The sequence below is a fragment of the Panicum virgatum genome, chromosome 3N (assembly GCF_016808335.1).
Source record: "Panicum virgatum strain AP13 chromosome 3N, P.virgatum_v5, whole genome shotgun sequence".
Taxonomy (NCBI): domain Eukaryota; kingdom Viridiplantae; phylum Streptophyta; class Magnoliopsida; order Poales; family Poaceae; genus Panicum; species Panicum virgatum.
In genome coordinates, this window is record NC_053147.1 from 7,849,698 (window position 1) to 7,989,246 (window position 139,549).

At 46.8% G+C, this 139,549-nt stretch overlaps 10 protein-coding genes, 3 long non-coding RNA genes, 1 other non-coding gene and 3 pseudogenes across 28 annotated transcripts; 7 read left to right on the plus strand and 10 right to left on the minus strand.

The window, feature by feature from the left end:
• The first annotated feature begins 17,524 nt into the window (after positions 1-17,524).
• Positions 17,525-20,866, plus strand: LOC120664078 (annotated as a pseudogene).
• A 230-nt stretch (positions 20,867-21,096) lies between these two features.
• Positions 21,097-21,788, minus strand: LOC120664079. Its single transcript, XR_005670709.1, has 2 exons — positions 21,328-21,788; positions 21,097-21,193 (listed from the first exon to the last, which is right to left on the minus strand). It is a non-coding gene; the product is annotated as an uncharacterized LOC120664079 (long non-coding RNA).
• Positions 21,789-24,278: 2,490 nt separating this feature from the next.
• Positions 24,279-26,910, plus strand: LOC120664080 (glycine-rich protein A3-like). The gene is made up of 3 exons (XM_039943084.1): positions 24,279-24,527; positions 25,577-25,899; positions 26,349-26,910. Exons 2-3 carry the CDS (start codon positions 25,593-25,595, stop codon positions 26,633-26,635), a joined length of 594 nt encoding a protein of 197 aa, XP_039799018.1. The 5' UTR covers positions 24,279-24,527; positions 25,577-25,592; the 3' UTR covers positions 26,636-26,910.
• A 217-nt stretch (positions 26,911-27,127) lies between these two features.
• On the minus strand, positions 27,128-28,741 carry LOC120667502 (annotated as a pseudogene).
• Positions 28,742-30,329: 1,588 nt separating this feature from the next.
• On the plus strand, positions 30,330-32,383 carry LOC120667504. The gene is made up of 4 exons (XM_039947568.1): positions 30,330-30,365; positions 30,747-30,887; positions 31,247-31,394; positions 31,728-32,383. Exons 1-4 carry the CDS (start codon positions 30,330-30,332, stop codon positions 32,018-32,020), a joined length of 618 nt encoding a protein of 205 aa, XP_039803502.1. The 3' UTR covers positions 32,021-32,383.
• A 1,532-nt stretch (positions 32,384-33,915) lies between these two features.
• Positions 33,916-36,822, minus strand: LOC120664081 (annotated as a pseudogene).
• A 931-nt stretch (positions 36,823-37,753) lies between these two features.
• On the minus strand, positions 37,754-39,394 carry LOC120664082 (UPF0014 membrane protein STAR2). The gene is made up of 3 exons (XM_039943085.1): positions 38,952-39,394; positions 38,614-38,859; positions 37,754-38,247 (listed from the first exon to the last, which is right to left on the minus strand). The coding sequence occupies exons 1-3, from the start codon at positions 39,234-39,236 to the stop codon at positions 37,936-37,938; spliced, it is 843 nt and encodes a 280-aa protein (XP_039799019.1). The 5' UTR covers positions 39,237-39,394; the 3' UTR covers positions 37,754-37,935.
• Positions 39,395-39,796: 402 nt separating this feature from the next.
• On the minus strand, positions 39,797-43,219 carry LOC120664084. The gene is made up of 2 exons (XR_005670710.1): positions 42,894-43,219; positions 39,797-40,092 (listed from the first exon to the last, which is right to left on the minus strand). It is a non-coding gene; the product is annotated as an uncharacterized LOC120664084 (long non-coding RNA).
• Positions 43,220-59,238: 16,019 nt separating this feature from the next.
• Positions 59,239-60,860, minus strand: LOC120664085 (putative WUSCHEL-related homeobox 2). The gene is made up of 2 exons (XM_039943086.1): positions 60,026-60,860; positions 59,239-59,931 (listed from the first exon to the last, which is right to left on the minus strand). Exons 1-2 carry the CDS (start codon positions 60,587-60,589, stop codon positions 59,698-59,700), a joined length of 798 nt encoding a protein of 265 aa, XP_039799020.1. The 5' UTR covers positions 60,590-60,860; the 3' UTR covers positions 59,239-59,697.
• A 34,399-nt stretch (positions 60,861-95,259) lies between these two features.
• Positions 95,260-96,604, minus strand: LOC120664086 (protein SENSITIVITY TO RED LIGHT REDUCED 1-like). Its single transcript, XM_039943087.1, has one exon. The coding sequence runs from the start codon at positions 96,490-96,492 to the stop codon at positions 95,614-95,616; it is 879 nt and encodes a 292-aa protein (XP_039799021.1). The 5' UTR covers positions 96,493-96,604; the 3' UTR covers positions 95,260-95,613.
• Positions 96,605-97,949: 1,345 nt separating this feature from the next.
• On the plus strand, positions 97,950-103,686 carry LOC120664087. 2 transcript variants are annotated; one of them, XM_039943088.1, is made up of 3 exons: positions 97,950-98,236; positions 98,375-102,410; positions 103,278-103,686. In XM_039943088.1, exon 2 carries the CDS (start codon positions 98,387-98,389, stop codon positions 102,353-102,355), a length of 3,969 nt encoding a protein of 1,322 aa, XP_039799022.1. In that variant the 5' UTR covers positions 97,950-98,236; positions 98,375-98,386; the 3' UTR covers positions 102,356-102,410; positions 103,278-103,686. The 2 variants fall into 2 exon arrangements, with proteins under 2 accessions (XP_039799022.1, XP_039799024.1); XM_039943090.1 differs by lacking the exon at positions 103,278-103,686 and adding an exon at positions 102,892-103,236.
• A 230-nt stretch (positions 103,687-103,916) lies between these two features.
• LOC120664088 (kinesin-like protein KIN-5A) lies at positions 103,917-110,355 on the minus strand. 3 transcript variants are annotated; one of them, XM_039943091.1, is made up of 23 exons: positions 110,136-110,338; positions 109,242-109,419; positions 109,029-109,158; positions 108,733-108,894; positions 108,168-108,647; positions 107,968-108,065; positions 107,726-107,882; positions 107,540-107,609; positions 107,380-107,456; positions 107,213-107,266; positions 107,050-107,130; positions 106,856-106,967; positions 106,572-106,658; positions 106,283-106,458; positions 106,022-106,183; positions 105,838-105,945; positions 105,599-105,757; positions 105,436-105,519; positions 105,076-105,281; positions 104,884-104,985; positions 104,671-104,780; positions 104,430-104,581; positions 103,917-104,350 (listed from the first exon to the last, which is right to left on the minus strand). In XM_039943091.1, the coding sequence occupies exons 2-23, from the start codon at positions 109,406-109,408 to the stop codon at positions 104,150-104,152; spliced, it is 3,135 nt and encodes a 1,044-aa protein (XP_039799025.1). In that variant the 5' UTR covers positions 109,409-109,419; positions 110,136-110,338; the 3' UTR covers positions 103,917-104,149. The 3 variants fall into 3 exon arrangements, 2 of the variants coding, with proteins under 2 accessions (XP_039799025.1, XP_039799026.1); XR_005670711.1 differs by having other exon boundaries at positions 103,938-104,350; positions 105,057-105,281; positions 110,136-110,355; XM_039943092.1 differs by having other exon boundaries at positions 103,941-104,350; positions 109,242-109,476; positions 110,136-110,352.
• Positions 110,356-118,210: 7,855 nt separating this feature from the next.
• On the minus strand, positions 118,211-119,715 carry LOC120664089. The gene is made up of 3 exons (XR_005670712.1): positions 119,233-119,715; positions 118,603-118,683; positions 118,211-118,532 (listed from the first exon to the last, which is right to left on the minus strand). It is a non-coding gene; the product is annotated as an uncharacterized LOC120664089 (long non-coding RNA).
• A 646-nt stretch (positions 119,716-120,361) lies between these two features.
• Positions 120,362-120,434, plus strand: TRNAE-CUC. The gene has a single exon. It is a non-coding gene; the product is annotated as a tRNA-Glu (tRNA).
• A 1,290-nt stretch (positions 120,435-121,724) lies between these two features.
• Positions 121,725-124,093, plus strand: LOC120664094. Its single transcript, XM_039943098.1, has 4 exons — positions 121,725-121,879; positions 122,668-122,765; positions 122,917-123,131; positions 123,578-124,093. Exons 2-4 carry the CDS (start codon positions 122,673-122,675, stop codon positions 123,855-123,857), a joined length of 588 nt encoding a protein of 195 aa, XP_039799032.1. The 5' UTR covers positions 121,725-121,879; positions 122,668-122,672; the 3' UTR covers positions 123,858-124,093.
• A 150-nt stretch (positions 124,094-124,243) lies between these two features.
• LOC120664090 (thylakoid membrane protein TERC, chloroplastic-like) lies at positions 124,244-129,713 on the minus strand. Of its 8 annotated transcripts, XR_005670719.1 has the most exons (16): positions 129,402-129,713; positions 129,038-129,150; positions 128,886-128,962; positions 128,182-128,269; positions 128,021-128,101; positions 127,881-127,937; positions 127,491-127,572; positions 127,224-127,273; positions 126,920-126,976; positions 126,757-126,835; positions 126,509-126,567; positions 126,158-126,215; positions 125,888-126,016; positions 125,486-125,526; positions 125,051-125,103; positions 124,244-124,695 (listed from the first exon to the last, which is right to left on the minus strand). XR_005670719.1 is itself a non-coding variant. In XM_039943093.1 (14 exons), the coding sequence occupies exons 1-13, from the start codon at positions 129,637-129,639 to the stop codon at positions 125,910-125,912; spliced, it is 1,146 nt and encodes a 381-aa protein (XP_039799027.1). In that variant the 5' UTR covers positions 129,640-129,713; the 3' UTR covers positions 124,244-124,695; positions 125,888-125,909. The 8 variants fall into 8 exon arrangements, 1 of the variants encoding a protein (XP_039799027.1); XR_005670714.1 differs by lacking the exon at positions 125,486-125,526; XR_005670716.1 differs by having other exon boundaries at positions 125,051-125,526.
• A 94-nt stretch (positions 129,714-129,807) lies between these two features.
• LOC120664092 (transcription factor IIIA-like) lies at positions 129,808-135,026 on the plus strand. Of its 5 annotated transcripts, none has more exons than XR_005670720.1 (9): positions 129,856-129,944; positions 130,040-130,198; positions 130,287-130,430; positions 130,699-130,842; positions 133,097-133,240; positions 133,473-133,752; positions 133,983-134,218; positions 134,324-134,467; positions 134,573-135,026. XR_005670720.1 is itself a non-coding variant. In XM_039943094.1 (7 exons), the coding sequence occupies exons 2-7, from the start codon at positions 130,040-130,042 to the stop codon at positions 134,735-134,737; spliced, it is 1,128 nt and encodes a 375-aa protein (XP_039799028.1). In that variant the 5' UTR covers positions 129,808-129,944; the 3' UTR covers positions 134,738-135,026. The 5 variants fall into 5 exon arrangements, 3 of the variants coding, with proteins under 3 accessions (XP_039799028.1, XP_039799029.1, XP_039799030.1); XR_005670721.1 differs by having other exon boundaries at positions 130,712-130,842; XM_039943094.1 differs by lacking the exons at positions 130,699-130,842; positions 133,097-133,240 and having other exon boundaries at positions 129,808-129,944.
• The last annotated feature ends 4,523 nt before the right edge of the window (positions 135,027-139,549 follow it).

Here is a 139,549-nt window from a genome sequence, read left to right on the forward strand (position 1 = left end):
GAGTATGTCGGCCGCGAGTTCATGGAGCATGGCACCGAAAACTGTGAAGTCACCGTGCATATTGGTGCCAGTGACAAGTTCTTGGAGATGCAACCCTGGAGTGTCACTGCCACTGGAGCCCGTATGCCTGACACCATTCAACTGGTAGCTCGCAAGGCGTTGCGGTACCTGTGCCAGATGTTTGAATGGCACTTGGGTTCTACCCCCATGAAGTACTTTCCCCTGCTGGATCGTAACCGTCCTGCTTGGGCGGAGAGGATCCGCAACTTGGAGAGCACCGCAGGAACCGAGAAGGACCCCACAGTTATCGCTATGTCTGCCTATTTGCTTAGCTTGACGATTTGTGCGACCAACTGCACCAGCGTGTGAAAGACCTCATCCAGCGTGCTGAGAGAGCGGAGTCCCGTTGGCGTAAGACTAAGCTGGCCTTAGCTCAGGCAGAAGCCTGTGCAGCTGAAGCAGAAAGCCACCTTGCTGCAGCCGAAGAGAACCTTAGGGAGCAGGCAGACCACCATAGTCAGCTCCTTAGCGGAGTCTACCTAGTGGACCGTGTCAAGCGCAAGGAACACCATCCCAGGACTGCTACTGAGCCGCCAATCCTGGAGGGAATTCCGCTGTGTTCCTTGTCCCAACCACGCAGGAGGATTGGTGAATCGGTGCCACCCACACCTCCCGCATCACCCCGTGAAGCTGAAGACTGAGACCCCGAAGACCGTGTCATAGGAACCAGTAGTCAAGTTTTTCCGGCCGACCCTTAAAAGTTGAGCTGCATTATTGTAATCCGTCGTGTCATGTATCCTTGCTTGTTTGAATGAATGCTTGTGTGGTGCTTGAATGATTGGCTTGTGTGCTTTGTGTGGTACAAAATATATTATATATACAAATCTACCCCCGTAATATACTAGGAAAGTCACCTAATCCTGCTCTATCCCTCCTTGACCGCAAATGTCTCGTCGTTTGAGCCGAGTCCAGGGACTCCATGCTCAGGAAGACGGTGATGAGGTCAACCCGAGAAACCAAGCCCCTCTGAATGTAGCCCCAGAAGCACTAGAAAATAGACACCTACCGCCGCCACCTCCCCGTGCCCCAGCACCCATTGATCTGGCAGCCATATTGCAGCAGCAGAACCAACTCCTTCAAGTTCTTGTGACCACTCTCACTTCTCAAGCTCAAGGCAATCTTGGCAACCATAGACCTGCGGTGCATCCTAATGGCAATGGCAGCAGAATTGCAGATTTCAACCTCTTGCAGCCACCTAAGTTTGGAGGATCTGATAACCCAATTGAGGTAGATGATTGGCTACGAGAGATTGAAATGAAGCTTGAAGTGGTCCATGCAGATGATAGAGACAAGGTTTTGCTCGCAGTACAGCAGTTAAGGGGACCAGCCCTTGCTTGGTGGCAGAGTTATAGGGAAATAAATGAAAATGCTAACGAGATAGTATGGGCTGACTTTGTCAAGATCTTCAGAGAACATCACATTCCCAGCAGTGTTATGAAGCTCAAGAAGGATGAGTTCAGAAAGCTTCATCAAGGTGGGATGACTGTGACAGAGTATCTTCATAAGTTCTCAGAGTTGTCTCGTTATGCACCAGAGGATATCAATGATGACGAGAAGAAGCAAGAAGCTTTTCTGGGTGGGCTTAACCCTGAAATCAGGACCTTGGTTGAAGTCACCACCCACAGTGACTTCAATTCCATGGTCAACAGGGCTATCACCATCGAGAGAAACAGGAAGGTAGAACTCAGTGAGCGCAAACGTCGGTTTGAAAGCAAAAAGCCCCAGCAGTTGGAGAAGTTCCAGAGGACTCAGTATCCGGTTCACTCAGGTCAGAGGAGCCAGGGTGCCTTCTCATTCAAGGCGCACCCCGGTTCTTTCCAGAAGCCAGTTCAGTTAGCTCCAGTTGTGAAGACCCAAAGTACCTTCCGCACCCAGCAGTCTGGTGGAAGTCAAGTGACCAATGTGAGGACTTGTTTCCACTGGCGTGAAGCCGGACACTTCAAGGCCAACTGCCCGTATCTCAGCCAGCCCGCCCCTTCTGTTTTCTCCAACTCGGTTCAAGGACCAAAGCAGCCGACTGAAGCCAACCGTGCAGCACCAGCTAGGAGCCAACAGCAGTCCTTCAGCAAGGCAAAGGCGAACCATGTGTATGCTGAAGAAGCAGAGGATGCACCAGGATTGATTTTTGGTGAGTTTCTGGTCCAATCAGCTCTAGTCTCAGTGCTTTTTGATTCTGGAGCATCGCATTCCTTTATATCCTCCCACTTTGTGGAAAAGCATGATATACCTACTATAGCCCTTAAGAGGCCGCTAATGACCCGTTCGCCTGGAGGTCATATACCTTACCACTTAGGTGTCATAGATATCCTTATAAACCTAAGTGCGGTAGTATTCCTTGCCAACCTAGTAGTCTTTGCTTCCAAAGGGATAGATGTCATACTCGGTATGGACTGGCTCACCAAGCACCGAGGAAACATAGCCTGTGCTGAGAGAGCAGTGACAGTCACCAACCACCAAGGGTTAACAGTCACATGCCTAATCTAGCCTAGCCTATCAGACTCCATGGTGAACCACATCCAAGCAGAATCCCCAGAAGATGTGCCAGTAGTTCAGGAATTCGCAGATGTGTTTCCAGATGAATTACCCGGTATGCCTCCAGAAAGAGATGTAGAGTTCACTTTTGACTTAGTCCCTGGAACCAAGCCAATAGCAAAGAATGCCTATCGGTTAGCAGCCCCAGAGCTTGCCGAGTTGAAGAAGCAGCTTGAAGAGCTTCAACAAAAGGGATTTATAAGACCCGCTGCTTCTCCGTGGGGAGCCCCAGTGCTCTTCGTGAAGAAGAAAGATGGGAGCATGAGACTTTGTGTGGACTACCGTGATCTGAATGCAGTCACCATCAAGAACAAGTACCCTCTGCCTCGGATTGATGACCTGTTTGATCAGCTGAAGGGAGCTAAGTTCTTCTCCAAGATAGATCTGAGGTCAGGTTATCATCAGCTCAGAGTGCGATAAGAGGACATCTCTAAGACAGCCTTCAGGACCCGTTATGGCCAGTATGAGTTCACAGTGATGCCTTTTGGTCTGACTAATGCCCCTGCCTTTTTCATGACCCTCATGAATAAGGTGTTTATGGAGGAGTTAGATCGGTTTGTCGTGGTATTCATAGATGACATACTGGTCTACTCTAAGAGTGCTGAGGAGCATGGGCAACATCTCAGAGTTGTGCTGGGAAAGTTCAGAAAACACCAGTTGTATGCCAAGTTTAGTAAGTGTGAATTCTGGTTGCAGAGAGTCAGTTTTCTGGGTCATGTCTTAACAGCTGAAGGTGTTGAAGTGGACGCAGAAAAGGTCAAGGCAGTATCAGAATGGAAGCAACCAACCTCAGCCTCAGAGATCAGGAGTTTCTTGGGATTAGCCGGCTATTACCGGAGATTCATCGAAGGTTTCTCTAAGATAGCCCGGCCTATGACCGAGATGCTCCGGAAGGACTCGAAATTTGTCTGTTCTGAAGCTTGCGAGAGAAGTTTTCAAGAGTTGAAGAGAAGACTAACTTCTGCCCCAGTGCTAGTCTTGCCAGATAATCAGAAGAGCTTTGTCGTTTATTGCGACGCATCCCGACAAGGATTGGGTTGTGTACTTATGCAAGAAGGAAGAGTTGTAGCTTATGCCTCAAGACAGTTGAGAACACATGAGCAGAACTACCCCACCCATGACTTGGAGTTAGCAGCAGTTGTGCATGCCCTCAAGATTTGGAGACATTATCTGATCGGGAACAAGTGTGAAATCTACACGGATCACAAGAGCCTGAAGTATATTTTCACCCAGTCAGACCTCAACCTTAGACAGAGAAGATGGTTGGAGTTGATCAAAGACTATGATTTGGAAATTCATTACCACCCTGGAAAGGCTAATGTGGTGGCTGATGCGCTCAGTCGTAAAGCGTATTGCCATCACTTAGTTACACAAGCCCCAGAGCTGAGTGAAGAAATGAGGAAGTTGAACCTAAGGGTTGTACGCCGCTCTTGCAACTACAACCTTAGTGTCCATCCCGTCCTGGATGACCAGATCAAGGAAGCTCAGATGGAGGATAGAAGATTGGTATGGATTAAAGGTCGCAACAGTGAAGGCAAAGCCCCAGATTTCATAATAGATAAGGATGGAGTCTTGTGGTTCAAGAAGAGATTATGTGTGCCTAAGCAAGGTCATTTCCGCAGGACCATCTTGGATGAAGCCCATAACTCAGCTTATTCCATTCACCCCGGCACCACGAAAATGTACCTGGACCTTAAGGAGAAGTATTGGTGGAATGGTATGAAGGGAGATATCGCCCGGTTCGTCGCTCATTGTGATGTGTGCAAAAGGGTTAAGGCAGAGCACCAGAAGCCCAGTGGATTACTTCAGCCGTTGCCGATTCCAGTATGAAAATGGGATGAAGTTAGTATGGTTTTTATCACCAGTCTACCAAAAACCCAGAGCGGTCATGACTCAGTTTGGGTGATTGTTGATCGACTCACTAAAGTGGCACACTTCATCCCAGTGTGTACCACTTATGGAGGTGATAAATTAGCCAAGTTATATATTGAGCGTATTGTGAGGTTGCATGGAGTACCTAAGAGGATTGTGTCAGATAGAGGCACTCAGTTCACTTCGAGATTCTAGAGTAGGTTACATGAAGCACTTGGTACAAAGTTGGACTTCAGTTCAGCCTATCATCCTCAGACTGATGGCCAGACTGAAAGAGTTAATCAGATCCTTGAAGACATGCTAAGAACCTGTGTTCTTACTTAAGGCAAAGATTGGGAAAACAGTTTGCCATATGCGGAGTTCTCTTATAACAACAGCTACCAGTCAAATTTGAAGATGTCGCCGTTTGAAGCCCTCTACGGGAGGAAGTGTCGCACACCCCTTATGTGGTCCGAAGTTGGTGACCGCATTATTGAAGGCCCAGATTTTATTAAAAAGGCAGAAGACAAGATAGCAAAAATTAGAGAGAATCTAAAGGCAGCTCAATCACGTCAGAAAAGTTACGCTGATAAAAGAAGGCGTGCCCTCAGCTTTGAAGTTGGAGACTATGTGTACCTTAACGTTTCCCCAATTCGCGGCACACGCAGATTCCAAGTGCGTGGGAAGTTGGCCCCATGTTACATTGGACCTTTTCCAGTTATCAAGAAAGTGGGAGCAGTAGCCTACAAGCTTAAGTTGCCAGCAGAGATGTCAGATGTGCACGATGTGTTCCATGTGTCCCAGCTCAGGAAGTGTCTGCGAGTACCGGAAGAACAAGTGGCCCCAGAGACAATCGACCTACAGGATGATCTCAGATATCAGGAGGTGCTAGTAAAAAATTTTGACACTGTGACTAGAAGAACCCGCAACTCAGAAGTCAGAATTTGTCGAGTTCAGTGGAGCAGGCATTCTGAGGCAGAAGCAACTTGGGAGAGAGAAGACGCATTACGAGCCGAGTTCCCTAGTCTCTTTAGTAATTAGCTGAATCTCGGGGACGAGATTCAACCTAAGTGGGATAGGTTTGTAACATCCCGAAAATTCAACCAAGGAAATTACTCGCTAAAAATAAATTTTGAAATCATTTCAAAATTTCTTTCATCGTTGAGCTCAAATTTCCTTGTCACCTAGATTCTATCTTTTGCCTAAACCTCCATTTAGCTATTCTCTCTCATCATATACGCTCCAGCTAATTAGCTTCCTCCCTCACTAATCTCTCTTGTTTTGTTTCTCACCTATGCACTCTCACATACACAAGTTGCACTCGCGTAGCAGCTTTTAATCACCTGCATGCAGCCTTAGCATCAAGCTAGCACCCACGTGTGCATGCAAACTTTGCAGACCGAAGCTTTCGCTGTGCTCGCTCTCACTGGCGCATGCAGCAACACTTAATCGCATGCATGCTGCCATTAGCTAGCACCCAGCAGCAGCACATGGCCATGGCACGCCGAGCTCTCGTACGAGCGGACAACCTGGCCAAAAGCCGGAGACCCCGGCGAGCTGCTGCAAAGCGACGCTGCCCTCTGCTCGTGCCATCCCATCTCCTCTACGCCATCATCACCGCAAGTCCGCGCGTGCTCGTGCCGTCCCATCACCCAGCCGAGCTGCTCGCCGTGCCAAAGCCGCGCCGGCCGCCGGCCACTGGGGCGCCTGCCCGCCCCGTCTCTTCACCGCTGCAGCCCCGCCGCCTCGCCGCATGCGCCGTGCCATCGCCTCAGTGCCACCGCTCCGCTCGGCGACGCCCACAAGCCGACGCCTGGCCACAGTCGCCGCCATTAATGGCGGTGGTTGAAGCTGCGAGCTGTTGCCGCTTGTTCGGCCTATAAAAGGCGAGGCCGAGCTATCCTCCGTCGCCACCTTCAACTAGCCGAGCAGCCCCAGCTCCACCACTCACCGCCTCCCTTCCTCCCTGAATCAAGCTCTCTCTGCTCTCCCTCCCGAGCCGCAGCAGCCGCTCGTCGATCTCCTCCTGTAGGCAGCCCCGCACCAAGGTAAGCAGCTGCCGAGCATCTCCACAGCACCCTCGGCCTTCCCCAACCAGCGCCCCTTCCTCTACCCGCCACCAGCAAGCTCATAAGCCGCGGCCATGGCTGCCACGCGGCCGGAGCCGACCTTCATTGTCCATGTCCGGAGTCACCAAAGTAGAACCCCCTCGCCCACCTCTCTCTCCCCGTGCCTCGGATTCAAGAACGGTGGCCGGAGCTGCCGCCGGCTGGAGCTCGAGCACCCCAGCCATGGCGGATGAGAGAGAGAGATGAGCACGAGCACCTGCGTGCTTCTCTGCTACATGTGCCCCTCTCCCTTCCTATTATCTCCTGGTCCCACAACACTAATAAAATCCAAAGGCCCAAGTATATACGCATGACCAATTAAACCGCCTGTGTGCTGTTGGAGTAGCCCACGTGACCATGCCATCATGTGAAATATACTAATTTAATTATGCAGTTTAATTATCAGTTCACTTTAGCATCCAATATCTCACCCATCCAAGCTCCGATTCCATTGATTCTTTTTCCTAAATTCTTCTAAAATCAAACTCTATCTAATACAACTATATTTGAATAATGTATTGATGTATGTGCTTTGCTTGTTTGCGTACGATGAAGTAGAACCGATTCCAGAGGAGAACCCGGAGGAGCCGGGAGACTAGGAAGCCGCCGCCGCCGCCGCCGCGTACGTAAGTGAAGGCAAGTCTCATCAATCCCTTACGTTGACCATGATTGATCCTAAGTAAGGTAAATATAAAATTGCTAGACTTAGGGATTGAATGAGATGATACACTGAGGGTATGAGAGAAACCATTGATTGAAGCCATGTTGCATATTGATTTACTGTCAGACTAGCATATTATCAGACCTTGTTAATTGATGAAACTGGAATGGGAATGAGACCAGGGCAGTGTGGAATGTGTTGGTGCATGTGCTACCGTGGTGGTAGACTTGCGACCGAGCTCTGTCGTGGTGACATCTCGGGTTTGGTTGGTTATGGTTGTTGGCTGCCCTGATGAGCCTTAAGGACTGAGTGTTGTGGTGCCATCTCACCTAACCTATCTTCTGTACGACCACATGAGCTTGTATGGGTAAGCCTTAGTCTAATCCCACTGGCTAACCTGGTAGTCGTCCGAGGTGGATATGTTTTGGGGTGAGACCTGGATTGGTCCAGACCCGGGGATTTGTGGGCAACTAGTCGGGGTTGAGCCACGGCTGGGTGTCGGCTATGACGGAGCCGTCTCTGGATGGTGAAGTGCGTGTGGGTAAAGCGTACAACTTCTGCAGAGTGTACAATCCATTCGAATGGTCCGTGTCCTCGGTTTGGACTGGTTACGGTGTGGACATCTCAACTAGTTGAGCCACCTAGCCCCTGAGATGGATGACTGTTTGGGTTACCTTTAATACTCATTTGTTATTTATTCTAGTTGATTAATGGACCTTTGCATATTAATCTGTAACTCCCTCCCCGTAAGGGTGAGGTGGGACTTGCTGAGTACTTTCGTACTCAACCCTTGTTGATTATTTTTTTCAGAGGATCCTGACTTTGTGCCTGAAGATTACGAGTAGATCGTGTCCGCACCCAAGCTGATCGAGTGGAGCCGTGATGGACGAAGAGCTAGTCTTGCATGTTGTTATGCTACTCGTTATCCTATGGTTATTTGCAGTAGTTTTGTGTTGTCATTTTACTCCTCGTGTACGGGTTGAATAAAGCTCTGTATAACTCTGGACTCCACTTGATGTAACATGTATTGTACCGGAGACTTGCTTCGGTTATTAATACATGGTTTAGCCTCGATCCTTGGGTTGGGGCGCTTCATGGAGCCGCAGGCGCCCATGCGGGTGGATCAGCTCCACGCCCTCCCCCGAGATCATCCGCTTGTCGGTGAGGCTGGGGATCCGTCGTGGCGCCGCCGCTGCATTGGCCTCCGTCCGTCTGTGCACTGGGGTCCACCTCGGGGGGAATCGACCCCGGCTTCCCGGAGACCTCCAGCGCGGTGGTTCGTCGGCGGGCCATGCTGGACTTTGCCGGGTACGGGCGGGTCGTCGCGGCGGAGATGGACGTCGACGACCTCCTGCGACGCGGTGCGGACCCGGAGCTGGACGGCCCATAGGAGCCCGGCGGGACGGTGGCGGAGCGCGGGGCCGGCCGGCGGCCAGTCTTTTTATTTTGTTTAATTATGAAAAAAATGTATGTAAGTGTTGTGCCCCAAGCCGTTCGTGCAGCTTGGGTGAACATCTGGGGCGTTTACCGTGTGTGTGGCACCCCTAACTATGTTTAAATTTGTGTTTGCTTTTCGTTTTTTTGTTCTCCATTTTCCGTCTCGCTCGGGTTTGTTTTTTCGAAAATGTTCTAGCGTTTGCTTTTCGATTCGGTTACGGGAGTTTCTGTGTGTTGTGTGATACAAGAAAACTGGTGCGTGCGTGATGCACAGTCCATCCCAGTGAGGCCCCCGAGCACCTTGGCCTGAGAGTACTCAGGGCACGGGGCTGTAGAGGCGAGGAGAAACAGAAAGTAGGATGGTCGAAGACCATGGTCTGGCCCCCAAGCGCTCCGAGCCAAATGTGTATGGGTCAGAGTGCTAGAGACCAGGAAACTCGTGTGTGTTGTGAGCACGTGAGAAATGAAGGTGTGCGGCCCCCGAGTGATTCTGGGCTGGGGGTGGCCGGGTCGGGGCGTCGGCTGAGTGCACTGTGCTGTGCGGGGAGAAAAAATCGACAGGTGTCGGGCCCCCGAGTGCTTCGAGCCGGAAGTGGTCGGGTCGGGGCACTTGGAGTGAGCCACTAGTGCTTCTTACGGGAAGAAACGCCGTAACTGTTCTATATTCCAAGAGTTAGTCATAATATTACCGTCGGAGTCTCTTAGCTTATATGTGCCTGGTCGTATCACCTCTGCGATGCTGTAGGGTCCTTCCCATGGCGGTGAGAGCTTGTGCTTGTCCTTTGTCGACATGACCCGTCGTAGAACCTGATCTCCGACCTGCAACGTCCTCTCCCGTATGCGCCTCTCGTGGTACCTGCGTAAAGTTTGTTGGTAGCGAGCCGATCGGTGTAACGTAGCTAGCCTTGCTTCTTCCAGGACTTCCATGGCGTCCCTTTGGGCTCCGGCTGCCATTTCTGGGTCAAAGGCTTTGACTCTCGGCGCACCGTAGTCCAGATCGGAAGGCAGAACGGCCTCGGAGCCGTACGTTCGGAAGAAAGGTGTTAGTCCCGTGGACCGATTAGGTGTGGTTCGCAAGCTCCAGAGCACTGCCGGCAGCTCTTCCACCCAACGACCCGCGAACTTTTTGAGCATGTAAAAAATGCGCGGTTTGAGTCCTTGGAGGATTAAGCCGTTAGCTCTTTCTACTTGCCCGTTTGTGCGCGGGTGTCCGACCGATGCCCAGTCGATCCGGATCCCGTATCATTCCGCGAACTCTTGGAAGTAGTGACCTGTGGAGTTGGTCCCGTTGTCGGTGATGATGGAGTTGGGCACACTGAATCTGTAGACGATGTCCAGGAAGAACTTGACGGCCTCCTTGGAGTCTATTGTGGTTATCGGTTTTGCCTCTATCCATTTTGTGAACTTTTCGATTGTGACAAGTAGACCCCACACGGCGAATGGCCATGTTATGGGAATGGTATGAAGGGCTTGGGCCAGCAGGTGGGTTTGTTTGGCGTAAAACTGGCAGCCTTTACATGCACGGACGATTTCTTACGCGTTGCGCAGTGCTGTTGGCCAGTAAAATCCTTGTTGGAAAGCTTTTCCGACCAAGGAGCGTGGTGCAGCGTGGTGTCCGCAAATCCCGGCATGTATCTTGAGAAGGAGCTCCTTGCCCTGGGCAGTGGGGATGCACTTCATGAGAATGTCAGTTTCTGAGGGGCTGCGTTTGTAGAGCTCGTCGTCGATTACAGCGAAGATTTTGGCTCGTCGGGCTACTCGATGGGGTGCGTTGCGTTCCTCGGGGAGGACTTCGTGCAGGAGATAAGCCAATAGGTTGGCTCTCCAATTTGGGATGTCATCCAGGCTTGGGTCGGATTGTCCCATAGCGAGATAGGTTGGGCCCCCGGGTACCTAGTCGGGGGCTGGGTCGGAGGGAGCGTGCTCTATTTTTTCTGCATGCTCTGCTTCCTCTATTTTTGTCCTGTCTGCGGTCGGCTGCTTCTCTCGTGCCGACGGCGCGTTCAAATCGTTGACGAAAACGCCGCTGGGTGTCGGCTTGCGTTCGGCGGCCATTTTTGCAAGAGCGTCCGCGTCGGGTTTTTGTTTCCGTGGGATGTGGTGGAGTTCCAGACCCCGGAATCTCCCTTCTAGCTTGCAGACTTCTTGGCAGTATGCGTCCATGAGAGGGCTCTCGCAGTTGGAGTTCTTCATGACCTGGTCGATTACCAGCTTGGAGTCGCCATAGACGTACAGGCGGGTTGCCCAGATGTCAATGGCTATGCGGAGGCCGCTGATGAGTGCCTCGTACTCTGCAACGTTTTTGGATGCAGAAAAATGGAGGCGGACTGCATACTGGAACTTGCCACCTTCTGGGGAGACCAGAACGACCCCGGCCCCCACGCCGGGTCCCATGACCGACCCGTCGAAGTAGAGGGTCCAGTACTCGTGAGAGATTTCTGGGGTCGGGGCTTGGACTTCCGTCCACTCGTCGATGAAGTCGACCAGGGCCTGAGACTTTATCGCCGTGCGTGGCTTGAACTCGACGTCGTAGCCCATTAGCTCGATTGCCCATTTGGAGATCCGCCCCACGGCGTCGCGATTGCGAACGACTTCTCCGAGTGGGAACAAGGTGACGATCGACACCTCGTGCCCGGTGAAGTAGTGTTGCAACTTCTTGGCCGCCATGATGACGGTGTATAGGAGCTTTTGTGTTTGCGGGTACCGCGACTTGGTGTCGGTCAGTACCTCGCTGATGAAGTACACAGGACGTTGGACCTTGAGGGCGTGCCCTTGCGCTTCCTTTTCAACCACCAGGGCGGCGCTGACCACATGGTTAGTAGCTGCTAGGTAAAGCAGAAGGGGTTCGCGCGTGGCGTCTTAACGACGATGTCGTCAACGGCGGAGAGGATAAGAGTGTCTTGAGGCGGTCGAGGGCTGCCTGTGCCTCCTCCGTCCAGACAAAGGTGTCGGATTTCTTGAGGAGTTTGTACAGCGGCAGGCCTCGCTCCCCCAGCCGGGCAATGAACCGGCTGAGCGCCGCCAGGCACCCAGTTAACCTCTGGACACCCTTAACGCCACGGATGGGTCCCATGTTGGTGATGGCTGCGATTTTGTCACGGTTGGCTTCGATGCCATGCTCGAACACCATGTACCCGAGTAGTTTTCCCTTAGGCATAACGAACGTGCATTTCTCGAGGTTCAGTTTGATGTTGAATCTCCTGAGGTTTGCTAATGTGGCGCTTAGGGTGGCGACCAAGTCGTCCGCGCGTGGCGTCTTAACGACGATGTCGTCAACGTAGACTGCGACTGTCGCCCGAGGCCGATCCGCCCAGTCGGGGTCGATCGGCGGGTTGATCTGGTCAGAAAAGCAGGCTTGCATGCATCGCTAGTATGTTGCCCCTGCATTCTTGAGACCGAACGGCATCGATATGTAACAGTACGAGCCAAACGGTGTGATGAAGGATGTCGCGAGCTGGTCGGATTCCTTCATCGCTATCTGGTGATAGCCCAAGTAAGCGTCAAGAAAAGATAAGATCTTGCACCCAGAGGTGGAGTCGATTATCTGATCTATCCTAGGCAAAGGAAAAGGGTCTTTGGGGCAAGCCTTGTTCACGCTGGTGTAATCAACACACATCCTCCATTGATCAGTTTTCTTTTTTACAAGGACTGGGTTAGATAGCCAGTCGGAGTGGTAGACCTCTTTTATGAAGCCAGTAGCTAATAGCTTAGCTATCTCCTCTCCTATGGCGCAGTCGTTGCTGGACGGGCTTGGATCCCGGCAAAATACGGAGCTCGTGCTCGGCAACCTCCCTTGGGATGCCTGGCATGTCGGACGGCTTCCAGACAAAAGTGTCCTTGTTGGCGCGGAGGAAGTCGCCGAGCGCGTGTTCCTATTTGGCCGACAGCTAGGAGCCGATCCGCACCATCTTGGTTGGATCGGCGTCGTCGACCACGACCGTCCTGGTCTCGTCGGTTGAGACGAAGGCCGGTGCCTGGCTAGGCTTGCCAGGGTCAGGACGTCACTCGGGAGTGGTGGCACGAAGCCGGCCGAGCTCAGCCGAGTTCGCCGCCGTTGTGGCGAGGTCGAAGTGCTCGCGGCTGCTGACGAAGGCCTGCTCGAAAGAGCCGCTCACGGTGATGACCCCGTTTGGGCCCGGCAGCTTGAGCTTGAGGTAGGTGTAGTTGGGCACCACCATGAACTTGGCGTAGACGGGCCACCCGAGAATGGCGTGGTATACCCCCTTCCAGTCCACCACCTCAAACGTGAGGGTCTCAGTGCGGAAGTTGGCTTTGCTGCCAAACGTGACCGGCAAGTCGATGTTACCGACCGGGTACGCCTTCATGCCCGGCAGGATGCCGTAGAAGGGGAAGAGAGATTCCCGCAAGCAGGCTCGTGGGATTCCCATGGCTTCCAAGGTGTCGATGTAGAGGATGTTGAGGCTGCTACCCCCGTCCATCAGTACCTTGGACAGGCGCATGTTGCTGACGACGGGGTCGACGACGAGAGGGTAGCTTCCAGGTCGAGGAATGCTGACCGGATGGTCATCCTGATCAAAAATGATGGGCGTGAATGCCCACTTCAACTTTCTAGGAATGAAACTTGCAGCAGCACATACCTCACAGAGCCGAACCTTCTGCAGCCACCTAGAACACTCGTCCTCCATACCGCCGATGATCACCAAGCACCGATCCACATCCAGGAACTCTCCTTCCACCGGCTTCCCTTTGTCCTGGTCAGCATCGGGCCGCTTGTCGCGGCCGTCGCCGTCGGTCTTGGCAGTCCTGCGGAGGAGGCGCTTCATCATATCACAATCCTTGAACTTGTGGTTAACCGGATAGCCGTGATTGATGCATGGCTTTTCCAGGAGCTGGTTGAAGTGGTCATTTCTTGGGGGCGCTTATCTTGGCGCTCGGTCGCCGCGACCTCGCCGGCGGTGGGAGGTCGACGATTCTTCTTGTTCCTTCTATCCTCGCGGCTCGAGGAAGACCTGTCGTGTTCATGCCGCTTCGCCTTCGCCGCGTGTTGGTCGCGCTCGAAGACGGCCCCGACCGCCTCCTCGCCGGTGGCGTGATTGGTGGCGATGTCCAGGAGCTCGTGCGTAGTGCGCGGCTTCTGGCACCCCAGTTTGTGGACCAGGGTCTTGCAGTGCGTTCCGCTGAGGAACGCACCGATGATGTCGGCGTCGACGACGCCCGGCAGTGAGTTGCACTGCTTGGAGAAGCACCGGATGTAGTCGCGCAAGGACTCGCCGGGCTCCTACTTGCAGTTCTTGAGGTCCCAAGAATTGCCAGGGCGTATGTACGTGCCTTGGAAGTTGCCGATGAACACCTTCTGGAGGTCTGCCCAGCTGCCGATGGAGTCAGCGGGCAAGAACTCCAGCCAGGCGCGGACATTCTCTCCCAAGCATATCAGGAGATACTGGATGATGAAGCGGTCGTCGCTCGCTCCTCCAGCCTAGCATGCAAGCTGATAGTCCTCCAGCCACACGCCGGGGTTCGTATCCCCGGTGTATTTCACTACGTTTGCCGGCGGACGAAAGCGTTGGGGGAAAGGCGCCCCCCCCCCCCCCGGATCGCCCTGGAGAAGGTGTTTGGCCCGGTGGGATCCGGGCTCGGACTCAGGTCATGATCCTCGTCAGGGTCACAGGGGCGTCCCCCTCGCTGGAGCGGTGAGCGCTCCGGGTTGGGCGCGTATGTCCGCGCGTCCTCTGCTCCAGCGGCCGCGCGGTCGACGTCAGCGCGGTGCCTCACCTGTTGATGTCCTCGGATCACGCTACGCGCGTCGTAGTTGGGGCTGACACGGTCGTGAACCGGTGGCTTCGGCAGGAGAGGAGCAGATGCCGCCGCCGGGGTAGGCGCGCCGCCCACGTTGGCCTGCTGTGCTGGTGGGGGGTGCTGCACCTCGGGTGGTTCCCGCCCACGGTGGCTCGCGCCGCCAGTGGGACATGAGGCAGCGGCCTATCGTCGGTGCTGCGAGGAGCTCTCCGCCTGCTGGATGGTGGTGAGGTCCACCAGGTTTCTCACCTGGCGGTGAAGGTTCCTCTGGGCTGGATCTTCCGGCTCTGGCAGCATCTGCAGAAGAATCGCAGCTACTGCGATATTCTGGCCTGCACGAAACTCTTGCGGGAGTTGCATGCGGGCGTCATTGACGATGTCGTGGTTGACCATGCGTGCACACTGACGCGCGGAACCCGCGGGGTTTATCCCTTTTGACCCGGAGGGAGCCCGCGGGGGCTGGTCCACGGGCGGAGGCGTCTGTTGGCGGAGGCGTCTGTTGGCGGCGTCGAAGGTCTTCGCCGTGGGCCTGCGCGTCGGCGAGCACGCACTCGCGGTGGTCCGCCGGGGTGTGCGTCTGTTCGGACAGCACCACCTCCGGCGGTGAGTTGTCGTCGGCCATAGCGCACATGCGTGGCGGCGTGGAGGTTCCTTCCAGGTGGTTGTCTCCCGTGCTGGAAGAATCACTCAAGAGATCCTCGAAGCACAGGAGGTCGTGGACGGAGTCGGGGTAGCTCTCCGTCATGCCCATGAACTGGGACGTGGGCTAGAACCTTTGGGTGGCCCTGCACACCTCTCGAGCGCAGACGCTCACGGCATTGCGTAGGCCGAATGGAAGTCGCTCTGAAAACGAGCGGGGTGTCGGGAGCGGAGGTCTGCCCGCGAGCTGTCGGGAGACATTGGCCAGAGAGAAGAGGACCAGGTTGACGTCCTCGACAGCGGGGTTGGAGGCCATCATGAGTGCGATGCGGCGGAGCACCGCACGGGTTGGCTGTGATGGCCTACGCTTCTTGATGCGCCAGTGAACTGATCGCCGACGCCTCAGATTGCGAGGCTTGGGAGGAGGAGCGGGCTCCTCTGTGGCCGCCGGGGCGGCTTCCTCCTCGTGGAGGCGCAGTGCACCGAGCTGGTCGGTGATGAACTCCAGACTTCCGAAGCGGAAGGTCTGTGAAGGCGAGAACGGTGGAGGCGCCCACGATCCGTCGCGGGGGATCGCGGGGAGCTCCAGGGAGCCGAAACGGATTGTCTCGTCGTGGCTCGCCGCCGGGGCGGTGAATGGGGTGATCGAAACCATCCGATCGCCGAAGCAATGAACGCACAAAGCGCTCCCCACGGACGGTGCCAAAACTGTCGCTGTCGAAAATGGGCGATTACAAAACTACTCGATTGCTCGTTTGTTGTGCGCTTGATCGGATATGGTCTAGCATGCAAAGACTCGAGGATTTAGAATGGTTCAGGCCGAATGTGTCCTACGTCCAGTATTGGGATGGTGTTTTTGCTCTATTGCTCTCGAGCCCGGGTGCTCAAAATTCAGAGGAGAGCTTACAAACTGGTCAAGCAGTGTCGTAGGTTTCGCTCGTAAGATAAGAGGAACATATCTCAGAAGAAATCTCGAGCCAACGAGGACATGCCAACGTGCCGAGCAACACCACAGCCGTGACCAGGACCTCACACAGCCAAGGATCCCACGATCCAGGGACTTCTCACGAGTCCTGCCACTTCGTCTCCACTACCACCTACCAGTTCACCTTTGTCTGGTATAAGGCGTCCGCAATAGTTAGCTATTTAGCTAGTTAGATTTAATATGGCAACAAAAAAAAGAGAGAGTAGTCACTAGTGATGAGCAAATAATTAATCTATTTTATGTAGTCCAAAAACATGTGGATCTAATAGTATAAAATAGTCTTTTCTTTTCTCTCTCACTTCCACGTCAGCATATTAAATACTATTGCGGGCCCTTAGAGATAGCTCATCGTCAACAGCAGGTACCGAACATTGACCATTCATGACAATCCCCCCCCCCCCCCACCCCCACCCTCGGGCCCTGCTTTCATTTCTTCCTGAGTTCTGATATCTCTCGTCACTTTCTTGTCCTGGAAACGATCAAGGACCACCGATATCAGAAAGGCGTTCAGATCGACTAGTTCTGAGTACATTTCAAAGCAATCAGTTCACGTAGAGAAGGTGAACTCACATAGAAGACGAGCGTGGGTTACCCGGCGGAAGAACTCTTGAGCTGAAAGTGGCAGGAACAGGATGCTGCAGCGTGCGGCGAGCAATGCCTATTCGTGGTGGTGGGCAAGCCATGTCCGCACCAAGCAGTCCAAATGGCTCGACAACAACCTCAAAGGTTTGGCTTCCTTGAGCACACCATCCAATCCATTTACATACAAGCACAACGCATTAGCACCTGGGTCCAATTGCTTTGTCTCTTTTTTTTAGCAACACAATGCTTACTGATTCATGAGCAAATTTACCTTCATTGTGGTGCTCGGGTGTGACCAGGGATAAAGTGACTTATCTCAATTTTCAACCGTTTCTCCTTTTTTTTTGGGTCAAAACTTGCCTAATTTTTCCTACAAAAGATGCCAAATATATGAAAATACAATGTATGTTATCTGCACCAGGATTCTACCAAGAACATCTGGTTTCTAGAAATACACATATCCTAGTCCAGGTGATTATGCAATTCATGTATGTATCAACTATTCAACTCACTTGCCAAAGAAAAACGTTTGACGATGCGAAAGATTCTATGCATTTCATGCTAGTTTGGTTAGTGGAAGCCTAGTAGCGATATATGCTATGTACATCATTCTGCACGAATAGAATGACCACAAACTTCAAGGCAGCTAAGTCCATAAAAAGAATGAACTGAAACCTCTATTCCATATCAACTCCATATCCTTTACAACTGCTTTGAAGTCTACACATTTTTTTTACAGGGAGTACACCGAAACATCCTTCAAGATGTATTTCTGCAATACTACCAATTTAGATAGTGATTTTTAGCTCCCCCCCCCACCCACCCACCCAAAAAAAAACATTCAGCATCTCCACAGGTTTCAATTGTGCTTTGTTTTTTCGATCATTAAGAGATTCCAGGCTTTGTGCAGATATGGAAGACAGGGTTAAGTGCATTCTTTTCCTCCTTGGGGAGGAAGCTGATTCTTTCGCTAAGAGGGCGGAAATGTATTACAAGCGACGACCAGAGGTGATCAGTTCAGTGGAAGAAGCATACCGGGCATACAGGGCCCTTGCTGAACGCTATGATCATATGTCAGGGGAGTTACACAAAGCAAACCATACCATTGCAACTGCCTTCCCTGACCAGATTCAGTATTCATTGTTAGAAGAGGATGATGACAATCTCCCGAAGGCCTTTACCACAGTTGATCCTCGCAAAATCCACAAATCAACAGTGGAGGGACTAATGAAGAAGAAGCATGGTGATAGATCAGGACTGAAGGATAGATGCAAGAAATCTGCATCTCCAGTCAACAAGGATAATGCACAAGCCGAGATTGGCAGGCTGCAGAAAGAGATATTAGTCCTGCAGACTGAGAAAGAGTTCATAAAAAGCTCTTATGAGAGTGGAATTGCGAAGTACTGGGATCTTGAAAAGCGAATTACTGATATGCAGGGAGAAGTTTGCTACTTGCAAGACCAGTTCAATGAAAGTGCAGCGATACAGGATGACGAAGCCCGGGCTTTGATGACAGCAACTGCTCTTAAATCTTGTGAAGACACAATTATCAAAATGAAGGAGCAACAGAAGTCATTTTTCAGCCAAGCAATGGTTGAGTTCGAAAGAGTTAAGGTTTCCAGGGAGAAGCTGAAGGGTATCATGAGAGGACATGATAAATCCCTATCATATTCAGTAAATTCCTCAGATGAGAATGTTAATAGTGATGCCAGTGCTAGGAAAGATGAATTGTTCTCCATGACACAGGAGAAAATTGAACTACAGGAACTAGCAGAAAAGATCAAGGGATACTTTAAGATGAACTCTGATCTTTCTGTGGCAGAGATTGCAGAGAAAATTGATGAGCTAGTCAACAAAGTTGTGGATTTGGAGCTCATGATTTCAACACAGACTGCACAGATAAATAGGCTGTGTCTAGAAAACAATGAGCTGGAGAAGTCACTACAGGAATTGGAGGAAGAGAAGACAGAACAAAGTGACTCGGTTGAATTAAATGACAAGCTCAAGAAGGCTGAAGAGGAGTTTATTAGAGTGCATAACCTTGAGAGAACCTACCATGATGAAGAAAGAATAGTCCATACAAATTTCACTGAAACAATAAATAGTTTCTGTGGTATTTCATGCATGCTGACTGTTGAAGCAACATCATCCACTGACACTGAACCATCAGGTGAGCATGGCAAAACAAACCCATCAGATGATCCTGAGATGTATGAAGCTGCAGGGAAGCTGCACAGCAGGGATGGATTTCTTGATCATTCCGATACACCAGAGCCACCTATCTTCATCGATGACAGCCAGCCATCTAGTGGTCACCATGAGACTAAAACAGAAAAGCAATGTCGTGTAGATAAAACAGAGGATTTGCGGTTTTGTGAGTTTGAAGGCAAGTTCAGTGCAGCTGCATCAATAGACGAGCGAACAACAGAAACTGCAGGTCATACTTTGTCTGATGATAAAAATAATAGAGGATCGGAACATGTTCATGAATTCGTCGGTAACACTGAAAGCAGTGAGCAACCATATATTGTGCACTCCCATGAGAGTGATTCATTAGAAGTCCTGCATCACGTTTCCTCCAATAGTCCAAGAGAAAATCTGAAGCAAGAGGACAATATGATTTTCTCAACCCCATGTGAAAGCATTTCAGAGGGTAGTTCAGAACAGAAGATGGAGATGAACAAAGCAGAAGATTCATATATCACCAAAAGTCCTACTCCTACTATTGGAGAAGTTGCTGATGTTGGGGATCAAGAGGATGGCATGATTAATCTGCAACAGTTGCTTATGAATGATCTCCAAGATAAGGAAAAGGTATTACTAGCCGAATATACTTCCATCCTCCGAAACTATAAAAATATAAAGCGAAGGCTTACAGAAGTGGAGACAAAGAACCAGGAATGCTTAAATGAGATGAGAGCCATGATAAGTGAACTAGAGTGTGCCAATGGAATGAAAGATGCTGAGATTCAGTCACTTCGTAGGTTCTTGAACTCTTTAACTTACAAAGATACATCACACAGTGGTCATCGCATGAATTCAACCATGTCACTAAGTGAGAAGAATGGAGCTGTTAGGGGCCACCGAAGGACTCCAAGTTTTTTGCCAGTTCATCAAAGGGCACAAAGTGTTTCCTCTATCCCCAGAAGAATAAAAAATAGTCCTAGCCTGAAAAATAACCTAAGTATGGATTCCGATAAGGAATCTGATGCATCAAACGATGCCGTTACCAATCCAGAAGCCATTATTCTGGAGGACCTCACATCAACAAATGTTGTCGAGATGGAGAAAGCATCACCACTTGAAGAAAAGTTCAGAAGAGACATTGATGCGCTTCTGGAAGGCAACCTAGCGTTCTTGATGAAGTTCAGCATGTCACTGCAACAGATACAAGGATTTCAAACCAAGTATAATCTGCTACAACCTGAGATCAGCAAGCTAACAAATGAGGATAGGTTAAAGGCAAACAAGGATCATACAAATGAGCACCCTGCAAAATCGGAAATGGAAGCAACAGAGAAGATGCTAAGAGAACTCAAGATTGAACTGCAAGTGTGGTTGGAACAGAATGCAATGTTCAAAGGGGAACTCCAGTGTAAATTTGATTCCCTATGCGACATACAAGGGGAAATTGAAGGAGCCATGGAGATGGATGCAGACATCGAGGATGGAGCTAGATTCACTTCATATCAGGTTGCAAAATTCCAGGGGGGAGATTTTGAACATGAAGCAGGAGAACAACAAAGTTGCTGATGAACTGCAGGCTGGTTTGGATCATGTGAAAGGGCTCCAAACAGAAATTGAAAAGGTTTTGGCAAAGATACTCAACAGCACTAGCTTATCTGGGCCCAAATCTAGCAGCACCTGGAGGAATGCACCCTCTAAATCAAGAGTACCGCTCCGGATGTTCCTCTTTCCAGCCAAGAAAAAGAAAGCATCACTGTTTGCATGTGTAAATCCAGCACATCTTTCAAAGCAGAATAGCGACATGGCATTTTTCACTAGAATGAGCTAGGTGTGCATGAATGTTCGCCCGAATGCCTAAACTTTCAGCTTTGTTAGTGTTGTGATTTGGCATAACATGTTATTGTGATGATCAGGTCTCTTGCCATGGAGAATCTATCATTGAGCCAGCAAAGTAGCAAACAAAACTTTAATTTTTTTAATATAGATTTTGTCCTGATGCCAGAATGCTATGTTCAGTGCTGATAAGGTTCTTGCAATGCACTCATTGGGATTAACTAGCGTTGCTAACCAGCTGAGTCTATTCAAATGGGACACGTGTACTCTGTAAATTTTGACATCTATAGCTTGTCAAATACCTTAGAAAATAGAAATTTTTAAATTGAAGAGCAGTGCGCTTTTGCGCTGAAATAAACGATTATTTTTATACTATCGGCAGTATCGCATGATGAATCCGCTTGTGTCATTCATTGAGGATCAAAATAAATGCACTATGACAGTAGGTGGTGAATGGTAGGGTACCTTGTAATATTTGAGGCCACGAACAATTGATTACTAAACTGGGGGAAGGAGAGCTGAAGTACTTCACACTGAGCAGCCCAGCTGAATTCAGGCTTCCTGCATGACGCGAGCAGATTAAGCAGAGTACAAGAAGACGAAGAGCAGTCAACAAGCTCAGTCATACGAAAATATGCAAGCAACACACGAAGGTCTTGATCCTGTTAGACCCGCTCGCACTTGAGGGGAAGAACCTGAAGGTGGTGTCGAATTGACGCCGCATTCCATCGAACGGATAGCCGGCACATCAGCCTCTGCCCTTAGCGCCGTGGCCAAGGTCCAGTGGAATAGGGTATCGCCTTCCCAGGGCAGGGGCAATCCTTGCAACATTCTCAGTTTGTGCGAGCTCGCCGTCTTCTCCCTCTCACTCCGAACCATTTGTGCTGTTGATTTGGTCTCCACCGGCGTGATGGCAAGCGGCGACTGCGGTGGGGGAGATAAGAAAAGCCAGGCCATCAACACACACAGCCTACAGGCGAGCTAACATACCCCAGAAAATAAAATCCTCCCTTCACCGCGCGAGATCAGGTCTGAACGGCCGGTCGACGAGCACACCGGGAGGCGAAGGACGGCCGGCGAACGGAGAGAAGGCGAAGAGTTGTCACGATGTATCGTCGATGTATCTTGAAATTAATAAAGTTTCTCTTTTTAAAAAAAATCTGCCCGGACCCATGAGGCTAATATGAAAAAAGCCGAACCCAAACAGGGGTAGTGTGCAAAAAATATTGGATCGGGATTATTAATGCGATCAGATACAGCAGGTTATATATATAACAAATTCTTTTCAATTATTCTCAAGTAAATCTCTGGTTGGGATCGTAATTAATAGAGAGTCACGTGCAAATTAGTTCTTGATCATTTTCATGTAATTCTAGATCAGAACTAATAATCACGATCCAGAAGAGAGGATTAAGTGAAAAAGCTAAAGATTATATTTTTTAGATAAAAGGCCCACGGTCCAGAAAGCTGGATGTTTACCACGGTTACTAGTAGTAGTTTACAAACAAAAGAATCACAGTAGCTAGAAGCAAGAAAGCACTAACAGCAAGAAACTCTCTCTAAACTCCCTCTAGAACACACAAATCAAAAGCTAAGGATAGTTAACTATGGAACCAGCTATATTACCAGGACTCCATTTGTAACTTCAAGCGCTGAGCCTCCGCTCGTGTCATAATAGCAATTTTCTCGAAAATACCTATCCTCTTTTCTAGGACAGCCCACCTCTCACCTCTCTAAAAATATGACACGAAAGGTACTTACATCAGGTGCCGGCATCCTTGGTAGTATGGCGCTTCGTGTCGTTGAAAACGACTGTTGGGGAGAAGCTCCACCTAAACAGCCAAGAGGAAGTACGAAATGCTCAAGAGAGAGCTCTTCTTTGACCCTTGGATCATCCATATATATAGGCAGGGGAGATGGTAATTGCTCCCAGTGCCCCTGGTGAATACAAGAGTTACAATTAGTCCCTTGAGCAGTCACACAAGGTCCATTTACAACTCATGAGTTGGACCATTCCCCCAACAACTACGATGGCGTCGATGACGCGCCTCCCGCCTTCTTGTTCTTGAACCTCTGGACCAGAGTTCCTCTGAACATTGAGGTGTTACGCCGAGATGCTAGAAGCCTGCACCTGCATGCGGCGATCGTCGGCTAGCAGCCTCTGGCACGCAGCCTGCACCTGCGCAGGGATCGGCCGTGGGCAACGGTCGGCGCCCGGCGGATGGCCGGTGCACTTTTTTTTTGTGTCGCAATGGCCCGGTGACCGGATCGAATCGGTGGCACGCTGAACAGCCGGGGCATGCGAAAAGTGTTGGGTATAAAATAATGTAGTATTTTTATTTATATTTGGTAATTATTATTCTGCCATGAGTTAACTAGGCTCAAAAGATTCATCTCGCAAATTATAGTCAAACTGTGTAATTAGTTATTTTGTTTAGCTATATTTAATACTTCATGCATGTGTTCAAAGATTCGATATGATGGAGAATCTTGTAAAGTTTTAACAAGGCCCGGGTCGCTGTCCGTACTGATCAAAGGGTAACTCAGTCAATTCATGTCCCTGTTAAATGGAGCAAGAAAATAAAATGGATTTAAAAATGCAAAATGGTAAGAAAAATCAAAGTATTCATGATTATCTGGCATTGTTGCATGAGACGGAAATCAGCTTGCACTGTCCAGCAAGGATCAAAATGCATGCAACCTGGGCCCAGAAAATCTTCTTGCTTCATTTGTACGGCGAAGTTTCAGAGGCTTCATTTGCAGCAGAGCGGGCTCATTTGGCAGGCAAAGCAGAGCGAGCAACAAACGAGCCCCATTTAGGCCCATCTAAGCTCTCCTACGTCCAAACGGGTCAGCTGGGCCGTCGACCGCCTCGTGCTCGGCCTATCCACGCGTCGGCTCGTCGTGGATCGCACGCAAATATCTGCGTCCGCTCGCTGACCCGAGTCACTGCGCGGTGGGACCGGTTACTGTGGGGATATGGTTCCTTTGTCGCGTTGCTTTCAGGGTTTAAAAACCGGTGATTACCAGTCAAACCGGTTCCGGTTTGGCCGGTACCAAACCCGCACAAATTTAAAATTCAAATTTGAATTCAAAAAAATGACAAATTCTCAAAAAAAATTTAAAAATACTTCAAGGTGCGACGAATCTAATGGTGTCAAATTTTCTCAAAAAATCGTTCGTTTAACATACTTTTCGGGCATTTAAAGTTAAACCAAAAAAGAAAAGAAAAAATGAGACGGCCCATCAAGGGCCACTTGGTAAACCGGTCAAACCGGCCAGTATACCGTTCCAAACCGGTTACACAGACGATTTTAAATTTGGATTTGAATTCAAACCGGTCAAACCGGCCGGTATACCGGTACGAACCGGTTGAACTGAGTTTTTTGAATTCAAATTTGAATTCGACCGGTACCGACCGGTTTCCAACTAAACTGGACTAGTATACCGGTACTGGACCCCGACTGTTTGGTCGGTTCGGTCGGTAAATGAAAGCCAGTTAGCTTTCCTTCCTCCCTCCCACGCGACGCGCTTGCGACGCGCACGCCGCGCCCGCCGTTTCGCGGGGAGCAACCGAAGACGTGTGCTCCGGGCCCGCATGGCAGCGACGTGGTGGCCCGGGGGCAAACCCTATCCATCCACTCCACCCACGGCGGGCGCACCTGCCACGCGAATAACTGCGCCCCTGGCCCACGCGTCAGGCAGACCCCGCGCAGCGCAGGCGGCACGCGTTTCCTTGCCAAATCCTGCGAGTACCTAGCCTCTCCGCCGCGTTGCGTCCTCGGGTATATAGCCGGGGAAGGGGGCGCCGCCAAACCATCACGCGTCGCCCACAGAAACATCGCCGAGATCGGGTACTTGGTTTGCTGATCGCCGGAGTTCTCGTCGTCGTTCGGTATGCCGCCGAATCTCCCAGCCTTGAACTTGTCTCTCTACCTGTTCGCGATTCTGTAGATTGCTTTTTCGTTCCACGATTTCTGGGGCGCATGGGCTGTGCTTTCGTCATGCCCTTTCTACTCGTCAATGATCGCGGTTTCGGCGAACTGGGGAGTGGATGGTGAGATCCGTCGATCAACGGAGCGGGGTTGTGGTGATCCAGCAAACCGTCCTCTGTTTGGTAGAGTTGGATTGGAGGTGGGGATTTTTTTGGGGGTTGTGACTTGGGAGCGATGATCAGGATCGGGAATTCGGGGTGATAAGTTTATTTCTCTGAATTTGGGCAACCAGTAACGCCTAGAATTAAATTGGAGATCTCTGTTTGTTTGCACAAAAATAAAGCCTCAAATTGAATTCCTGCTTGATCATAGTTCGTCTTATAGCAAACACGATATATTCGGTTAAGTAGTTGGCCACTCTTGATATAACAGCATACTGAAGTAATCCGTGGTACAAAATTGGAGATGCAGATACTTAGATTGTTTTTGTAGGACTGGTATTCGATCTCTGTTTTGTTAGGAATTGATTGTGCAAATGCAGAGTTGCATGCTGTAAGGCATGGTTATATTTTAAGTGCATCATATTTTTACCAACTACGTATCATTGTTTCCCTGTGGAACATGTAAAGGTTGATCAGAAGTTGTGTAACGAGTGGGGAACAGACCACTAGTTTCACTTTTGACATCGCGCATCCAAAATGAAGCTACCCCCTTTGTTCCCTGTGTTGACTGTTCGTTGAATGCAGTTTGTCGATATCAGATATTTTTACTAGTATACCTTCCATCTTGTTCAAATTATACTGTTCGATGTTCTCAGTAAATCACACTAGCTCAGTGCCTGACGCCGCATCCAAAGTGAAGCTACTCCTCTGTTGTCTCTGCACCACTTGCTCGCCACAGCACATTTTCATTAATATGTTGAAGATCTGCTCAGTGCATCTTCTTGTTTTATTCTACAATATTCAGATTCAGTTGGCTCACAGTTTACCTCTGCATGTTCTTTATTCAGGTAGCTTGGGGTAACAATGGGAGGCGGCAAGGACAAGCATGACGAGGGTGACAAGGGGCTCTTCTCAAACATAATGCATGGTGCTGCCGGTGGCCATGGGTACCCGCATCAGGGATACCCTCCTCAAGGCTACCCACCACCACCTGGGGCGTACCCGCCTCCCCCTGGGGCATATCCTCCTCCACCAGGGGCTTACCCCCCAGCACCCGGGGCATACCCGCCACAGCATGGGTACCCTCAACCGGGTGGGTACCCTCAACCAGGTGGTTACCCGCCACATGGTGGCTACCCCCCTGCTGGTTATCCCGGCTCATCTCACCAGGGTATGGATTGCTCTTACATTCTATGCTTATAGCTTTTAAAAGTACAGAGGCATCATAACAGCTATCAAGCATTCCTACTGAAACCCATCAATTTTTTTTTTCAATTTCTTCTAAATAAAAAATGGCATTTGTTCATTTTGTATTACATTAAGTTTTAGATTGGTTGGTTGTTCTTAATTATGCTGCGCTGCAAGATATAATTTAGCTTATCAGTACACTTGCATTAATGTTAGTCTGATGAAATTGTTCTACTTCTATATTATGTTGGATTGCGCTTTGTTCCTAATTACATTATGCTGCAACATACATATAATTGTTCAGTACTTCTCTCCAACAGTTGCATCAGCTTATCTGAGAAGCAATTACCATTGTAAATTCAGAAATTGGTAGTCCTATTGTGTCAAGTCGGCCAAATGGTGGTTCGTGCTCATGGGATCTTGTGGTTTCAGGTCATGGAAGCAGCCATTCTGGCATGGGGATGGGGACGGTTCTAGCTGGAGGCGCCGCCGCCGCTGCAGCTGCTTATGGAGCACACAAGCTCTCTCATGGGCATAGCGGACACGGTGGACACGGGGTCTTTGGAGGCTATGGCCACGGTGGGCACGGCTACGGCGGTCACGGCAAGTTCAAGCATGGTCACGGCCACCACGGCAAGTTCAAGCACGGCCACGGAAAATTCAAGCATGGCAAGCATGGGCACGGCATGTTCGGCGGCAAGTTCAAGAAGTGGAAGTGATGTGCACCCAATGGGTTGATCATACTAAGCCCCTATGCAGGCTTCCAGAAATTCTGTTGTCGGGAATGCCTTTGCGATGTATTTAGCAGGGTGATCGTTCATCCTTTCTATATGTTCGGGTATTCTAGCCTGTGTGCGAGTGACAAGATGGTTTGCTAATAAGTAACTGAATAACCTTGTGGATTCCCTGCGATGCTGCTGTACTTTTTGTGCATAGCTGTTCTCTGAAGATCATCATTTCTCTAGTGGAGTGATGCTGATGCCCTGCGTTTATATGGTCCACTGAAATTCTTCTCTTGATGTGAATTGATGCCGATTTTGCGTTTTCCTGCCGCCATTTAAACTTTTCCAGAGATTATGGTGCCGTGTGTTGGTGTTGTCCAATAAGAATTCTGAAGATTATTCTCTGATCAATTGCTTCGAATATTATGCAATATATGTGAAAAGTAATACACAGAGATTCTGTGAGGAGCAATTTTTGGACATCACGGCGTTGCAATCTTGCGGTACTTTTTCGTCCTTCTGGCTTCATCCTTCTCACAATGATGTTGTAGAAACGCCCACGATTGCTACGCAGCGCTTGATAGTCGCTCGTCAGCAAAGACTTCGTCTTTAAGCTGGAAGGCCTTAGTGAAGAAGATCCAGCAGATATAGAAGGAGATGCTGCTGCTGACGGTGTTGGCAGTCATGACCATGTTCTTCACGACGATCTGCAGACTGCAGCTGGATGGCCTCCAGCGGCGCCGCGCCGGTGATGAGCCCCGTCATGGCGCCGGGCAGCGCGATCAGCCCCACTGTCTTGGGGTTGTCGATGACGCGGGCCAGCGCGATCCCCAGCGACCTCCTCACCTGATGCAACGTCGCCTCCCTCGGCGTCGCGCCCAGAGCCAGGGCGGTCTCCACCTGCACAGCAGCAGAAACAAGAGAAGCTGATGGTGAATCTTTATTTGGATTCTATTATAGTTGCCAAGAAATTATCGTAGTTTTTACTAGCATCAAATGGTTAACCTCTTAGATAATGAAATTAATACGCGGATAAACATCTACTGTATGATGTTATAATGATGACTATTGCTCAAAGTTTGCAATTTGTCAGGACTCCAAGTGTGCACACACATAATAATAAATGTAATAGCATCTGACTTCTATTTCATAACATTTTCCTTCTTGATATATAATGTTGCAAGAATAATTAACTAAGGGGAAAAAATGCAACAAGCAAGGGCAAAGTTGGGGCTTGGGTGGGTGCGGGCTTGGAGCTGACTGACCAGGGTCAGGGTATCCACAGCCCACAGGGCACAGGTCCCTCGGAATCTTGACGTCCACGTCCTCCCGGAGCTTCTTCATGGTGACCCCAGTGACGGACATGATGCAGCCGACCAGCATGCCGGCGACGGGGATGATGTACCACGGGGTGAAGGGGAAGACCTTGAGCACCACGAGTCCTCGAGCACGAGCATGGTGATGGCCGTGCCGACCAGGATGGACACGCAGGCGATGTACCTGACGCGGGGGACGTGCTTCGCGCGCTGGCCCGCCGTGTAGTGTAGCCGGCGACCGTCACCTGTTCGACGGCGGGCCAGATCAAGAACTCTTTTCCATTAGATACCAGAAAAGATAAAGTTCGATCGGCCAACAAAAATTTACCATTCGAACTTATGTGTATATTGGAACTTGGTTTGTAAAACTCTATATGTCGTACTCAGTCTGTAAAGAGTTATGTTGACTATGTCATATTTGTACCATTCGAGCCCACCTTCGTGTGGGACTACCGGTGTTGTTTCGATCGGGTTGTGGGTTCAAACAGGCTGTCAAGTTACGTTTAATTAAGCTAATACGCCTGATTTATTCATTAATGGCCGTTACGTTTAATTAAGCTGCTTTAATTTGGCGGTTCTGTCACAAATCCACCATGAAGTATATATTGATAGTGCATATGTTGGATAGTATAGCTGTTGCTATATTTTTCTATAGATTTAGTTAAAGTTACTTAAGTTTAACCAAAAGTATGGAAATCCAGAGCTCATTGAACCCTCGTGTGAATTATTTGCTCTTGCATGATGGCTAACAACAGGTCCTGGACTGATGGATCGCCTGCAACGCCATGGTCTCAAACGAATTATGTGTTTCGTCAATGGCAAAAACTGCAGAGCTGTTGCTCGTTTAATGCAAAAAAACATATTACTTATTTATAATTTGAGCTATGCCAAGGAGCTCTAGCAATACTCCTAACATGGCGTCACACTTGAAGTCTCAAGTCTAAACAATTTGCAGAGCACGCAGTTTTTAAAAATATACCAACCAGTTTTTTTTTAAAAAAAAAATTGAATACCTTTGCATTATTGCATAGGTGTAGGAATAATACATGTTCCATACACACGCAAGTCTCTAGTCGAAATTTGGTCATTTTAAAGATAAAATTTCAAATCTTAGATGCAATAGTACTACAAGACATCGAAATTTGTCAATTTTGCATATTTTTAATGGCAGGCCATCTGGCAAGAAACGTATTCGATCTAATCCATGCTAGAACCATTCCTTCCAAAGGAACGGCGATTCCTTATGTAACAAATCTTGCCAAGGGGAAAAAATGTCTAACCAGCGACTCAGCAAGACTTGACCAGAACAGTTAGATAAGAAGGAACCATAACGGTATCATTTGGTTGTAATCCGACAAGGGAATCCACTAAGGAAAAAGAAGCAACACCGTGAATGAAGCTTGGATGCAACCTAACGTTGTGTTCGCTTGGCTTGTTAGCCAACCAAACAGCAGTATTTTTCTCTCATACTAAATCAGCACCAGCCACCAGTTACCAGCCGTCAGCAGTACTGTTCTCTCGTAACAAATCAGCACCAGCCATCAGCAACTGCAAGCACTATATATATTATTACCTACATATCCGTGAAATTTAATTATATATCTCTAATGCAGCTAGCTATGAGTTGATAAGACTGTAAGGGTCTGTTTAGGTTGAGTGTATATGTAATAACGAATTCTTTTTTTCTATGTTAATTACACTGATCCCTGTACCTGTCCAGGCCCGCATGTCATCACTTATTGGGTCCAAAAGGACACATCTACTTAGTCCGAATACTATCAAATCCATCTGCAGGAATATTTATTGCGAATATTATGATTACTTATTTGCCTTGAGTTGCGATACCTTCTCAGTGCTCACGTGTATTTACATACTCCATTTCTTCTCATGGGAGAGAATTCGGATCCGACGGACACGTTAGCCGAATAATATATAATCACTTGTTGCCTTGAGGTGTGATGCCTCATCACGTGTATTATTGTATACACGTTATTAGCAAATCCAATCCAATAAGGGGATCGGATTAGTGTTCATGGAGACTCCATGCTAGCTAGAAGTTTCCATCTTTTCTAATACATACTTCCTCAGTTCAAAATTGAAAATTATTTTAGCTTTGTTCTAAGTTGAATCCATGAAATTAGCTCGGTACTTACTCATATTAGCTTTTCTAGATGTTGAGCTTCATTTGTGCATCTAGATCTATAATTTAGAACGGAGAGAATTTGCTTACATATCTAGTATGTACGAAATATATTTTTGTAACTTACTTATTTGCTTTGTTAGATATTAATATTCTTTTCTATAAATTTAATCAAACTTAGACTACTTTAACTTAGAATAAAATAAAATATCTTATATTTCAGGTGGGGGGAGTAATGGGTAGAGGAAAATCTTTACACTTGTCTGAGGCCGTGAGGTGTCGTCGATTCCACGCAAATAATTACCAGCTCCTGCACCTGATGAGATAATCAAATCTATCCACGTACCCACGCCTAAAGAATTGAACCAACTGATCGATGCTGGATGACGACCCATCCCGGCGAGTCACTACATACATACTATACTCCCTCTATTCCAAATTATAAGTCAGTTTATTTTTCTTGAAGAGTTAAAATAACTCAAGCTTGACCAAATTTATCCCTATTTGTTCCGGTTGCCTAACCTAGGACTAAAGACCAGCTTCTTTAGTCCCGGATTGGCTGTCCCGGGTTTTCGGTTGGAAAACCGAGACAACAAAGATTTCCTAACCGGAACAAATCAATATTTCTTTGATCTCGCTGGCCTATATATAGCTAAGCCATGTCCGTCTTCCATGGCACCACACCGTACCACAGCATCGCCATACAGAGACGACGTGGGGTCAGCTAGCTGCAGCCTATCTTGTTCCCCCAAAGTCCAAACAAGTGAAGAACCCTTCCTCGCTCCCTCGACCGGTATGCCTTGATATCCTCTGCGTCTAATTGAATCTATTTGTCTCCCAGGTTGCATTGTATTGTAGGGCTAGCTATCCATCAATTCAAGGCTTCCTTTCATTCTCTCTTGTTCCATGCATAGTTTTATTTGTTTCATTTCCCTTCTTATTAGTGATCGATACTGTACCATGCATGGAACTAGTTTTGTTATGGATGGTTATGCATGTTTTTATTATTGTTATAAGATTATACTGCATAAAGAGGAAATATTATGCATGCATGGTTATATATGCTTTATATATTTGTTTAGCTAGCATGAAACTTCCAAGGATACATATTTTACATATACGCATGTTGGTTCTTTGCATTGGTTGGAACAGAGATGCCATGGGTACCCTCAGCCTCAGCCTCAGCCGGGCTGGGACGGCGGCTACCCTCCTTCTGATTGCGCCCCTCCACCGGAGCGGTACGGTTATCCTCCTCAACCAGGTTGGGGTGGCTACGGCTGCGGCTATCCGCCACACCAAGGTATATATATTGTGCTGCTACTATCTACTTCCTCCGTTCCAAATTATAAGTCATTTCAAGAATTTTAAAGAGTTAAATTTTTCAAGTTTGACCAAATTTATATGACAAGATAATAACATTTATGATACTAATTAAGTATCATTAGATTCTTTGTTAGCTATATTTTCATAGTATACCTATTTAATGTCATAAATCTTTGTGTTTCTCTCTATAATTTTGGTCAAACTTTGAGATGGTTTGACTCTCCAAAATTTTTGGAATGACTTATAATTTGGAACGGAGAGAGTATCTATCTATCTATACTAACGAACTAGTCCATCTTCCTATATATAGGAGGTCACTGGGGCGGGCACGGCTACGGAAGGCATATGGGGTGGCTAGCAGCCGGAGCCGCGATCGCCGGAGCTGGCGCTTATGGAGTGTACATCCACCTCCACAACCACCACGGACATGGTAGAGGTTATTACGGCCATGGGTATGGCCACCATGGCAAGTTCAAGCAGGGACACCAGGGGAAGTTTAAGCACTATATATGCTCACCACGATGGCAAGTTCAACAAGCAGCATGCTGGGCCGGGCAAGGCAAGTTCGCTGCCAAACCCCCGGTCACAGTACTGGAGACATGAGGTCCAAGATGATCACCCTGATGGATATATATTGCCCTATACTTGCCGAATATATAAATAAACTCCGATATGATCCTCTGGTGCAACCTGCTGCTTCCCTTTCAGGACTGCGATGCTCGATCGATCATGTCAGGGAATTAAAGCTTCTGCTACCTTTGTGACGACGTATATTCTAGCTACTATTCCAAGCAAGGAGATCGTATTTATATGCTTTGTTTTGTTTTCGAGAATACGCAGGAGAACTGCTTGTGTGTATGTTTGTGTGCCACTACTGTAGAAGTTTGTGTCCGGACCATGACATGGTTTGCAAATAAACACAGAACTGAGTAACGTTGTGTTGATGATATATCCACTTGCACCCTAGTGTGTTTATCTCAAGATATTCTTTTCCCTTGTGAAATGATGCGGACTGACAGTACTGTGGGGTGCTTAATTATTATATATGCTGCCTATGAATAAACTTCTCAATATATTTTATTCTCTTTGTTAGAGAATATATGGAGAGGATCCTATACAATCCGAGCTGTTATGGTAGGGGGTAAGTTTAGTTTCCATCTATGGTTGCTTAAGATCTAAGCCACCATGTGCTATATATATACAACAGTCCAAGAGGCTCAATGAAGATCATCAACAACTTACAGTATGTTCAATTCATTTTTTTCTCTGATGATGATCCACCGATATATGCTCTCTGAGAGTTCTTTCCTTATTGATTGCTTCTGTGCTTCGCAGCCTCGCAGGATCCTGGAGCAGCAGATGCAATCGATACATATGCACTGAACTGATTTGCGGAATTGTTATTATTACACGCCTTTGTAACCCTGTAGTGGTCCTATGCCGTTGGATTCTTTCTGAGACTCGAGCCAGAACTTTGACGTCAAAAGATTCTGAAAGTTTATTTTTCTTTACCACAAGAAAATTATTCAGGCACTGTACGTACCTGACAGATCTGAGAAGGAAGATCTTCCTCGCCCATCTCCACTCCCTTATCAACCTTCTGGTCGCTTCGAAATGTAAAGGACGACTGTAAAAAGGAATTGAAAAGGTACTCGCTGAGATAAAGTGGCAGTGTTGGTATTTTACCAGCCATTTTATTTCAAAAAAAAAAATCACTAGCCATACACAACTCCAAGGATTCACTAGCTTGCCACACTATGCGTGGATTTGTTTTCCAAGATATAGCTTTCACAACGATCATATATGTTAGAAATGACTGTCCCTTTTGGGAATAGAATCCTTTGCAGTATTTTAGAGTTCAATTGCACCACTGATGCGTGGCTTGGGCCCCACACATTGACCACGGCACTACTATGGAGGAGTCTCGTCCCCCTTTTGTTTCGAGCACCTTCAGCATTATGTGTTAGAGATACAGTATATAGCTAGGTCCCTCTCTCCAAAACCAACCTAGTGGCACATTTTGATGGGTCTTCTCTGCAATTCAGTCCCTCTAACTTGGTGGCTAAAGCATGGGCCCGCTTGCAAATGGACCCACAAGTAAGCAACCATGTTACGGGGACTGAACTGCGGCAGGATTTGTTTGTCTCTTTAAGAGATAGTGTGTGTGACGGTGCGGGCCGATGGAGAGGCTGCAAGACGCCAAGACCGCACACTGTGAGTCGGCCCCTTGTGGGAGGGCTTACATGTTTTTTTCCCTTTTCCCCCTCCAAGCCTTTTATGTATTTTGATCGTCTGTATTTTGTGTCACTCATTTGTATTTTCTATAACCGTAGAACCCTCCTTCTCTCGACCCTCTCTCAATACCTAGATAGATCAATCCTTAAATTTTCGAAGCCCAAGTTTCTAACCATAACTCGCCAAGCTTTTCTGTAGCACCGAGAAATCCTATCCTCAAACCTTAACCTCTTGGAGCATTATTAGGGTCAGGAAAGAACCGCTTTAGGAACTAAACATGAAAATGTTGGATTCATAGTTTCAATAATAACATCATACATGCTACAAATTTAGAGCTACAAAAATTACTACACGTTATAGTGTGCAAATTCAAGCTTTGGTGGATTTCTAGTTGCTTGTGCCGAATAAATTCTCAAACAACTTTGGGGCCATTGGAGAAAGAGCCATGGGTACTTGGGCCATGAAATTAGTGATCTTCTTATGAACATGATACCTGAACAAATCACAAAAATAAACACTCAATAACCCAAATATAAGTTAAACAAATTGGGAAAATTCTATGACAGCCAACAAGAAGAGCATAGAGACCACACCTTATCTTTCTGCTCTTTGAAGCGGCGATCAACAAGCTTTCTCTTTTTCACCTGCTGCTTTCGTAGAGCATAAAATGCTGACTCTGCATACATTAAAAAGGCATTTGGCAGGTGTTTAAGTTGGAAGTAGAAAAATATACATTTCTTACAAATATTAGACCAGTGATAGTTTAAGAAAACTTGAATGAAATTAGAAAATTATAAAAAAATGTAACTTTTGCCAGATGAACCAGATTTTGGTAGGCACATTGATATATTAGATACAAAAGTTCCAGATAAACTTAGTGTATTTTTCAAAAGATAAAAATCAAATTGAAACTGAATTTTAAGACTAATCTGCTGGATAACAAGGGCTAATGGAGATTCTTTCTGCCACTGAGAATTTAATGCCTATTGCCTGGGCAGGCCAACGCGTGTAAATATAAATAATAATAAGTCCAGTAGCTGAAAATGGACTAACCTGATGCTCCTCTATCACATGACTCAAGAAACTCCTTGAGAAGTTGTTGATAAAACTCAGAATCGTCAAGAAGTTCAGGATCACCTTCCACAACGTGCCCCTAATAAGTTACAGCAAGGAGAAGAAATGAGGCCACGAAACACAAACCACATATATATTGTCTAATTGTATAAACAAAAACATTCAGATATCAAAGTTTAAGTGTCAGATAAATAACTAAGGCAACAATTGAAAAAAGAAATATTCATCTCAATGGAAGAAATGAGCTTCAATGAACTACAAACTGTAAAATTTTAGTACTTTGAAGGAGACGCAGGTAATTTTAAAGAATTTCAAGAGAACAAGTAAAATGCTAAAACCTCAGATGCTCCAGATTCTCCAACATCCTGAAATATAAATGACAAAAGTTAGATGATAATTGTTAACGAGGTGTGCAAATATGATCGGCGGTCCTCAATGCAATGCATCTAGAATACCTCTCCTTATACACCGACTGCAGATTTGGTCAAGTACATCCTGTTAATTATTTTGCTTGGATCCCTCATACAACCAGCAACTTGGTCACTTATGTTCTGTTCTCATACAAGGGGAAAGAGTATAGGCTTTAGGTCTAGACTTGTAACTTGTTAAACAGTAACGAATTACCCAAAGTAGCTAAATCAGTATTCAGGCAACCTGATTAAATGCATGTAGCTTCCCTTTCAGGGCAGCAGCACCCGTTGTCACCTGTATTTTCCTCTGCCATTTATCTATCTCAGTATCTCTAAACGTCGTTATCCTGTATACAACTAATTTATCAAACTCAGGTTCATTTTGTATGAGCACATAAAACCAGGCACTTCTGACCACTCATCATTCTCATGCATTACAAATAACTGATGGTTAGTTATTTCTAATGCAAAGTTTACCTTGTCTGCAATCTTTGTACTTCTGACCACTCGTCATTCTCTCCATTTGCGACAGAAGGAATTTCTGGCATCAAGTCAAGAATTGTGAACATTGATGCCAAGAATTGTGAACATATATAGACGACATTCTACAGTTTTTACAGTAAGAAGATTGTTTGGAAAGTAGCAATACCATTGGCATCCTTTGCAGCATGATTACTTTGCAGTAAAGCCTATAGGTAGTTTCAGAGACTAAGTATAGTAAGAAATTCTTCAACCATATTGAACAAAATCCATAGCATTGAAGGAAAATTAATATATGCCGCTAATCGAACCTCCTGCAATTCCATCATGCTACCCAGAGTCTGCTTTGATGAATCAAACAAGTCCTCATAGGCTTTCTCTACCTCATTATCGTGATTGCAAAACCTTGCTTTGACGGGTTCCTGCAAGAGAGCACAATCAGAATAAATTTGAGCACAGAATCCAACCTAGTGACAATCCTGCGTCAGAAAGGGGAACGATTATGAAAGAACTAAGAAGATGCTTGCTGCAGCAATCAGGGAGTGAGACCTGGGGCAACTTGTTAGAAGTGGAAAATGTTTTCTGCAGCAAAAATCTCATCTCCAGGGTCTTGTCCCATATCGCCTTCAGGAAACGTAACTCGAAAGGTGAGAATTTTCAAAAGCAAATATATCTAGCACACTATGATGCAAAGCTGTTGAGTTAACAAGGAAAGCAAAGCAAGGTAGAAAGTGCCTCGCACCTTCTGGCTTTTGACAGCGCGTCCTCTCAAGGCATCCTCCTCCCTGTGCTGGTTCATCATCTTCAAACTCTCACTACACACGGGGCGAGCTTCAGTTGAAGAATCCCCAAATTTTTCTCGGGGTGCCCTTGGCTAGGTTGATCTCGACCACTACAACGAACTGAATCAGGGGAGGATCCAGTATAGGACATGTACACATGTACATCCGATAATTTTTGCAAACAAAAAAAATCTAAGTTTTGCAGCTAAATACATGATCAAATCCGAATACATATAGCATGCATCATGGCATTGGGTGTTCCACTTCCCCTGCGGGAAGGGAAGGGAAAGGAATAGGAGGGCATACCTGTCTTTCGGATGCTCGTCGCCGGTGAAGACCTCTCCAAGAGTGGCCGCTCGCCCTGCCGCCGCCGCTAGGAAAGAAAGGAAAGCAGCGGAGGGAAGAAAACGGAACTGCCCGTCCTGGGCCGGAAGGCAGCGTAGGACTCATTTATTTACAAGTCAAGCCCATTTTGACCGGTGTCTTGTCCACATCAGCTCCATAGTCCACGCCGACGCATCCTCGCCACATCAGCTTGCTGTTATATTGTGATCTAAATTCTGTGAAAAAAAGACCAATTTCCGACGGAGCGGAGCGAAGTCCCGTCACCGGGAGCCAGGGACGCCTGGGGGAGGGGGGGCGGAGCCTCCCGCAGTACGGTACATATACCTTTAATTAGGGTTTGCTTCACATTTTATTGATTCGTTTTGTAAGCCACCGCTAGACGTTGTAAACACATACATTCGATATAGTGAAGTTCTGACTGGCGCCTGTAATTTTTAACCTTCGCATTGGAGGGGTTTTCCGTTAAATCTTCGTGTGTTCTATGGTTTAATTCGTTCTCGTCGTTTTCTCGCCGTCGCATCACTTGCGTCCCCGCCGGGCGCCGGCATTCTGTTCCTCTCTGCTCTGCCCTTCCCTTCCGCTCTATTCCATCATCCCCTTCGCCATCCTGTCCCGCGCCTGCGCGGCCGTCCGGACGCCGCACCCTGGGCGCATGCGGGGAGCTGGGTTTATGGAAGTTGTGTTTCACATTTGGAAAAAGGAAGCAGTCATTTACAAATTCTACAAACACAGCTACAGGCTGGCGATCTTTAAACTGCAGTTACAGCTCAGTAATTATCCATCAACACTGACATTGAACATTACAGTTTTTTCACACGAAAATGCTGGAATTTGGCCGAAGGCCATGTTTGGTTAGAAAACGATGGAATTTTTTTCCAGCTTTGACCACTAATTTAGAGTAGTAAACGAAGTCTAATTACAAAACCACCTCCACAACCCCATGTAAATCGCGAGACGAGTCTAATGAGGCCTTTGACCTCGTGATTAGAGAATGTTTACTGTAGCATCACTGTGGCAAATCATCAATTAATTACCGTCATTAGATTCGTCTCGAAAAGTTACATCCGTCCCTGAAAAAATTTCGCAAATAAACTTCGTTTAGTACTCCATGCATGCGTTCGTCTTTTTGTGTAAAAGTTTTCGCGGTAAGAACCAAACACGGCCTTCATTCCCTAGTGCCTCGTATTCTGTTCTAGTCGGCAAAGACCTTCTCTTCGAGCTGGAAGGCCTTGGTGAAGAAGGCCGGCCAGCAGAGGTAGGTGGAGAGGATGCTGCTGACGGTGGAGGCGCCCATGAGCATGTTCATCACGACAATCTGCAGCTGGATGGCCTCCAGAGGCGACGCGCCGCCCATGATGAGCCCAGTCATGGCGCCGGGCAGCGCGATCAGACCCACCGTCTTGGCGTTGTCGATCACCGGGGACAGCGCGATCACCAGCGACCTCTTCACCTGCTGCAGTGTCGCCTGACGCGGCGTCGCACCCAGAGCAAGTGCCGTTTCCACCTTCAGAACAAAAAGAAATGCTAATGAATCTTCAGTCTCTAGTTGAAACAGAATATATATTGTTAGATTCTGATCATCAGCAGGCTAATAATGTAAGCTGATGGTGTTCATCACCCAATTAAAGTTACCGATTTTGTTAACTCATACATAGCACTCTGTCGTGCAATTGTATTGTGTCAGCCTATTAGACTAGGTGCACTATGAGCCAGTCAGAGCTGTTCCTGATGCAGCAGCTTCTGACTTTGTTTTCCTTGTGGTACAATTCTTGGTGGTCTCGCCACGAAACAAGCAAATGGGCTAAAAAAAAAGGAATTAAGCAGCAAACAAGTGGGGAAGAGTCTGCAAATAAGGTCGATCGGAGCTGACCAGGTTCCTCTGGATCTTGACGTCCTCCCTGAGCTTCTTCATGGTGACGCCGGTGACGGTCATGGCGTTGCCGACCATCATTCCGGCGACGGGGATGATGTAGCGGGGCGTGAAGGGGAAGACGTTGAGCACGACGAGCAGGAACATGGTGATGGCGGTTCCGACCAGGATGGAGACGCAGGCGATGTACTTCCCGCGGGGGACCTGCTTGGCGCGCTGGCCCGCCGTGTAGCCCGCAACCGTCACCTGCACGGCGCGTTGACCAACTGTCAGGTAGGCATGTCGGCACAGGGCTATCCGGATATGAGCAATTCCATATTTTCGACGGGTGGGGTTACCATGAAGAGGTAGGCGAGGAGGATCCAGAGCGCGTTCTTCTGGGTGAAGATGAACTGGAGGACGAAGCCGATGACGGAGAGCTGGAGGAAGGCGCGCGCGATGGCGTAGAGCATCTCGCCCTCGAGCCCCAGGCGCTGCGAGAAGCTGAGCGCGACGGCCATGGCGACCACGGCCGTGGCTAACACCGGCTTGAGCATGCCCACCAGGAAGTCCCGCCAGAACCCCGGCGCGCCCGGGTCCACCTGCTTCGCCACCAGCTCCAGGAACGCGGCCGCGTGCTCCATCGCCGCCGGGCCCCGGTGCCGGGGGGGTTGAGCCTGGCCTGGGAACGGACCGGACCGCGCGGCTCGTTGAGCTTCCTCTGCCGACGGGCGGCGGTGCGAAGCCCGGGGGAGTCTTGAGGAGGAGGTGCCGAGGCGGCGGAGGGGGCAAGCGAGGCAGGTGGAGACTGGTGAGGGAGGCGCGGGACCGTACGGGCTTTGTACCGTGGCGGGGGAGGCTGGGGATCCCGAGAGATACGGGCCTACTGCGCCCTACGACAGATGTTGGGTTCGGCCCCACATGGCGGCGTGATACCAGATACTCCTACCGGTCGGGGGGTCTGGTCTGGTCCAAGTGCTGGTCAACTCGGCGTCGCCGGCGAGCCGCGCCGGCCGGAGGCAGGCGACGGAGGACACGTGCGCCCACGTGTCCTGACCGGTAGGCGGCGCAGTGTCCATGCAACCAAGGGGACCTGGCTGCCTCGGTGCGTGCCGTGCGTCAGGCCGGCCGGTGGCCTTTGTCCGCGCTGAAAGCTGATCGACCCATTCCAATCAACCATCTCAAGCTTCAGTGGAGGTCACGATAATGGCCAACTGGACATGCTGAGAATCTGAGATGCCTTTGGCTAATTGCAACTTGCAAAGAATCCTCACCACATGATGCTCAAAGAAAAAAGAATCATCACCACATACATACGCTACATACCCACTTTCCTAGCATCTGATCTGACTCAGGAGCACACAGACAGATAAAACTTCGTAAACAAATCAGTCTTGGACATCCTCAGTATCATAAAACCTTTGCTGTACACTGCCCCAGCACAGGTCAAGAACCCTCTTCTGGGTGAGGTTGCATCTGCCGTCAAGCTTTTCAACGCTCCTGCACATGCCGCCGCAAATCCAGGTTCATGGGTTCAGCTATTAAAATAGCAAGACGCCAAACAAATTGTAACACCCCGGATACTCCGGCCGTAGGCCCGGATACTCCGGACATGGAGTTCCTAGTTCATGTAATTTTTGTCCTCTAGGCCACACAATCATTAAATAGGGATCTCACCCTTTCTCTCTCTCCCTCACAGCTCACACTCCCCCTCCCCCTCACGTGCACTCTCTCCCTTTCACTCCCTCATGAACTCTCCCTCTCCCTCACAAGCTCTCCCCCTCCATGAGGCCCTAGGGTGCAAATCCCCCATCTAAACTTGATTTCAAGGCTGAGGAAGCTTCAATCGGCGTGGATAACCTTACTCCCCATGAGCTCCTTCCAAGAGAACCTTGGATTTCAAGTCTTTGAGCAAGAAAAGCTCATCTTAGGTATTTAACTCGTGCCGCCCCGATCTATGTTTCTAGGAGGTTCTAAGTGATTTCTTTTGGTCAATAAACTCTATATGCATCCCTCAACTAGGATCTAAGAGGGTTTCAAATTTGGTGGGTTGGTTTTGTCACAATCAAAATTTCAGTTTTTGGGGCGAAAATGCTGTCAATCCCGGAGACTCCGGGTATAAGCCCGGAAACTCCGGGTTTTGAACACTCCGGGCGAAACTCCGGGTATAAGCCCGGATACTCCGGGTTTGGGATACTCCGGGGGAAACTCCGGGTATAGGCCCGGAAACTCCGGATTTGGGAGTCCGGATACTCCGAGAAGGTGCCCGGAAACTCCGGATTTTTGGTCTCGAATCTAAACGGTGGTGAATGTAAAATTAGGTTTATTAGCTTTATATTTTCATGCTCGATAGGATAGAACTATAAAGTGTGTTATTTGACAAATTTTACATGTAATTTTTTTTATGGTGATAGATAAAATACTTTTATAGTTTATAAATGCATAGTTGGAGATAGGAGAATACTAAAAATATAAAACCAGTTGGGTTAACTTCGTGTAGACTCATGTAAGGTTTAATCAACCTCCGTAGATGTAGTGTTTATAGTTAGGCAATATCGACCTTGTGCTTGTATTGCTTTACTTTTTACTCTATTATTCATGCATTCATGCATATGCATCGTTGCACCTCATTAAGGCACGCTAGGGGCACGTGTGTGGACATGAAGTACGCGGTGTGGAGCCAGACCACAAGACGGCGTTCGGGGGTATCTCCAGAAGGTGGGAGGACCGCCGAAGCAACCGAAGACCTGGCCCAATGGTCGGAAGGGCCCAAGGCCTTACAAAAATTAACACTAACTTAGTGTTACCCTCAGGCAAGCCCCGGTGCATGTCCTATTATTTTAAATGATGATTCACTATGTATATGTTTTATCTATTACTTGTGCATTACGTATTAGGGAATTGATTGAAACCCTAGTTGCATAATCCCTAGGTTTACCTTGGGTTTACTAGTAAGTCTAGGTCGATAGCGGTGCTAGGCTAAAAGAGTCCGGTAGAAGTCGAGTGGCTTCGTGTCACTCGCGAGACACAGGAAACTTTAGAAGCCGAGTAATTGCCGGTTACTCGCGAGATACATTACTATCTTTATACTTCAGTATTGCTGGTTTGGATTGTAATGGATATGGAGATATGAGACCGGGCGGGGATGATGGATAGGTATGGCAGCAGGACAGGGTTCCTGGGTGTCTTAGCCCCGTCTGTGTCGATTAAGGACCGGTGGATGTGGCAGTGCTGATCGGGGATTGAATTGTACTAACCGCATGCCGGGAGTAGGAGGTAGTCGAAACCGGTAAGCCGAGTACTGCCTTGCTTCGAAAGTACAGGAACCCGCACCCAACTCCTGGGGCGAGTCGAGTAGTCGCGGAGAATTGGGATGCATATGTTTACTTTTGGTGGTCTCACGTTGAGCTCGACTGACCATATGTCGTTGGGCTGGTTCCTGTAGTTCGAGGCGGGGAGGGGAATGGTTGGCATGTATAGTCCGACGGGGCAAATACGTGCCGTGTTGGTTAGGTCCACCTTGCAAGGTTAAATCGGATCGATTCGCCGTGTCTCGCGGATATGAGGGCCTTGATCTCTTTGTCACACCGTAGCAAATGAGTTAGGGTATTAAAGATATAAAAATGGATATAAACTCTGAATCTTAATTGGATGCTCCACATGCGTGTGTAGATAGGCAAACATTAGTGAGAGTCTAGCTATATTAAATATGCGGCTAAAACATTGAAAGTAAGGATACACCTCTAGTTGCTATTTGTGCAAAAACAAACCACCAGCCAAAAGCCTTGCATGTCTAGATACGTGGGCTAAGTTATACCCACTGGTCGGGTAAGTCTTGCTGAGTATTAGTTGCTCAGGGTTTGTTGTTCACCCTATTTCAGGTATAGAAGTTAACTAGGTTTCACATCGGTGGGCTCGATGTGGCGCCTTGTCTTCACGTCTCGGTAGCTCTCGTTTTATTAGTTTGTTTTATTCCTTCTCTAGTAGAAATGCATTGTAAATTAGATTCTTATCGGCTCTTATCTTTTCATTTGTAAATTTTAAATTCAAAGCTGTTTTGTAAAAGTCTTAATATTATTTCTGTTTTTGTAAGATTTTATCATGTTGGTACCCTCTGCGCTCGCCTTCGTGCGAGACTTCTGGTGTGTTTCGATCGGCCTGTGGGTTGGAAACAGCCTGTCAAGTTACACTTAATTAAGCTAATACGCCAGATGATGGCGGTTACGCTTAATTAAGCGTTTTAACTCGGCGGGTCTGTCACACAAATATTAGTAGCAGCCATCATCAGATGGCACACTTACAATAGACTAATCACGATGCAGTCAGTGCCTCCCTAGTTAAGCCAGCACGAATCATGACACTTTCATATTTCATAATCAAGGTGACGCCCCCCTTGCAGCTCGTGTCCAGCTGCATCACCTCAAAATTTGCACTGCCAATTGACAGGGTCAAGTCGGGGCAAGAGCATTATACCTGAGATGCACTTACAGTATGAGATTTCCTCTCTTCCAAAACAAGTAGACAAAAGGTAGCCAAATCCAGTTACTATCCCTCAAACAAGAACACAGATACTCTTTCAACAGTTAGCCTGCTAAGCCGGGCGGTTTCCTAAACATGATGGAGTTCGATGCTATTTGCTATCCTTGTTCTTGTCGTTGCCAGGCTTCTTGTACGATTCTTCAAGTTTCTGCCCCCTGTCCATCATCTCCATTACAAGTTTCTTTATGTTTGGGACGTTGTAGTTCTGAGCGATGTAGATGCCACAGCCGGTGCCGATCAGCAGCGATAAAGTGCTTTGCAGGAACCCCATCGGGACTGACCTGCAGGGGGTGAGCAAAGAAAAGGTTGTAAACAAAATGAGCAACTATGAGATACTGAGAGCGCAATATTAAGTTGATTCATCAATACAGTATATTAAGGACGACTCCCCAAATACATAAAATGCCTCTGAGAATAGTTAGGATTAGGAGTTAAGCCTGTATCCGCACTCAATTAGCAAAACTCAAAATAGTGCGCATATGAGTACTATTTGAGAATAATTAGCATGATAAAGTGTAACCAATAAAATTTCGTAAAAAACACATATTTTGTTATTTTGGCCCTATTATTAACTATTTCCATGCAGTTAAATAGTTCTACACAAACAAGACCTTTGTGCACATGACAACATATTATCTTGAGAATAAAGCAAAACTAATCGGACATAAGTTAAATTGTTAGAAATTGATGATTATATCAGGTATCATATTAAGTTTCAGAGTCAATTAAACTTATCATCATAACCATAAAGGCAAAGAATTTTAAAGATACAATCTTTAGCGGCAAAAAAGTATCGTTCTGACAGAACAGATGAATCAAACACAAACAGTAGGACGTACAAGCTCACATAATAGCAACCCCGTGCTTCAACCGTATGTATGAAAAATCATGAAAAGGCCTGCCTGAATTCTTCAAGCGCTAGGTTAAGGCCTTGTAACATCTCAAAATTCACCTTATAACAGACCAGGAACAAACAATGCATGACAGAAAGCCAGGAGGCAACTAATGCCTCTCCCTGCCTTCCCCATGTTAAAAACTGCATGAGAATCTGGATAGGTGCCCTTCTTCACTTGTATATACACAGGGATATTTCAGTATGGCAATAAAAAAAGTAAGATGCAAGTAAACTGAACCAGGTTCAAAGAACCTCCTAATGAAATCACATTCATTAACTTGCATGCTAAATGTCTGACAAACATATATAGTTCCCCTGTTGACTCACAGTCCCAGGCCTATCTATTTCTTACTGTGGTTCAAACTAACAGAAACATTCAGGAATCCATGAATACCAGTTTGACTAGGCTGAAGCTCAAATACTAGGTCTACACAAACTCACATAACTTAAACACTAAAGGACTGAGCCCATAATCAGGATTAATCTGCAATATTCTAATCCGCGTTACTCCTTGCACAAAAAAACAAACAAGAAGTAATCTATATTGCAGCACTGAACAACACAAGTGCCCAAAGTACTAGGCCAAAGCTATCAGATGTCAGTCAGCTAGGAAGGAACTGCTTGGGAGCTCCTGGGCCACAGCCTGCAGAACTGTTTCCTAGATTTGCACTAACAGCTCACCAGATCAGTTGAATCATGGTGCATAATGGCAAAATAAGTTCTATGCAAGTCGAAGGAGTCCGAACAATGTCTCGCAAAAAGAAAAGGTGAGCCCAAACATTAAAGCACCAAAGTAAAGCAGGATCAAGATGTAATTTGTGTTACTCCTTAATAAAAAGAAGACCAATCTACATTCCATAATTGAACGACACAATTGCCAAAAGTACCAGGACTAACTGGCTAAGGTACCAAGACAGCAATCAACAAGAGTGTGTGCTCCTAGACCACATCCTGCATAGATTTTCCATGGCCTCTATAAATCTATTCCTTATTGTGAATCAAACTAAAGAAAAATCCAGGCATACATAAAAACCAGCCAGTTTAACTAGGCTGAAGCCAAAGAATGCTCAGGACTATTCTGCAAAGTTTTAGTCCACGTTATTCCTCGCACAAACAAGCAGAAAAGAAGTAATATACATAGCAGCACAATTGCCAAAAGTACTAGGGCAAAGCTACCAGACGACAATCAGCCTGCGAAGGAATTATTTATGAACTCCTTGGCCACAATCTGTAGAAATTTTTTCGTTAGATTTGCACTATATTCTCACTGGATCAGCTAAACCATGGTGTCCAATGGCAAAATAAGTTGTATGCTAATTGGAGGAGCCCAAATAGTGAAACACCAAAATAACAAAAGCATGAGGATTGACTTAGCATTCAGCAGCTGAAGCTGAGCGCACCAAAAATCTACGAGCGCTGAAAGGGGTGAGGTTTACCTGGGGAGGGGAGAAGAAACCGGTCGCCCTAGCGTGCGGCGGACGCGGGGGCGGAGGCCGGAGGGATCGGGCGACGGGCGCGATCGAGGACGAGGAACGGCAGCGGGTTGCGCTAGGCGAGGAGGAGGAGAAGAAAGACGGGGTTTGTTGGTGTTTTATCGGTTGGAGCGGAGCCCGGCAACACCATGGGCTGTAACCGGGCTTGGGTTGGATTGGCTCCCTCATGGCATGGGCCCCGATTTGCGTTAAGGTGGGCCGATTCGAGTCGTGGCCTGTCGTCCGATCGGGTCGTTGCTATTCGAAATGCGTGCATGGCCCTAGATTAATTGGAGGCATCTTGGTGGCCGTACATCTTCTATAGTTTACGTATCTATCTATACTATGTACTAAAGTGCCAAGAATTGGTGCAATCTCATGAGCCTTGGCCCCACGTGGGGCCCGCATACAGTTCATGCGGGTACCCACATACTATTCACGTGGGCCCACATACTATTCAGGCGGGACCCACGTGGGACCCACGTATTATTCAGTCGGAACCCACGTGGGACCCATGTACTATTCAGGTGGGACCCACGTGGGGCCCACGATTCTATTAAGTTAGTCTCTTTATCTTAAAAAAATATTTTTCTTCCATTATTTGACAATACAAAATATATTTAACTATTTCGTACATACAAAAATAATAACTAAACTTTGTATACTACATCTACATGTGGTAGTTGTACTACTTCTTGGGTTTTGATTTCCCTCCGTAAACCCACAAAATATAATTAAACTGTTCATTCATTTCTAATCTTACTTTTTTTCCTACTAAAGTAATTAAACTATACCTACTGACACAAAAAAAAACCTAAGGAAAAAATACCTATACCTCTATACTACAATGCTTGAGATTGACGCGCTCTCAGACACAAAACTACTATATCGTTTTACTGTAATTTTTAGATCTAACTCAATACATCGATACGATGTTGCTTCGAATATAGTAACGAATAATATTTTTCTATTAATATTTTAGGTCCACGTTTTTGGTACAGACGAGAATATCTGTACGTACGCGAGAATATGCACGCAGCATGTATATTTTCCATGGTTCGCACGTACGCACGGCGGCGCAAAATGGCCGTGCACGCGCGCGCACACGATATATGCTACGAGTACGACGCACCGCGCACGCACGATGCACGTTGCACGACATGACTCGGCTGGGGCTGTCGTGTGTCGTCGGGTGTATACACGCACGTCACGTACCCGGGCGCCCCGGAGATGGATGCGTGCGTGCGTGCGTCGTACTCGCTCGCCTTTATTACCCAGAATATTTGCCCGCGCGCGGGTGTGTATATACAATATTGGGGTGTGAAGTACATCGCGTACCACGTGCATGTGCATGTTATTGGTATGGATGTATAATAATAATAATACAATTAGCCAGATCATCGAGGCTAATTAAGATGGCAGGGAAATATCATAAGCTAGCAACAATAGCCTAATTTGCAGGAATATACATGTAAGCACGTACTGCTACTCTTCCGAAATTATTGTAGGTTGTTTTGGCAAATCTAAATATATATTTTTTATTTTATACATTTAGATATATAACATCTATCTAGTTGTATAGCAAAAATTGTGTATTTAGATTTGTGAAAATGATCTGCAATTTAGAAGAGATGAAGTGGGCCTAGGGCCATCCGGGAGAAGCGACGGGTGCGTCGGGGCCCACGAGACAAGGGGGCCAAATATCTCGTACGTATGCACAGGCGTTTTTTTTATATTTTTTAAAAATAAAAAATTCAAAAATATATGTCCGTTTTGAAATATTTCAAAAATACCCCCGGTCACCCCCTCATAGGGCGACAGGCCCTAAGTGCATTTTTTTGTTCAAATTTGCAACGAGGTCCCTGGAAAAAAAAAGTGGACCTGTCGCCCCCCCTCGGGCGACCACTGGGCCCAGCCCACGGGCGCGGCAGGGGGGCCTGTCGCCACCCCCGCGCAGGCGACAGGGGGGCCTGTCGCCCCCCCCCCCCCTCGGGCAACCGGGGTAAGCCCCCTTATATAAGATGCAACCCCCCTTCCCTCCCCATTTGAGCCCGAAAATTCCACCAAAAATCCAGAAAAAAAGAGAGGGGTGAGGAGAAGGGAAGCGGCGAAGCCCTGCCGGATTCAGCACTTGTGATCTGCAGGTTAGTACATTTAGTTTATATATTTTTCTATTTAAGTACTACGCATTTAAGTAGGAGTAATTTAAGTAGGGGTGAGTAATTTAATTTAATTAGTGCTATAGTAGAACCATTTAAGTAGGAGTTTAATGATACTTTAGTTAGTAGTTACGTAGTAGTAAATTAGTTTAGAAAACTAGTACTACGCATTTATTATTACAATTGCAGTACTATTAGAGACGTGTTTATAAATTAATTATGATTTAGAATAGAATTTGGCGTATGCAGTATAGAATTTGAGTGTCATCACGTAGTTATGAATACTTATATGTTGTAGTTGAATTTCATACTTAATTTTTACGGATTATTGAATAAGGTAGTGAAGTAAAGAGTATAACTCGATAAGTATTATGTGATATACAGATATGTCGAGCAAGATGCAGTTTCAAGTATTTTATGGTGACTACAATGTTATGTATGGGCCAAATGGAGTAGATCTTTCTGCTTTTAAGTGCACATCTAGCGCCATAGATAAACCTCTGGAAAGGAGTTTTGGTTCCATATGTAAGTGGTTGCAGCGTGGGTTCCGTGTTGATCCATTGATACATGTGATCACCGTCCAGTCTCTTGTTAATTGGGAGGTAGAAAGTGAATTATGAAAATTGATGATGATATACAGCACTGATGACTGGCAGAAGTACATGCAAGCAGCTCTAGAGTGTGGGTGGCCTCTGGCCATTCTTGTTCAAATCCGGGAGAAGACACAAAATGAAATCAAACATTGTGCAGATCAAGGAACTCCGAGTATTCGAAGAGAGACCAATTATGTTGAGCAAGATGAGTCAGAAGAGACAGAGAACCAAAATATGGGACCACAGGGCCTTGCTGATGAGGGAGAGAGGATACATAGCATTGTGGACGAGATGGAGGCAGAAGACCAAACCGCAATAGAGATGGAAGAATATGAGGGCTCATCTGATGACGAGCAGTACTCATTGCCAAAAGAGTGGAAGGAGCATGGTTTTGGCAGTCATGTCGCAGAAGATGTACGAAATCATGAGTGGGAGTACAGAGGGAATGAGGTAGTGCAAGGTGCAACATATCCAAACATTGAAGCCGTAAAAGATACTGTGAGACTATGGACAATATAATTGAAACGAGAATTCAGAGTCATAAAGTCTGGCAGTAAAGAATATGAGGTGAAGTGTGTGAATGGTGGATGTCCATGGCGAGTACATGCATTCAAGGGGAAATGGAAGTCAAACTGGAAATGTTCCATTGTGACAGAGCACACTAGTTTGCTGTCAGAAGTTCTTCCCTCGCATCGCAATATATCATGCGACTTTGTTGCAAAGCAAATGTATGGGTTTATTATGGACAACCTAAATTATGAGCCAAAAATGATTGTTCGACACATTGAGCAAACTTACCAGTACACCATCAGTTATTTGAAGGCATGGCGGGCTAAACAAAGGGTGTTCGAGATGCGGTTTGGCGCATACGAGGCATCATATGATAACATACCTCGGATGTTATCCCAGGTTACTGCTAGAAATCCTGGAAGCTTTTATGACACATACCTCGTAGCAGTCGTGACTAGGGGACAAAGAATTATGCAACGAGCCTTCTTTTGCATAGGTGCTTGTGTTAGAGCATTTAAGTTTTGTCTTTCGGTGATCTGCATTGATGGCACATTTTTGACTGGAAGGTATAAAGGTCAGATACTCACCGCAATCGGTGTAGATTGCAACAACCAAATAGTTCCGCTCGCATTTGCATTTGTTGAGAATGAGAATATAGACAGTTGGTATTGGTTCCTTGAACGAGTGAAGATTCATGTTGTTGATGCACGTCCAGATGTGTGCCTTATTAGTGATAGGCATGCAGGTCTGCTGGAATCAATACTGAAATTGCAACGTGGAACTGCGACAACGCCTCCATTGTGGCCCGATGTCCAAAACAGGTGGTGCATTAGGCATATGGGTGCAAACTTCTATGACCACTTCAAGAACAAGGATCTTAAGAACCTGTTTAAGAGGTTGTGCACCCAAAATCAACAGAGAAAATTCAATGCATTATGGCAGATGCTTGATTAGTTGACTGCAGAGCTAGTGAAGGTAAGGGCATCAGGAGCAGGCACGAGTCAGGCTGCAGAGGCTAGGGATTCAATTGAGAAGCCATTTTCACACTGGATTCGAGGTGCACCTAAGGAGAAATGATCATTCCTTTATGATACCAATGGAATACGGTATGGTATTCAGACAATGAACCATGCAGAGTGTTTCAATATGGTTATGCGTTCTTGTCGTGCCTTTCCTCTTGTGGGAATTGTTGAGTTCATCATGTATGGGTGCATGATGTATTTCAGAGAGCGTTACACGGATGCAAGCATAAACATCAGTAACCCCCAAATTCAGTTTTGCAAAAGAGTGACACAATATATGCAAGAGAAGATTGAAAAGGCCAAACTGCACCGCGTCATATCGACAGGTACAATGGAGCATAGATTTGAGGTTCTATGCAAGGATAGAAGTGGTCGTGGTATCCGTAGAGATAGGGTGGTATAGGAGAGTTTGATTACAGTAGATGGCAAAGCCTTCTGCTCCTGCATGAAGCCTAAGTTATTGCATTTGCCATGCTCTCATCTCATTGCGGCATGTGCAGAGTCTGCGTTGCAGCCAGGAGCATTTGTTTCACCTTACTTCAGCAAGGAAGCAGCTGTATCCACCTGGGGACATGAGGTATACGGGATTGGAATTGTGGGGCCTTTCACTCAGGATAATGAGAATAAGATGTTTATTCCTGATCCGGCCACTAAGAAAGGCAAAGGCCGCCGTCAGACACGTCGTATTCGGAATGGTATGGACGAGTCGGAAGCAAGCAAGGCACAAAAGCGACGCAGCCAATGTGGAGCATTGGGTCACAACTATAAGAAGTGTCATCAGAATGCACTTCACGATACTGCTGACGTCGGTCCTTCCGGAAATCCCAGAGATGGAGCACCTCCTACGTTCAGACGAGCATCGGCGAGAATTGCTCGTGGAAGGCATTCGGTGTCATGATCCACAATTGTATTTCATTATTTGTAATATGTAGTAATGAAATATTGCAGGTATATAATGAAGTATTATTGTACCTATGTGTCCAGTTTGTATGAAATATATATTTACCTATGTGTTCTCATATATTTTTGAATGCAGGTATGGAGATGGACTCCTTGCTAGACCCAGTTATCGACTCGAGCCACAGGTCTTACTTTGCAGCTGTTGAGCACCGAGCCCTAGAGGTGCTACGTCCTCGTCCACCCGGGGAGGCGATCTCTATACACCACGATTGGTGTGACCGGTATGTAATGAAATATTATTGTTTATCACTTATGTATTCGTCGGTATTCCTTTGTTTTGACAATTTTGTTTTTTTGCAGGTTACGTGAGGCCGGTCTACTGACTCTGAGCCATCTTGTCGAGGTTGGGCCTATTCAGCTCGACCGATCCCTCCTGACGGCGCTCGTTGACAGATGGAGGCCGGAGACACACACGTTCCACCTCCCGTGTGGGGAGACGACTCCTACGCTGCATGACGTGGCCTACCTCCTCGGCCTCCCTATCATCGGGGAGGCTGTAGGTCCGCGTGTGGTGGCGGCCTCGTGGAAGGATGACCTGGAGGCCCGTTTTGCCTTGGTTGACCGCGTGGAAGAAGCAGGTCCGATCAACCCGCACCCGCGAGCAGCAGGTCCTTCGAAGACCTAGTTCCTACAGTTTACAGTACGTATTCATTCCATATATAAATTTAATTGTTACAATTCACATGTTCCATTGACAGTTGAAACCATTAATCTTAATTGTTTATGCAGCTTGCCCTGATGGCTGCGGATGCCGACGAGTACAGTGTGACCAGATCGCTGGAGGTGTACCTACTTTGGTTGTTTGGTTACATCATGTTCAACAACACTCATGGCAACTCGGTCAATAGGATTCTCCTTCCGTATGCACGGGAGATTGCGGATGGGGACGAGGACGTACCGCCCTACAGCTGGGGTGAGGCGGTACTTGCAGCCACTTACCGTGAACTCTGCGACGATTGCATGAAAACACATGGGAATGCTATCCTGGCAGGGTGCCCACTACTGCTACAGCTTTGGTCGTACGAGAGGCTAGCCGTTGGTCGGCCCATAGTCAGCCACGAGCCTTACCACGGGGGCATGTACGGCGACGAGGAGGACGAGAGGCCCATTATGGGAACTATCTGGATCTGGCGTCAGGTACTTTCGCAACAAATCTAATTTTGTTATTCATTGTTACATGATGTATTAGCGCACTTTTAATTTATTTATTCAGAATGCAGAGGTCCTGGGTGCATGCGCAGGTTAGACGCGCATATCCTGAGTTTGTTTCGGAGCTCGACATGCTGACGCCCGAGAACGTTGTCTGGGAGCCTTACAGCCCAGAGGTTGTGGCTACCCGTGCACCAGCAGGCCTGTCTTCGCACTGCTCCGCGAATGCGAGCCTGTGGCTTACTACCGCCGTCCTGGTTTATGACATCGCGGTTGAGGCATATTGCCCCTGGAGAGTCAGGAGACAGTTTGGGCAGCGCCAGGAGTTTTTGGTGCCCACCGCGTTGGAGCGTGTCAGTCGCCAGGACCACAGGTAATTATGAATGAACTTGGCTCATACATTCGTGTCGAATCTAACGATTCTTCGTGGTCCACTTTTGTAGGTTGTCAAGGAGTGGCTTGCCGTGCTCTGATGATTGGCTCACCAAGATGCAGCCGTGGGTGGACCAATGGGAACAGGCAGACGAGCACTTGGTCCATCGAACAGGACCACACACAGGCAGCTCCTTTAGAGCTTACCTCACCTGGTACTTACCCCGGACTCGGGCTCGTCTGGTTTATGTTGACACTCACCCGCAGTCACACCAGGCGAGGTCTCAGGATGGCTATGCCCGGCACCACGTGGAGGCACTAGCTGGCGCGGTGAGTCTCTTGATCATATATATATATATATATATATATATATATATATATATATATATATATATATATATATATATATATATATATATATATATATATATATATTCGTATTCGTAAGATAATTCAACTGTTTCTAACTGTACCTTTACTGAATGGATGCAGTTTCGCCTTTGCAACATGATGGAGACGGACTGCTCGACTTACCTGATGAGGGTACGTGTCGGATCCCCAATGACCCATTTTGAGCAGACAGAGGCATGGTCGAGGCAGCGTGATCAGTTGCGTCAAGTAGTGCATAACTTGGGAAGCCGTGTGCAGTACGAAGACAGCCACGGGTCGTCCTAGGCCTCGTCGTCGTTCCCGTGTCCGTCGACCGTGCATGGGCCGACGTCGCAGTTCTTCCCAATTTCAGGTAACGTACATATCTCTTTAAAATTAGATCAAGTGTACCTACATATTTACTAATATCACATACAAGATACGATCCAGCTACTGCGTTCGGCCATAATGGAATGTTTAGAGGGGCAGCACCAGTTGGCGGACCGTATCCAGGGATGGTACCGGGGCCACAGATACCGGTCTACACAGGTTAGTTTATGTTTCGTATTTTGGTTTCTATATGTCATGACGAAATACACGGGTGTACGCTAACATCCACATTTTATGCGTAGGATTCTACCCGGATGCGGGCGCCGGACCTTCTTCTTCCTCCTTTCGACCAGATAACGAGGCCTTCACCTTAGACGACCTCGACAGCTTGACTCCAGAAGAGCCTGCCGCGCAAGGTGACCCCGATGTCTTGGGGTATTCACAGCTAGGAGGAGCACCACTTTGGATCTCTCAGCAGCAGACACCGCAGCCCCTTGCGCGTCCTGAGCGACAGGTGAGGTCTCCGGATGTTCTCACCTACTCCGAGGGCCATGTCCGTGCCCAGCAGAGGGCTAAGAGGGTCCGACGCCCTAGGGGTGGTTAGATATATCTGATGTTTATTTATAATGAGATAGCTGTGGACCGCTTATTTGTATCCGATGTTTATGATTGTGCTAGTTTACTTGTCATTTGTTTCTATACATATTACTGATGTGAACTTGTTATGTTTGTGGGTTCCATAATGCTCGTGAAATAAGGGAAGTTCTTGCGAATTTTTTCTGTGATTTAATGAAGGACAAGTTAGGTGCGGTAGGATTTAGCGGCCGAGATCCTGCCGACGATGATGACGACTACACGCTCGAATAGCTCAAAATAGGAACCATAGTGTATCTAGCTGCGAGTACGAGATCACAGGTTGCCATTGCTCAGCACGGCGATCACGGGTTTCCCAAACATACGTGACATGTTTAGCAGTGCCCTTCCACCATTTCAAAAAGATGTGACAACACGGCAACCAATCCAGCTCACCTTCAAAGCAGTCTCTCTGGCGAGATCGACGAACCTGTCATTCTACAGCGCAGGTCTGTGGCGTGTAGTGGGGAAGGCGGCATCTAGGCGCGATCGACCGAGCGGCATCAATGCAGCGCTGTGAGTCTGCATGCACAGAGATGCATCGAGTAGTCATTTCGAGAATAGAATCTAGCCTTTTCAGTGTTAGGTCAGCTAGCCTCTTCACTGTGTTGTCATGTAGGCTTTTTAGGTGCATTTACACTCCACACTCTGGGTATCAGACCTTTGTGCGCCTATAAATACTCCGAAGTTTGTGAACTCCCAGCGGCACTTAAACACCAAAGCTCATTGTATACCCAATGTCTGGAGGTGGGTCTAGCGGGAAGAATTACTACGGTTTTGGGAAAGGAAAAGGTGGAAGAAAGAGAGACCCCATAATATGGGAGGGGCCTCTTGGACCTGATTCCTTTCCGGAACCAGTGTTTGAGTTTCCGCCACAGCACAAGAGTGAATTTACCAATGAAACTCCTCTTCGACAATACGATAACCGTAGAGAACCGTGGCCAAAATGCAGACATGGTGAGGACTGCTTAGTGCAGATGTGCACCGACGGGATGGATGGCGGTCGGCGTTGCTTTAAATGTCCACACGCATGGGTAATACTCGGTTCTTTCATTTCTTTATCTTCAATGAGACACCTTACATGAAATTTATTTTGCAGTGTTCCGATGCTCCAAAAAACTGTGGTTTTACTAGGTGGGTCGATCCTGCACCAATTGATTCTGTTCAGGAGTTCATCGAGTACCTCTAGATAAAAATCTTTGATCTGGAATGCAAGGTGAACCATTATGAGGAAGTGAGCGAGGGTAACAAGGACGACGAAGTTGATGATACCAGCAATGCTGCCGGTTCACAGGATGAACCATGCACTATTCCTTACTGCAACTGCCCTTGTCACAAGAAGAAGGGCTCTGCGCCTCCGGCACCACCGCCTGCACCACCTGCAATGGGTGGATACTGCGGAGAAGGCTCAACGCAGTTTGCTACGTGGGGGTACGGCTACTAGGACTACCCTAGTGGTAGTGACATGCTGCATCGTTGTGTTTGTTCTGTTTTTTTTAAATTTACCTAAGGCATGTTAGGTTAGTCCGGAATCTGTTTACCGTAGTTTGCAACGGGTTCTTCCATGCCACTGCATGTGTGATGTGTGTTTCATTATCGTTGTATTATGATGTAAAATTTGATGGTTCACATTATGTAATGCATTTCTTAGTTCTTATTTCTTATCGTTATATTAATTAAATGTGTGCTTTTTAGTATTCTAGTGACATATTTATACTTCGATGCTCCATTACGACTAAGTACGATTCAAACTCGACATTATGTACATGTCCAGTGAATGCAAGTTAGGTACGAGACATACATACAAGCATAATACAACATTAACAATACTAAATGCGAATACATCTTAAACCGATGAACATCATATGTTATAGATCATGGCATGAAATCATCTAGGTCGTCATCCCAGTTGACAGATGGTGGTGCTGCAGGTGGTGTAGTATGGCTCGACAAACCTTTTGGCTTTCCCTTTCTCTCTTTTCTGGATCTACGTTCATGTACAGGGGGAGGAACATCATGTGTTGGAGGCCATGGTTTGGGGGGCATGAAGTCATCCATGTCGTCATCCCAGTTAACACAAGTTTGTGCTGCAGGTGGTGCAACATGACTTGACGAACCTCTTGCCTTTCCCTTTGTCTCCTTTCTGATTCTAGGTTCATGTACAGGGGGGAACATCATGTGTTGGAGGCCATGGTTTGGAGGGCATGAAGTCATCCATGTCGTCATCCCAGTTAACACAAGTTTGTGCTGCAGGTGGTGCAACATGACTTGACGAACCTCCGGGTCCAGTTTGCGGAGTACTATCACCCGAAGATCTTATCCGCCTCCTTCGTCTAGTTTGCAGCATAAGTCCACCATCGAAGATACATACCAATTTACGGAAATTTGGTATTGTTTTGTTAATCAACTCCGTGTCCTCGGGGTAATCCTAGCATATAATTAAAAAACAATGTTACTGTTTCATAAATATGGATTTGAAATGACGAACGGGATTACAACCGAATGAGAGTTACCTTAATGTGCATCTCATACACCTCTGGCCGCATCCATATCTTACAAGAACTTTGTAAGAATCCAATGATATTAGGATGATTCGCTAGTTCACATACTCTCATGTATATCTTCCGACGTTCTAGCAGGTGTCCCTTTACATCATGCGTCGTAATACCTCGAAATAATGTGAAATCTTTAAACTCTACTACTTTGGACAACACCATCTCTATCGTACCATCCGCTAACGGATCCAACTTCTTACTGATAATAAGATGGGTCATGATATCAAGTATTATACTAGATTTTTCTTCGGCCCATGAAAATCCTCCACAATTGGAGGCAGCCATTGCCTTATGCTGCAATATCAATAAGGTACTTTCATAATTCTATTCTAATTCATAATTAATTTAAAAACAAGTCTGTAATAGTACTGAAATTGTAATACTAAACGAGTGTTCTAAAGCACCAAATCTAATTCAGCTAATCCGCTAATTAAATTAAATTTTTATACAATATCAATGGATTCATACGGAAGTTACCGGTAGACCACAAGTACGCAATTCGGCAGAGCTTCGCCGCTTTTCTTCTCCTCACCCCTCTCTTTTTTCTTGAATTTTTAGGCTCAAATGACAAAGGGGATGGCGGCATATGGCGGCCAGGGCTTATATAGGGGGAGGGGACCCTGTCGCCCCCCCCCCCAACGGGCGACAGGGGCCTGTCGCCCCTGGGGTGGGCGACAGGCCCCTGTCGCCCGTTGGGTGGGCGACAGGCCCCTTTTTTTTGTCAGGGACCTCGTTGCGAATTTGAAGAAAAAATATTACACTTAGGGCCTGTCGCCCTATGGGGGGCGACCGGGGGATATTTTTGAAATATTTCAAAACGGACATATATTTTTGAAATTTTTATTTTTTAAAAATATAAAAAAGAAAAAACGGCTATGCACAGTAGTATAGGCGTACAGCACCAGGCAACAAGTAGGCCCACATGGCAGGCTCACAAACCGGAAAGACTATGCATCGCTCGTGCTACAAATTTTGTATCCATCGCCTGAAAGAGCAAAGTAGTCTCGGTGGAGCGAATCGGCCCAACATAGAAATTATAGTTCTGACATACTAACTGGGCTGCCTATCGTGATTACATACGTGAGTTAGGCAATATGCAACTAGCGACCTATTAGCCGCAGCAGCATGTGGCCGCTGGCCGCGTGATTAACACACATGGTGTTTGCTACCCAAAAGCTGAGGTGCATCTTTTTATTACTGTTTTTCTTTTCTTTCGTCTATTTCTTTTGGGTTCTAATTTTCCTTTTTTTTCTTTTTTCTTTCTATTTTATTTTTCTTTTTCCTTTGTATATTAACTTCTTTTAGTTGAACACAGTAGCTCATGTGGTGCTGGATGATGGGATTCTTGTTACTAACGTTGTGGGTCCAATACAACCTGCTAGGTTGCTACGGGGTTTGCTTCCTAATGTTTCTGCTAGCGGACTAGTGAGTAGTTAGGATGGCAGAGAGACAGTACAACTCTTTGTACTATATATTCATACCACTAGATTTTTATGTACAATTTTCTTTCCATTGTTATTTTCTTTTTCTCATTCTATTATTTTATTCTAAGCCTACATTTATAAAAATTATGTTTTTTCTCCATTTATTTATACTTATTTGCTTTTTGTATTCTTATCTTAATTTATCCTTTTCCTTTTAAACTAGTTTTTACTTTTTTCTTCTTGTGTATTCTTATTCTATTCTATATTTTCTTTCTTTGATTTTGTTTCATTCTTTTTACCTATTCTTCTTATATTTCTTTGATATGTTTCTTTTACTCTCTGTCATAATATAAAAGTTCGAGGCGTATAATTTATTTGTTCACTCTATAGATTAAATTGTTCTGCCATGTTAGCTCATTTGTTCGTGATGTTTAATATTTTGTTCATTCTACATTATTATTTGTTCGTTATGTGTAAAAAATTTGTTCGTAAAAATAATTATTTGTTCGTGTTGTTAAATTATTTGTTCCCAGTATTCGAAACTAATTATTTAGTATTAAAGAAAATGATTTTTTTAAAATATTGTGCAAATATAGGCAAGTGTGGTCTTATTTTGAAGATCTTGTCATGAAAAAGATAATGATGAAATCCAAATTTAATATAGATGCTCGGTTTAATATTTATAGTTTTTTTTATTTTCCAAATCTGTGTGCATGTGGCTGACGTGAGCATCGTATCTTTTCCTGCATGCATGTATCCTTTGATATTGTGCAAATATAGGCAAGTGTGGTCTTATTTTGAAGATCTTGTCATGAAAAAGATAATGATGAAATCCAAATTTAATATAGATGCTCGGTTTAATATTTATAGCTTTTTTTATTTTCCAAATCTGTGTGCATGTGGCTGACGTGAGCATCGTATCTTTTCCTGCATGCATGTATCCTTTGATTAGCTGGCAATATACCCATCACAATAGTTAAACCATCTAATGGGCCGGCCCAAATCAATACTCTACAAAATAATTACTGTTGGAGCCCTTCAGGTCATGGGTTGTGAAACCATCACCCGAAGTGATGCATAGTCGCGCCCCTCACGAACCGTCGTCCATCTTCTGTTCTCGGTCAGGATTCATATAGGCCGCCGCCATCGAAGCACCGACGTGGTCACGTGGAGATAAGTGATGCAGACGATCCAGCCATCCATATTTAAGGCCGCAGGATTGCAGGAAATACTAATCTTTGTACTGTCTTTGCGTCTAGATCCGTGGTGGATCTTTCTGAGCATACTAGCGAATCTTACGCTTTGGTGATACTTTGTTTTAGTCCAAAAATATACTAACTTTTGAATAGTACAAATGCATAATTTTAGCCCTAAATACCTACCTGCACATAAAAGAATTAGCTAGCTAGTAGATATTTTTAAAACATAGTTCATGATGAAACAAGGAGAAATATCAAATTGAAGCATACGACTTGCGCTAAAGGGGCCTAATTTACTCAACAAGCAAATCCGTATTAGGTTGATTGTACAATGGAACTTGAGGCAAAAGTCAACACACACACACACACACACAGAGAGAGAGAGAGAGAGAGAGAGAGAGAGAGAGAGAGAGAGAGAGAGAGAGAGAGCTGTAGATGGCAAGGAGTTGGAGGTTGGGATTGGGGGGACCATCATGACAAGGAACATTCCATTTCACCATACACTTGATCTCCATCTCCCACCAGTTAATGAGCTCTGCAAAGCCTCGCGAGCTACCATGCTGAAAGCTCCACAAGCTGCAACATCTCATACTGGCTTTCTGCATGCCTAGCTACACACGTACGTACGGTTTCATTCCATAACTCACTAAGCAATCAATGCACATCATATCCCGGCCTCTTCTACTCTAGCCCGGCTACTATCCAGTCCAGTAGACGTGCACTAATCTCTAAGTACATCCTCTCTAATCAAACGCAAAAGAAATAATGAAGAAGACGACGACGACGACATAGCTATATGGAGATAGAGACGGCTAATATAGTACTAATGAAGAAGATCATGTCAGTGTACTACTGCATGACATGACAGATTAATTATGTCGAGTAAGGTCGCTAGCTAGCTTGATCGCCGCAGCTAATGCTTGATCAGGCCACGTCGTGCTGCTCTTCCTTAAGCCCGCCGGGGAAGAGGTCCAGCGTCTTGAGCGGGCGGCAGAAGGCCGCCACCGGCGGCGCCACCTCGAACCCCGGCAGCCCCATGTCGACGGCGGCGGCGGAGCTCACCACTTCATCAAGCGCCACGCCGAAGTTGTCCAGCTTCCCCAGCGTGTACTCCGGCCGGCCGATCGCCTCCACCGGCGCGATACCTTCGCCTCCGGCCTGCACGTTGTAAAAGACATCGTCGTTGCATGGACGGGTCAGGTAAAGATCGAAGCTTTATTTGAACTCCAGCCTGACTAGCTACCTGAGCTACCTGCTGATAGTGGAATAGTTGGGTGGGCGACGGGGGAGTGGCGGCGCCGGCGCATCTTCTCGCTGGAGCAGCCGCAGAGAAGGCCGCCGTGGCGGGGTAGTAGTAACCGTAGGCTGCAGCCGCCGCCGCCGCCGCCGCCGCCGCCGCCGCAGCGGCTGGGGTGGGCGACGTCGGGGAGAGCAGCTGGCCGGCGGCAGCCTGGTCGAAGACGCTGCAGCCGTAGGGCGCGGCCGGCGGCGCGGCGAGGAAGCCGTGGCCGTGGCCGTGGTGCGCCGCCGCGTAGTACTGCGCGCAGGAGAGGAGGTGGTGGCTCATGCAGAGCCTGCGGCGGAGCTTCTGGCGGTCCCGGGCCTTGTGGTTCTGGAACCAGTAGAAGACGTTCTTGCCCTCGATGCGGCCGTAGCAGGCGAGGTGCGCCGTGATCTGCTGGATCTGCGACGAGCTGGGCGTGCGCAGGCCGCCTCGGTACATCTCCTCCAGGATCATCAGCTGCTCCGGCGTCGGGCACCACCGCGTCGACCCCGCCACCACCGGCTCCTGCGGCTGGTCCTGCTGCGACGGCATGTCGTCGTCTACTCTAGCCAACTACGTACTAGGCTCTCTAGCTACTATACTAGGAATCTTGCTGTGGCTTTGACTATTGGCCGGTGTGATCGATCAGTTTGGCTTGTTGCTGTTAAGCTCGTGGTTGGTTGTTGGTTGGCTGGGCGTGGAGAGACAAAAGGGGTACTAAGAGGGAGGAGAAGAAGCAGATCGGCGGGAGGAGAAGAAGCAGATCGGCGGGTGGAGAGAGTTTGTTGAGGACTGAGGAAGAGGATGAAACGAACGAAGCATATAATGGAGGCCATTGCTTCCTTCCTGTCTGCCGTATATATAATGGGTGCCGACGACACTACACATACACTTACACATGCATGCACACCACCACCACCACCACCATCGAGTTCAGACATGAGAGAGAGGGAGAGAGAGAACAGTACTAGCAGTGGCTTTTTATTGAGAGAGAGAGAGAGAGAGAGAGAGAGAGAGAGAGAGAGAGATGTGGCGATGGCATATGCAAAGCAAAGCGGCCTGTGTGTGCTGTGGTACTGTTCATAGGTAGCTCGCGGGTCTTCTCCCTCTGTCGTCTCTGCCCACAGACACAGAACACAGAGCAGCAGCCAGCTAGGCATCCACTACTGTGTAGTAATCAAGAGTGAATAGTGCGTACCGTTGCGCGATGGATCTCCTAATTAATCCTGACGGAATAACACTAAGATTTAACACCACATCCAAGATACTTTGTACGTACCAGCCGGCGATCATCTACGCATCGACCGTTGCGATGATGATCGATCGGGTGTGCATGGGTTCAAACTGTGTGTGCGTGTTGATGCCTCTGAATGCAAGTGAGAGGAAACACAGCAGTTGGATCGTCAGTTTTCTTGCTGTGTTTATGGCTAGGCTACACGTATACGCTGTGTCGTTCTTGATTTCCTGCTTGAACGCGAGCGGTGGTACGTACTTGCGTGTGCAGAGTTATTTGATCACTCGTGGTACTCCTCCATCCTCATCTACGATCGTCACGCGTCAGTACAAGCTAAGTAGCTATACACTAGTATACATTATGCAGATCAGAGCTTGCTATATATATGGCAACGTATCTAGTGCAAACCAAGGACCTTGTGCAAACCTGTGCAAACCTACTAAACAAAGTTTCAAAAAATTCTGAAAAAAATCATGAATGTGCTTCTCAGATTACATCATCTATATATAAAATTTCATGACCAAATTCGTCTTACTCTAGAAGTTACAAAAAAGACAAATTTGAGATGCATTTGAACCATTATTGTTGTCAGAAAATTTGTCTTTTTTGTAACTTTTAGAGTAAGATGAATTTGACCATAAAATTTTGTATATAGATGAGGTAAGTTGAGAAGCACATTCATGATTTTTTTCAGAATTTTTTGAAACTTTTTTTAGTAGGTTTGCACGGGTTTGCACAAGATCCTTGGTTTGCACCAGATACGTTCCCTATATATATATATATAGACACACACACACATGCATAGCTAGGTTTAAATATATACAGCACCGATTTGTTATTATTAGTTGAACTAATTCTATGTCATGTTGGTCAAGAGAAAATAGGAGTAGCATCTATTACTAGTTACGAAGGTAACTTCAGTATGGTTAAATAGTTGTTGCAACATGAACTGAATCACAGATGGTGATTATTCAACTAGGTACAGGGATTAGATCGACAGCTCAAAGTAAGCCAGGTGATGGTGCATGATCAGGGACTACTCCCAATTGCAAATTTGCAATGCATCTAGTAGTGCCTATTTGTCTTTTCTAAGTTATGGACGTCGTCCTAGTACTGTACATTCCTCTTTAGAAAATGTCTGTCGTCTGATTTCCAATACTGCCTGCGAATGCCATGAATGGTTCCTAATGGCGATTTATTTAGCACGTCGTGTCTCCTGCACCTCTGCATGCAACAACTGATCTTTCAGAGAGACAGATGCAAAGCAAGAGAGAGAAATCACGTGCATGCGTGCATTTAAGGATAGAATTACACGTCGGATTGTGGAAATCTGTCTAGGATTGTGGCCAGAGGAGAGAGTTGTGCTGCACTGGGAAACTCGGAATTATGAGGTGATGATGGCCCCGGCCCTGCATCTGCGTACACTTGCACTGCATCGTGATGCGTGCTCCTCTCTCCCCCTCTCTGTGTGTCCTTGCAAAGTTGCAAGGCTGACTAGCTCAGGCTACCTCCAACGGTGCCCTATAAACCGCCCCCACCCCACGTAGGGGGAGCTTTGGGGGAAATCCGATCCAACGGTTCCCCCCAAAGCTCCTCGTATATACAGGGGAGTTGAAACTCCCCCATATAGAAGGTGAGTTTCAACTCCCTCTATATCTCTAATCACACCGTTTCTTCGCGATATTAATTCTGTTTAAGGCCCGTAACATGATGATAATGCGTATTATGATAGTATAAATACTGTATGATTTTTTTAAATTTAAAAATGATAAATAAATAGTTAGTTAATGAGTGATAGTATATAGAGGGAATAGATATGGGGGGAATGGTCGGAAAGAAGGAGTTATAGGGAGAGAAATCTTTTGGAGGGAGGTAGTAAAATATAGTAAATAGTACGTTTGGGGGGAGTTGGATGGGGGAATGGTTGGAGATAGCCTAAATGGAGCTTTTGAGCCTAGGGAGCCTCTACTTGGATCCATGCCTACCAATGTAGGGAACTGTAGAGATCAACAGGTTTCAGTGAGTAATTACTTCTATCCTTTTTGTATTTTCTGCATGCCTACCTATACCTAGTTGGCTACTTCCTCCTATACTTCTACCAAGCACTTTACATTTAGACATGGTGGGGATGTACATCATTTACTATGTTCGGTTTTTAATCGCGTCCTAGTTGTACTGTTCCTACAATTATTCATCTAATTCTGACTAAGTTTATGGAAAATGTAGGTCTAGACATATTTTAGTCTATCTAGTGAACCTAGTTTACTATTGTAGATATTTACGGAAGTTTACTATAAACTTGATCAAACGTAGAGAAGTTTAACCTAGAATAAACTAAAATGACTTACAATTTGGAATGATGGATAGATTAGGCAAATAGAGTTTTTATTTATACACCATAATACATAGAATATGAATATATTTTAAATCTTGTGAGTAAATATACTTTAACTTGTATACATCGCAATCATGACTAATATGATAGTAAGACTACCTTTATCTCAATGGTAGTTATCTAATAGGTCAACACCACGGCATGCTGCTCATCACAAAAGCATCGGATTTTGTTTTTTGGAGGGACGAGAGCTCTCTTTATACATAGATAGATGTACATGTATATCTGATTAGCCCTTTGGGATAGACTTTCTGATTTAAATAAGGAGAAGAGGTTAAGAAGGATACTTAAGACAGATGTATCAGTACTATTTTATAGCCTTAAATGTGTGAAAGGATCTAAATTAGGATGGATCTATTTTTTTCTGTAATGGCAGATGTGGATAATTAAGATATAGGTATATATAGGATCTAAATTAGGCTAGATCTAAGTTCTTCTATAATGGCATTAGGTAATTAAGATATAGATATAGGGGGTTATTTTAGGCTAATTCTTCATAATGGCATTGGTGGTTAATTTTTTAGAAAAAATAAATCCAATTAATTGCTATCTTACTATTACTAATTGGAGGCTCTTTGGAGCCTTCACGTGAAGCCACCTAGGATCCTAGGTGGACACTCTAAAAAAATAGAGAAATCCTACAAATTCTCACAAAAATCATAAACATCCAGCCATCAATCCAACAACTCTAATAATAATAATCATCGGATCTGTTATCTTTCCTAATAAATTACCCACCTCTGCCATTATGAAAATAGACTAAAGTAACCCCCTAAACATGTATCTAAATTACCCACCTCTGTCATTGTTAAAAAAAATCTAAAGTAACCCACTAATCTTTGTGTAAATTACCCACCTAATTCTCACAAAAATCAGAAACATCCGGCCATTAATCCAACAACTCTAATTATAATAACCATCGGATCTGTTATCTTTCCTAATAAATTACCCACCTCAGCCATTATAAAAATAGACTAAAGTAACCCCCTAAACATATATCTAAATTACCTGCATCTGCCATTATTACAAAAATCTAAAGTAACCCCCTAATCTTTGTGTAAATTACCCATCTAATTATCACAAAAATCAGAAACATCCAGCCATCAATCCAACAACTCTAATTATAATAATCATCGAATCTGTTATCTTTCCTAATAAATTACCCACCTCTGCCATTATGAAAATAGACTAAAGTAACCCCCTAAATATGTATCTAAATTATCCACCTCTGCCATTATTAAAAAATATAAAGTAACCCCCTAATCTTTGTATAAATTACCCACCTATGCCATTATAAAAATAATACAAATACCTCCCTAAATTTGCATATAAATTATCCAATTATGTCATTATTATTACAAGTTAAATTACTCATAAATCTGAATCTAAATTATATAATTATAATAATATATTAAAGTGCACCAATATAAAATTTTCTATCATTATTAATATATTATCTATATTATTATTTATATAAAAATACTACCCACGATATATGTCACCATATATTCATGTATGATGGAAGAGATAAGAACACCAATTCACAAACAAATAGTTCAACTAAACATATATTAAATACATATTGAGGTGCACAAAATAAAATCTATTGTAACAAAATAATGAAATATATATTTAGGAGTATGTGTTAGAATATTTAACAGATGAAAAGGGCGTGAGATGGATAATTATAATTATTGATCTTATTTTTATATTAATTCTAATTAGCCTGTGCGGGAGCACAGGTTGACATACTAATTATTATTAATGGTGATTATCTGATTGACAGCCAGATATTTTGTTTTTTTAGAGAATTTCTTGAATTTCTCTTTTCTTTCTAGGGCGTCTACCTAGGATCCTGGAAGGCTTCACATGGTGGCTTCAAAAGGAGCTCCAATTAGTAATAGTAACATACTTCTCTCCTATCCCAATCCAAGCCAGATTTCTCTCAGAAGTATTTGTGCAATTATATATACATATATCTGCATTGAAAGAGTATATACTCCCTCCGTATTGGTAAAAGAAGTCGTTTAGGACAGTGACACGGTCTCCAAAACACAACTTTGATCTCTTATTTAAAAAATATTTATAGAAAAGTGATATACGTAAACTTTTATGAAAATATTTTTCAAGACAAATCTATTCATATAATTTTCACATTTGTAAACTCAACAACTTAAAAGTTATTGATGATTTATATTTCCAATGTTTGACCCAAACCTTGTCCAAAACGGCTTCCTTTAATTACCAATACGGAGGGAGTATATAGTTTGTTGATCCCCACGGTTAGATGTATATATACATGCCGACATGCACGCGTGTGGTACCATTTGGTGCTACAATTGCACAAGATTTTACGTTGGCCTCATTAGCCCCGGAAGGTCTTCATTTGCATTCACTCCCTACAGATATGCGCAGCACGTACAGTGACCACATCCACAGTGTAGAGTGTACGTAGCACGCCGTATCAGCGCACCGCTGGGAAATGTGGCAAACAATCAAAGGATCAATCGACCCAGATCACACGCGGTTTAGGATATCGGATGCGAGACACTACTAGCTCATCAGGATATAATGCATGGGCCACTGCAATTATGAAACGCTGCTGCCTGCCTGCCTCCCGTGTTTAGCTAGCCCTATTCATTCGTTGCGTACTTCAACTTTGGAAGAAGCTATAAGCTACGTGAATCTAGCTTAATGATCGATGAGCCAGTCGCCGATCCGGCCTGTGTGTGTGCACCCCACACACCCTACAGGTAGAAAGCTGTGTGTACACATCCGGACGCAAAATCAATACACATCCCTACACGGCAGTTGATTGCAGGCCAGGACGCAAAATCAATACACATCCGATGAGTAAATGCGTGTACGAGAATATATAATGCGCTACGTAGCTAGCTAGGTGGGCACTGCTTGCAGGAATAAATCAAGTATATACGGGCAATGCAAAATGTGATAACTATTAGTTCAAGCTCGGGTATAGGGGTGGCAATGGACTACAGCATGCCCCTTCATCACAATACAATTCAATTCAGCTCTTATTCATCCTTACCCTTCCAATAGCTTTATTTGCAACATAAGGTTGATTGCCATCAAATCATGTAAAGCAAATATATAAAACAAATATATAACCATTTCTATTTGAAATAGATATATATGTTTTATCAGTCAATGGAAAATTACGTCAAAGGGCTCCCTTGATTTAGAAGATAATTCACAACGCTTGATTATATATGCTACTATATGAATTAATTGTTCACCATCCGTTGTAGCCCTAAATCATCAGAGCTAGTTAAACTGGCTAATAAACCCTTTTGTAAACGGGATGTGGATTCAATTTGATGCGACACAGGATGGGCAGACAAGAAAACCCGCCGATCGATCGACACAGCAGGGAGCCAGAAAGCGTATCCGAGGCTCGGAGCAACGGTGCTGAGGAGTAAATAGCTAGGAATGGACGGCCGGCCGGCCCGCCGTCCGGCCTGCAAGAAATGTTGGACACGGATTCCAATTACTCAGGAATTCAGAGCGCGCGAGCACGCATGGCATAGGCCTGCTGGCGCGCCACTTCAAGGTTTACTGGCCCTTTTAAATTTTTATAAAATTCCACATCACATCGAATCTTTAAACGCATACATAAAGTATTAAATGTAACTAAATAAAATAACTAATTACACAATTTGTTTATAATTTTCAAGATGAATCTTTTGAGTCTAGTTACCCCACGACCGGATAATAATTACCAAATACAAACGAAAGACTACAATACTTTACATCTTCCCTTTTACGCATCTAAACAAGAGCTAGGACACGTACTACTATGTTATTAATATACATACTTATATATATGTGCCATCCATATACTTATATATATAATATATATGTACCATCCATATACTTATATATATAATATATATGTGCCATCCATATATACTGCAGCCGCGCGCGTGCGTAGTACATGTAGCTCGAGGCAAGACATATGCGTATGCTGCTGCCACGCGCGCATACGTCCATTCCATCGATCGAAATGCGACGTGCTGTCTCGCCTGGCCCTGAACCCGGCCGGTCTGAACGAAACTGAACGGAGAAGCCAGATGCAGCTAGCTGCCGCAGGCGGCAGCCCGGCCAGCCGATGTGCGACGTCGTCGCCGGCCGGCCGGCCGACTAGTCTTGTTGCAAAGTCAGCCAGTCTGGGCGGCCAGCAAGCGGCGCGGCGTCACACACTGACCGCAGCTGCGGGTGAGAGACAGAGAGAGAGAGAGGGATGGATCGGAGATGTAGGTTTTGACAAGGACGTACGACGCGATGCTCCTGTGCTGCGAGAGTGACCCGGCCGGCTGAATGCCTTGTCCTCTCTTGCTTGATGCGTATGTATCCATCCATCAAATCCATCTCACTGCTGCTCCGATCCCTGCAGGCAGGTACTACGGTGCTGCATGGCATATGTGTACGCAGATCGATTTGCAAAATTCTTCCATAATTCGTATATATCTGCTGCTGCCTGGATCTTCAATTCCTTTTCGCCACATTCCTTTCATCCTTTGCTGGTAGCTAGTAAATGTATAGCTACTCATTGGTAAATCATTGCTCCATCATGTCCTCTTCTGGCCTGCTTGCTTGCTTGCCTAGCTACCTTGAGATTGCCGTGCTGGACACCTTTACACATTATCATTCTAGTGCAGTTTTAGGGTCAGTTTAGATCCCCAAATTTTCCCAAAAAAACGTCATATCAAATGTTTGGACACATACATGGAGTATTAAATGAAGTCTATTTACAAAACTTTTTGCACGGATGGGTTGTAAATCGCGGGGCGAATCTAATGAGCCTACTTAATCCATTATTTATTGCAACAGTGATGCTACAGTAACCATCAACTAATTATGAATTAATTAGACTCATTAGATTCGTCTCGCGATTTACAACTCATCCGTGCAAAAAGTTTTGTAAATAGATTTTATTTAATACTCCAAATTAGTAAGATTCTCTTTCAAATTTTTTTGCCAAAATGATCTAAACATAGCCTAAGGTGGTCTATATGAATATATAACTAGGCATATATATATATATATGCTTCAGCTTCAGTACTCTATGAATATAAAACTAGGCATATATATGCTCGGTAAAAAAAACTATTTTGAAAAACTATATATAAATCAACCACATAGAGAGAGAGAGAGTGCACGCTTGCTGAATTTAGTTGTTTGCATGCATTTTAGCTAGCTAGTAGTTTGATTATGGTGGATATATAGAACATGCATGCACTACATGCGTGTACCTCAAACTTAGATCTCTGTTTAGAGACCACATTACAAAACGGCGCGGTACTGGCCTCCAGAGGATCCTATGCGTTTACTTAGGAGATTTGCACCACCGGTTGAATCATCACACCGTGCCTAGCTAGCTAGCTCATATGGCCAAATTGGTTACTGGCCGGTACCACGCACGACGACCTGGCCTGCAGGCCCATTTTAAAAACATAGTACCCCGCGCATCTCATTACTGTGTCGAGAATTAAGAAGGGTTCAGAGCGAGATTCATATGTATATACCCGCTCACTAATGCACATATGCGTACGTGTACCGTCATGTAGGTTTTATGTCGATCCCAAATCCATGGGTGATGGGTCACGCACGTCCAGACACATTAGTTGCAGAGCGTGTTGCCGCCACAAAACAGGACCAGCACGCATGCAAATACAATAATACATTATACGTGATCGATCGAATGTGTACTTTTTTTTTAGATAATGGATTTTTTCTGACCTCTACGATTTAGCGTACACAACCTTCAATTATTATATTTTCCAGCTTCAATAGCTGGACTAGCAGGAGAATCAAAAGCAAAATTAAGCCTGACAAAGTCTATTATTACGCTTCCATCTATGGCTCGCAAACATTTTCAAGGCTATTATCTAAAAAGAAGTGCCGACCTTCATGAACAGATCCTTTGTTGTCTCCTTATGCTGCAACATTGACCAAAATCGTAGCCAGTAGTGTCGGGTACTATGATTAGGGGCACCCTAATCAGGGGACTAAAATCGCCCTAAAAACGCAAACACATACTGGGCAACCGGGCTCACGAAGGCCTACAACCTCCTTCCAATCTAGAGGAAAAGAAAGGACTCAAAGAAGCCCAACACACGGCCCACGTACACAGTGCGGCCCATCCGCACCCCCTCGGAACCGCGGGGTGATCTCCGCCTCGCTCGAGGGCTCCCCGCCGAAGCCCTCGACCGCGCTCCGCGCCTCCGCCTCGCTCGAGGGTAGCGAGCCTGCCCTCGAGAAAGCAGAACGTCTCCGCCTCGCTCGAGGTCACCCCTCGACGGAAGGGACAAACGGCCCCTTCCACTCACCCGCCCGCCGTACGGAGGCATTAATGCCAACCACTCCTCCACAGCGCCCGGGTCAGACGGCGTCCGGCCGCCATTCCCCACAGTAGATGGGACCGGAGTCTCGTCCGCCAACTCCGGTCACTGCTCTGCCATTCCGGACGCTGTGACGACACTGTGGGAACCTGCGATGCAGTGCAAGACGTGCTCGACACTGCTCCAGCTACTATACTGCCAACTCTCCATACCTTCTTCGTACTTTCCCTTCCGCGAAGCCCTCAAACGGCATGGGTACGACCCTCAGAAGCAGCTCCGGCCTCGACCAGGACAAGACCCTGGCCTGTAGGACCCTCGGAACGCCGCCACGCCACGCCTAGAGGACGGTACCCCCCACAGCAACGACCACGCCGCCCGCTGGAGCCGCCAGGACGCCGGCGCGATCTCCGCAAGACCAAGGACGATGCCCAGGACGACTGCCACGCCTGGTGCCATACCCCACAGTGTACTTCCCACTGTGCTCGACCACTGCACCCCCGCGATTCGGGGAGAAGACGACGACTTCCACGATCCCCTGTGCATGTACACCATCCCTCCTTGTGTTTATAAAAGGAGGCGGGCTTTCCCTTAAGGGGGTCGGCCCATTCGGTAGAATACAACGCTCAGCACTACTCACAGAGCACATACGCTCTTCTGAGCCCCGATATTGGCACTCGCCTCAATCAACTCCCCCTCTAGCAGAGATTTGAGAGCTTCCCTCCCTCTCTCGCCTCGCTTGTACCCCCTACTACAGGCACCCCTGGTACAAGATAGTACAGTGCTCTCGCACACCCCTTCGCTGGACGTACGGCCTCACGGCTGGAACCAGGATAAACCCGTGCGTTACTGTGTTGCCTCTTGCATCAACATCTGGGACGAGGAACATGCAGCATCATTACTGGTTGGGTCCGGACCGCCGGGTCAGGACACCGACAAGTAGGTCCCCCTGAAAATAACCTGCATAAAAGATGAATGTTTAATGTTGTCAAAGATAATAACATTTCGACAACGCCATATTGTCCAACACAGAGCCGTTGTCCCTCATCGTATGTGTACCCTAGAAGGCTAGAACAGTAGTAGTAAATGTATGTAAGTATGCAGGATGACGTGCGATACGTGTGCATACTGCATACGACGTACGGGCCCAGGGGGTGGTGCCTGCATCCGTAGACGACACACGAGGGTTCGTCCGTAGACGACACACCGGCCCAGGGGGTGGTGCCTGCATCCGTAGACGACACACGAGGGTTCGTCCGTAGACGACACACGAGGGTTCGTCAGCGGCCGACGCCGAGTAAGAGCAACTTCAACATATTTATCTTTTTCTTTTCTCTTTCCATTTTTTCTCAATATAGGGGATTGATATTGAAAAAACCTACTCCAGCAGATTGATTTTTTCTCAATCCTCAATAATTTCTCTCCAATCCTCAATAGAAAGGAGAGGCATCACATCTCCCTTTCCATATAAAAGGGGAGAAAATCAATCTGCTGGAGCACTTCTTCTATATATGTTGAAATTAAAAAGGAGATTTCCATATGTGACGAGAAAGAGGAAAGAAAAAGATCAATATGTTATGTTGGAGTTGGTCTAACTCCGGCCAGAGGCACCGAGCATGCATGCATGGATACCGTGTGGGCATGCATGCAGGCAGCTGCAGCCGCACAGTGCGTGCATGTGTCGTCGCTGCGCTGCGGCTTCTTCGTTTCATACATCCATCTAGCTACTACGGAGCACATACGGTTGGGCGCGTGTGTACCTAGCGATTCGGTCCCTATATGCAATGCCTGATTTGATAGATCACGAACCGAGTTGACCGAGATGTATATTAGGCGTGATTTTTAATAATGGCATTGGTGGGTGATTTTTAATAAGGTGCAGGGGTATTTTAGGCTAATTTTTATCATAATGACAGTGGTGGGCAATTTTTATTTTCTCCGATTAACGTCGGAATTTCTAGACTTTGAGAGTGAACGTGTAGGCACCGTTTGTTGGCCAAATAATAAGATAACCAGCAAGGAGGCCCGCGCAAAACTATCCTAGGGCTTTAAAAAGATCTAGATGAGTGTCTACTGTGTATAATAATTAAAGTTTAGTTTTGCATTTGAATCTAAATATTAATAAGAATTGGATGCGACCTCTCAAGTCACGTATCTAAATATCTCTTTTATTTTCTTTGTTCTCCAAGCTCCAATTGCTACATCCTCATACATAAAGCTCCCCTTGTCTCATAGTTGCAGCACTTTTTCCTCACCAAGAATCATGCACTATTACCAACAATTTTGTTGTTATGCTTGAAAAAAAATCTCTTCTAGACACTTCACATTTGTAGTCTATACCTTCCCAAACACCTAATTGCAGCTCTATCATTTATCATTTTTTTCTTTAAATTTTTAGTTCTCAGACAACTATTGATCACAATGTTACATAAAAAAACCATCGATCACAATTCTACGCAAGAAGACATCACCGTCTCACTGCTTTTCATTATTATTAGTGGTAATCACCATACCTTAATGGCAATGACAGTGTAGACTAAGTTAGGGTGATAGTCGTTCCAACAACAGTGTTGGGATCGTGTCGTGGTTATGATGTAGTGCTATCATTTGATCCTTATCTCTGTAACTGGTTATCATTGCGCTTTCTAACTCTAGCGACTCTCATTGCTTTGTAGATCGAATTCTCCTTCTCCTTCGCGGAGAGGATGATCGAGGGTGTAAGGGTGAGCGTCAGCCCTGCAGAGGATTTTGGTCCTTGAATGTGTGAAGTTTTCTCCGTGGGGGCGCGTCAGCGCACCCACGGGTGTAGCCCCCGAGGCCTTGGAGGAGTGTTTGCACTCGTCCAAGGGCTATAATCGTCGCCTTGCTTGGTTGCTTTACTGAGGTGGCCGTCCAGCGTCTTTTTCAGCCGGCATCGACATTTTTTTCAGCCGTCCTTGGCGTTTTTCGTGCTGGTACAGCGACCCAGAGTCCTGCTGATCCATCTGGCAGGCACGCGTTAAGAGTGGGAGTTTTGGTTAAACACATGGAACTTCAAAATCGACGGTTGTCGATCCATTCGAGGGTGCGGCCTGAGCCGCGGTGTGCGAGGAGCCCCCGAGCCCCGGCCTGCGTGAAGGCATTCGGGGGACCCTCGACTTTTATTACGATCCTCGTCGCCCTTCCGCTGGGAGGAGGGGTGAAGCGCACCATGCTTCCCATGCCCGGGCCGCGAGCTATGGCTGCTTCAGTGAGCTGTTATCGGATAGTTCAAGTGGACGTCCGTGCCCCGTTCGATAAGGGTCGGCTCGTGGTCCGTGGACACGTCACATAAAGCGCTCGCAAAGGTTCGCTAGGCGGGGCTCGGACCCGTTTGATAGGGTCCAAGGGCTCGATGCTCTCCCTCGATGGGATACCCCAGCTAGGCACCCTCGACTGGCCTTGAACACTGTGTAGGATGTCTCGAACTCCACGCTCGAGGGTAGCTTGTACGGCACATCCATGCAGTCCCTGACTTTGGCAATCTGGGGCGCCTGTTGAACCCTCGACGAGCCAGGCTTCGAACCCCTGATCAGTAAGGCCTCGGAATGAGGTTCCTTCGAGGGTGAAGAGCCTCCTAAAGGAATATTCCGTCACGGTTCGCAAACGGCGCGGAGTCGCAGGTCGTGCGCGCGGGTCTTTCGCTGGTCGTGGGCGACGTGGTCCAGTACGTGCGGTGCAGTGCGGGCGCGCCTTTTCAGGTGGCTGCCTTAGGTAGGCGAAGAGGCGTGGGCGGCGGCTGACGGATAGAACAGTGCTACAGTTGCGCCGCGCCCTTCGGTTACTACGCCGTAATTATTGCCAAGTGCGCGCGTGGGAGACTCCGCGGTCGTGGGGCCCAGCCGTCAGCGACATTAAAATCTACCGCATTGAATGCGGCGGATTCGGGCCACGGCAGCGAATCCGCCCGTTTTGATGGATAAAAACGGGGAAAGGGGGATTGTTTGGGCTCACCTGGCCATTTTGCCTTCGTCTCCCTACCTTTTCCGCCTCCCCTGCATCCTGAGCCCAGAGCCGAGAGCGAGAGGAGGAAGAAGGAGAGAGCGAGAGCGCACCTTAGCCACCGTAAAGCTTGCCTTCCTGCACCCCCAGCGGTTCGAAGCGATGTCGGATGTCCAGAAGCCGTTATCGTGGAGCAGCTGGTCGACGACAGGCTGATGCGGTAAACATCAACACAGAGCGGCCGGTGTGGATCCCCCCGCGGCCAGAGGAGACCGAACCGAATCCCCCCGAGGGCTACGTCATGAGTCTCGTGCAACTCCACGAGCGGGGATTCAGCGTCCCCGTCGGCAGATTCATGTGGATGCTGTGCGAGTACTACGGGGTGGAGCTGCACAACTTCGGCCCCAACTCCATCTCGCAGGCGGCGGTCTTCGTCGCTGTCTGCGAGGGGTATCTTGGGATCGAAGCGCACTGGGATCTGTGGATACATTTGTTCCGCGGAGAGCTTTTCATCGAGAACGTGTGGGGCCAGCCGAAGAGGTTCGCCCGCGCCGGCGGTCTGATGCTCCACTTGCGCCCAACCCGGAGAAGTTTGTACATCCCCAACAGGATGACTACGAACAACGCCGGGTGGACTCGAGGGTGGTTTTACCTGCGCAACTTCGGCAGCCGGCTCCCGGCGTTCACCAATAAGGTGCTCCGGGAGAGGCCGGAGAAGTGGGATTGGGGGGTATTGCCCCCATCGCATCAGGCCAGGCTCGAAGTGCTCACCGAGGCGTTGTGGCATCTGGCAAGGAGGGGGTTGACGGCGGCGGCCGTCATCGCGAACTTTCACCGGCAGAGGGTGATTCCTCTCACGGAGAGGAGCCTGCCAATTTTCGACCTCACCCCCGAGGCCCGTGCCTCGGGCTCGAGGACGTCGCTCGTGCTACTCCCCCGTGACGTCGCTGCCCGGAGGGCGAGGAACGCGGTGGCAAAGTTCCCTGACAACCCCGAGGATCTTTGGAAGATCAAGATGCGCCCCGAGGCGGGGTACCTTTCTGTGGTGAGTTCCAGTTTAAATTCGTTGCCGATTTGTGCTTCTCCTCTCCCCACTCCCTGATTCTGACTTGGATGTGTTTCGCAGGGGTTGAGCCGCAGGGGCTACACCTCGAGGCCTCCGGTCCCGGAGGAATGCGAAGTCAACCGCCTGCACGCAGAGGCGGTGAAGAAGCAGAAGGACGCGGCGAAGGCGGCCGCCGCCAGGAAGAGGAAGAGGAAGGAAAACAACGATAAGGCGTGTAAAATTGCGCACGCGGAGGGGAAGCCACGGCCCACTATGCCCGAGTCCACCGAGGAGGAGGAGGGCTCCTCGGATGCCGAGATCAACTTCTCGGATGACGATGAGGCGGTGACAGGCGCGGGTTCCCCGCCGGTCTATTGAGGGGCTGGCGACAAGGATGTGCCCGTGACGTTGTGTGAGGCGAGGCTCACGCCAAGGTCGTTGGTGAATCCGCCCCTCGTAGCGGCGGAGCGGAGATTGCCCACGCCAGCGGCGGGACGAAGGTCGCCCACGCCGGCAGCGGGCGGGAGGTCGTCTACACCCACGACAGGACAGAGGTCGTCTCCACCGGCGACGAGTAGGAGGACACCCGCGCCCGCGCTGTCGACGGGTGGCGACGAGTCCGCGGCGAGCGCAGAGACGTCTGCACAGACGGCCTCGAGGGTCGAGGCCGATCCGAGGACGACACCCTCGGGTCAACCATCGAGAGGTGTCAGTGTGCCGCGCGCCCGAAGGAGCAGCTCGGGCAAGCGCAGCATGAGCGCCCGATCAGGGTAGGTGATTTTGATTTTATTCTTCGCATTCGTTTAATTGGCCCCCCCAATCCTGCTGACTTCAGCGCTTCTTCCCAGATTACCAGCTCCGGGGCCATCTCCAGGGATGTAGCCCCGCTTGTGCCGACCAAGGCCCTCAAGACCGGGGCGCGCGCCACACCGCACACGGCACCGCAGCCCCTGCCTATCGTGGATATTGTGGCCGAGGCCGCAAAGCTCCAGGAGGCGATGGCTCGAGGGGCCTAGAAGGCCCAACAGGCTCGAGCGCCGGAGAGCAGGGGCGATGCTGGCTAAGGCGGTGCTGTAACAGCCGCTCAGGCTAACGCCGAGGGGGAGGTCGACCGGGGCGGCGCAAATGACTCCACCCGGCCGGACGTCGAAGTTGGGGCCGGTCGGGGCGACGCGGATAGCGCCGCCCAGCCGGTCGCAGGAGAAGGGGAAACTGGTGGGGGGCACGCAGGAATGCCCCGCCAGCCAAATAGGGGTGGAGTCCCTCGTCCTCGAACCCCCGAGGGCTGGGGTCGAGGGTATCGCGGAGGAGGAGTCGGAGTCAGGGGCGCCGGTAGAGGAGGAAACCTGCGTCCCGGAGCCTGCGGGGGCCCGGGACGATGGGGTTGTTGTGGCGGTGACGGCGCAAGTGGCGCCGGAGGACGTGGTGCCGGTGGTGCAACTACCGGAGAATAGCGAGGAGTACGGGGACTCGAGGGACATCAACCCTGCTACTGCTACCAGTGCCACCGATCGGATTGCCAAGTTCACATCTGCCTCCGAGGAGGTACTCAATGCGGGGACGTCCGAGGGGCCCCGTCCCGGGGTGATCATCCAGTCCGGGGTTCCTCTGGAGTTTCTCCGCAGCGAGCAGGAGGAGGAAGCCGTCTGGAAGGCGCAGTTCGAGGCCGGCTCTCAGATTCTGGGCCACCTCGACCGCGCCTTAGAGCTTCATAGAACGACGGATTTCCAGATCAGCCAGGTAGGTGGCTCTCTCCCCGGAATCGTTAGTATTTGGCCTTGATTTTGTTCGTTTCATTCACGCTTTTCCACTTGTAGCGGCTGAGGGACATCTCGCTCAAAAAGAGCGACGAGCTGAACCGGCTGTACTCCCAAATGCGCTGACTTGGGCAGCACAATGCCGACTTGGTACTGAAGAACATCGACCCCAATACCAAGATGACAGATCTGGGGGCGCGTCAGCAGGCACTAGAAGAAGAGTTGGCGCGGACCGCCGGCGAGCGCAACGTCCAAAGGGCCGCGATGGAGCAGAAGGGTCAGGAGGCCGAGGCGCGGACTGCCGAGCTACAGCATGTGAGGGCGGCGCTCAAGCAGAAGGAGGTTGAGCTCCAGCACAATGAGGCCGAGCTCCAAGGCAAGGAGGCCGAGCTCCAACGCGAGAAGGTGACCGTCGCCACGCTCTCCGGGACCCTCGAGGAAAAGGGCAAAGCCCTCTAGGAGAAGGAGGTGGCCATCCGGAACGCGGAGGCCGTCCTCAAGGAGAAGCAGGACTCCTTGTCCTCACTCAAAGAGGCCTCCCGAGTCTAGCAGGAGGAAGCACAGAAGAACATCGCGGGTGAGTACTCGAGATTTCGCTATTGTCGGATCCTAATTCATCGCAGCTTATCTTGGTTCCTTTGACCAGAGCTGAGGCAGAGAGTGGCAGACGAGACTGTGGCGAAGGAGGCAGTCAACACTGCGCTCATGGCGGCGCAGGCTGAATATACGGACCTGGAGCGGACCGTTGTGAGCGTGTGCCAGGAGCTCGAGGGGGAGGGCGCCGTGTCTGGTAGCTCGGTGATCAGCCGCCTGCAAGCGATAGGTGGTCGGATCGCCGAGCACGCCAAGAGCACCTTCCGCCTTGGTGTCCTGCGAGCCCTCGCCGTGGCCTCGACGCACTACATCATGGACCTCCAGAGGGTGTCGCCGGGATACGTCGTCCCAACCGATGCCGATGAGGATGCTGCGTCGACCATCATGGATGCCGCCGCCGCCGAGGGGTTCGCCACCGTCCTGGCCGCGAAGCTGGAAGCCGACATCCCCCCATAGCCGAATTCGATGCTGCAGAAGATCCGCAAGGAGGGGATTTTAACCTGTAGGTAGTCTGGGCCTCGGAGCCCATGTAATGAGTTAGTACTTTATCATAATAGTACTTGTAGATGTAAGACATTGGTAATTGTAAATCGACAGTGTGGCCCATCGAGGCCTTATGCGTTCGAGCCCTCGTTTTCTTTACTCTTTTTCCGTGTTCTCGTATGCGACTTTGGTGAACTTCTGCGAGGAATTTCGCATTCATAAGCGACTTAGGCGTGGGGTGGTGAGGGGGGTGCCGTATCCCGGAGGCGTAGGCGGCCCCACTACTCGGCCGGCCTCGTACCGTAGTTGCTTATGCCTCGCGTCCGTTTTTCCCAAGTATACGAGAAACTTAGATACGGAAAATTTTCGAAAAAACATTGGCGATTTTTTGGGGACGTTTGGGGGTTCCCCCCGTAGTAGCCCTCGAGGGAGGCTTGGCTTTGCCGAGGGTAAAGCCAGGCGTACCTCAGTGTTCGTGCGCCTCCGAGCCCCTGCGGGTCCGGAAAGTTCCCGAAAAATAAACAAGTAGAGCATACTCCTTTATTGTTTCGGGAAATTGTAAATGAGAGTACAAACAATGTACAAATAGCTTGGAACTCTAAGGATAGAAGCGACATAGCTGCTGTATGTTCCAAGCATTGGTGAGGACTTCGCCGTTTTCGTTCGACAGCTTGTACGTGCCGGGCTTGATCACCTCGGCGATGATGTATGGGCCTTACCACGGTGGTGAGTGCTTGTGGCGGCCCCTGTTGTCCTGCCAAAGGCTCAGCACCAAGTCCCCTTTTTTGAGGTCTCGGTGCCGAACTCTCTGCGCTTGATATCTTCACAGGGACTGCTGATCACACGCAGAGTGTAGGAGCGCCACGTCTCGAGCCTCGTCCACTTGATCCAGTGAGTCCTCGCGGGCTTGCTAGTTCTGCTGCTCTTGATAGGCCTTGAGCCTCGGTGACCCGTACTCCAGGTCTATGGGGAGCATGGTGTCGGCACCATAGACGAGGAAGAACGGGGTAAAGCCCATGGCTCTGCTTGGGGTCGTCCTCAGGCTCCAAATAACCGAGGGTAGCTCTGTGAGCCACCTCCAGCCAAATTTGTTCAGCTTGTTGAAGATCCTTGGCTTCAGTCCTTGGAGGAGATGCCATTGGCACGCTCCACTTTCCCGTTCGTCTGTGGGTGCGCCACAGCCGACCAGTCCACGCGTATGTGGTAGCTGTCGCAGAATGCCAAGAATTTCTTGCATGTGAACTGGGTGCCGTTGTCGGTGATGATCGAGTTCGGTACCCCGAACATGAAGACAATGTCAGTAAAGAACAGAACAGCTTGCTCGGATCTAATCTTGCCGATGGGTCGAGCCTCGATCCACTTGGAGAATTTGTCGATTTCCACCAACAAGTGGGTGAAGCCCCCGGGTGCCTTTTGCAGCGGGCCGACGAGGTCCAGCTCCCACACGGCAAACGGCCACGTGATGGGGATGGTCTGCAGAGTATGGGCCTCAAGGTGCGTCTTTCGAGCGTAGAACTAGCAACCCTCGCAGGTCCGCACGACGTCGGTGGCATCGGCGACCGCGGTGGGCCAGTAAAAGCCTTGTCGAAACGCGTTACCCACGAGGGTGCGCGGCGCGGTGTGATGACCGCAGGTGCCAGCGTGGATGTCACGGATCAGCTCCTTGCCCTCGGGGATGGGGATGCATCGCTGCAAGACGCCTGAGGGACTGCGTTTGTACAGCTCGTCGTCGATTAGGACAAAGGACTTGGCCCGCCTAGTGAGGCGCCGCGCCTGAGTGCGGTCCGAGGGTAGGATCCCTCGAATCATCCAGTCGAGGTACTGGGTGCACCAATCTTGCGAAGTTGGGGCCTCGTCGATCTCCATTGCTTCGGCCTCGTCCATGGAGGAGGTCTCGAAGTCAATGTCCATGGGCTCGGCCTCATCCGCCAGGGGGTTCCCGTCGGAGAGCCTGGCGTTCGAGGGGCCCGGTTCCACCGGATCCTTGAATTCGACGGAGGGCTTGGTGATGTCACGAGCGAAGATGTTCGGGGAGACGGTGGTCCGCCCTGACGCGATCTTGGCTAGTTCGTCGGCATCCTCGTTGTACTTGTGCGGGACATGATTGAGTTCTAGGCCGTCGAACTTGTCTTCGAGGCGGCGTACTGCATTGCAGTATGCCTCCATCTTCGGGTCGTGACAGCTAGACTCCTTCATCACTTGGTCGATGACGAGCTGAGAGTCACCGTGTACGTCGAGGCGCTTGACGCCAAGCTCGATGGCGATGCGGAGGCCACTAAGGAGGGCCTCGTACTCCGCCATGTTGTTAGACGCAGGGAAATGCAGGCGTATTACGTAGTGCATGTGATCTCTGAGGGGTGAGATGAAAAGGAGGCCAGCGCCGGTGCCGGTTTTTTATCACCGACCCGTCGAAGTACATGGTCCAGCATTCAGATTGGATTTGTGGTGGGGGTAGCTATGTGTCCGTCCACTCAGCGATGAAGTCGGCCAAGACTTGGGACTTGATCGCCTTACGAGGGGCGTAGGTGAGAGTTTCTCCCATCAGCTCTATGGACCACTTGGCAATTCTACCCTCGGCTTCCCTGTTGCGGACTATCTCTCCCAGAGAGAGAGACGAGACCACGGTGATGGGATGGGCCTCAAAGTAGTGGCGCAGCTTGCGCTGAGCCAAAACCACTGCGTATAGCAGTTTCTGAATCTGTGGATAGCGTGTCTTGGTTTCAGACAACACCTCGCTGATGTAGTACACTGGCCGTTGGATAGGCAGAGTATGGCCCTCCTCTTGTCTTTCGACAACGACCACCGCACTGACCACTTGGGTCATCGCAGCTACATACAGATAGAGGGGCTCGCCATCTATGGGTGGTGTGAGAATGGGGGCGTGAGTGAGCAATGCCTTCAGCCTGTCGAGGGCTTCTTGAGCCTCGGGGGTCCACGTGAAGCGCTCGGTTTTCCTTAGGAGTCGATACAGGGGCAAGCCTTTCTCGCCGAGATGCGAGATGAATCGGCTGAGGGACGCTAGGCATCCCATGACCCTCTGTACCCCCTTTAGGTCTCGGATCGGTCCCATCCGAGTGATGGCCGAGACTTTCTCAGGTTTGGGTTCGATGCCCCGCTGGGAGACAATGAAGCCCAAGAGCATGCCTCGAGGGACTCCGAACACGCACTTCTCGGGGTTGAGTTTTACCCCTTTGGCTCTTAGGCAATCGAATGCGATCCTGAGATCAGCTACCAGGTCGTCTGCCTTACTGGATTTTACGATGATGTCGTCGACATATGCTTCTATGTTCCACCCGAGATGGTCCCCGAATACGTGATGCATACACCGCTGATATGTAGCTCTGGCGTTTCTGAGGCCAAAGGGCATCGTGACGTAGCAGTACATGCCGAAAGGTGTGATAAAAGATGTCGTGAGCTGGTCGGACTCTTTCATCTTGATTTGGTGGTAACCGGAATAAGCATCAAGAAAGGACAAAAGTTCACATCCCGCAGTTGAATCTACGATTTGATCAATGCGCGGCAAAGGAAAGGGAACCTTCGGACATTCTTTATTTAAACTAGTGTAGTCTACGCACATCCTCCAACTCCCATTCTTTTTCTTCACTAATACAGGATTAGCTAGCCACTCGGGATGGAATACTTCCTTGATGAATCCTGCCGCCAGAAGTTTCGGCAGCTCCTCGCCGATCGCCCGGTGCTTGAGCTCGTCGAAGCGTCGCAGCCGCTGCTTCACCGGCTTGGAGTTGGGTCGGATATCAAGGGAGTGCTCAGAGACCCCCCTCGGTATGCCAGGCATGTCCGAGGGGCTCCACGCAAAGATGTCTGCGTTGGCGTGGAGAAAGTCGACGAGCACAACTTCCTATTTGCTGTCGAGGGTGGCGCTGACCTGCAACGCCTTGTCATCGGGGCGATTCGGGTCGAGGGGCACCTTCTTGAGACCTTCGGCGGGTTCGAAGCTGCCCGCGTGCCGGTGCGTGGAGTCCAAGACCTCACTTGCCATCTTGTCCAGAGTGGCTGCGAGGGCCTCATCCTCCGCTTGAGCCTCCGCGTGCTCGACGCACTCAACGTCGCACTCAACGAGGAGCCGACAGTGATGACACCCTTTGGACCCGGCATCTTCAGCTTGAGGTAGGTGTAGTTAGGGATGGCCATGAACTTGGCGTAGCAGGGACGGCCAAGGATGGCGTGGTAGGCTCCCCGAAACCTCACCAGCTCGAAGGTGAGCGCTTCCTTGCTGAAGTTGGCTGCCGTGCCGAAACAAACGGGTAGGTCGATCTGGCCGAGGGGTTGGACTCGCTTCCCCGGCGCAATGCCATGGAATGGTGACTTGCTAGGGCGGAGCTTGTTCAATCCGATCCCCATGAGCACCAAGGTGTGGGCGTACATGATGTTGAGGCTGCCGCCTCCGTCCATGAGCACCATGGAGAAGCGGGTGTTGCCGATGATGGGGTCGACAACGAGCGGGTACCGTCCCGGGTGTGGGACGTAGTCGGGGTGGTCCTCGCGGCCGAAGGAAATGGTGTCCTCCGACCAGTCGAGGTAGGATGGCATGCCTTGGTGACGGAGAAGACTTCCCGGCGCTCACGCTTGCGCTGCTGAGAAGTCATGTTCGTCGTCGGTCCACTGAAGATGAAGAAGGCGTTCTCCACCGGGGGGAACTCGTCGTCTCCACCTTTGTCGCATGCCTCCTTCTTCTTGTCCTCGTCGCGATGCGCGACGCAGTTGTAGTACTTCCTGAGCATCTCGCACTGCTCGAGGGTGTGGTTGACCGAGCCCTTGTGGTAAGGGCACGGCTTCTTGAGCATGTCGTCGAATAAGCCGCCACCGCCTCGAGGGGGGCCTCGAGGTCCTTTACGGTCCGGGGCGGCGATGAATTCCTCGTCGGAGTCTTCCGCCTGCCCCGGTCCATGCTAGTTTGGTGGGGCCGGCTTCTTCCCTTTCTTCCCCCGCTTTTGTTTCTTGGCGGGGGCGTTGGTCTTGGCGTTGCTGCCCTCTGCGGGCGCATCTTCATTGCGCTTGTTCGGCTTGTCGTCGAAAATGGCACCAACGGCCTCCTCACCGGCGGCGTAGTTGGTGGCAGCGTCGAACAACTCATTGGTGTTGGCGGGACGGCTTCGCGCAAGCTCGTACACCAGGTTCCTGCACATCGTGCCCTCGAGGAAGGCGTTGATGACCTCGACATGGGTGACGCTGGGGAGCTCGGTGCATTGCTTGGAGAAGCGCCGCACGTAGTCGCACTGGGACTCATTGGGCTTCTGCCGACACCCTTTGAGGTCCCAGAAGTTCCCAGGGTGCACGTACGTGCCCTGGAAGTTGCCCACGAAGATCTGGACTAAGTCGGCCCAGTCGTGGATCTGGTCCGCTGGCAAGTGCTCGAGCCACGTTCGTGTGGCGTCAGCAAGGTGAAGGGGAAGGTTGCAGATGATGACCGCGTCGTCCATTGCACCGCCCAGCTGGCATGCTAGGCGGTAGTCGTTGAGCCAGACAGCGGGATCAGTCTCGCCCGAGTACTTGACGAGGGTGGTAGGCTGTCAAAAGCGTGGGGGAAAAGGAGCGGTATGAATCTCCCGGCTGAACACACGGGTGCCCGGGGGCTCCGATGACTCGCCCCTGTCGTGCTCGGGGTCGAAGCGTCCACCCCGTCGAGGGGTGTACTTCCTACCATTGATGATGTAGCGGGCGTCGCCATCGCCGGCATGTCCGCGCATGTCGTGGAGTCGCTCCCTTGCGGGAGTCTTTCCGATGCGGTCGTGCGCCGAGGGTGCCTTCGCATCATGCGCTGCGGCTGCCTTTCCCTTCCCTCTTGGTGGAGTGTGCACCGAAACCTCGTGGTCCTACCGTGCAGTCCCACCGGGCTGCTTCGGGACTATCGAGTTTATGCGAGACGCAGAGCTCTCGGCCTGCTGCACAGCAGCTTGCTCGATGAGCGCCTGTGCCTCTTGGCGCAGGTTGCGACCCGAAGTCGTCGACAGCTCGGGCATTACTTGGAGTAGCTAGGCCGCAGTGACGAGTTTTTCGCCGGCCGTTTTCAGCTCCGGAGGTTTGTCGACGTTGTCATCGGCTAGGATCCGCTCCCGAGCGACGCGTGCCGCCGCCTGGGCATGTGCGCCATGCGCGGTGCGCTACTGCTCGAGTGCGGTGCGCAGCTCCTGCGTCTGCCGATGCTGCTCGTCGAGCTTGGCTTGAAGCTCCTTGAGCTACGCCAGCTACGCCTGCCGCGCCGCCGAGCTTGACGAAGAAGAAGGGGCCGCAGCCGGCACCACCAGTTGGTTTGCCTGCGGGTCTGCCCCGCCGTTCCCGTCATCGCCCGGAGCGTTGTCCTCTTGCCCGTCTGCGAGCTGGACCATGAAGCACTCCCGGGTGGGATCATAATCCCCCTCGCTGGAGTCCTCGGAGCAGGTGAGGCAGTAAGCCGCCGCGAGCTGGAAGGAGCGGAAAGCGTCGGGGTCGCGGACCCCGGAGTAGTCCTCGACCTCCTCGGCCGTGAAGTTGTCCATGAAGAAGCTGATGTTGTTGGTGATTGAGCTCGCCGTTTCGGGGTAGGAGTCGTCAGGAGACGATGCGATGAGGTTGCGGATCGACAGGAGGTGATGACCCGGCAGATCCTCGTACTCGGCGAAGTTGGTGCTGGACGAAGAGGCATAGGTGGCAGCATTGCGCATCCCGAAGGGGAAGGGCGACGGTGCAGTCGCGCCCCCCTGGGAGGCACTGGTGCTGCAGTCGATGATGGTGCCGGCGTAGGTGACGCCGAGGCACATGATGACGAAGCGGTGGCCCCGTCGGCCGCAACGTTGAGCTGTGACATGGCATCCTCAACCCATGTGGGGGAGCTGAGGCGTGCCGCCCGGCGCCGCTCCACACGTACTGGTCGCGAGTGCTGGCCCGAGCGCCTGTTGCGCCGGGCTGGTGAAGTCGGAGTGTCAGGGTTGCATCTGGGCGAGATGAGCTCCATGAGGTAACCGTTGCCGGTTGCTCTGAACTCAAGACTCCCGAACCAGATCACATATCCCGCTGGGAGCAAATCCGAGGCACCCATGGGCAATGGGTTGGATCTGCTCGCCATCCCTAGAGATCAAATGGGAACAAAAGAGAAAATGTCACGCAGCGACCCCTACCTGGCGCGCCAACTGTCGGTGCCCTGACCCGGCGGTCTGGACCCAACCAGAGATGATGCTGCGTGTTCCTCGTCCCAAATGTTGATGCAAGAGGCAATACAGTCACGCACGGGTTTATTCTGGTTCCGGCCGTGGGGTCGTACGTCCAGCAAAGGGGTATGCGAGAGCACTGTACTATCTTGCACCGGGGGTGCTTGTAGTAGGGGGTACAAGCGAGGCGAGAGAGGGAGGGAAACTCACAAGTCTCCGCTAGAGAAGGAGATGATTGAGGCGAGTGCCAATATCGGGGTTCAGAGGAGCGTATGTGCTCTGCTAGTAGTGCGAAGCGTTCTTTTCTACCGAGTGGGCCGACCCCCCTTTTATAGACACAAGGAGGGACGGTGTACATGCACAGGGAATCATGGAAGTCGTCGTCTTCTCCCTGAATCGCGGGGGTGCAGTGATCTAGTACTGTGGGAAGTACACTGTGGGGTATGGCGCCGGTCGTGGCAGTCGTCATGGGCATCGTCCTTGACTCCATCTCACCAGACCAACGGTCGGGGACCCGCTTCCCACTCGGGGACGAGTCCGGTGTCACCACGTGTCCCTGAGGTGGAAAATGCTCAGCACCTGTGGCCGCGGACCCGGACCCCCGCGAGTGGGTCTGGGACCTCCACGTGCCATCTGGACTCCCGCGGATGGGTCCGGGACCTCCACGTGCCATCCGGACTCCTGCGAGCTCTCGGCTCAGCTAGCTGCTCGGGAGGGGTCCGGAGCCGCCACGTGTCACACAGACGCAGCCGCGGGCGGAGATCGCGCCGGCGTCCTGGCTCCAGCGGGCGGCAGGGTCATTGCTGTGGGGGGTACCATCCTCCAGGCGTGGCGTGGCGGCGTTCCGAGGGTCCTACAGGCCAGGGTCTTGTCCTGGTCAAGTCCGGAGCCGCTTTCGAGGGTCGTGCCCATGCCATTCGAGGGCTCCACAGAAGGGAAAGTACGAATGAGGTATGGGGAGTTGGCAGTATAGTAGCTGGAGCAGTGACGAGCACATCTTGCACCACGTCGCAGGTTGCCACAGTGTAGCCACAGTGTCCGGAATGGCAGAGCAGTGACAGGAGTTGGCGGACGAGACTCCGGTCACAACCACTGTGTGGAATGGCGGCCTGACGCCATCTGACCCGGGCATTGTGGAGGAGTGGTTGGCATTAATGCCTCCGTACGGCGGGCGGGTGAGCGGCAGGGCCGTTTGTCCCTTCCGCCGAAGGGTGGCCTCGAGCGAGGCGGAGACGATCCGCTCTCTCGAGGGCAGGCTCGCTACCCTCGAGCGAGGCGGAGACGCGGGGCGCGGTCGAGGGCTTTGACGGGGAGCCCTCGAGCGAGGCGGAGCTCACCCCGCGGGTTCGAGAGGGGTGCGGATGGGCCGCACTGCGTATGTGGGCCGTGTGTTAGGCTTCTTTGAGTCTTTTCCTTTCTTCCAGGTCGGAAGGAGGCTATAGGCCTTCGTGGGCCCGGTTGCTCAGCATGCGTTTGCATTTTTAGGGCGGTTTTAGTCCCCTGATTAGGGTGCCCCTAATCCTGGTACCCGACATATCCGTAGTTGTCAGGATTCTCTCTAAATTGCACACTATCCTATTTTCTTTAAGTTTAGAATTACTCCATGAAAAGCTAGATTGCCAGCAATCTAATTATAGTTAGATCCACTTCTTTGCAGCATCACCATCCGCAGTGGTGTTTGAGATATTAACAATATGATGAATGGCACATCTAGGCTTAGCAAAAAATATTGTTTAGCTGTTACTTAGCTACCAATACAAACTAAATTATTTGTAACATTTATTCTTCATTTATTTGCTGGTAGCTTGATCGAAAAAAACATGCATCTTTGCACTGTTCTTCAAATTCACAATTTAGTAAATTGTAACACTCGTGTTTTGTTTCATATGTTTTTTCACCTTGAGCTGTTTGATGTTGCACACGCACGTGAAAGTATTTAGCTTGCTGCTTCCAGTCCAGATGTTGGTGTTGACACCCAAAATTGGCACAATTCAGGTTTGCTGGACAATCTAATCAGACCTGTCATATAAACTGGTCAGTACAACTTTGTCAAATTATAAAATTGACTTCACCATAACGTAGATCTCGTCGAGATGATCGAAACACCTATATAGAACGTCCAATTTGGAGTCCGGATGAGGAAGTTATGTCTCCCGGAAGATCTGCACCCTGGTCTGACCAGCGGTCAGACTGATTTGGAGACCGATCAGACCGGTCTGAAACACCCAATTCGAATTAGAAGTTGTATTTTTACACGGGTTTTGTTAGGGTTTCGACTCCTAATGGGTACAGACCTCCCCACTCTATATATATATATAAAGAGCCACGACCGATTGAGGCTAATCCCAATCGATTCACAGATTTCTTTTTTAGTTTTTACCTCTAAACCCTATATATTTGAAGCACCACAGCCGATTGAGGGTAATCCCAATTGATCCACACATTTATCCATTACTTTTTACCTCTAAATCCTAGTTTTTCCAATCCCGTCTGTTGCTCTTCGCTCGTCTCTATGGCGTTTGATGGCATTCCGAGTGGCCTACCGACCTAAGAGCAACCCTAGCTCCATTAGCTCCAACGGGTTCCTCTCGAGCTTGTGGTTCTAGGTTTTTTGCGTCTCCCTGGAGCACCGGTTTGACCAGTCTGTGTAGAGAGGTTGCTGGTGTTGATCGTTTTGACAATCTTGATGCGCATTCTAGCGCATTCAAGTGTGTGACCAGATTTTGCGTCAATAGTTGGACATCACTATTTGGTGAGTTCCTCTATTGTAAAGGTGATAATTTTTATGTAGTTTGTTGTTTTTTGCGACACCAACAACTACTCATGCAAGACTATACCTATGTGGTAAATTGGTTATAAAAGCAGCAAAATAAGGTGCACTAGTAGTGGTTGTGCCAGAAGATGTGGAAGTGCTAATAGAGTGAGGTGGGTGCCCTATTCTTTGAGCACATTATTGTGATGCATATAACACTTTGGTTACACCATTGTCATATCTCTATTTCGTGCTACTTTGCTAGACCACTGGTACGCCATGTCCTAGATCCATGTTATCTGAATAGGTGGACAGACTGATGGCTCCATATTCTTGCCGGACGGCCATATGCATGACATATATACATGGAGATGCATGCATACATTTCATCAACTGGCTATTGCCACTGCATACGTAGATCAAAAGTGTATCATGTAGAGAATTATTGGCTAGGCTAGTGCTAACAACTCTAGTGAGACAACAATATGTGTTTTGCTTTAACTTGCAGTCTACTTTGAACACTTTTGCATTGGGGTTTCCAAGTTGTATGGTTCGATATATAATTTTCTAGCTTTTCTTCAAAGCATTTACTTGCAATTCAGCGGCATCGAAGTCTGCTAAGATATAGTAGCGGGTGATACTAATAAAGAAAAATTATGGTAGGTGATATCTAGTCTTATGTCTCATGGAAAGTAATCTGATTAGCAAATAAGTTTATATAATTGCATGCCTCCTCTCTCTCTCGTCATCAACGTGGGATGTAATCTAATTAGAAAATAATATGTACATAAGTTCTAGTCTCTCTCCTATTGTTGTAACGGACATATACCTTTTATTTTTATTTTTCAATTTATAAATATTTAGTAAGATTCCTTAAGTTAGTCTATATATTTATAGTTTTATTTGACATGGACTCTTTAGATTAATCTAGACCGTTAGATCTTCATAAAATCCAACAGTGCATATTCTTCTCTTTTTTGGATTAATGTGGGAATTTCTAAATCCTCTCAGCGAACATGGTGGCTTTTTTTAATATTATTGTATTAAGATAATAGATAGATAATATATGTATGCAGCATGTAGTTGCAGCTAGATCCTACGCTCGCAGCTGGCTGCGGCTGCAAATAAAGGGATTTATTGTTTGCCTAGTGCCACCAGCGGTAGAAGCATCTCTCGCTCTCTCTTCCCTATGGGGTTTCTAGATGTCTGGGTCTCGGGAATACGATCCATGTACAGCAGCGGCAGCAGTACTGGCTGGGCCGCTGCTACGGTCTACAGAGTGTAGCAAAACGAGCAGGACGCCAGTGTCACACGCAGCTTGAGGCGAACGTCATGAGCTGCTCTCTTTCAATTCGGAGACAATAATTCTATTCGTTCTTTTCTGCCTTCCTTGGCTGGCTCGACAAAGTTGACAAAGTTATTGCCCGTCAGAGACTGTTTTTCTCCGATCCCCGCCTTTTCCATCTCTTCCCTTGTCTTGTTCTTCCTCCCTCTTCAAGCTGGCCATGCATATGCATCTCCTTGCTCTTGCAAATTTTCATCATCGATCAGCTGCATGTTTTCCTTTAACACATGCATGATCATTATGTATCATCATGCTAGCTACTGCTACTATATATGAACTGAACCTAAACATACACTGTATACCGGCATATATAACGGAGATGTCAGTCAGTAACAATACTAGTAATATTCTTCGTTCCAAGATAAGCACATTAAAGCGGAGATGAAGCTGAGAGAAATGAAGATGATCAGAGACAATTACGAGGTTTCAGAAAGTACAGCAGCAGAGAGGAAGATTGAACAGTAGCTAATGGAGAAGTTAATCATGGATGCAGGCCTCCACGTGACGAGAGTCTCCTACCAGACGCGCGCACTGATCTTGTCATAAGTTTATGCTGCTGCTGTACTAAGAAGTAAGAACCGAATCAAAATTAAACGTTTCTGCGCGCAGCATTAATCGATCCGGGGCGGCCCCTCATGAGCTCGCGCTCGCCCGGAACATTTTTTCCATCCCTCTGATCTGACGGATGATTCATGGGGTGTGTTTAGATCCTCAAACTTCTCCAAATTTTCCAAATTTTATCACATCGAAACATTAAATATAGCAAATGACACATGCATGGAGTACTAAATGTAGTTAAATAAAAAAACTAATTGCATAGTTTTGATGTACGTTGCGAGACGAATCTTTTGAGCCTAGTTAGGTCATAGTAGGACAATATTTACCACAAACAAACGAAAAGTGCTACAGTGTACTACAGTGTCCGATATGACCTTTTCTACCCGTTTTTCGGGGATCTAAACACAGCCATGGTGTCGAAGAAAATTATGTATACCGCGTACACTGTAGCATACAGCTCCGATCGATCGAGCAGGCTCGAAACTGCATTGCGGCATCAATTCCTGCCCAGAGCAATTGCCTGGCCTGCAACCTGCATGCGTCTGCGTGCAGTAACTCCACAAAAGACATGTGCTACCGTGCCACTAGCAAAGCTATGGTACGTAGTAGCTGCTATTGCGTGCAATAACTTGACAAGAACAAAACATAGTAGTGTGGATCGGATCAGTAGCCGCTGCGCTGCTGCTTCTTCTCCATGAATCCTCTCGCACTGCACTCCTAATAACTAGGCAGGCATTGATTTCTGCCTCGCCATAAGCATTCACAACTCTTCAAGAATTCGGCAGTACTCCTACTGATCAGATCAGTGGCTGGAGTGACGACTGGGTGGGAGTGAGTAAGCGTCTTGACTCACTCACTGTCTACAGCTGGCCATGCATCTATTTCCCACCCCATAAACCCCGTAAACGCAAAAAAACAGTCACATCGAATGTTTTGACATATGCATGGAGTACTAAATGAAATCTATTTACAAAACTTTTTGTATAGATGGGCTGTAAATCGCGAGACGAATCTAATGAGCCTACTTAATCCATGATTTGCAACAGTGATGCTACAGTAGCAATCCGCTAATTATTAATTAATCATGGATTAATTAGCATCATTAGATTCGTCTCGCGATTTACAATCCATCTGTACAAAAAATTTTGTAAATAGACTTCATTTAGTACTTTAAATTAGTAAGACCTCAGCAAAAAAAAAATTTGCGCCGGAAGCCTCAAAACAGACTCTTTTATGGCCGGCCGGCCCTGCGACTGCGAGCGTGCTGCTGCTAGCGCGCTAGTAGAGCTGCTAGCTGTGCGTTTGCATGTATATTCAAGTCATCTGCATATGAAATAAACATATTGTCCCTCTCGACCCATCTCTCTCACCCATTCAATTCATTGTGCCCCTTGCGCTTGCTTTTGTGCATTGCATTCGTGCTAGTAGTATGCTACCGGTAACCGGGTCTCCTTTCCGAATTGTAGGGTTTAGATGCATACCTTTTATTATACATCTAGATATAATATTTATCTAAGTGTATAACAAAAGTTAAGTATCTAGATTATTTGCCAAAAACGATCTACAATCTATAATAAAGGGAGTATTAATTTAATACATACATATACATATACATATAGCTTTGCATGCATGCCTCGGCAGAAGCTGCAGCCCTACACGCTCTCCATTGCCCAAGTTTGTGATGGCGCAATTGCTAGTAATTTGTACATGTATGCATGCCCACAGCTAGCTTTCTGATCGGTTGATGTGCGTACGTGTAGCTAAGCTAGGCATTAGATGCACAACGTGTAGCCTTTTGGTTTTGTATATATACATATATGTAAGTACTGTACAAAGAGGCCGGCGCGGCGCAGTTGCCTGTTTCTCGGAAAGAGGTCTGCAGCTACTCCCTGCCGTGAGAGGGACTGAGATCTTGCATCAAAGTTTCTAAAAGAAAACAGGGACGGCCGCATGCTGTTGGGTTGCTGGCTACTGACTTGAATGAGATTCCATCTACCCGTGCACATCTATAGTAGGCCATAGAGAGGCAGCAGCAGTTAGGCCGGTGCTGAATTTGCTTTCAGTTTTACTCGTAACGGTGGTGTCAGTCCCTTCGAGCCATCAACCGGTGGCATCCATTCGTTAATTACCGGTCCAAAAACAAAATGACAAACATGTGCTGGTGATCAATACTCGATCGATTGCACGCCCTAAACCCAAGCTCAAAACCAGTGTCATCGTTGCGTTGTCTGTTGATGAAGCAGTTGAGGTTTTATATATACATCTTGTGACTGGACAACACAAGAGAGCTATTGCCAATGCAGGCCATGCATGGAAAAGAGAGAGCCCAGGCAGCAACCATGGGGAAGCTTGGAGAGAGAAAAAGAGAGGGATCGAAGAGACGAAGAGGGACAGAGATGTCAGTGGAAGGTGACGGTAGATCGAGGCCAGCCAAAGAGATCGAGTAGAAGGGAAGCGAAGCTCCAAAAGCTGCACATCACTTTGCAAATATATATTATATATACATATATACACATATTGTTGGTTGTTTGGGATGTACAATAACGCACGTGACGTGTTGTACTTGCCACTAGGACATATATGTGGGTGTGCGCATGGCGACTGATATGGCCACGCATGCCTGCCTGTGCGTCGCGGCATGCACGCTGCAACTGCAACGCCGCTGCGTGCATGCGCATGCGGACGTAGGCGCGGACCGACCCTGCTGCACAGCTATAGTACTGTTGTAGCTAGGAGCTGAGCTGCGGCATCGATCGATCCGATCCTCGCTCTGATGTTCTGATGCGTGGTGATGTGACCACTCCCTCATCATCTCTTAAATCATATCCATCTCATTCCTCCCTCCCTCTCTCTCTCTCTCTCTCTCTCTCTCTCTCTCTCTCTGCTGGTCCCCTGTTCTTCCTCAGCTCTTCTCTTCTTCCTCACGCCACACAGAGGCCGGGTCGGCCGGCAGAAGAGAGCCTGGCTGTGGCATGGCACGCCGAGCGAGTAGTTCAATGCCGAACCTACTGCACGCCTCTGTACATGTAGTATGTGTGTGTATATATCTGCATGCATGTGTATGTGTACGCGACGCATGGCTGCCTCCTGCCTCCACTGCACGCGCGCAGAAGAGAAGAAGAAGAGAAGGGTAGAGAAAGAGAGAGAGAGAGAGAGAGAGAGAGAGAGAGAGAGAGAGAGAGAGAGAGAGAGAGAGAGAAGTTGAAGGACCACTCTGCCCCTGCGCTAGCTGCATGGTGTATGGACGGCACTGCTGCTGCGGACGCAATCTTAATGTTTTGTCTTTTCTTTACCCATAACATTCCAAGTGTTGTCATCTCCCTCTTACACACGCAGGCCTGGTGTGCGGGCCCGCACTGCTACCCCCCGATCTCTTCCATGAAGGTCGTCACGCAGCAGGCTGCAGGCCTAGCTACTCGTGACGAACGAAGCGAGAATTATTAACAATTCTGTCACGCATTGACTTGTGCTTGGATCGATCGTCGTAGGCAGCTGTAGTACGTCGTAGCTCAGTTAAGTGACCGTCCGGTCCAGCTAATACAACACGCGGATTGCATAAGCACAAGCTAATATAAGCGGCAGTGTACCGGATTCATTAGATGTTTAATTTCAATTCCTGCGGCGTGCATGGCACCACATTATTGCTACGACGCCATAAAGATACGCGAGATGGAGGTAAATGAAACGCCGTCGTGATTAATGTATCATATAGACCATTCTCTCAAATTACGGGTTATTTTGGCATTTCTAGATGCATAGGTAGTATGTTTTTTTTTGTTACAATAGATTTGTAACATGTAACAAAAGTAAACTATTATGACACTGCATTCTGGTAAGAGTCCACTCGAATAATTTTTAAGTGCCCAAAAATCGACAAACAAGAAATTAATTAATTTTTAATTAAATTTAAATGGTTGACTTTACATAACGTTAAAGGGTCACTTATTTTTTACTGGAAGGAACCCATGATATGATATATAAGCTATATGTGGATTTAGTATTATCGTATATCATAAAGTATTAATGTAAAAGATTTCTCCTATCGACCTGCCACTTAGTTTATATATTTCAACTTTTGTTATTATTTGAGAGGATAATAGATTACTACTACTATGCAATTCGAAGTATCTGATTCTGATGACTTTCCTTGGTGGTGAGTGGTCTAGCCGAAAACCAACAGACCCAATCGCAGTTATCAAAACAAGAAGGAAAAAAAACAGACCCAATCGCGGCCTGCGAAAACAGGCTTTTGTCGAACGAAGCATTGGGCCTTACATGGATTTTGTAAGGGCCCAGGTCCCTACTTGGGCTGTCATGAATTATGGGCTTGTCTTTTATGGCCCTTCGATCCGGCAGACTTGGGAAAAAGGTACAAACCAACCAACCATAACCAAACATTGCGGCAGCAAATGCACCATTTCTTTTTTTTAAAAAAAAGAAGCTTCAAAGTTAAACATGGTGTTGTCCTGTTGGTACCACTGGTATCAAGGCGTCTAACTGCCAGTGTAATCGAGAACCGGATATTCTACTACAAGATTACTCCAATTACAATCAGGTGCCAATTCAGCAAAATGCCACAATAGCAGGGTTTACTGTCAGTGGCTAGGGTTCCCGATGAAGCTGCCGGTTTCTACATCAGGTAGTCACTAGTTAGCTTGGAGAATGAGTATCTTTCCACTGTACAGGCAATCAGTTGAAATGAAAAGCTTACAAGTGTTTAGATCGTTCGTAATCTGGCTGAGTAAACCATTGCCGCAACAGCTTCACTTTCCAGCATTCAGTTACTGGCGAGAGCGTGACAAGTTCCTAGTGATTACAATATCACTCAAAATGTTTACATGTGTAATTGGAAATCATAACATCTTCTAGCAGTTGAACCAAGAAAAAGGATTTCACATAGGTTCCTATACTTACATAAAGTATAAATCACTTGCCATGCCTGACAGTACTGTAAGAAGACACAAATGATGGAAGCAGGGGGGGAAAAGCAACACTGATCGAGAACAAGTGCAAGGTTTTAATTTTTATGTCTCCACTCTGCAGATCAGGATCCTAAATGGCATGAGATCCTTCCTACACACTCCATTCAACACAAAATATGATCTGCAAAAACATCTTAGAGCAGATGCAAATTTCTTTTCTTTTTCCAACAGGAGCAGCTGATAGGATTTTACAGTAAGACAGTACACGTCCTGAAACATTTGGACAGGTAGGAGTAGCAGAGTACCCTTTCCTAAAACAAGTCTGCAAACGGCACTGATAACTTAACTCTTAACCCTCATTACAGAGGATTTACATCCGAAGAAGACAAGAAGCTGGTACCAGCAGGCACTCGACAGTTGTCTTTTGCAAGTTAATACAGTAGCTTGAGCACTAACTGATGTAACCTTCACTTCATATTTTGCATCAGCCCATTTTCAGACAGATTTTTAGCGGCTTTCAGTTTGTTAAATTTTTCTGCAGTGTTCTTGAAGAGTGTTAAATTTTTCCCTGACTCTAATAACATAGGCAGTGTTCTTGCCTTAAAAAAGAACCTGCATTGCCATTTACCATAGAATCATAAGGGCCAGAACCGAAATTTAGATACTGTCAAGATGTAACTTTTAGATCTTGATCACTGCTAGAAAACTCTGGCACAACTCCAAACCTGATGCTAGGCTATAGTCTACTGGTGATCCAACTCAATCTCTGGCTCTAATAATACATCACACAATTCAAGCTCTTCAGCGAGTTATTTTAAAAACAGCAAAATAGAAGTGCCTATGGTGTTCCTTGAATATCTGAGCAGAATGAATATATCAGTCAATATGCAACTTTGCATCCACTAGAGAACCACATATAGTTGATAAATTTGAATTTTGAACCTTGATCAACATTGCATCCAATCAAACAACACACAACATGCAAGTTCACAATAGCTCCATGAAGGCATGGACAGAGCTTTGAAACTTATCTCCTTCCACCAGCAATGGAGGCGGCCAAATCGACGTCGTCCTCCACCTCGAAGAAATGCCAGCTCGTCTCGTTGAACGCGCGGGCGAACCAATCGTCGTCATCCAAATCCCCCGTCTCGCCGACCCGCTCCTCCCACGCGAACCGCCTGGCCGCGAGGACATGCGCTGCCTTGGCGGCGGGGACCGAGAGGTTGTCCTCGGCCTGCAGCGCGTACCGCCGGAAGCTGTTGCCGAGCACGCAGAAACGGCGGATCTGAGCGGGTGACTCCCAGTTGGCGGCGAGGAGCGCGTCGTAAAGCAACGCCTCGCAGTGGGGCATGTAGAAGAGCGTGGGCTCCTCCACACGGCGGCGGCACCCGTCATCGAGGCTCGGGACAGAGAACCCGAGCTTGGCGGCGGCCGCGCACTCAACGGCGGAGAGGACGGGATCGAAGAGGTCCGCAGAGGCGGCGTCAGGGAGGAAGTCCCGTCGGATGAGTACGGCGAGCGCGAGCTGGAGGCGCGCGGCGGGGGAGGACTCGAAGCTCCCGACCCCGAGGAGGGAGAGGCGGGCAGGGGCGAGGAGGGCGAGGCGGCGCCGGAGTGGGGAATCCGGGGGAAGGAGGCGGCCGTAGAGGCGGGAGGCGGCGACGCGGGAGATGGCGGCGTGGGTGCGGGCAACGAGGCGGGAGACGCGCGCGGGGTCGAGGGAGGGGTCAGAGGGGGCCCAGGGAATTGGGGTCACAGGGAGAGGCGGAGGAGCGTCGGGTTCGCAAGCAGTGGGTGGGGCTGGGGCCTCGCCTCGTCGGCGGCTGCGGCGGCGGACGACGGTCCAGTCGCCGCCGGCAGTGGGGACGGCGGTGGCGGTGGCGGTGGCGGCGGCGGCGGCGGACATGGATTGGATCTAGATGGAGAATCGGGATGGTCTGAGGCGGAGACTGTCTGATACGAAAGCTCAACGGTCCAGATTTGGCGCGAAGGATTTGGTGGTGGTTTAGGAGAGAGGTACATGCATTTATTCAGCTACTACACAAAACCGTCTGCATCAATGTCTTAACGTCTTATGTATCTCAAGTAATGTACTCCATAGAATATTTACCATATGAACAAAATAAACTCGTTAAATAACTAATTAAAAATCAGCAAGATATTCTTAACATAAAAGTTTCAATTAAAACATCACAAGATATGTTCACCATAATAGTTCTAACTAAGAAAACCTTTGTCGGGTATCTTTAAAAATGCTACAATCTATATTTATGTTTTTAAGTGTTCTAGATCCATCAAGCTTTAGCCATGACACGTTCAATTATCCTATTCTATCCTGACACAAAATTCATTTAGGAGAGGGTAGGCTACTTTTCTCGTGTTAATTTTCTTCACCTCAAACACAAGTCTATGAAGATCGTTCTAGGTACAGCCATCTGTTATTAAGCAAACCGGATATATAAAGCGAAGAAAGAAGCTCATCGAGGTTTAATATTTTGTCACTGTTTAACAAAATATCACAAGATCGTTCAATATTGAAGTCATGTACTACGTTTGATATGATAAACAGCAGAGCAGATAAGCAACCAGAGTGAAGTATTAAATCTAGTAATGATGCAAAATTGAAAATTTCAAAACTATCTTGTGGCACATGTATGAAGTATTAAATCTAGACAAAATTAAAAACTACTCCCTCCGTTCTTTTTTATATGACAAGTTGACTTTTTTCTTCAACTTTGACCAACATTATTTAATTAATCAGTTAGTTAAATGAAGTGAAATGAGTACCTTCACGTCTACTATCAAGAGTCTTTTGAATCTAACTTGAAGATTTGGCTATTTACATAAATATTTGTAGAAAAGACGAATAGTCAAACGAAGAAAAAAGTCAATGGTGTCATATATTTAAGAATGGAGGGAGTAATTATGTAGTTTGCTTGTAATTAAGAGACGAATCTAATGATCCTAATTAGGCTATGATTAGACAATAAATTGCTGCAATAAAACTACAGTAAACGTGTGCTAATGACATATTAATTAATTTTAATAAATTCATCTCATAGTTTACATACGAGTTCTGTAATTAATTTTATGATTAATTTATATTTAATATTTTAAATATGTAAAGATTTCATTTCAAAAAAATTACACGAGGCATCTAAATAAGGGCTTATTAGAAGAACCAATTAGCAGGCGATGCATAAGTTCCCGCGCAAACCCGGGAGCAGGTAAGGTGGTCACCGGGTCCCACCTGCCAGCGTATCCGGGCTACCGGGCCCCGCGCCCGCTCGCCCGCTGGCGGGCTTTCCCCTTCCTCTCGGCTCCCCCTCCTCTTCCTCCCCTCCGTCTCCTCCTCCGCAGCGGACCGACTAAAACACACGAGGACACTTTTGCGCCCCGCCCCCTGCCCCCGCACCCTATTCCCACCCGCCGCCACCCCCACCCCGCGGCGGCTGCCCCCGATCCGACGGCCCCCAAGCGCGCCACGTCGCCGTCGTCTTCCTCCCCCACCCCACTATTTACCCTCCGCCCCCGCGGCCCGTCGCCCCGCCTCCCCCCTTTCCTTCCCGTCCCCTCCGAATCGGCGCGCTAGGGTTAGGGTTTCGCTGCATCCGCGTCTGCGTCGTTCCGCCGAGGCCCGGGTGGTTCCGGTGAGTTTTTCCCCCTCCTGCTCGGTTCTTGCGCTCCGCTCGATTCCTTCCTGCTGCTTCTTGGCAATGGAGTGGGTTGGGGGCTAGGGTTTTAACTGCTTGGCTTTGTGGCGGTGTCTTTTTGGTGTGGCGGCGTAGGTGGGAGGCCATATGGCGATCGTGAGGACTGGCGCCGGCGTCCGGCTCCCGAGGCTTGACGGCGGCGGGGAGGGCTCGCCGGAGGCCACGGAAGACGACGAGGAGTCGCGGGCCACGCCGTCGCAGGAGTCTGGAGCCGACGGCGTCTCCGGCGGCGAGGAGGAGGAGGGGGAGGGGGAGAACGGCGGCGGAGGTGAGGAACCAGAGGAGGCGGAGGATGAGTTAGGCGGGGAAGAGTTGGAGCTGGAGCACGAGGAAGAGGAGAGGGACTCGGGGATGGGTTCCGACGAACTGGAGGTCACGGAGCTTGGGGAGCCTGGCGCCGAGATGTGCCAGGTCGGGGACCAGAGCGTTGCCGTGCCGCTGGAGCTCTACGACCTCCCCGGCCTCTGTGATGTGCTTTCGCTCGATGCCTGGAACACACTCCTCAGCGAGGACGAGCGGCTCCGTCTCGCCGCCTTGCTGCCCGACATGGACCAGGAGACCTTTGCCCGCACCCTCGTCGAGCTCCTCTCAGGGCAGAACTTCCACTTTGGGAGCCCCCTTGCCACCCTCTTCAAGCAGCTCAAAGGGGGGCTGTGTGACCCCAGGGTCAACTTGTACCGCCGTGGCACCCGCTTTGCGGAGCGGCGCAAGCATTACTACTGGCTGCAGAGCTACCACAACTCAATGGTGCGGGGGCTGTGGGAGATCAAAGATTGCTGGAAGGGCCGTGAGGGGTACAACCTTGATGAGAGGTTGAGGATATTGGAAGCTTTGAAGGCACAGAAGCAGCAGAGAAAAGCTTCGGCCTCGGCTCGGCGGGCTGGGTCAGAGACTGATTCGGAGAGCAGGGAGTCTGGGAAACAGGTCTTAAATCAGCTGAAGCTAGATAAAATTGCACAGAAGAAGGCAGGGAAGTTAGTGAAGGAGAGGTCTAAGGGCTTGCTGCGGGTGAATACGATGAAAGGAGTGGATGAAGAATATGGGGGAGGGTCTGGCCGTGATGCTGCAGTGGCACTTTCTCGTCAAGACAATGCGTATGGATATGATTCAGGCACACATAGAGGGAAGCTTCATAGGAGCACAGATGGCCTTTACTCGGAGGACCTAGGATATGAACGGGATTCGTCCAGAACTCAGTTTCCAAGGCTGCTGCTGAAGCCAGTGAAGAAGGAATTGACTATGAGCTATGATGGCAATCTGTATGGAAACAAAAACAACTACCGCAATAACAATAATGCTTCTCCATACTACTATGGCAGGAATCCCGGTCCTAATCAGGGAGTCACTCTAGCAGCAGCATATGATCCTCCATATTTTGACACCAGAAGGAATGCAAGGTACTCGGAGAGGGACTGGGTAAAAGGTGGAAAAGGTGTGCAGAGTAAAGCTCTGACAGGGGATGAGATGCACTGTACTGCTGGTACCCACACTAGTGAAGTAGATGACTGGCAAAAAGGGCAGTTGGCAGGTGATTACAGGAGCAGGAAAGATCGAGCTGGATATGGTCCGAAGGTTAAGTCCTATAAAAGCATTGAGCAACAGGCTAATGATGCTCGCATTGGGTCTGACCCTAGAAGCAAGATATCACAGGTGAAGATGGCAGGTAAACCAAGTAGCCAATTTGATAAGATTGGCCAGAAGCACTCTAGGGGCAATGCTGCCTATTCTCAAAGTGAGGAGACAGAATCTGATTCATCAGAACAGTTTGAAGATAGTGGGGATGTGCATTTTCTCGAACGGAAGCCAGAGCATCACCATTCTGGATTTCATAGACAAGCACATGGTGCCAAGAAGTCAAAAAAGCTTTCTAAAGTGGTCAAAATGAACTATCCTACTGCTGATGCAGATTTAGAACCCTCTCGGAGCAAAGGATTCAAAGGAAATGTTTCAGAGGATGGTTATTTACGTGATGTGGATGTGAAGATGACGGAACAGATTAGTGATGTCATGAAACCTCCAGCAGCAAGTGGTGAAAGGAAGCGGAAAGGGATGGCAAATTTGGAAACACATGTTAATGATAACTCCGAACTGCATGAAATCAATGAAAACGCCAATGATTCATTCAGGCTAACAGAGAGTGAAAGGCTTGCCAGTAAATCGGTCCAAGATTCTAATGGTGATTTTGGTGGTATTGAAAGAGTAAGTGGCAGTACTGGGTCCAAAAAAACAAAAGGAAGAGTTGAAGTTCTTAGCCTGGATGAGCAAGGTGAGCATGTGCCATCTGGTCCAAAAATGGCCGACAACATCAGTGGCCTGAAGAAGAAAAGCAAAAAGAAGCCAGAGAGCACCACAGATGCAGTTACTGTAGCAGAACCAGCTGCTGATGTGCCAGAAGATAATGTAGTAGCAGTAGAGCCTGAGAAGATTGAGAAGCCCAAGAAGAAGTATGTACCAATATCACCAACTATCCATACCGGCTTTTCATTCTCCGTTGTACATCTTTTAACTGCTGTAAAGAAGGCTATGGTCTCTCCTGTTGAGGATACTCCTGCAGCAGAGAAGCAACCTGATCGAGCGGAGGGCAAAAAATGGTTCAGCAATGAAGAGCAAAACAAAACGCCTCAAGAACAAAGTATGACAGAACAAGCTCAGCAGGTTCTTGAGGGTGCAGATGCCAGTGCTGCAGAACAGAATGTAGCGAGCAATTCACCGGCACTTACTGTTCAAGAGATCGTCAATCGAATTAGATCAAATCCTGGAGATCCTAGGATACTTGAAACCCAGGAGCCCCTCCAGGATTTAGTTCGAGGAGTATTGAAGGTACTGTCATCTAGAACAGCTCCTCTAGGTGCAAAGGGCTGGAAAGCACTAGTTGCCTATGAAAAGTCGAACAAAAGTTGGTTTTGGGTTGGTCCAGTACCTTCTATTTCATCATACGATGATCCTGATGAAGAAACTTCTGCAGAAGCATGGTGTATACCACACAAGATGCTTGTGAAGTTGGTTGATGCATTTTCTAATTGGCTGAAAAGTGGTCAGGAAACCCTCAAGCAGATAGGATCCCTTCCACCACCTCCACCACCAAATCCTGCTAACTTGGATTTGAAGGAAAGATTCAAGGAGCTTAGAGCCCAAAAAAGTCTTAACACAATAAGCCCAAGCTCAGATGAAGCAAGGGCATATTTTCAGCGTGAGGAATTTTTGAGGTACTCCATACCCGATAGAGCCTTCTGCTATACTGCTGCTGATGGGGAGAAGTCTATAGTTGCTCCCTTGAGAAGAGGAGGTGGAAAGCCCACTGCTAAAGCTAGGGGTCACCCCATGCTCTTACCTGATCGCCCACCGCATGTTACTATCCTCTGTCTTGTAAGAGATGCTGCTTCTCGGTTGCCTGCAAGAACTGGAACTAGAGCTGATGTCTGCACACTACTCAGAGATTCACAATACCTAAACCATGAAGAAGCCAATAAAGAGGCTGCTATTAATCAAGTTGTCAGTGGTGCTCTTGATCGCTTGCACTACGAACGTGATCCTTGCGTACTGTATGATAATGACAAAAAATTGTGGACCTATCTACACAGGGGTAGGGAGGAGGAAGATTTTGAGGATGATGGCACGTCATCTACGAAAAAATGGAAGAGACCGAGGAAAGATCCCTCTGATCCGGCAGAGCCAGGTGCAGCAAACGATGATTTTGATGATGACGGCACTGGCACCCCTTTGGCGAACAATGCAAAAAAGCAAAAGACAGACCATGGAGATCCTACAGTATCAGGAGAAGCTAACGATGAGGGAGATAATGCAACTCAGAATCCATCTTGTGGTGGCCAGGAGGGTGATCCTGATCTTAATGTTCCATCATCAAAAAAATACAGAGAATCAGTTGGAGCTGTTTACATTGATGCAACACCAGATGATGGAGTCTCAAATTCAGTAGATGCAAAACCAGGCAGCAGGGCTGATGATAAACCAGCAAGTTGCCAGTCAGTCCCAGAACAGAATAAAAACAGCTCGACACTCCCTGAGAACACCAGCATGGATGCTACCCTGCCATGAATAAAAATAACATCATGGCTCAGTGAGCCGCACATATGTTGAACCGTCAGCATAGGTAATTTCTGCAGGAATCACATTGCACCTGTGACATCTATTCTTAGTGCTACAGTTGGCTATTATTATGAGAATTTGTTTCATTTTTACTGTTGTTCCTCTCTCTTTACACTGCAGTAATGTAAACTAGAAATGCTTAGATTGGTTTTATGCCCCAATTTTTCTCCCAGCACAGCTCAGTCTGTTTCATAGTGAAATTGTTATATTTTCTGCTGGATATCATGTTATAATTCAGTGCTTTGTCTCCAATCAGATTTACTAGCACTCCTTTGGTACGTAGTTATCATAGTTGGGGCCTGTAGTTACAATGATTGTTCGTGGAATAGGCAACACTCTTTTCAGATATTGGTTACAGTTTTTTCAGTGAAAGAGGGAGACTATTCTATCGATATGTTATTTGAATTGTATTATTTCCTACATAAAATTAGCATCGATGTGATATTCCTGTGTCGTAATTATACGTTTGATTACCCATTGTGCAGGCCACACTTAATTACAGCCAGGATGTGGTAGCCCTGCTTCATTCTGAGATCATTATTCTCCAGTTCATTAGTTAGTGTTGCTTGGAGCAGTTTAAGATCATGTAGTTCCTTGCAAATATATGTTTATGTAGTTCACATGATGATTACAAATAGCTCGTGTAAATATCAAGTATGGGAAGGACTTTTCTGATTGCATCCATCCTCATTCTGTTCACTGTCATTTGAACAGATTTTCTATTTTTTTCATTTGGTGGGACTCTTTACCTACTTAATTGTTTCCACAAATATTCTGATAACTGCACGTGTCTTTTAACCATGAGACAATATAAAGCATGTTGGCTTGCCCATCCATGAACCCCATTGTGACAGCTTCTTTTGTTTTGCAGGGTAGAAACTAGAAAGCCGTGTTCATCTTGTTGCTATATTTAGACGTGGACACCATAGCAAGTTTATATGAGACCTCAGACTCTGCCACAATCAATCTTTTGTAGTTGAGATAGCCTGTACATTCTTGTCATAATTTAAATGAGCTTCTGTAGTTTATTACTCTCTTTTTTAGTGGTCTTGTGCAGCTGCTATGCTGCAATATTCTAATGTGAAGTTGTTAGGCATCTCATGTATTTTGTGTGTTCATGTTCGGATGAAATGATATAGAAAGTTCAGTAGTGCACGTGCGAATGGTGCTGTTGTGAAAAAAACGAGGTAATGTTAACTACTGTTGAGAGTAGCAGGTGTCACAAATTATGTAATACTCTGTTACCATGCTGTATGGGATGCCTTTGGAAGAGCAGCCAACGAAGCGACCATTACCGGCTGCTGACATTTTTTCTCTAGCTTACACACTGCAAGACAAGAGTGCCAATTTATAAGGTCGATAACAAGTGTTAGTTTGAACAAATAAATTGTGGTGAAGTCTATAATTATGGAAATATTAGAGATGAATGTAGCATTGTTATGAGTTATGACAGTTTTATGACAGCAACCATATGAATGACTTACGCCAGGTAGAACTAACACGTAACCACTGACAAAGAACTGACGACACCTGATGAACCTCGCATGTTACATCAGATATTCAGATTCAACGATGCCATAGCAGGTATATGCCGCACTATACAAGCAAACCCCCCTAAGAAGTAAGAACAGCTCGTCAACCAACAGCAGCAGTTAATCCAATATCACTATCAACAGCAATATGGGAAAAGGTAATCTAAACAAATGCCTTTCTTCTTTTTTTTTGTACAAACTTTTCATAAATCTAATTTCTTCCTATAAGAGGTTCCAGCGCTGCCTCTGGCAAATGTCTGCTGCCTCCATTTGCCTGCTTCCAGGTACCTCTCGACTCCCGGAACGATTTCAGAAGCTCATCGTAGTCCGGGGTCCGCAGCTCCTCTATCGACTCCACACTTGGCAGGTCGATTTGCCTTCTCCTCGGTGTCGAACACGACGGCTCATCCACCTTCAAGGTACAGTGGCAATTTCATCAGTTGGAGCACATGCATTTTCTTAACTACCTGTTGCTTTTCATGACTGCTCACCAGATACTCTTCCTCGAGGCATTTCCCGGCATTTTCACTGATCTCCACAACCCTGTGGTGATGTTCCCCCTTCAGCTCCCTCATTTCCCCGTGGCACGGGGTAAGAATGGCACCAATGTTTGCGCAAGCGTCATGGTCAAGCTTTAATGAGCCTGAGGGCAGGAATTTGTCGTAAGAAATAGGGAATCGTTCCTGCTATGCTATGCACTTTAGCAGGCAAAGTTTCAAAGTGTGGTCTTACTGTCGATGGAAGACAGGAGCGCCTTGTTTGCAACATCAATATCTTCAAGAGTTGATGATACTGCAGATGACAATTTGGAACGTAGCAATTGGTTGGCTTCTGTTCCGGTCCTGTCAACATACACACAGCACTTCAACTTGCGTACCATCCAATTCAAATTCAAGAGACAAATTTGAGATACCCCTAGTCAGTTATTATTCTGATACCTCATACCTGACTATTGAATCTATAGACTCCACATTTCCTTTGCCAAGGCTGAAAAGAGAATCCTCTGCGTTCTTCCACTGTTGTGCGCCCATGGTCGTCTTTGCCTTGCTGCAACAAATTTCCAAGTGAATGTAAAATTCAAAACGTTGACGTTTTAAAGCACAAGTAACCACCATCACATGATAATGCCGCACTGACCATTCTACAAGCACTTCGGCCAAGCAAGACCTTCCACTATCAACTGCAGTGGTGTCCTCAATGTATTTTTTCTCGGTTTCTTCCATGTAGAAGCCCCACTTTTCCCGCACTGATGAGGTGAAGTCCTGGGTCATCGAAATTTCTTTCTGCAGGTGACTTGTCCTGTTCACAGCACTCTCTCGAAGGGTACTTACGGCTTTTTGGACCTGCAATGCATGCCCATGATTAACAGTGTGTAGCAGTGGTGTGATAGTTCAGGCTATCCATCCATCAGAACACTACTTCTTTTCATGCACATCAAACACTAGATTATGTTAATCACATGGGCACAAAACAAGGGAAGCAATGGATAATCCTCACCAGCTGCTTCTTACATGCGTTGGAACTTGCAAGCATCTCCGCCACCTTCTCTAGAAGCTGTTTTTCTTCATTAGCAGCACACTCCTGTTAAAAAGAATAAAATTATATCATGTCGCAAAATCATATCCTCCGATGAACTGCATACGGTCAGTGTAATTATCACCTCAAATTTCTTTTCAAGGTCAACAAGTTGTTGATCTTGCACACTTTGTGTGTCTTCCAAAATATTGGTGAGCTTAGATGCATGAACATCTAGCGAGTGGAAGAAACCAGCAGTGATCTTAGAGATGGACCGTGATGCCTCCACAGCTCTCAGGTGTCCCTGTGCCCAATAACAGAAGTTATAACAGAAAGTGGCTTAGGAGAACAGCAAATGGTTCTGTGCTTCCACAAGATACAGACCTCCCTCTGCTTATTTGCAAAATGGGCCAGTCTTTCTTCTTGTTTCGCTAGGCTGCACTGAAGCTCATTTAACAAGCTATCTGCTTCTGAAGCAATTCCTCCGAAACACTGTAAATAGATAAAAACAATCAGAAATGTTGCAAAATCCACTGCATTCGTGTTAGGCTGAATGAAATGAACTTACTTTTTCTAGGGCTGACGTGTGTGATTGTACTTGTGAATTTAGTCTCTCGAATGTTATCCGAGAATTCATGTCAATTTCACCTGCTAAACCATCCAAAGCAGTAATACCCGAACCATGCAGGACTTTGAGTTTTTGAACATTCTCCCTGAGTCCTTGTGCTGCCTAAAAATGGGTAATTGATGCATATCAATAAATAATCTTGCATAGAGTTCCATACATAATTAATTAGGCAGTGAAAAACATACTAAGAGACTGAATTACCTCATTTTTTGAAGACACAAAGGATTGCATATCATGTTCCATTTCTTTAAGGTGGTCCTCCTGTTGCATGACAGAATTGGAGACGGTTTTATGCAAGGCATCTAGCTGATGGGTGAGTTGAGACCTAAATCTCTGCACGAGCGATCTGTTCCCATCTTCTATCTTGTCTTTACGTTCTACAAGTAGTCAACAATAATCACCAGTGAAGTGAGACCAAAGTCCATAACAGTAAGAAAGTAGGGTTGATCTGGTAGATCCCTGGCCTAAAAACTTAGTTAAGGTCCCTAACCTATTTTTGAGAATAGTCCAGAAACATCTGCTGCTGCATTTTCTAATTCCACACGGAGGTTATATGCACAGTCTACAAGCGATTTTTCTGCAATGAAAAAAAGGGTTATTGAATGATTGTAAAAGCAGTAAATGGGCATGTAACTGTTTAATTGAAACCAAGCATGGAGGAACCATGGAACCCTTGAAAGGTTGTAAATTGAATATCAACTGCATACATAAACTTGCCAAAAAGTCTCAACAAAACAAATGAGCAGAATAAAATAAGACATGATCTCAACAAACCTGATTTTAGAAGATTGAATATAACATATTCCTTTTCTTTAATAGTAGACTTTGCTTCATTGTATTTTCCTTCTAGATCATGCAGAGCACTCTTGGTGTCCTCCAGGTCTTTCTACAATCAAGAGACGTCGAAGTGATAAGAAACATATTTGCTAAGATAACATGAAACTATATGACTGAGACTAGAAAGGTACCTGAGTCTTTCCAAGTTTTTCACCCAACTCTGCACTCAAAAGTTGTTCAGCATCATAAAGCTCTTTTAGTTCAACCAATTGCTGGTCATAGATTTTGCAGAAATATTCTCATTTCAGTCATTAGTAACATAACAGTTTGTTTTCATATGCTAAGACAACTAACCTTATCCCTAGCTTCTAAATCAGCTCCCAGTCGTTCAATTTTCTCTGTCATGGCCTAAGTGACAAAGGTAATTTGAAAAAGATGAGATGATGGTGTATAAAATAAAGCTACGTTCAGTTTATCTGAAGAAATCCAAATACAGGTTTAATTGGAAAATCAAGATAAACCTTTTTCTCAGCTTCCTCTTGGAGGTAGCGCTCTCTTGGAATGTATATACCATTCTTCTCTCTTGCAGCAAACACCTCTGAAGACATATAGGAGACCGAATGAATGGATGATGTATGATACTTATCACTTCAAGATACAAAAACTTGCAAGATGAAGTACCTTGTTTCAGACGGTCAATTTCATAGTACAAGTCCTTTATCATAGCAGACTTCATCATCCTTTGGTTTACCTGATTTTAATAGCAAGCACAAGTTAGACTACAACATCAATTGTGAAGTTTTTACTGTCTGAAACAATGAAGCACCAATAGGACTGACTTATCCAAAAAAAAAGGGAGATGAGAACCTCAGGTTTGTTCTTGATATTTTTTGCTCGGTGTGCATAATCAAGTGTGCTTAGTGTCTCTTCTAAGCAATATACTGAAGGTGATATTGTAGCAATAATGCAAGTCTTTGTTTTCCCTCCCAATGAATCTCTCAGTAATCTTGTCAGTTTACTATCTCTGAAACGAATAGATATAAATATAAGTTCACTTTAGGAATATGTTACTAATGCTAAAAACTGTCAGGCGATTTCTTTACAATTACCTGTATGGGACATGCCCAGAGTGCTCAACTAGAGCATTAATAACACGACCAAGCGTAAGCAAACTCTTGTTAATTTCTCCAGCCTCTCTCGCTCTGCCCTGCAATGCAAATTCAATGTCAAAAGTGCTTTGTCGAATTTGAACGATCAGGGGATGCATTTGATTATTTTTAGTTTACGATGAAATTCAAAAGTTACTCACATCTCTAGCACCTGAACGTGATATATTTTCCGAACCAGCTAGATCGACAAGATTAAGCTTCCCGATTTTGATCATCTCCTCACCCTCATGAGTCAGTTCCTTAATATGAATTGTGATTGAGAATATGGAGTGCGACCTACTGCTTTGCTTGTTCAGCAATGTCTCTGCAGTGCGCCTCTTTGCAGAGCCCTTGTCAAGAATCTTGTCGATCTCGCCAGCAGAGTACACAACTTCTTCTTCAAGTCCTCTCACAAAAACAAACCCCTTGCCATCTTCCATAAGGGCAATAGGTTTTTTCGTCTTGTCCTCAGGGATAGGGAATTTCGGTTCCTCAGGTGCCAACAAATCAGTGATTTCTTCATTGTAAAGCTCAAGAAAGGTGACTTTCATGCTGTACTCTGCGCATTGAACCTCAAGAATGTCAAAGATTTGTCTTACAGCCCTTGGGATAACTCCAGCATCAGTTGGAAGTTCACCATTCTAGATGTTAGAAGAACTAGTTAATAATAACAAATATGCAGATCCAAGCTACAACTTTGAATGATATGAATAACGAAATATTTACCTTGACCTTTCTTGTTCCACCTCCCTCCATTGTGTATGTTTTCCCGGTACCAGTTTGTCCATAAGCAAAAATAGTGCAATTATAGCCCTCAAGGACCTCATTTACTATTGGTGAGATGGATTGTTCAAATAAATCTTTCTGTCTGGATGATGGGCCAAAGACCTAATCAAAATCAAAGAGTTTGCTCAATTTGAGTCAAAACTTGCAAACATGAAGTTAAGAACCCTAGGTAAATTCAAGGTGTCAAATAACTAAGCACTCAGGTAATTTCCTAGCGAAGTGATACTATATAGTACCTTATCGAAGGCAAATGTTCGATCAATCTGCTTATTGGCGATAATTTGAGTGGCAGCAACCTCCCGACGGCGCTCATTGCACGAAATCACCACTGGAGTATTTGACTTGGTCTCTTCATCACTCAAGGGCCTGAATGCATCAAATTGTACATTGTGAGAACAAAATGTAAAATTACAAGGAACTTCCAACTAGAACCATTGAACCCTCTTCACCTGCATCTAAGGATGACTTGCACATTGACACCCTTCTCCTTATCACCTTTCGGGATGGTGTTAGCATTAGTATTTGCGCTGCCATTGGCCTCCCCGGATCTCAATTCTCTTCCGGACTTCTCAGTCGACCTTGGTGATGGTGATGGAGGGCAATTCCTCTTCTCCATCTACAATTCCTCTGAACAACAACCCGGCCAATATCAAATTCTGGACGGGAGGTTCGTCGAAAAAAGTTCTGCACGGAAGCTTAATTTCTTCAAATGCAGTTGCCAATCGCTCGAACAATTGAACTAAAAAAAGCTAAATAACTGGCAGCTTGGGTATCGGAATAAAAGACAGTGACAGCAAGGGACTGGTTGTCAAATTTGGCCCAGATCAGGGGAGCAGCACGAAGAGCCAAAGAAATGCCGGCCACTAGAGCAAATGCAGAAAAAGACAACAGCATAGAGACAGACGCTATGCAGATGCAAATCTTGGAAACGCCGTGAGATCTTTACTGGAGTAGACCGAAACCAATTAAGATGCAATTGCAGCTGTTTAGCAGATCAAAACAAATTCTTTCCGACTCACTCTACGAAAGGGAAAAGAAACTATACCCAGAAAATTGAAACACCAAACAGATAATCAGATACAAGGACGCAAAACGATAAATAAATAGATAATCTGCAAGTACTCCAGAAACCCAATAAGAGCGGATACTTGAAGAAAAATGGTATCTGCCGCTGCTTATTTAGCTGCCGAAATCAAGCTGAAATAACTCGCTCACCATCAAAATAAGATCTTTCTCGCAGGAAGCCGAATCAAACCACTCGAATCAATACCAGATGAAGAAACAGAAGCAGTGGCCCTAGAAACAAAATCACAGAAACGAATCATGAGACAGGGGGTACTCACACTGTCCCACACGCAGACGGGAAATCCACGAAGCAATGCGATCCAACACACCTACAGGACTAGAGGTGTAGGAGCAGGAGCATTAGGTAGGGGGCAGCGGCAATGGCAATGGCGAGATCCAGGGAGCAGGCCCCCCTGAGCTGCAGCGCGGTGACTTCTAGAACAGCTCGTGGTCTCTATCAATGGCCTCCCCCTCTCTCTGCTCTTTTCTCTCTCTAGCTTTTCCCTTTTATCTTTGCCTTTTGTTTGGAGGCAGCTCAAATTCGTAATACTGACGCGCTCAAGCTGTTTGCCATGTCTACGCAGTGACCCGTCAAGCGGTCAGGACAGAAAAGTTTACATTGGATGGTGACACCAATTTTACTACCGATAAAAGATTTTAATTTTTCATCAGTTGATTGCACTGCTATAATGGCCTATTAAAACTCGGTTTTCTCCATGTGGCGTTTTCTTTCTTCCATTTATTTTGGGGCTTCAATAAGCCAGTAACAGAAGTACAAAATCAGCAGTAATAATCGTTGTTGCAACTTTGAATGGATTTTTTTTAAAAAAATAAGGGCTAACATTTTGGTTCCATGTCTTCGAATCAGTATGATTTCATTTTTTATCCCATGACTATATTAGTCTATTCGTGTTCCTTTTGGTAGGTGTTGATTGGATTTAATTATTGCGTTGAGTACGCTAAAGGAGATCTATCCAAATGTACATGTCTTTTGTAATTTATTGATCAGTGGAGTAGATTAGTGTACCGACTCTTCCCGATGAGCTGTTAACGATCAATCTCAGCCTCGCTTTTTGACCCGGTTTTGATGCGTTTGACCAGTAAGAAATTCAGATACCATCAAGAAGCCAACTATAGGTGGTAGTTAAGGCCTGTTTGGTTTGTGGCCTACGGCGCCACACCTTGCCTAAGGTGCGGAGGCCGATTCGGCCGCCACACCTGCGGCGCGAAATGTGCGGCGCGGTGTGGCGCCGTAGGCGCCGAACCAAACACGCCCTTAGTTCATCGGGAAAGGAAAGCTTAGGAGTTACTACTACCTCTGTCCCAAAATATTATAACTTTAGACTTGATCAAATTAAATATTTTATTTTTGACTAATAATATCTAAAAATAATATTTTTAAATAAATAATATTACATGTTATGATAGTTGGTTTCGTAATAAATAAACTAGAATATTTCATGATTTTAATGTTTATGATTTTCTACCATGAATGTCAAAGCAGCTTAAAAGGTTTAATCTGGAAAAAAATAAAAATAGCTATATTCTGGAATAGAGGGAGTAATAGCTAGTAAAAGTATTCAAATTTGAGATTTGCCAAAATAATGAACTTGATTAGTAGTAGGTGAACTAATAACTTTAAAAAAAGGTATTTACATTGTAATATTCTTTTCGCACTAAATAAACATTACCAGTTGGTACTTTTCTAGTGTCAGCACATAGTATAGATGGTTCTTTCCCTCTGCAAATCATATAACCTATTGGTTGAAAGCTGCTTTTTTTGTTGCAAGTCAAAACTGCTCTATTTTTCAGGACCTAATATTAGAAACTATGAATTTTTAACTTTATATTTAAGGGAGAAGTTGTTGCTTCATCCTTGCAAAAGAAGGGGAAGAAAAGGTGAGTTAGATGGATGGTAAATAAATTACCCATTAGTAACCATGGATGGTGAAATGATGAATTATGGTGCCTAGTCACATGGAAATGTAATATCCATGGTCCATGCCTTTTGGTTTACATAAAAGAACAAGTTTGCAGTTGATTTTGACAGAAATGCAGGATTCATGGGTCCTTTTCAAGTCCCTACTCTTCTAGGCCAATGGTTTGCTTTCTCCTTGAAACTTTTTTTAAAGTGTTGATGCAAAAGTAATTACTCAAAAAAAGGTGCCATCCCATTCCCATGTCTTGGTTCTTGAATGAATCTCACCTCGATGGGCCCAAAGTCCCAAGTGAAATGCTGCATCTTGGACAGGGTGCGCACCAAATACAATAGTACGGAGCAATCTGCTCTCACATCTCACGAGCTGATGGTAGTTAGATGACTATTCTTCTTCTTTTTTTAAACGTAGTTAGATGACTATTTCCATCCAGCAATAATTGTAAGTCTAATATCTGAAAATTACAGATTGGTGAGATGTGACAGACCCGCCAAGTTAGAATGTTTAATTAAGCATAACCGCCATCAGTGGCGCATTAGCTTAATTAAGTGTAACTTGACAGACTGTTTCCAACCCACAGGCCGATCGAAACACACCAGAAGTCTCGCACGAAAGCGAGCTCAGAAGGTACCAGCATGATACAATCTTACAAAAATAGCAAATTATATGAAGACTTTTACAAAACAGTTTAAAATTTAAAATTTATAAATGAAAAGATAGCAGCGGAAAAGAATCTAACATACAGAGCATTTTTACTAGAGAATAGATAAAACAAATTAAATAAATCGAGAACTACCAAAATGTAAAGAAAAGGCCCCACATCGAGCCCATTGATATGACACCTAGTTAGCTCCTAAACCTGAAATAGGGTAAACAACAAACCCTGAGCAACTAATACTCAGCAAGACTTACCCGACCAGTGGGTATAACTTAGTCCACATATCTAGACATGTAAGGCTTTTGGCTGGTGGTTATCTTGCAGAAAACAGCGACTAAAATAATTCCTCACTTTCCTTATTTTAGCCCAAGTTCTATATAAATTAACATAGTCTAATATTTGCATAACCAAATCTAGAGCAAACATAGTGGAGCAATAAATACTAAATCATATGCTCATCAACATAGGTATAACCATTATTCCATCACAACATTACGCTACGACGCAGTGACCAAGGTGCTCATATCCGAGAGCGACTGACGGCGAATCGATTCGATTTAACCTTGCAAGGTGGACCTAACCAACACGGCACGCGAATGCCCCGTCGGACCACGCGCACCAACTTTTCCCCTCCCTGTCTCGAACTACAGAACTGTCCCATCTGCATATAGTCAGCCGAGCCCTACGAGAGACCACCAAGAGTAAACTCATGCATCCCAATTCTCCGCGGCCACTCGACTCGCCCTAAGGGGTGGGTAGAAGTTCTGTACTTCCGAAGCAAGGCAGTACTCGGCTTACCGGTTTTGACTACCTCCTACTCCCGGCATGTGGTTAGTACAGTTCAAACATGATCAGCAGGGCCAACAACGGCTCGGTCCTTAACCGACACAGGCGGAACTACACTTCTCCCGCCCGGTCTCAGATTCTATTCTTTCTTTCATTCCAAGACTTTCATCCATAATTAGTAACTCATATCTAGAAACATAAAACTATCATATATCTCGCGAGTAACCAAGAATTACTCGACTTCTACCGAACTCTATCTAGCATAGCATTTCTATCGTCCTATACATACCAGTACAACTCAAGGACACCTAGGGTTCATACAACTAGGGTTTCAAACAACTCCTAAACGTAATGCATAAGTAATAAATACATATATAGGTATCATAAATTAAATTAATAGGATGTGCACCGGGGCTTGCCTGAGGGTAACACTAAGTCAGTGCTAATATTATTTCCGGCCTTGGGCCCTTCCGACCTTGGGCCGGGTCTTTGGTTGCTTCAGCGGGTCCTTCCATCTTCTGGCGATATCTGTCGAACACCGTCTTGTGGGTCGACTCCAACACCGCGTGCTTCACGTCCACACGTGTATCTCTAGCGCACCTAAATGAGGTGCAATAATGCATATGCATGAATATATATGAAATGCCGATTAATGCACATGCATATGACACAAATTAGTGCAGCTAAAATCCCCTACTTAAAAAAACCATACTTAAAAATGAACTAGTTGGCGGACTGTCCGCTATGCAGCAGCGGACTGTCCTCAACTCAAACTTGCCGATCTACCAGACCTACCCACGTCTCTGGACAAACTTACGACTATATGGCGGACGGTCCGCGATCCAGTAGCGGACTGTCCGCAGTACACGTCTGCCAACTCGCCAGAACCTACAACATCTCTGGATGAATTTCTAGACTGGCTGGCGGACTGTCCGCGCCTCAGTAGCGGACTGTCCGCAACACACCTACGCCAATCCACCAGAGACAACGACGTCTCTGGTCGAATTTCTAATCCTAACGGCGGACAGTCCGGCCCCCCTTGGCGGACCGTCCGTAGTTCACTCTGCCCAACCACCAGAGGCGACAACGTCTCTGGACAAAATCCTAGACTCTACGGCGGACTGTCCGCTGACCGCAGCTCAATCCTGCGAACCCCACCAGGGACAACATCGTCTCTGGACGAAATCTAATCTGACTGGCGGACTGTCCGCACCTACCAGGTGGACCGTCCGCGATACCTAACTTTTGACACCACGCCACGGGCGGCAGCAAGTGCGGCGGCGACGGCGGCGGCCGTTTACCGGCGCCGGCGACACACCACGGAAGGAGAAAAAGACCGGGGAGCACAAGGAACTCACCACGAATCCATTCCCGCGGTCGGTTCGGGCGGAGGACGACCAGAGAGGCGGATCGACAGTGGAGCAAAGCTTCAAGCACCTCCAATGGTGATGGGCGGTGGCGGGGTGATTCCGGCCGTAAGAAGCCGGTCTGGGGGTCGGGGAAGGTGGAGGAGGTGCCGGGGAAGGTTCTTGCGCGAGGAATCGAAGTTTGGTGGCCGGAGGAGAGAGATCGACGGAAGGGGGCGACAACGGCGCGAGCGCTCGAGCTCCGCTCGGCTCTGGACGAAGTGAGGAGGAAGAGGAGGAATGACATGCGGGTCCCACGTCCATCCAGATAAATATTTGGGCGTGGCCGGGCGGACCGTTCGCCGATCCCTAGCGGACCGTCCGCGGGTTTTTTTTTCATGGGTGTTACATGAGAGTTCTTTTCTTGTGCTGCCTAAAACTTTATGAGGAGAGGGGCACATGAGTCATGGCCTGATGAGAACACAGTAGGTGGCAGCCACGTGAAGCTTGCATCCCGCTGCAATCTTGCTGCCTTTGTTTTTGTTTCATGCTACAAGCATGTCCAGGTCTAAACTGTATGTGTGTACATGTAACATGATGCTAATTTGCCGCCTGCACCCCGCCATGTGGATAAATGGTCCCTCTGATTGATTCCGTTTACATTTTTGTTCCATGCAAATATTCAGAGACTACACCCTCACGCTTTACGTTACCCTCTCGTATGTTCCCTTCTTTATCCTTGGAGAATGGTCGGTGCAAATGCTAACTGTACCTGTATTTTTCTAAACTAGTAGTAATTTAGCTCTTGTCTTGTGTGCTGCAGAAAGGTACTGCTGCCGTGCTGCGTGCATGTTTGTTTTGCTCCGGATGCTTTTCAATCACTGCAAGGGAATCTAGTATGTGCACACAATATTGTACTCCCTCCGTTCTAAATTATAAGTCATTTCTAAAATCTTGGAGAGTCAAACCATCTCAAAGTTTGACTAAAATTATAGAGAGAAATATAAAGATTTATGACATCAAATATGTGCACTATAAAAATATAGTTAACAAAGAATCTAATGATACTTAATTGGTATCACAAATATTATTATTTTGTCATATAAATTTGGTTAAATTTGAAAAACTTTGACTCTCCAAGATTCTTGGAATGACTTATAATTTGGAACGGAGAAAGTATTTAAATAGAGTAAAAATTTGCACTTATGTGTCATGACTAGTGGTGCCCGAGAAGATGATGAGAATCTTTCAGGAAAGACAGTAGCTAATTTTTCGCAGATTGAGGGACGAATCATGTACCGTCCACGTACCAGCGACAACACTTACAGCTGCCTTTGCTTGAGATCAAAGGAAGAGGGGAGAGATCAGATCAGATCAGATCAGAAAATGGATGGAGCTACATCCAGTCTCATAATTTGTTGCCAATGTCCTCCGTACCAGTAGCTCACCAACTTGAACGGTTTCCGTTTCTCAGATCAGAGTGGATTGACTACATCCAGTCTCATATATAATTTGTTGCCACTGTCCTCCGTACCAGTAGCTCACCAACTTCAACGGTTTCCGTTTCTCCGGCGAGCTGGTACTTCACGCTTTGTTGAGATGCACTCAAAATTCCAAAATTTTACCAGATTTCTTATCACATCGAATTTTTGAACGCATATATAAAGATGAAGTATTAAATGTAGCTAAACAAAATAATTAATTACACAGTTTGACTATAATTTGCGAGACAAATCTTTCGAGCCTAGTTAACTCATGACGGGACAATAACTACCAAATACAAACGAAAGTGCTACAATACTTTACACCCAAAACTTTTCGCATCTAAACAAGACCTCAGTCAACCTTATGCGTATCTCTGTAATCTGTACAACATTGTAGATTCGCCAAAAGAAGAAAATATTCTGGCTGACAAATAGAATAAAAATCACAGAGATTTGGTTGAAGGAAACAAATTAAAAATGGTTGCTTGTATACAAAATTTGACCATATAATTCAGAGGGAAATTAAATTTGATCCCTAGCTAAAAGAATTTGTCCCCTTATAGAATTTTTCGGATTGGGCCCTGACACCTAGTCCGTGCTGAGATGGGCATGTGGAAATCCTCCTGATGCAACGGACTGTCCCCTCAATCCCTCAACTGTGGTTGTCACCGTTTACTGCAAGTACCAACCGCGGCCGGGGAGCCGAAAGAAGTGGAATGGAAATTTTACTAGGCAGCCACATCGTTAACCAAACCGGTGGGAATTGGTCTGGTTTGACCGGTTAGGTCAAACCGGTCCGGCCCGGTTTCGGTTTGGGCCGATATCAAATCGGCTCAAATTCAAAATTTAAATTTGAATTAAAAAATGAACAATTCTCAAAAAATTCTTAAAAATACTTCAAGGTGCGACAAATCTAATGGTGTCAAATTTTCTAAAAAATCCATTCATTTAGTATAGTTTGCGGGGATTTGAAGTTAAACAAAAAAAATCGTGCATACAAAAGTATACAAATATAATATAAAAGTAGTACAAAAGAGAGTTGGAGGGTTCATTTAGGCTAAAACATGTTATACAAACATTCATTTAGTATACTTTGCGGGCATTTGAATTTAAACCAAAAAAGAAAAAAAAAATTGAATTGGCGGGTTACCAGTCAAACCGACCGGTAAACCGGTCAAACCGGTGGTAAACCAGTCAAACCGGCCGGTATACCGGTACGAACCGTTTGCACATCGGATTTTAAATTCAAATTTGACTTCGACCAATTTGGACCGGTTTCCGGCCAAACCGGTCCGGTATACCGGTACCGGACCCCGCCGGTTTGACTGGACCGGTCGGTAACGTAAAACTTGGGCAGCCAACAGCTAGCTGCTGCGGCTGCCCGCCATTCCTGCTTCAAACTTGCTGCTCGCGTGGCATATAGCACATCACGTGACGTGTGGCATACGCGTGAACGTGATTCAAATTCGGTCGACTTCTTCGACCACCAAGTCACACAGTAATAGTTTTAATTTGCAGTTTGCTGCTCCTACTCCATCCTAAATTTAGGTCATTTTGACAAATCTACATATATGATTTTTTTTTCAAAAATGATCTACAATTTAGAATGAATTGAGTAGTTTTATACATATATGCTTCACTAGAAGTGTAATTATATGGAATATATATCTCTGCTTGCAATCTAGCAAACACTAGAACTCTGGGCGCGGCGTTGCTGCGCCATCTGGGTGGGCCAATGTTTTTTTTAAGCCGTAATTGTTAGGCTGGTGTTTTCTTTCTTTTTTTTTTTGAAAGCGGCTAGTGTTTTCTTGAAGACATATAATTGCTAGTGACTCATGAGATTGGCTGCAGGACATCAGAAACAATAAAGTTAAGCGAGGGCTGCGAGGCAAGATAAGAAATGGAACCGAAGGAGGCAACAATATATATGGAACAGGAGAAGGCAATAACTTACAATAATATAATAAAAGCAGTGATGCTTAATAACATATTAAAAGCTAATAAGGTTGATGATTTGGTGCTTCATATTTGATTCATAGTTCATAGGGGACGTCTTAGTGTCATCGTACATGCCTCCTGACAACTTCGTTTTTATTTGAAATAATAATAACAGAGATGATGGCATATTAGCACACATATCTGTACTCCATTTCTAACAGGCAACATTCTATTCAAATGTCATAAAAATACATTCCATGTCCACATGTTTAGACTTAACAAAAGGGCACAGACTGTTCAGGTTCACAAAGCCTCAAGTTCTACAGGTCTACAAAAGGGCATAACGATTAAAAAATATATTGTAAGTTCTAGTACATTAAGATAGCTAATGAGTGTAAGATCAAACTTGATTGGCCTGATCCGCATGGAATCATTTATATGAGCTCTTTTCGGGTCGCTTTACTTATCCAGGCTCTTAAGCAGCACCACTGGTTTGAGGACCTGTGTTTGATCATCCAGATGCGCCCTTCAATTTCAGTAAGCAAATGAGACTAGTGGAGTTTGAATTGCAAACAGATGGTTTAAACTGTACTAACCTGTGAGATAATGCAGTTTATAGTGCCAGCAGTAGTGAAGTACTGGAATATTCATATGCTTTGGATATACAAATTAGTTCACTGCAGACATATGAATGCAGATTAGAACTTAGAAGTATACTGCTAATAGTTATATCCTAATTACCATTGCAAATCAGAAAACACTCCTGAGTTCTTACTCCCATGCATATTTCAGTTTCTCTTGGAGAAACCATCTATAATTTATGTTAGTATAAATATGTAGCATTCTGAAAAGTTGATCAGCATGGATGCTAGGAGTAATAGCAAGGCCTTGAGCATGTGTTATGTTTCTCCATAGTCCACAAGAGGCAATACTAAAGGGCACGAGCACATGAATGAGTTCTGCAAGTACAGATCAAGCATGTGTTGTTGCTGTGAACGGGCCCTACTTTGATCCTCCAGAAGAGCATACCACAAGTGTTTATGAGGATGGCACTATGGTGGAGTTATATGTACAATTTCGTGCCAAACATGGGGTATGCACTTCGTCGAACAGGTAGTGAGCACAGGCCATGGCAAATGTCAGGTAAAGAGGAAGGATGTTCTTGTAGAGATAGCTGCACTGTTCCAACCGTGGTCCAAAGAAGAGGATGCAGAGGAAGGACTAACCATGGGGGCAAAGGCTGGCGACAAGGGGATTATTTCTTGACCTTTCGTTGCAGCGGCGCAGGAGCGTTGCCCGGCGGATGATCGGGAGATGAACAGGTTAGGGTAATTGTTTTTCACTGGGAGCGATGTAGAGACGTAGGGCGATAAAGGTGAAGGTTTTTTTTTTAATCAGAAAGGTGAAGTCCGGGGCTTCAGGCCTTCTCGCGAGGATTCGCTGGACTTGAGTTCCTGAATCCCCTGATCTATCTAGAAGGAATGGTGGGGCAACCTATGAACTGAGGGTTGAGTTCCTACCAAGGCTTCATCGGAGGGCTCTTATTTGTAGATGACGCGGACGAATCAGGTTAGAGATTGTATGGTGCGGATTTCGTTCGTTAGAGATATCATAGCTCCTATTTCTTTATAAATGATGGCATTAAGATCTCGATGGGTGCATGTATGATCGATCAGTGAGTAGCTGAGATAGAGGAATTAAAATTCAGAGCATGCACCACCTCATCTGCTGAATGCTTGCACATAATTGGACTATTGCAGATGGACGACCGCTATTAAAATGCAAGCAAGCACACATGTATCCAACTCGCCCGCGCATGCACCATGCATGAAGACAAATCAAAATAATGCTGTGATCTATCTTTCTCAATTAGCCGGGCCGTGCATGCAAAGGAGTCAAGTAGCATAAATATCTATACTAAAAAGAGTTAGAGGTGCACCTAAGAATCACCAGTTTATACTCTACACAGGACATATATATATATTCCGGTTGGTTGGTGGTGGTGTACTACCTTATTTTTCTATCGAACTTGCTTGCGCATTGTACTATCTATATGTCGCATGATTGAGTGGAATTTGGCAATTTTGCTGAACGAAACTTGCTCCTTGCAGGTACGTACTGGGTGGTCCATATACTACTGATACTCTACATAAACCACACGTATGAGAAGGGAAAGATAGGGTAGGCGGCCGGGTGGCAACATATATTTTATTCTTGACGATGTTACCAGCCCATGATACGATGAGGAGTTTTTGGTATTCCAAAAACCAAATCTATGTCGAGTAAAAAGGGAAATATGTGTCTACACTTTACATATAAAGTACAAGAAATTTTGTAAGTAACATGCGACCGGAATCCGTTGTAGTCTAGCTGGTTAGGATACTCGGCTCTCACCCGAGAGACCCGGGTTCGAGTCCCGGCAACGGAAAACTTTCTTTTTGTCGCCGTCGGCCTGCTAAATGGGCCGCGAAAAAAGGCCCAAAGGCCAGCTGTGACCGTTCTTCGTCATCTTGCTAAATGGGCCGCGAAAAAAGGCCCAAAGGCCAGCTGTGACCACTCTTCGTCATCTAGGCCCGCCCACAGCTTTCAGAAAATTCTGAGATTGAGTTTGTTCGCAGTTCCATATAGCCAATTGATGGAGTGAGTCAGCAGATCCTCAGCATGCGGAGAATGGGAGTACTTGGCCTTTTCAGTGAGACACGAACACCTTTTTGGCTTCACTTCACACACCAAACGCCGTGCCGTCGAGAAGCAGCCACGCAGGCCAGCCGGCCGCCGGATCGTAGCCGGCGTCCCCATGCCATGATGCAGACCAGTCCAACACTCGGATCGGCTGTAGAATGCACAAGCTGTCTGTGTGCACGACTGTGCTGACAGCTGAGCGATGCGCGTGCCCCGGGCATCAACGTCTCAAGTCAAAGGAGTAGTAGACCGCAAGCAGTGGACAGTGGTGGATCAGTGGATGCTGAGTGCCAACGCTACTCAACTTGCACAGAGGTGCTCCGACCAAAATGCACACGTCTACACTGACCTCTCAAAAAGTCTCAAGCCTCCGATCCGATCCTCGCTTAGTCGCTTGGGGTTCTGTATGGATACAAAGTATTTTTGAAGTATTGGATAAATAGTAGTAGGATTTTACAAAATACTTTGGTTTTTAAAAGTTCGTGGGTGTTTGTATGCAACAAATTTTATGGTTTTAAAAACCGTAGTACTATCAAAATTGTAGTCTTTTTGGAGTTCTAAAAACTCCACTCCAAACCTCATTTTTGTAAACCATGGTTTTGCGTATCTTTTGCTTATAATACAAGTATACAACTGCTTATAATACAAGTATACAACTACAGTTTCTTGATATTATATTATATTTCTAAAACCGCAACATCCAAACAGACTCATCCTTTTATCTAAACTTGCATTTCATTTTGAGTAAAAAAAAAAACTTGCATTTCATTTTCCTTCTTCAACTTCAAAATTGCTTCGTCCCGAAATCAAATCTTCAGGCCAACGATGATACAGTAATACTCTCTCCATATTTCTTTACTTGTCGTTAGAAAAAAAAAACTCAGTTTATTTTAGTATAAATTTGTTGTCCGAAATGACAACTAAAAGAATGCGGAGGGAGTAAAAAAAACAACCGAAATCCAAGATCCTTTCCTCCGTCCTCTCTCCTGCGCCAGACGACGAGATAAAGGGCGCGAAAATAAATAAATAAATAAATACTACCGAACCAACTCGCCGTGCGCCCGTGCCTTGCAATCCATCACCGCCCAACTAATCGTCGTCTCGTTCCTCTCCCCTCCGCTGGCCGCGGCGAGGCGAGGCGGCTGATCACCGAACGGGCCCTCTCCGGCGACCACCGCGCCCCGGCTTCAGGTACCCTCCCCCTCCACGCCCGCCCCTTCCGCCAGGAGCCCTACCCTACCCTCCTGCTGGGGAACCGGATGCATTCCGCGCTTTTTTCCTTCTTCTCTTGCTTCCGTAGTTTTCGTTGCTTCCGATGGATCAGTGCCAGGTCTTTCGTTTCCTCCCGGGTCTTCCATCCATCCATCCCGTCTACTAGTCTGTCGCGAATCTGTTTCGAGGAGTAGTTGCGCACGAGATTGCTGCGGGGTTTCTGCTGCGGTGGAAGTGAACTCCCCACGCGGGCCGTGTCGAGTCCGCACGCCGCCTCCCCTTCCCCCCTGATTTCTTCTTCTGCTTGGGGACGGATGGAAACCGATTAACTGAATCTGTTAGTCTTCTTGGATGGGTAATTCACCACGAAGGCGGTGTGGTGTAGTAGCTGACTTCTTGTCAATGCTTGATTGATGTGTCGATCCGTGGGCCGCATTTCCCCCAATCTGATTTGTGGCCTGGAACATCATTCTGAGAAGGAGATAGACAATGTTTCCCTGGTTCAAGTTCAATAGTAGAAGAAAAACAGTTCGTAATTTTCTTTTTAAAAAAATCGCATCTTGCGATTTCCGCACTTAGTGGAATTGGGCTATGTCACCATCGTCAAAATAAATAACGGATTATTTGGTTCCTCCGGAGTTACCTAGATTGTGTGGGAGGAGTCTGCCATGCTGCTACGTTGTTGGCATGCTCTTGTCCCCTTCTCTGTTCCATTATTTAGGCTACCAGTTCTCTTGATCTCAATGGGCCATTCACATATCCTGCAGGAGCAATGGCTCTGTCTTCGCCAATACGGATTTCTCTCATTGTTTCCTTCTTCGGGATTCTGGCGTTCGTGCTTGGTGTCATCGCAGAAAACAAAAAGGTCAGGCTTTTACCTTGTTATGAGCACTGATCGTTGTGCCTTTTTTTTTTTGTTCCTTGTGAAGGATGATGAATTCAGCACAACACCAAACATTATCGTTATTACGAATTTCCTCTAAACATGCCTGTAATTTTGTATTGTCTTTGTACAGCCCGCTGCTGGGACTCCAATCCCAGGAAAGGATGTCGTCATCTGCAAGTTTCCAAGTGATCCGACTCTTGCAATGGGTAGCCTGTCCCTTGCGGCCCTTGTGGTAGCTGCCGTTGTAGGGCATGTTGCTATCTTTTTTCCCTACTCGGGCAAGTCGGTTCCTCGTGGAGCACTCTTTCAAAGCACCAGCTTGACTGTGTTCTTCGTTGTTGCTGAGTGAGTGCCCTTTCAGCTCTATAACTGCAAATCTCATATGGTCCGGAAACAATATGCCTTCTGTATTTATATTGCTTCTTTTCTGTGGCTCACTTGTTGGGTCCTCCTGCCATTTAGTGATATTGAACTGCAAACTAATCCATCCAAGTTTTGCATTCCAGAATTGTCTTCCCTGACCCTGAAGTCACTTTATTGTGTTGTGTTTGGTATAATAATGCTAATCAATGCTAAAAGTGTAAAATTGCCCATCTAGAAGGTTATTCGACTAAATATCGCATCATGCAATCTTCTGCACTGATGATTTCGGATTTTCGGCATACAGGCTATTAGCATTTTATTTCCATTACCACCATTGTACGGCTTGTGCATCATGCTGTTTCCTGCACTTAAATCTATTTCGAGTAACGAATGTGCGCGTTGTTGATTCTCTTTGCTTGTGAAATCAGGCTTGTCTCAGGCCTGGCTATTGCAATGTTGCTCTGGGCAACTGTTACTGAGGGCCTTCTCCGCAGCAATACCATCCATCACGACATGAATTACCAGTGCCCTACTGCAAAGACTGGACTGTTTGGTGGTGCCGCTTTCCTTGCCCTAGACGCCGCTCTCTTCTGGCTTGTTTGCCAGATGCTGGCCCTCAATGCAAGGGCTGACTACCTGGATGAGGATGACAACAAGGGCGAATATGGCCAGGTTTACGCTGCTGAAGTTGATGCCTCGAAGGTCTGAGCCCATGTGGTCATCGCTCGTCAGGGTTTTATGCTTAGTGCCACTATATTATGCCGTCAACAAAGTCGCTTTTAGCTCTCATTAATCTGTATATAGTATTATGCTGGTTGCAAAGTCATAAGTAAGGCTGTTACTTATTCTACATTTTCAGATTTCAGTGTGAACAATAAACTGCATTCTCGATGCAATTGGTTTGCTACTTCCCTAAGTGAATCTAACCTTGTGCTATACTGCTCTGTTTTATGCTGTGACTGTTATCCTGGGAGCTTGTTCCAAATACCAGAGTTCCTGCATCTGAGGGGGCACTATGCTGGAGAGGCTGAATTTCAGAATATTCTAGATATACTGCATGCATAGGGAATAAATTCATTTGACACCTCAGGTCAGAAGCATTAACTACAAGGATGAAATATACTGATAAAATTTCATATTGTAGTAATGTATAGCTGGAGCATACTATTGTTTACAACACTGTAAATTGTAGGCATTGCCCATCATGTTCAGAATGTACTCTATGTGCTAGCTTAACAAGCAACAGACACTACAAGGACAGGATTCCTATGTTTTCACCCTGCAGTCTTTGATTGGCCACCACCCAAAACCTTTTGGTTCAGAACCAAGGTCATGGAACTTCCAGATCAGGATCAGACACCAATATCATGTCCTGATTGCATCTGTCATTTTATACTGAGGTAACATACAGCCGTCCGCTGAACTGCTTCCAACTTCCAAGTCAGTTAGGTAGTGGAGGCTATCACTACTGCAACAAGGGTGTTACGTGAATTGCAAATGTCTTCAAGGCCTCCTACTTCGAAACATGAACAGTGAATGAAGTACACTGCATCATGGGAAGAGTAGTTTGGATGTAAGTGCCACTGTACCAGTGTATGTAGAAACAGAAAAACAATTTCCATTCTGCAAGGCCTGATAAAGAGGAATGTAGGATAATTCCTTGGGACCCTTTTACAATTCATGACATGAATATTCAACGAAATTTAAAAAACACACGACATGAATGATGCACCATTTAAGAAATAACTAATGGACTTGAATGAAATGATAACTACATATGGATATGAAGTCTGAACATCTCAAAAGAAAACGGACGGATCTGATGATCAGAAAAGCCAAAAACACAGGGGGAGAAAAGGCAGAAAAGAAATTCAGTAGAACTATGAGCAATGATAATTTACCTAAGTCCTCGTCAGTTTCAAACATGATTGATACTTGACATGATTCTTGGTCACTGCAATCAGAATGGTGATGTTTAAAGGACAGTATAGAATCTACATCCGGAATTTGTGATAAACAAAAAAAATGTTATGGGTATTTGCAGTCTGATGCTTTACATGAGGTGATGCAGGGGTTTCAGCATGATGATGGTTAGAATTCGATAAAAAGCAATGATATTCAACCCTAACACGAGCTCAAGCTGAACCACCTTGAGAAGCCTCCTTACTTTTGTCAAGCTCAAAATTCCAGAACAACATGATGTATGAGCGCAAACTAACACAAAACTGCACTTAAGCTTTCGCAGAGCTGCACAAAGCTTGGCGAGGTTATCATAAAAGTACACTCTTTAGGTAAGCCTGTTACCAATAGCATCTGACCAGATCAATGGGGCAAACCTTGTGGAGGCATTACAGGCAATATGACTTGTGTAGCTAACCTGTGGAACTGGATGGTTTCATGGTCAGATCCTATTAAACAAATGGGAGCCCCTTGAGAGCCCAATCCTGTGGCAGCCTTGGCAATCAGTATATTTCCTCATTATTGGTGGCCCTTAACTTTACCTCCAATTTAGAAAATAAAGAGGCTATTTAAGCTATTTAAATGAACAAAGGCACAAAGCATTTAGTTGAGACTACATATTTGGGTTACAAGATATTCTGTCTGGTTAGATTTTTAATACAAGTAGTTAGTTTTGTGAAAAAGGGCATGTTTTTACCTGGCTTCTAAGTGTTCGTTACCTTTCTTTCATAGCTTGACTATCGGTCAGAAAATGCAACAAGCTGATCCATTCCTTTTACCTGCGCGGGTCGTTGCATTTGTCTACTTGTCCCCCTCCTCTTTTGATACTTTCCTAAGACTTAATATGACACCTCCGCTAAGACAGGTGGTAACAATAGCAAGCGAACCTTCTGTTGGAATATGATAACCTACCATAAGTAGAAACCCATAATTAAATGAGATGAAAAGCACTTAAAAGCCAGTAATATCCAGAGAGATTAAAACATTTGGTGAATAATGAATATTAATGTAAGAAAATAAGAACTAGTTGATGGTTCTAATTGACTTACCAAAAAAGTCAAAGATCATCTTTGTCCCTATGAAGCCCAAAACGATACCAATAGCAGGCTGCAGAACAAATTGCCAATAGCAGTAAGCGGTACATTCAGATAATAGAGTAATATATGAACCTCTTTACTCATCGACCATTCACAATCGCAAACAATACAGGAGGTTCAAAAGTTAACAACAATAATCCAATACCATCAGTTACCACTAGCATGTACCTAATTTTCACATTGAATGATGTAAAATTAAATGATTTGTTTGTTCTACTGTAAGATAACAACAGAAGGAAATAAATAATATCTAATTATTCAAAATTAGAAGGGAAATAACACAAGAAACCTTGCAATATTCACCTGTAGATACTCCAATTCGGCCATGCTTTCAGAAATGAGAACATACAGTGACCGCAAACCTACATGGTAATAGTTCCATCAGGTTAACTCTCGACATTGTATGGAAGTGCAGAAAAAAATGAAATATACACAAGATTTTGACCAAGCAGACAGCAAACCCACCACTAGGGCAGATGTAGTTCTTGTGAAACTTTTAAGCTACGAATGCTAATAGTTGTATACCAAAAGCAAACAGACTGGATTTTTACCAGAAATGGCAAAAATATTTGATGATAGTATTATAAGTGGATCCCTTGTGACGCCGAAGACTGCTGGTATTGAGTCAATCTGTGGAACACAAATGTTAATCCTTACAATTGGAGGTTATAAATAGAGAAGAAAGTGCATGAAATAGCACAGGAAAGAACCTACAGCGAAAGCAATATCACTCAGCTCAATCACTGCCAAAGTCAAGAGTAATGGTGTGGCCTGCAGATATTAAGCAAAAAAAGTACCACATCTTCAGGAACATATAGAACATCAATACCGTATGAAGAATTGGATATAAAACAATTCCATGAAATTATCCATCCAGCTAAGCATCTATGTTGTTGTACACAGAAGCATAGCCATGGATGCTGAAACAGTAACACACTAAAACAATGGGGAATGCATAAAAGTTCCATGTTTCCATATAGCTTTAGTAAATTATCCATCTTAAACGGACAACACTTACTTTCCATAAGCCATCTTGACTAGTGAAAAACCGGTCATCATCATAATAATCTGAAAAGGGAGACAGAGGAATGAGTTCATGTTCATCTACACACTATGCATTGCAAGTGAATAATCTTGACTGGTGAAAATATGTAGTTCCAATTCCTAAGATATCTAATTCAAGAATTTGGGTGAGAAGCTGATCATTATGCCTATAATCTGGAGTGGACAGTGGAGCATTTTAATAACCTAAATAGCAGAATGGTAAGGAACACTGAAATCATACCAGTGACTGGAATGAACTTTTGGCATGTTTTCACAATGAAGTTATCGGATAGATCAGATTCTTCTTCTTCTCCAGCAAATAGCTGCCATTATGTTAATACTACAGTATCAGTGTCATGGCCCTTACTTAATATCTTGAAGCTATTTAATGAAACTTTGTGTGACTGTCTTGAAGAGCCTTTCCAACATCCAAAAAAGTGGAAACAGGACTTTGCTTTTTCCACAAAGGGTAACTTTACAGGAAACAAAAAACTTATGAGCTCACCAGTCTCATGAAGTTAACAGCGCATGCTAACCACTATTATGTTAATGCTAAAAACAAAGGAAAACAACGAAAGTTACTAAAAGGGTTAGTGTGCCCCATCAATTTTCAGGAAATGAACAGTCTTACCTTGTAAGAAGTGAATAGTAGGATCAAAGCCAACAGCAGGTTCACCGCCTCAAATTTCTACAGAACATGAGAATATTGTAACAGCTAATATAATACAATAACAAAAACATAACCAGCGTTAGCATGAGAGAACAATCAACCTGAATGGTAGCTACTCCAAGGATGATCATCACAACCCGAAAGACAACTGCTCCAGCAATACCATAAGAAAGTACTCGGTTCTTGTTTCAGATATTTGAAATGGTGAGAAAAGTTACAAGGTACACTTGAACCTTAACTGCAGAATAGCTATTAAGCATACCTGGTATTCCTTTGGCACTTTGAAATACTTAAAAACCAGAACAAAAACAAAGAGATTGTCCACCGACAAACTCTGTTCCAATAAATACCTGTTACATAAAAGGACAAGATTATATTGTTGTGTATAGAGTTTAGGGAATGCATTTCCATGGTCCACGTTGTTAAAATCGTGATCCTGAAACAGATATTCGGAATTTCGGATGGGAATTCAAACGGTAGGATCGCAAGTTGTAAGATCATAACTACCTAGTATTGTAAAATCAAAGATTGTACTGAACAAGATCGTAAAATCAACCGAATAAAATAAGATCGTAATGTTGTAAAATCACAAGACAGAATCAAGATTTTGACAACTACGGTTATGATCGGTCTTTTTATATAAAATTTAATACAATGGAAAACTCATCTTCAATTATCCAAATTAGTAGTGTTTAAAAGAGTGATATTGGAATATGGAAACAGCAATACGCCTAGATGTATAATTAGTTCAGAAGTAACTAACTAAACTAACTTGCACAAAATAATGGAGGATCCATTCCATAGCAAACTCAAGCTAAAGCTATGATGCAGTGTTGCATGCTTCTCAAAAATGGGCTGTTATTCATATATGATCCTGAAAATCCTAATGCAAAAGGGAGCAAAACTTATAACCATTTTGTAAACCAGTGCTGATGTTAAAGATCACAAGATACACATATCACACACCCAGCAAAATACTCCGATGCCTTTTCAGCTCCATCCCTCAAAGCAATGCTAATTCCAAAAAGCACTGCAGCAAGAATCTGCACCAACCCAATATATCAACTCCATGTACAGAATTAACTTTATCAGGAATATTATGGATAAACGAAACTCACCACCAGTGTGACCCTTCTAATGGCCGAACCTTTCCCGGTCATGCTGGACTCTGGTACAAGCTCCGTGTCCTTGCTGGTTTGAGCACCTGGAGTAGAATTTACTGTGTCCTTTTCTGCATATACGTATCCATAGTCAGCCATCAGAAAGGGATTTCATGAAACCACCACAAATAAACTCAGCGGGCAGCTTCTTCTGGACTATGAGTGACCACTGTAAAATCGACTTTCTGAAGAACCTGACTTCATAAGGTTCTCGATTTTTCCAGAAGTAATAGCGCATTTCTAATGTTGCAACCGAAGCATGCGCCCCTGGCCGAGGGAAGGGATTGAGCAGCGAGAAGGAGAAGGCGGGGGAGCGGCTCACCGGAGCTGAGTGAGACGCCTTCCTCCTGCTCCGCACCCCTGGCGCGCCGCCTCCGCGTTCTCCCCCGCCCCCCGCCTTCCCCATCCCGAGGACGCCGCGACGCGGCGGCCACCGTGACCGCGAGAGGCCGCCATGGGAGCGGCGACGGAAGGAGCGCCACGCGTGCGGGACGCAGCCGCGGGGCCCCAAGCTGCGGGAGGAACCGCGTGGCGGTCGAAGCGGCCACCGCGGAAGCCATCGCCGGCGACGAGGTCGGTCGGGCGAGCTGAGAGCCTGAGACGCGTGGAGCTCGGAAGCGTACGGCCGCAAGCTCAGCCACAGCGGGTGGGAAGTCAGCCACCGAAACGGAGCGCACGTGCGGGCCCGGAGTGTGATCCGTAACCTGTTAAACCAACGGGAACCCGTTAAGCCTCTCTTGTTGGTCTCGCTTCCTACTGGAACGCATCCGCGAGCCGAGGGTTTCTCTCTTGTCTTGCGCCGCGGCTAGCTACCTCTCGACGCCGCGCGATCCTGTTGATTCCCCGGTTTCCTCCGCGATTCGAGGTTGGTTTCCTCCGATTGATGTTGCACGAGGCGCTAATCCTCCGAATCTCTGCTGATTTTCCATTTATTTCGGTGTGATTTTTGGGGTTGGACAGATGGGGGATGGGGCAGAGACTGGCGGCGGTGATGGCGCGACCACGGCGGCGAGGGCGGGGGCGCCGCGGAGGGATATACGTCGGTACAAATGCGAGTTCTGCGGCGTGGTTCGGTCCAAGAAGAGTTTGATCCGCGCCCATGTCCTCCAGAGCCACAAGGTAGTGGTCCTGCTCATGGCACCGTCACTTGTTTTACGCTCCAGATGTGTGTTTCCTTTGTGATTGGAGTAATACTTCTGCTCTGTAGGATGAAGTGGATGGTCTGGAGGATTACCAGGAAGGAGGAAAATGTGCTTCGCGCAAGGAGGTCAGCCATGACTGCAAAGAGTGTGGCATGAGGTTCAAGAAGCCGGCCCATCTGAAGCAGCACATGCAGAGCCATTCACTCGAGGTATCTGGCTTATGTTGAGTTGTAGTATGTGCTTTATGGATGCTTGGGCTAATAATGTTCATCTGATTCATTATCCGATGAACATTCTCTACAATAGAAGGCCAAAATGAAAACTGCAGGCTCTTCTTTTGTGGTTGCTACCGGCCTGTTTTAACAGTTGATTCTGTGGATGTCTTGGTAGTTTCCATTTGGCTCTGTATGGTTCCTTGTTGGGTTGTGGTGTATGGTAGTTTGTTCCGTCAATTATTAATTATGCTGATTTTTGCAGTCTATTTGTTCAGACATGGATGTGTGAAGCATTGGATCCCAAAGAACTCCAAAATGCGAGATGGGCTTGAATGGACTAGTATCGGGATGGGGAGACCCTCCTGAGAAGCTCCATCAAGAGTGCCTCTTTCACGCTATTCTTCAGGTGGTTGTCTCTTCTGTTCTGAGCTGCGTGCTGTTTGTTCCTTCTGTTCATATTGCACGGGATATGCTAAAGGTCCAGTCTCAGCATGGAATGTCATTTTCAGGGAGTCATGTGTCTACCTTATTAGTCATATTTGATAATTGATAGGTTGACGCTGCAACCCCATTTGTGTATATCTAGCCATCACCACTCTATGGTCTTCTCACAATAAAATTGTAATACAAATACGGCAACACAATTTCTTGTGTGAAGTCAATATATTCTGAACTTTAGTTTTATGTGTTTACTGAAACAATCCAATCTCGATGTCTTTTAGTGGAAATAATATATTTCATCCTAGATCCAAATTAATTATCACTTGAATTTGAGGTGCTTGGATAAGTAGTACCCCCTCCATCCCATAACATATGCACTTCTAGAGTTCAAAATTTGTCCCAAAATAAGTGCACCTTTTTTTTTATCAAGACATACCTGTATTGATGTTAAGAAAACCGTACAAATATGCGTACAAGTACAGGTACATCCAAAAAGGATACAGACAGCAGGAATTTTGCAGAAAGACCCCTAACAAACCACAAAATTACATTGAAGACCCTAGGACCTTCCACACCTCCAATCTTGCCGAACCTGCTCCCGCCGGCCACCGCCGGAAGCCACCGGAAGTCGCCGGTTCGCCGTCTTCCTTACTAGATCAGGAGGAACCATATCGCCACCTATGTTGCCCGGATACGCGGATACGGATACCGGTACGCGATACGGGGATACTCCGATACGCCATTTTTTTCAAAAATAAGGATACGGGGATACGCCAATATATATAAAAAATAAAAATAAATAAAAGTTTCAGGAACTAGAATGTGAGAAAATAGAAGTTCCAGGGACTATAATGCGTCGTAAACTCATATATTCATATGTTCTATAATTATTAGAAAAGGGAAGGGGCAAAGGAAAAAAGAACCAACTTTATCTTACCTGTTCGTCTGTTCCACGAATGGGGTCATCTTCTTCCCCAACCTCCGGCACTCTCTTTCTCTTTCTCTGTGTAGCGGCCAACTCCGGCGGCCGCGGCTCCTCCTCTCCCTCTCCGAAGGCCGCGGCTCATCCTCTCCCTCTCTAGCGGTCGCGCGGGCCGTCCAGAGGCGCGCTTTGGCGGCCGTGGCGGCCCGCCAGCGGCGAGCTCCAGCAGCGCAGCACCACCCTAAATAGTGCTTTAACAGATGTGCGGGCCTCTGTCTGGACAGGCCACGCAGCCGCTGGAGCAGTAGGAGGCACGGACGGGTGGGCGGGCGGAGGTGACGGCAAGGGAGCAACGAGCGATGGGGAAGGAGCAGGAGGAGGCACGGGCGGGTGGCCGGGCGGTGGTGACGGCAAGGGAGCGATGAGCAGCAGGGAAGGAGCAGGAGGAGGCGTGGGCGGGTGGCCGAGCGGCGGTGACGGCAAGGGAGCCGTGCGAGGCTGCTGCGGGCCTGCGGCTGCGCGAGTGGGGATGAGAGGGTGGCACAGCTGAACGGAGGACCTTTATACGAAGCGATTGAGTGGTGTTGTTAGGGTTTGAAGGTATCGGACAGGTATTCCATGAGTATCCGATTTATTTTTATTATTTGAAAATACCTAAATAGTCTGATACTTACGGGATACGTATCCGGGAGTATCCGTGGAGTACGGGTATTCGATACCGGTACGTGAGTTTTGCGAAGTATCCGCGTATCATAGATCGCCACATGGCTTTGAAGAGTCGCAGTAGGCACTCACCCACACGGATGAGATGAAGGCTTCGCCGATAGCCCATCGACCGGGGTCGCACCCCAAGCTCCTCCGATCTTGGACCGCTACTCGCCGTCGACGACCTCCGCCGTCAAGGGAAGCACGAGCTTGGTCCATCCTCCGACCCTCCACGGAACCCGTATCCTGCTCTGCAGCCTCAAGGCAAAGGCCTCGTACCTTCACCGCTTGCCGGAGACGAAGAAGTACGGAAGCCAAACTCTTGTACAGGAGCTCCACGCCGGGAGCACCTCCTCCACAGGCTTGCTTAGATATGAGACAACCTAACTCTAGTTGTCTTTTTTCTACTTTCTCTTGTCCCAAAGTGTAGTGATTACACCTTTACAAAGGGCTATATGTAATTTGTCAACAACATTGATCTCTTCACCTCAAACCTAGAAGTGAACTTATTTCGGGACGGAGGGAGTAGTTGCCAATTGGCTCTGCTTTTGGTTGGATTGTTGTATGGCATTTGATTCTCTGATTTCTGCAGACTACCAAGTGAGATATAAAAGCGTGAAGCATTGGATCCCAAAGAACTCCAAAATGCGATAAGGTCTTGAATGGACTAGTATCAGGATCGGGAGACTGTTCTGAGAAGCTCCATCAAGAGTGCCTTATTCACACGCTTCTTCAGGTTTGCTCATTTATTTCGACCTGCTTATTCTAAGATCTTCCATTTTCCCTTTTGTGCTTGCTGTTGTTATTTACATGTGCTTTATAACTGTACTTTCTATGTATTTCAAGATACTTAAGGATCCTGCCGTAGCATGCCCCTCTGTGGTACCATTTGCAGCGCTATTACATTATTTCTAGTAAACCTTACTTTGTGCACTATATTGATGTATGCATTCTGAACACTATTGCAGAGACCCTTTGTTTGCCATGTAGATGGTTGTCCCTTAAGTTATAGCAGAAAGGACCATTTGAACAGACATCTACTTACTCATCAAGGGAAACTATTTGTGTGCCCCATCGAAGGATGCGACTGTAAGTTCAATATCAAGGGTAATATGCAGAGACATGTCCAGGAAATCCATAAAGATGGTTCTCCTTGTGAAAGCAAGAAGGAATTCATTTGTCCGGAGGTTAACTGTGGGAAGACTTTCAAATATGCTTCCAAGTTAAAAAAGCACGAAGAATCACATGGTAAGAAACTCGCTTTACAACCATTTCCATTTTTCTGATACTGACTCCAAATAGCGCACTTTTGCAACGCCCAATGAAATTTTATAGTTTATTGATTTTACTTGGATTGGATGTAGGAAGTTATAGTCTATTCCATCCCTTTGAGTCAACTTTACCAATGTGAACTCTCTGTAATCGCTAATTACCAAAGTTCTCTTTGTCGTGATGAACTTTTGGTTCATGTGATGCAGTCAAACTGGACTGCACAGAGGTTATCTGCTGTGAACCAGGCTGCATGAAAACTTTTACAAATGTGGAATGCCTCAAAGCACATAACCAATCCTGCCATCAACATGTTCAGTGTGATGTCTGTGGTACTAAACAACTAAAGAGGAATTTTAAGCGTCATCGCCAAATGCATGAAGGCTCCTGCATTACTGAAAGGGTCAAATGCCGCTTTGATGACTGCAAATGTTCATTTTCAAAGGTTTGGTTTGTAATCTAGCACTGCCTGATTCTCTTATGATTCGTTCTCTCGAATTTATTAGCAAAATTACTTTGTTATTCATTCTTGGTGAACCTGGAACTGCAGAAATCCAATTTGGAGAAGCATGTTAAGGCGGTCCATGAGCAGCGCCGACCTTTCGTTTGCCAATTCTCTGGGTGTGGCAAGAAGTTTTCTTACAAGCATGTAAGGGACATCCATGAGAAGTCTAGTGCTCATGTGCACACTGAGGTAACACGGATAGCCAATAACAATTTTGAAAAATAAATTAGGCACTTCCCTTTGGAAATGCAGCTTGCCTGGGGATGTTTATGATTCCCCACCACTTGTTTGCAGGGTGATTTTGTTGAGGCGGATGAACAGCGACTGCGTTCAGCAGGGGGGCGAAAGAGAAAGCCCGTATCTGTCGAGACTTTCATGCGGAAGAGGGTAGCTGCTCCTGATGATGCACCTGCTCATGTTGATGGAACTGAGTATCTGAGATGGCTTCTCTCCGGTTGATCCGTCCAGGACCCGAAGGGAGAAGAGACGCAATCACGCAAGATATTTTGGGCATTCAATTGAAATATCTGTAATTTACTTTGCATGTATAGGCAGAGGAAAGCAACATGTTAGATATTTATATAGGATTCAGACATGGTAGGGATTATTAGATCCTCAATATAAATACAATATGCCATACTAGAATTTGAGGCGCAAGAGTAGCAGATCGTTATCATTTTATCATGTATGTTTAAATGCTTCAACCTTCAGCACAGCTTGGAAACATGTTCGATGCAAATTCCTGTGAGCTTTGCCCCCCCCCCCCCCCCCCCCTCTCTCTCTCTTTTTTTCCCCTGTTGTTTCAGAGAATCCTGGATTCAAAATAGGATTATTTGCAACTTCATTCCAGCAAATCTCTGCAATTCTGCATAGGGAAAGCACTGCAAGCTCCAGCATACAAGTATACAACTGGAGCATACTGAAGAGCACAGTACTGCGCATGACACTTTTTAAGTTGATTTCTGATCCAGCAAAGGGCAATTCAGCATGCTCCATTTTTTTTTGAACTAAAGGCAGGAGCACTGCCAGATCATATAAGAAGAAGAATGCGGTACATTACAGTTGTTGTATTACATAAATAACTAATTAACTCAAACACAATGCTCTTAAATAACATTAGGAACTATGCGGACTCCTTCCATCGCACGCTCTCCGTCGGATCTCCATTTCCAATTTGATCATATTAAGAACTCCGACCGGCAACAGTGATGAAACCTGAAAAATTCTACGGTTTCTCTCATTCCAAATATTCCAGGCTGTGTAGATTGAAATCGTCGCCGCCTGTCTCCTGTTGAGAGTGCTTCTACCTTGCATCATAGAGTTCCACCAATCCTGGAGCAGACAACCTGAATGAGGCCCTATGTCCATTGTCCGACAAGAAACCAAACTTCCTGGGCAAAGCAGCAATGAAAGCAGAGGTGAGCCGGCGTCTCAGGTTCCTGATTGCAGAGAGAACACAGAGGGTCACATGCTATTCCCTTAGCGAGTAGATTGTCTGTTGTTTGTATTTTTCCGTGGACCAACAACCAGGCAAAAAAATGGTGCTTCCCTTCTGCCTTAGCTTGCCAAATTGCCGAAGAATCAAAGGTGCAGAATGATCCAGCAAATTGAATGTCATATGCCGACTTAGATGTATACTGGCCGTTGGGTGTCCATTTCCAAGTTATTTGATCCGTTTCTTCAGTGAAAACCACACTTTGTACACTGTCCCACAGACCCACAAATTCTGCAATTTCAGATGCATTGGACATTCTCCATAGCCCTCTTGTCCAGGTTTGATTCCCTATTTCTTCCCTCACTGCAAGACCTTTCCTCCAAGCAAGCTTATACAGCTGAGGCGCTAAATCTCTGGGGGGGCCTTCCACCACCCCATGGTGACTCCCAAAACAAAGCAGTGCGACCATTGCCAAGAGTTACCTGTGTACTACATCTGAAAAGCTGCTTATCCACTTCAGAACATGGTACAGGAGACCCAACCCAAGGCCGATCAGGATCTACCCACTGGTACCACAGCCACCTGATCCGTAGGGCTCGACTAAATTTTTCCAAATCCAGAACTCCCAAGCCACCTTTGAGTTTTGGCCGTTTTACTGTTTCACATGCCACTAGGCAGTGCCCTCCCTTTGCTTCAGAAACGCCCCTCCATAGAAAGCCTCTTCTAATTTTATCAATCCTCTTGATCATCCATTTTTTGGGTTCCACCACCGTAAGAAAGTAGACTGGAATCGACGATAGCACGGTGTTCACTAATTTCAATCTCGCTGCCTTATTCAAGAACCTTGCTTTCCAAGTTGCCAACCGGTTGGACACCTTATCAATGATTGGCTGCACATCCACTCTACGAAGCTTCTGTAATCTCAAAGGTAAACCCAAGTACTGACATGGGAATCCTTTCACCTGACATGGAAAACCCTGCATTACCTCTTCTAGATTAACTGCTTCACAAGCTATTGGGTACACCGCGCATTTGCTTTGATTAATAAATAGCCCTGATGCATGCGCAAAAATCTGTAGCAAGTCAGCTGCCACCTGAACTTCTTCTTTAACTGGATTCAGAAATATTGCAGCAGCATCTGCATAGAGGCTTGCCCTTAAATTAGCATTACGCCCTGCCAATGGTGAGAGTAAACCTTGAGCAGCAGCAATGTCAAACAATTTCTGCAGTGGTTCCATTGCAATAATGAATAGCATAGGAGAGAGAGAGGGTCTCCCTGTCGCAAACCCCTGTAATGTCTGAACCAACTGCCTTTGGAGCCATTTAGGAGTACTGCAGTGGAACTGGAAGACAGTAGTGCTGAAAGCCAGGATCTCCATTTGTGCTGAAAACCGAATTGCTCAAGAACCTCCATCAAGAAGTCCCATCTGACAGAATCAAATGCCTTTGCGATGTCAAGTTTCAAAAAGAGTCCCTTTTTCTTTGCTTTGTGCAGATCTCTAATTAAATTTTGAGTGTAAAGGAAATTATCCTGGATACTTCTTCTCTTGATAAAAGCACTTTGCAATCTCGAGATCAACTGATTTAATTCCCCCGACAGCCTTACTGCCAGAATTTTGGAGATTAGCTTTGCAATGGAGTGAGTCAAACTTATTGGTCTGAAGTCCCCTATCAACTGAGCATCTGCCTTCTTGGGCAGGAGTACCATATGTGCCTTGTTAAGATGCAACAGATGCTGACCATGCTGCTGATGAAAGAAAGCCAAAGCCCCCATGATATCCAGCTTGATGACCTGCCAGTTCTTTTTGAGAAACACCCCAACATATCCATCCGGCCCTGGTGCTTTGTCTACAGCGAGTTCTGAAATAACTGAGAAAACTTCCTCCTGAGTGAATATATCTTCCAAATGTGATAGGTCTCGCCTGGGCAACTGAATTATTTCCCAGTTGAGAGTGGTAGTTCTTGGGCTTGGCTGACCAAAGTGATGACTGAAATGCCTGTAGACTGCCTCAGCTTTGTCAACATGAGAGAAATGTGTCCCTGTATCATCTTTAATTGACTGAATGAAATTCTTTCTTCTGCGACCATTAGCTTGTAGAAAGAACAGCTTAGAATTAGCTTCGGCTGCTTTGATATAAGTGATCCTAGATTTCTGTTTTGCCCTCAACTTCTCCACCGCCGTCATGGCCAAGAATCTTGCTTTGAGGTCACGTTTCAGTGCAATTTCCTGCTCACTTAATGTTCTGAACTCTTGCACCACATCAAAGATGGCAATTAACATCTTCGCAGCACATAATAATACTCGGTTGTTCCCAATTAGAGATCTTGCCCACTGTTTCAGTGCTGTGCTTGTTCTCTGCAGCTTTGTGTGCAATCTCAAGTATGGATTTGATATGTGAACCTCTCTATTCCATGCCTGTGCCACCACATCATGATAACCAGGCAGTCTAGGCCAAAATGCTTCAAATTTAAAACCTCTATGTTTCCTGACAGAGTCATGTGCAGCCATGAATAAAGGGCAATGATCCAAAACTCTGGATGAAAGTGCCTGAAGATAGACATTCGGTTTCATGAGATCCCATTCTGACGAGCAGAAGGCTCTATCAATTCTAGTGTGTGTTCTGTCATTCGACCAAGTGAATTTACGTCCACGCAAATTCAGTTCTTTGAGCTGCAGATCTTGCACCAAGTCTCTGAACGCGCCCATCAACCTTCTGTTCAAGTTGTCATTGCTTTTATCTCTTGCATGTAGGATCATGTTGAAATCACCAATTATTAGCCATTTGTCCAGCACATCATATTTAATCCATCTGAGTTCCCCCAAGAATTGTAGTTTTGTCTGATCATCTTGTGGCCCATACACTGCTGTCAAACTCCACTCCTCACCACCTGAAACTGCCTGAACTATAGCTGTAACAGTGTGGATTCCAATCCCTCTACTCGTTATTCTGTAGTGCTGATTATCCACTGCCAAGAGAATGCCCCCCTAGTGCCTGCTGCTGGAAGTACCACAAAATTGTCCTCAAAACGTTGTCCCAGAACTTTTGAAATTATTGTTGTATCCACCACTTCCATCTTTGTCTCCTGCAGCGCAACGACTGTCGCTTTGGTCTCTGAAACCAAATCCCTCACCACCTTCCTTCTTGCCGGATTATTTTTACCCCGCACGTTCCAATTTAAGATGTTACAGACATGCTCTAACATAGATAACTAAAGATACAACACTGTCACCGTATCGGGTGAACATACTTAGGCTTACCACCGCCACACTACTACTCCAACACACATCACCACTACTTCCTACGATACAGAGTACCCTCCACTGAGCCAGACCCACGACACTAGGAACTAAGAACATAAATAACATGACTAACATGACAGACTCAGAGAAGGACACCACTACTCACGGCATCAACGGCCGCCTAGGCTTCAGCATCAATGAGCAGGGCCCCCAACTTGTCAGGAGCCCCTTCTTCCGACAAGCCAAACATGTCCCGCATCCCCCCAACCACATTTGCTTCCAGCAGACCAACGAACTGGGTGTGCAGCTTGTTCTGATCAGCAGCAGTCGGAGTCGTGATTGTTTCTGCCAAAACACACTTCTTGATCAGCAAGGCCGTGGCCTGCTCCTCGACAGACAGGTTGGACCGTGGTTTGTTTGCTAGCCGCGAACTGTGTCGCTCCGATCTTGTTGTGCTGCCCAAATTCTCCTTTTGTGGGATTAAAGTATCCATCCTTTTCTTTGCCGCAGATGTAGCCCTGAGTTTTGCAACCGGCGTTTGCAGAACTGGCCTTTTGATCGGAACAGAGAAGTGCAGCAGACGATTTGAATCAGT

What these genes read in the sequence shown, in the direction of transcription:
- LOC120664092 (XM_039943094.1), top strand. Translation starts at nt 130,040, where the DNA reads ATGGGGGATGGGGCAGAGACTGGCGGCGGTGATGGCGCGACCACGGCG. An exon ending in AAAGCACGAAGAATCACATG is followed by an intron (nt 133,753 to 133,982) that starts GTAAGAAACTCG and finishes CATGTGATGCAG; the next exon opens with TCAAACTGGACTGCACAGAG. An exon ending in GCAAATGTTCATTTTCAAAG is followed by an intron (nt 134,219 to 134,323) that starts GTTTGGTTTGTA and finishes CTGGAACTGCAG; the next exon opens with AAATCCAATTTGGAGAAGCA.
- LOC120664085 (XM_039943086.1), bottom strand. Translation starts at nt 60,589, where the DNA reads ATGCCGTCGCAGCAGGACCAGCCGCAGGAGCCGGTGGTGGCGGGGTCG. An exon ending in AACTATTCCACTATCAGCAG is followed by an intron (nt 59,932 to 60,025) that starts GTAGCTCAGGTA and finishes TACAACGTGCAG; the next exon opens with GCCGGAGGCGAAGGTATCGC.
- LOC120667504 (XM_039947568.1), top strand. Translation starts at nt 30,330, where the DNA reads ATGGGTAGAGGAAAATCTTTACACTTGTCTGAGGCC. An exon ending in CTTTACACTTGTCTGAGGCC is followed by an intron (nt 30,366 to 30,746) that starts GTGAGGTGTCGT and finishes GCCTATATATAG; the next exon opens with CTAAGCCATGTCCGTCTTCC. An exon ending in CGGCTATCCGCCACACCAAG is followed by an intron (nt 31,395 to 31,727) that starts GTATATATATTG and finishes TCCTATATATAG; the next exon opens with GAGGTCACTGGGGCGGGCAC.
- LOC120664090 (XM_039943093.1), bottom strand. Translation starts at nt 129,639, where the DNA reads ATGGCTTCCGCGGTGGCCGCTTCGACCGCCACGCGGTTCCTCCCGCAG. An exon ending in AAAGTTCATTCCAGTCACTG is followed by an intron (nt 127,274 to 127,490) that starts GTATGATTTCAG and finishes CTCCCTTTTCAG; the next exon opens with ATTATTATGATGATGACCGG. An exon ending in CCGAATTGGAGTATCTACAG is followed by an intron (nt 126,216 to 126,508) that starts GTGAATATTGCA and finishes TTTGTTCTGCAG; the next exon opens with CCTGCTATTGGTATCGTTTT.
- LOC120664094 (XM_039943098.1), top strand. Translation starts at nt 122,673, where the DNA reads ATGGCTCTGTCTTCGCCAATACGGATTTCTCTCATTGTTTCCTTCTTC. An exon ending in TCATCGCAGAAAACAAAAAG is followed by an intron (nt 122,766 to 122,916) that starts GTCAGGCTTTTA and finishes GTCTTTGTACAG; the next exon opens with CCCGCTGCTGGGACTCCAAT. An exon ending in GTGTTCTTCGTTGTTGCTGA is followed by an intron (nt 123,132 to 123,577) that starts GTGAGTGCCCTT and finishes TTGTGAAATCAG; the next exon opens with GCTTGTCTCAGGCCTGGCTA.
- LOC120664080 (XM_039943084.1), top strand. Translation starts at nt 25,593, where the DNA reads ATGGGAGGCGGCAAGGACAAGCATGACGAGGGTGACAAGGGGCTCTTC. An exon ending in TCCCGGCTCATCTCACCAGG is followed by an intron (nt 25,900 to 26,348) that starts GTATGGATTGCT and finishes TTGTGGTTTCAG; the next exon opens with GTCATGGAAGCAGCCATTCT.
- LOC120664086 (XM_039943087.1), bottom strand. Translation starts at nt 96,492, where the DNA reads ATGTCCGCCGCCGCCGCCGCCACCGCCACCGCCACCGCCGTCCCCACT.
- LOC120664087 (XM_039943088.1), top strand. Translation starts at nt 98,387, where the DNA reads ATGGCGATCGTGAGGACTGGCGCCGGCGTCCGGCTCCCGAGGCTTGAC.
- LOC120664082 (XM_039943085.1), bottom strand. Translation starts at nt 39,236, where the DNA reads ATGGAGCACGCGGCCGCGTTCCTGGAGCTGGTGGCGAAGCAGGTGGAC. An exon ending in TCCTCGCCTACCTCTTCATG is followed by an intron (nt 38,860 to 38,951) that starts GTAACCCCACCC and finishes CGCGCCGTGCAG; the next exon opens with GTGACGGTTGCGGGCTACAC. An exon ending in TCAAGATCCAGAGGAACCTG is followed by an intron (nt 38,248 to 38,613) that starts GTCAGCTCCGAT and finishes TTTGTTCTGAAG; the next exon opens with GTGGAAACGGCACTTGCTCT.
- LOC120664088 (XM_039943091.1), bottom strand. Translation starts at nt 109,408, where the DNA reads ATGGAGAAGAGGAATTGCCCTCCATCACCATCACCAAGGTCGACTGAG. An exon ending in AATTGACCGTCTGAAACAAG is followed by an intron (nt 107,457 to 107,539) that starts GTACTTCATCTT and finishes ATATGTCTTCAG; the next exon opens with AGGTGTTTGCTGCAAGAGAG. An exon ending in TTGCAAATAAGCAGAGGGAG is followed by an intron (nt 105,758 to 105,837) that starts GTCTGTATCTTG and finishes TATTGGGCACAG; the next exon opens with GGACACCTGAGAGCTGTGGA.